At 50.3% G+C, this 131810-nt stretch overlaps 2 protein-coding genes across 5 annotated transcripts; both read right to left on the bottom strand.

The window, feature by feature from the left end:
- Positions 1 to 10627: 10627 nt before the first annotated feature.
- On the bottom strand, positions 10628 to 86293 carry CAMK2A (calcium/calmodulin dependent protein kinase II alpha). Of its 4 annotated transcripts, XR_014712634.1 has the most exons (20): positions 86080 to 86293; positions 71239 to 71333; positions 54775 to 54834; positions 46839 to 46893; positions 45082 to 45147; positions 43316 to 43388; positions 41263 to 41365; positions 39517 to 39600; positions 38439 to 38533; positions 37498 to 37620; positions 35348 to 35431; positions 33459 to 33501; positions 29460 to 29500; positions 23878 to 23910; positions 22744 to 22792; positions 20657 to 20732; positions 19037 to 19131; positions 18317 to 18545; positions 16744 to 17040; positions 10628 to 15725 (listed from the first exon to the last, which is right to left on the bottom strand). XR_014712634.1 is itself a non-coding variant. In XM_084636513.1 (19 exons), the coding sequence occupies exons 1-19, from the start codon at positions 86139 to 86141 to the stop codon at positions 17037 to 17039; spliced, it is 1470 nt and encodes a 489-aa protein (XP_084492639.1). In that variant the 5' UTR covers positions 86142 to 86293; the 3' UTR covers positions 10628 to 17036. The 4 variants fall into 4 exon arrangements, 3 of the variants coding, with proteins under 3 accessions (XP_084492639.1, XP_084492640.1, XP_084492641.1); XM_084636513.1 differs by having other exon boundaries at positions 10628 to 17040; XM_084636514.1 differs by lacking the exon at positions 23878 to 23910 and having other exon boundaries at positions 10628 to 17040.
- A 10726-nt stretch (positions 86294 to 97019) lies between these two features.
- ARSI (arylsulfatase family member I) lies at positions 97020 to 106862 on the bottom strand. Its single transcript, XM_084637659.1, has 2 exons — positions 105679 to 106862; positions 97020 to 103363 (listed from the first exon to the last, which is right to left on the bottom strand). Exons 1-2 carry the CDS (start codon positions 105996 to 105998, stop codon positions 101962 to 101964), a joined length of 1722 nt encoding a protein of 573 aa, XP_084493785.1. The 5' UTR covers positions 105999 to 106862; the 3' UTR covers positions 97020 to 101961.
- Between the last annotated feature and the right edge of the window lie 24948 nt (positions 106863 to 131810).

Raw genomic sequence — 131810 nt, 5'->3', positions numbered from 1 at the left:
TACCACCAGTAAGGTTGTGCTTGGGGGTTCTTCTACCTGGGAAGCTCACAAAGCTGGACTTCTTCCTCGACAGCCTGATTTCCATGGCTGTATTCGAGACGGAGCAGGGCCAAATCCTGGCCCCAAACACCTCTGAACCCAGGGCTGAATTTTGCAAATGGCCCTTTATCGTTACAGTGGGCTCAGCCGAGCCCCAGGTCCCAATGACCCCCACATGGGCTTAAAGTCTCCGTCTGGACCTGGATTTTATGGTTTGAGCCTGTCTCCAGCTCCAATAGCTCAGCTCCCTGTGTGTATCCAAACTGAACCTCCCCACTTCCTGAGGGCTACTGCATCCCCTGGAGGCCAGGGCAATCTGGACTGGGGTTTGAAGGGCTGTGTGTTCCCGGGGTTTCATAGAATCATAGAATCATAGAATATCAGGGTTGGAAGGGACCCCAGAAGGTCATCTAGTCCAACCCCCTGCTCAAAGCAGGACCAATTCCCAGTTAAATCATCCCAGCCAGGGCTTTGTCAAGCCTGACCTTAAAAACCTCTAAGGAAGGAGATTCTACCACCTCCCTAGGTAATGCATTCCAGTGTTTCACCACCCTCTTAGTGAAAAAGTTTTTCCTAATATCCAATCTAAACCTCCCCCACTGCAACTTGAGACCATTACTCCTCGTTCTGTCATCTGCTACCATTGAGAACAGTCTAGAGCCATCCTCTTTGGAACCCCCTTTCAGGTAGTTGAAAGCAGCTATCAAATCCCCCCTCATTCTTCTCTTCTGCAGGCTAAATAATCCCAGCTCCCTCAGCCTCTCCTCATAAGTCATGTGTTCTAGACCCCTAATCATTCTTGTTGCCCTTCGCTGGACTCTCTCCAATTTATCCACATCCTTCTTGTAGTGTGGGGCCCAAAACTGGACACAGTACTCCAGATGAGGCCTCACCAATGTCGAATAGTTTATCCTGGACTGGATTGGGTTTGATTGTAGATGGCTTTCATGGGTAAACAAAGTTTTGTGGTACCATGTGCTTAGTGTTAAATGCAATCTCTAGCACTGGTGGCCTTACAAGTCACCATGTTGTGGGCAGCTACTCTGCCCCACTGGACGTGCAGTGGCCATGCTGACTAAAGCCCTGCAGACCTCCCGCCTGGGACCTTTGCCCTGAAGAAGATAAATACACAAGAAGCAACCCCTGCAATCCAGGCTCCTGGCTGGGGAGCCGGCCCAGAAAGGGAAAGTGCTCTCTGAATGGCTGTGCCATCTTTTGCCCACGCACAACAGCCCGCTCCCAGGATGCCAGCAGAGAGTCCTGTGAACCAAGGAGCAGGATGGTGGCTCTTCCTCAGCGAGGCCGGGCCTGCCCTGCAGTCCTCTCTCATCTCAGTTCCTTTCTGCGCTGAAGACTGGGAAGAGACACACAACCCTCTCCCGGCCACCCACCCGTGCGCTGCCCAGGGACAGCATATAACTGACCCCGGCATCTCCTGGGGTCCCTTCTGGATCTCCCACATGCCGCTCCCTTCCTCAGTGCCACAGTGAACGTGTACTGGCGTGGCCATGGCCATGGGTGCGCACACAGGGGGACGGGGACAATGAGTGTAAATACTGTTACGATGAAATAAAGCTCTTTCCTCCCTCTGGAGTCCCAGGTATCCCAGCACCTGCGGCTGGCAGTGATCGAGCCCCGAGCGGTTGGGAGCGAGACATTCCCGCGCTGGCCGGCTGCTCGTCCTGCGTGTGCGCACGAGGCTGGGTTAATAGTGGGCACTCGAGAGAGACGCAGCTATTCCCCACTCGGAGCACTGCTTTTCCCCTTTATGACTGGTGCCTAATGGAGGTGACGCTGCTAATTGTTTCCCCTGCCAATATGCCATCTCCCTCAGCTCAGAGCCCAGGGAAGGGCTCGAATGGCTCTTGCTGTCCTGTCTAACAGCTCCCTCTGCCTGCCCCAGTGAATGCAGAACGCCATACTGAGGACAGCTGGGAACTGTTCCACCCCAGAGCACCCCGATGTCCCGCGCTGCCTTTTCCGCCCCTCCAGCAACAGTCAGCACCTGGTGCCCAGAGCGAGCGACTCAGGGGAGGGTGGCTCAGTGTCAGGGCCACCCTGCCCCACTTTCCACTGGGTCACCATTTGCTTTCCTCGTGCGTCTAGCCTTCCACACTTATTCCATCTGACTCACTTTCACAATCCTCCTCTCTGTGCCCAGAGACTGAGGGGCCCCAGCAGTGAGGGTCTTCCCTTCCCCTCCCTGCCTAATCCCGGCACGGCTGCTGCAGCTCAGACACCGAGTCGGAGAGGGGCAGCGTTGGGTGCCAGAACAGAGCCCCAAGCTAGCTAGGTCGGCTTTGGTCAGACACAAGTTGTGGGGCTCAACACTGGGGAAACTGGGTGAAATTCTATCCTGTGGATATACAGGAGGCCAGGCTACATGAGCTAATTCTCATTATTTAGGTTACTAAAAGACCTAAGAGCTCCAGTCAAGGATCAGGACCCCGTTGCGCTAGGCGCTGTAAAACACAGAGCAAAAAGACGGGCCCTGCCCAGAGGTGCTGGCAATCTAGGCACAAGCTTGGTCCTTTCTGGCCTTAAACTCTAGAAATCTATGAATTGCCACTGAGTTGCCTGGGATTTGAGGGGGTTCAGCCCCTCCCAGGATCAGGTCCCCAGCATGCAGCTCCCAGCCCTGGAGACTAAAATAGCTTTAGCTCCGGTGTGGCTCTGGTTGGTATTTCTCCCATTTCCTCTCCATTCAGACAGCCGGTATCCTCGCTGTCTATGCTCTGCTCCAACAATACCGCGATCACTCCTGCTCCCCGGCCTTCCTTTGCCTGTGGCAGCTAGGGAACCAGGCTGCGTTCACACGGATTGCTTCATGGCACATGGCAAATCTGCAGCATCTCGGGCAAAGGAAATGGATGCGTCCTAGCCAGCTGCATGTGTGACACAGTTGCTGGCAACCTGGCCTAGCAATGCGTGGATTCTGGGCTCAGGCCCAAGGCAATGCAGTAACAGAGGGCGCTGTGAGACTAGCGATGCTGTTCTTCCAAAGAGAGCTGGACATTTGCTTAGACCAGGGGTCGGCAACCTGCCAATTTTTACTGGCACGCTGCTGCCAGGTGGGCTCCCGGCTGCCGGCCCCACTCAGCCCGCTGCTGGCCTGAGTGAATGGAACGCCTGGCCGGCAGTGGCTGAGTGGGGCCGGCGGCCGGGACCCCAGACCGGAGGCGGGTGAGCCACTGCCGGTCTGGGGTTCTGTCTGCCACCCAGCTCAGCCCGCTGACGGTCTGGGGTTCCGGCCGCCAGCCCCTTGCCAGCCGGGGTCCCGGCCATCAACCCTGCTCAGCCTGCTAACGGCCTGGGATACCAGCCGCCGGCCACGCTCACCTCGCTGCCGGTCTGGGGTTCTGTCCGCCAGCCCCTTGCCAGCCAGGGTCCCGGCCATTGGCCTCGCTCAGCCTGCTAACGGCCTGGGATACCAGCCGCCAGCCCTGCTCACCTCTCTGCCGGTCTGGGGTTCCAGCCATCCGGCCCCCTGCCAGCCGGGGTCCTGGCCGCAGGCCCGCTCAGGCTGCTGCCAGTCTAGGGTTCTGTTGGGGGCCCCTGTAAATGTAAAATTTATTACTGGCACATGAAACCTTACATTAATGAAGACTTGGCACGCCACTTCTCAAAGGTTGCCGACCCCTGGCTTAGACTGTTGGCTCTTTGGGGCAGGGACCGTCGTTTTGTTCTGGGTTTGTACAGCACCCTGCGCACCGGGGTCCTGCTCTGTGTCTGGGGCTGCGGGATGCTGGGGCAACGGACACAAGCGGGGATAAGATAGCATTACATTGAAATACAAATTCAATCATCTCCTTTCTGCATTGATGGGCCTCCCAGGGGGAACTACAGACATTAGCACTGTCCTGTCTGCGCTGAGGCAGACCCCGGTGTTCTTGTCAGGAGCCCCCCGGCTCTAGGTGAGCTGTCGCTGTGCACACCATGGCTGCTTCCTGCATAGTCGCTGCCCAGCCAGCGCCTGCCTCCTCCCTGGGACGTGGACTGGGCTCCCTGCAGGGTGACCCCTGCCTCATGGCCGGCTGGAGGACAGCATCCGCTTGAAATCACAGGCTCCAGGCACCGGTGGGAGGTGCACCAGGGCCAAGCCCGCCGGCTGGTGTGCTGGAAGAGGGCTGTGAACGCGGAGGGGAAGGGGCCCGAGGAATAACTCCCTCAGATGACCACGGCCTACTTAGCGTTTTAGGTTGCAGGGGGAGCGGCGCAGAGATTTCACCTACTCCGCTCTAAGGGGCACTGAATGGTGGGGCGTGGTCTCCCCAAAGACAGAGCATCCCCCCTCCTGCCTGATGCAGCTTGTGCCCTGGAAGAGAGACGGATGCCTATATTTTGTGCATGAGCCACCCCCTCCTTTACCGTATCTCCCTTCCCCCTGCCCGGGGCGCTCCAGCACCAGCGGAGTTAATCATTAGCGGCCCACCATAAAGGGATGGGTTATGGAAAGTTCCGTTTCTGGCAGGGCCTAGGAAGGGGGATGCAATAAAGATTTACGGCTGCAGCCAACGACGTGCTCTGACCTTGACACTGTTTACCCAAAACGAGGCGTCAGCGTGCAGCTTTATTGCCCCGGCCCCCCCGCCATTGGGCGAGGGCGAGGGCACCCAGGAGTGGATTGGGTAGAGGAGAAAGAGACCGAGAGCTGATTGGCTAACAGCAAGGGAACTAAGTAACGGGGCGAGGGCTGATTGGCCGGGGGAGTTGGCGGTTAGGGCACCAAGCAGGGAGTTGAACCGATTCGCTGGCCAGCTGGGGTGTGTTTGCTGGTAGAACCAGTGCAGCGAGCTCGGGGGGGGTGGGGGGTGCAGGGCAGGCTGTGGGTCACGCAATGAGTCACACACTGGGGAGGTGGCCTCTTGCCAGCGGAGACAGGCTCACACTGCTCATTCCCACCCAAGACGGGCTGCACCCATTGTCCTACCCCCACTCTGCTAGGGACAGGTGGGGTTCCTCAGGGGTGGAAAAGGCTTGCTGCTGGCTGACTTCCACAGTTGGTGAGGTTTGATTCCCATGGGAATAGGGTGGCGATGTCCCGGATTGGGCAAACACTTCCTCCTTGCAAAGGAAGAGGCTACAAAACATTTACCCAGAGCCAGCCTCACATGTCAATTAAATATACATCACTGTTCCTCTTGGGGGTGGAGGGGAGAAAGCAAATACAACATGCCGACAGCCTGCCCCGCAGCTCACACCCTCCTGTCATGTATAGCTCAAACCCAGGCATTGGTGTGACTCTGAGATCATTTCACACCCACACACGGCTACCCACACGCCATTAACATGGGGAGCTGGACACCCAATTCGAGACCTGGGGGTCCAAATTGCATAGACAGCTTTGAACATCTCAGCCCCCAAACCCACCTGACTGCAGCACCTCTGAAAATCAGGCCCCAGATGTCGCCAGTCGGGCACCCAGAACCAGAGGCACCCAAAATTACTCGCACTTTCGAACATTCTGCCCCTCGTTCACTCAGGAATAGAGCCCAGGTCTCTGTGTCCTGATGCCCAGGCCTCTGCTTTAGGCACAAGATCACCCTTCCCGCCTAACATGCACCTTCCCCCACAAACAGGCCTCTCACAGCACACCTTTCAGCAGGGAGGTCCCATTCCCTGTGGGGCAACTCGCCAAGGACCATCTAGCTCCAAGTCTCACACACAGGCACTCCCTTGTCTCTATTTGGCTTCTGGTTACAGAAGGAGGCAGCCATCAGGAACCGGATATGAGTGAGACAGAGCAGGGGAAGAAGCTCTGGCAGGTACAGACAGCTGGGTAGAGTGGAGGATAGGAGCCCAAAACGAGTAACATGTGGATGTCAAACGTGGTACACTTTAAAGGGATCTGAGTTTCGGGAAGTGCTGAGCACACAGAAAGTGTCTCAAGTCGGGCACCCAAAATCATGAGTCCATTTTGAAAAGCTTGCCCACGATGTCTTTGGGGAAGCTCCTCTAGCTGAATTTGCGCTGGGGACCATTTCACCTGGGGAAACTGGTTGGTGGTGAGAACAAGCTGCTGAAGTTCAGTTCTGCATTTCGCACAGCTGTGAATTTGGAACATTTGGGTCTGAGCTTGGGCTCCAGCAGGTGCAATTTTTAAACTTGTGACTTTTTTTAGTTGCAGTGGTGCACAGGTGAAAACAGCAGCGTGATGCTAACGAACTCTCTGCTTGCCTCTGGAGATCAGTGAGTTACTTAGCCATCTGACTACTTCTGTTTGCAACCACGTTTCGTGGCATGAGCACAGATGCAGCCAGAATTACTGGAGGGAGCAAAACTGACCCTGGAATAGCAGAGGTTGGGAACAATCCAGGGTAATAAGACACTTCAATGACCCTGCAAGTTTGCCAATAATGAAAGAAGCTGAGTTGGTTATTGTTGCAGGGCAGAAAGCAAATCAGCACCCAGCAGGCCAGAATTACAGACCAGGTGGAGAGCATTGCACTGGGCTTTGCTCTTTATTTCTAGCAGCCAGCATAAATCCTGAGTCCCCAGGGAACTGGCTTATTCACATTTAGTTTTCAGAGTGCAGAACAAGCCCTGTCAAGTTCTGTGACACTTGGCAAGTTCTGATCCAGTGTGTTGTCCTGATTGAAGTGCAAGAAAAAGAAAACACTTGACTTGATGGCATTTGAAAAGCTAAGTGGACGGTGATTGCAGCTCCCCTGAGTCGGAGGCTCTTATTTACAACAGGGGGCTTGGACTCTGTGGGAGCGCAGGCTTAAATCCTGGCAGGGCTGACACAGCCTCTGTCCCTGTGAGGCATGCACAGTGGGATTGGACAGTTAACCGGGTGTGGGTCTCTCAGGTGAGGCCTGTCTTCTGCTCTTTCCGGGTACTAAAAATCCCTTGGCAATTTCCTGAAGAACAGGGGGTTTGCCCCTGTGTCCTGAGCTGGACCAAATTTTCATCCCCACTCTCCATTTGCAACCCATTCTTGTGCTGGTCAGCTGTCACGCTATACTCCAGAGGTGGCTGCATTTCAATGATGCCACGTGCAGTTGATAAAATGCTTTTGGATATTATTAATTATTATAATAATTATTTCTGATCCTGGCCAGTAACCTCTGCACGGCAGGATTCTGGGGTAAAACTTCTCCCCAGACTGCCTCTGTACAGGGCCAGCACTGTAAGCACCACAGAGTGGGAGCTTTTTTTCTCCGCAGGGGCCCTTAACACCCCGTTGCAAACAGGCTGGTCCGGAGTGTCTTGGCAAAGCCAGCCCTGCTGACGCTGTCATTCCCCCATGAGACAGGAAACGAGAACCTCTTGGCTAAGCATCCTCACGCTCTGGATAAAGAGGCCAAGCAAACTTAAATCCAAACCATGCATCTGTGGGAGACCAGAGCTTCTGACGGCTCCAGCTGCCCGCTGTGGAGCACCACACGGATGAAGGTCTATGTCCAATGGAAGATAAGTTCACTTTCGACAGAGGAGCTGATGGAGGGAAGTCTCAGTGAGCTACTGAGCGAGTCAGCCCAATTCATGGGGTTTCCAAAGGTATCAGCCCTGTCCTGATTAGCTCCTATCCCAAAAGCCCTATTGAGAAACATTCCCTCCGTTCTCCATCTTCACACACTTTACCTGTGTGAACTAGGCAGCTGTGCAGATAGTGGTCTTTCACCGCCCCCTGGCAGACAGACTGTGGTATTGCAAGCGTGGGCTGTGAGTAGCCATAATATAAGGAAGATGACACTGGGTCACTGCCAGCCTGACTGCACATGGCCTCCTGGTCCCAGGGGTGCTGGACCTAGGGGTGCTGGGGCTTCAGCAGCTCCCCTGGCTTGAAGTGGTTTCCATCATATGCAGGGTTTACAGTTTGGTTCAATGGCTCTCAGCACCCCCCACTATTGTTCCAATGCCACTGTCTGGTCCTGTCTTGTATCCCTCTCACCAGTTCAGATCTCCTGATCAGGGGACCTGCAGTCATTCCTGCACAGGGATTTTAAATGCTCTTCCTGCAGCTTTTCCTGGCTGTGATGTTATATTCTAGCACACTGCAGCACTACCCTACTCCCTGCTCTGCCAGATGGATGCAGATCTAGACCTCTCTGAGTTACGCACCTATGCCCTGGCTCTCACCCTGGCCTAAGGGCAGCATGTGGTGCATACAGAGGAGCCCCCCAGGGCAAACTCCACATTCCCCATGTTGGATTGCAGACATGATAGGCTGAACCCTGCCAGTCAGCCTTTGTTCAGCTGCCTTTGGCAGGGCAGTCAAAGGCCAAGGAACTTATACAAATCTCCCAGCAGCTAAAACACCCTGTGCATCACTGGGGTCCAGCTGGCCAGCAGAGCTCAAATTCTTGTTAAAATCTTGAGTAGAAGACAGAAATCCCCTGGCCTCGTCTGTGCTGAGGCTGCCAGCTCTCATGTGGGCTAAGCTGCTAAGGACTGAAGTTCTGCCAGCTCATAATGACTTTCTGTCACTACCGATCCAGGGCAGATTGGCTCTAATGATCTAGATGTGGGAGGCTCCCTAGCTCATTCTGGGAATCCTGAGCCACCTACTCCTCCTAGGGAAAGTGTCAATAAAAACTACCACGCCCTCCCACCACGTTTTCTGCAAGGGCAGGTGCAGCTCCACCAGAGGGGTGGAGGCAGCAGGAAAGATGCAGCCCCAGCTATAGGCATTCACAGAGGAAGCAGTAGTGGGCACTGGGGCTGTACTAAGGACAGGGCAGCTCCAGCAGGCATAGAGTTGGGAAGTCCCTTGCTGCTCACTCTAAGGGAAATCAATCAGATGGAGTCCAACATCGGCTGGAGGCTTGTGCGCATCTGCCCTGCAGCCCAGAGATAGTCCTTGTACCTCTTGGAAGGCTGAAGATGTTTGACGGGGTCTCTTTGAGGGACACAACTTGCCACCAGTTTTTATCTTTAAAGCCCTACTTTGTGATGCCTGCTTATCAGATCAGGAGCTCGCTGGAAAATACAGTGAAACCTGCCTTAGCCATCCCACCTCCTCTAGGCAACTCCTGGTCTAAAGGGATGATTTTAAAGTAGCCCCCAGATTTATCAATGCACCCTACCCATGAAGACCAGCTGTGCTAGGTGACTGGTTTTTCTTGGCTTAATGGATGGTAGCTTAAGACAGAGTTGACTTAAAGGGACACCATCAGCATGAGCGTTGCATTTCACTCTGAAAACGTTGTCCCTGTTAGTTATGACTAGCACCTAAGGAGACTATTGCTGAAAGAAATTAGTGTGTGTGGGGGGGGGGGGAGAACAGGAAGGATTCTCTATTCTGGTTTACTTTGCAGATAGTCAGGTTCAGTATTTCTCTCTGCATTACAGGGAAGGGCAAAGTACAAACCCTGAGATGGAGGCACTTAACAGGGGGAAAACGGACCAGAGCCCGGAGTCAGCAAAGCACTTAAGCACATACATAACTTTACCTTAAAAGTGAGCATTTGCTTAAATGCTTGGCTGAATCGGGGCCCCACTGAAAAAGACTCAATAGCTTTGTCAGTATCACCAGGGAAAAGAAAAACTCTTTGGAACAATTTTATTTTAGGAGGAAATCGTCACAGCCAGTGGTGTTTAAAGGGAGGGGAATAAAGTCAATCTCCCATAAATAAATCTCCCTCTCTTTCAGTTACCATCCCAAAGAAGAAATAAACAAAAGGAGAGCGAGTCACACTTAGGCTGTGGGCCATCAACTTCCTTTTTGTTCTCTGCTTGTACAGCACCTAGCGCAGCATTTCTCAAACACGGCCACTGTGGCTGCATGCAGCCACCAGGGAAAGTAGCGCACCCTCCTTCTCCCTGTTTCTGCTGGATGCACCACCTTGGTGGGGGTTGCTGTGGCCACGAGCAGGGGTTAGGCCCTGCCCCCAGCTGGAGTCCGCTGGGGCACAAGACCATAGGAGCAGGCAGTGGGTAAGTTCCCCACCTTCCCAGAGGTGCTGGGGCTCAGGCTTTGGACTTCAGCGCTGGGGTGGTGGGGCAGGAGGCTCTGGCCGTGGGGCTCTGGGCTCCGGCTCCGTGGCGGCAGGCCCCAGGCTCCAGCCACACGGCTTTGGGCCCTGTCCTCCGGCCATGGGGCTTCAGGCTCCAGCCCCCTGCTGCCTCCCCCAGCCGCCCACCGCCTTCTCCCCTGACCTCCACTGCCTCCCCCGACCCTCCATTCAGCCCTTAATTTGTTCCCAGGCTTGCCAGGGCTGAGTAAGTCTGTTGTGAAAAGTGATATTAACAAACATACAAGTATCACTTTTCACAACAGACTTGCTAGCTAGCAATAAATAAATGACCATGATTTGGACATGTCTATGTGCATATTTATTTGGTTTTCCTAAAGCTAATTAAATATTTTAGGGAAAAGCGTAATGGGGACTTTGTCCATGAGTGAGACGCCTAGCGGGTCTGGTAATACAAATAAAAAATAATAAAGATCCCTTCTCTCTCCCCTCTAACCTCAATCCCAGTCTCAACGCTTTGGACTCCATGAAACAGACAGATGAAGTGGCAGATCGTCTGAGTCACTGCAGGAGAAATCATCACTTTCCATGCTCAGAAGTTTGTAGCTATTTATTGCACTTGAAACACCAAGAATAAAACTGACAATTCCCCCTCCCCCCCGCACCCCAAGTCCCCCAAAAATATAGCATAAAATTTGAGCAGTGATCATTCTGTTCACAGCCACAGGTTCAAAAAAACTGTAACAAAGAATCCAACACGGAAACGCCGCTTTACAGATCGGATTCACTTACAAAAGATACCACAAGTCTTAGAGTCCAACCACACTGAGTTACAATCAGGAGAGGACACACCGCAGCCTCTCACTGGGGTTTTCATTTGTTACACTAAAAAGCTCCCCCCTTTTTTTTTATTATTTTGTTTTTTGCAGTCGTGTGAAATAAATACTTCCATAGAGATTTCCTGTATGTATATATCTATATATATCTATATCTCATTATAGTTTTTAAACCACTGTTAACATTTTCCCTGCTTGTTCCAAAAATGTTTCAAAAGCCCTAAAATTGTGCAACAGTTAGAAAAAAGTAACAACAATCCAAAAGAAACAAGTCAATAAACAACACCCCGCTTCCCCGGAACCCCACCCTCCCTCACCGGTGTCACGGTTACAAAAAGGGTGGATGGTTCACAGCCGTGCGAGAATTGAGGAGAAGGAAGGAAGCTCAGCCGAGGGAGGGGAGCCAGGTGGGTCTACAGGGAAGGGCTGTGACCACCTGGGTCCCCTACGGCACTGAATGGGAATGGGGACAGACAGCAGGCCCTTCTTTCCAGGCTCCATCCATGGCCAGGAAGGTGTTGTTACACTTTATATTAAGGTTCCCTGTATCAATAGACTATAAAGCGTTAAAAGATGTTTTAATACATGGTCCATCAATTGTAGAATCCAACAGGTAGCTTTTAAGCATCTATAACGTCTTCTGAGGAAGTGCCTACAACCTTCTATGGCATCTGTTGCTCGTGTCTGTGATGCTTGTGCTGTCTGCGGTCATTTGTTAACCCTCTAGGAACAGTTTGTAAAGATGCAACCACTTATTCTTTGCATTTCACCACTGCTGTTGTGTCTGTGAAGGGTTAATTGGGGCTCACACCAAGAGTGCTTACCTTCTGGGGATCCTGGCAAATCTCCTCCCACTGATCCCCAGCCAGGCAATCTGGGGGTGGGCCCAAAGCTACTGGAATGTAGGCATATACCTCCAAACAAAGAAGTTCCTGAAAACCCAGCTGAGCGTGCCCAAGGAAATATGCCCCCAACACGGCCATGAACACCAACAGGTGTATTTCCCTGGGCTAGAAACAAGGGTTAAATATGCTCCTGGAATGTCTGCAGGAGCTAATTGCGTGATCTTCTGCATCTCTGCTGTTCTCAGGGGAAAGCTACTCCTGGGGCACATGACTACATCAGGATTGTCTTAAAGACACGTCACCATCCTCCACAGGCACTGTGGTCATGGTGCCCCACTGCAAACATTAGAGATAGCGTTACCTCTATCTTCAACACCTGATCAAAGAGAATTTGCACCAGCTGGACTTCCACAGCACCACTGCAGAGCCATCCTGGAAACACCAGGATGGGCCGCCACCCTATGCCTGCTGCTTGCTGACCTGTCCAGCGCCCTAGTGAAACTACACTAGGTGGTGCCATGGTGGGTTTGGGGTCAGGAACTGGTTCTTTGCGCATCATACTGGGCAGAGTGATTGTCTTCTGCTGTAGAAAAGAGAGCCTGAAATGTCCTCCCAACAACCTACAGGGTAAATTACCAGGGAGGCGACTTTTTAACCATGTAGGTCCCCATAGACCACAGAACCTTCATGCATGAGGCTCACAGGGGTTTAATGCAGGCCATTTTCTTTCAGTGATGTGGCAAGATGCAAGCTCCAAAGACATCAGAAGACGTGCTAACATTAGCGCTGCTTATGGACAGGCCGGTTTATGGTGGACTGTGACGTGATACCATCACTGCATTGCTCTTGTAACCAAAATCGATGGGATGGTGTCGTGTTACAGCCTGCAGGACAGGTCTCAGGGGAACAGGTGTTTTCCACCCCTCAGAGCATAGCTATCCACAGACAGTGCGGCAATGGGGCTAGGAGGGGGCTAAAGTTGCCTGTCTCTTTCCAGGCTGAGGGAAACAGCAACAGTAAGGACATAAGAGATGCTACCACAGACAGGCTGGCAGCTTCCCGAGACTCAGAAGGGAATTGCTGCCACCACCTGCTCCAGCCTAAAAAGGAGAAACCAGAGCAGCAAATGCTGTCACCACAGCTGTTGCTTGTGGTCTCCTGTGACAGACAGGGGAAGTAGGAGGATAATGGAGTGTGGCTTGGCCCCAAGGCCTGGGCTACCGGGGAAGAGACGGTGCCCTTTGTTCTGGAAGCCAAAGAAGAGCCAGTCTGCTGTGACGGAGGGTGCTTTGTCTCGGAGGAATTGGAGAGTTTGGGGAAGACCCAGGAATCCACGACCTGACCAGGGATAAAGCAATTTTGATATGGCTGCTAAAGGAAGGCAGCAGCTTAGTACTGTGCCAATGCTTACTCAGACAAAGACCAGTGCGGAGACCGATTCTAGGTGTCCGGGCCGAGCTGGGGATGGAGACCGGGGCACAAAACCAATCCATTTGTGCTAGCAGGGCCCTAAAGTGCGTGTGCTAAAAGCAGACGTGGTGGACAGGAAGTGAAAGGCTGGAGCGCCCCTTCCTTGTCAGGATTCTCCTTTCCAAGGAGACGAAAAAGAGCCAAAGCCCCAGCCTCTGCAGGGAAACAGCTTCACTTGGAAATGCTCAGGTGGCTCATTATTATTACTAAAGTCCCGTGGGTGTTGTATGGCATCCATCCAGCCCAGGACTGAGGATGAGCCTTCCCCTGAGAAAGAGGTCCATGGGGAAACAGTCTGAGTAGGGACCATGCACTTCTAAGAAGTCAGGCCATAACCATGCTGGAAGCAAAGCCAAACTGGGTGCAGAAATGGGTGGGGCCTAGGTGGGTGTGGCTGTTCAGCCCTAGCAGCAGAGGGGAGTGTGACCATGGCACCCAATCAGCTTCCTCCCTTCAAAGGAGGCTCTCATCTAGTGAAAGGAGAACATTTCTGCACAAAGGTCAACGTTCTTCTGAGCTCCTCTCCACGTTCTCAAAGGTATTTGTGTTCTAAGCCCAGCCTCCGGCACCCCCTCCCCCAAGGATGACCAGAGAGCAAATATGAAAAATCGGGACACTTTTTGTAGGAGAGGGGAAGGGTATAGTTGCGTATATAAGACAAAGCCCCTAATATCAGGAAGTCTGGTCACCCTACCTCCCCGTCTGTCCAGTCCAGCCGCCCTTTACAGTCAGAACTCACCATGGGTGCAGGTCCACCATCAGTCGCAAAGGTAGAAGCTATATGTGCAGGCTGGACTCAAACTACAGCCCCCGCTGGTGGATTCCCACTGGGGGCAGATTACGACGATGGAACTTGATAGGACAGCCGCAGCCTTCACGGCTGCTCCTGCAATTAAATCACAATTTGGGTCGCGCCCCGGGAATGTTCACAACATCCAAAATACTGCCGATGCCCAGATGGCATGGTGATTAATAGGTGGATGAGACACCTCATCAGAGTTGGCTTCACAGTAGGTTCTAGAGGAGCATAGTAAGCTGTGAAAGAGCCAACGCCCTCATTTAGACACAAATAGCTTTGGCACTAAGCAAACACAGGAAGAAAAAAACGTTGTGAAAAAGCAACCCTAAAAGGCTGATCCTCTCCACAGCATGAGAGTGCCTGTTTAAGAGAAGATTCTGGGCCAGATTCTCAGCCGGCGTAAGTCAGTGTCACTCCCTTGTAAATCAGTATAGGTCCATTGAGTTTCATGGAGAGACACTGATTTCCATCAGCAGAGAATCTGGCTGATATGTCCCTAAAAAGGCACATTCAACGCCCATTCCGCACAATAAGCTCACAATGGGGTCAGTGGAATCTCATAGAACATGCCTCCTGAAGCTTGTTAAATGCCCCGGCTGCTTGGATTTCTTCCCCTCAGGTCCAACGAGAAAATATTTTCACACTTTGCAAACATGGCTGTGTTTCAGCAGGCAGTCGTCCTGCTTTGATGGTGAGCTAAGCACTTGAAACCACGGAAAAGGCAAAATACACCATTTAGAATTTACATTGAGAATACACTGGTTTTTTTGTCCAAAACAAGCATTTTTGTTTGTTTGTTTCTAAATACACGCACCGTCTATAAAGTTAAACGTCATGCAAATGAAGAAAGTGCAGTTAGAAAGTCCCCGGCAACGCAAGTGCACTGCAGTAACCTCACATCAAAGAGTAAAGAAGTTGCAGTTTGAAAAAAGAGAACAGGAAATGGAAGGATTACCAAAAAATAACCAGATCACACCTCTCATACCTCTACCAAAAATAGACGTCTTGCCAGCCCCTCCTGATGTCATGAGACTGACATAACGGTGGCGCCGGAAGAACCACTGGATGGTTGTTTATCGTTCAAGAAAATGCACAGGCTCAGAAATGACCCATGCCTGCTGTATTCCTGCCAGCTGGCTCCGATGTCCCTTGGAGATGACCACTCTCCCTGCAGAACCTGCAACTTCAGTCCAGGGATGCCTCACTGTCCAGTTGTCTCCATTCAAATGGGCACTTCTGACATTCAAACATTTCCATTGCAAATAGAAACGACCATGTGTCCCATGTATCTTAAGGGGCCTAGCGTGGTTCACAGGAAAACCAGCTACGGAACTTTCCCCACCCTGCCTTCTTGGGGCCACCTTCACTAAGACCATCGCTTTGTTGCCAAGCCACTCCCACACGTAAACAAAACAAAAACAACCTCCCCAAAATCCAACAACTCCCAAAAAATTCCCCACCCCCCCAAAAACGTTCAATATTTCTAGTTATTACATAAAGATCCATTTCAGCAAATACTCAAAATCAATTTACGAAATACACGGAAGGTTTCTTTTTCCTATAAAAAGGCATGCACTCAAAGTAGAAGAGATAGCTAAAGGCTTGTTTGTTTCTTCGAAGCATAATCAGATTCCTCAAAGTTTTATTACTAAAGTTTACATTCGCCATCTTTGCTGGAAGGTATCCTGTGGTCGGTTTATTTTTCTCTCTCAAATGAACAGCCGGCTCTATTTCCTTAAGCACCAGTGTCGTCAATTCTGTGAATTTCCTGAAGCTGATTAATGGGGAAGGGTTTTGGTTCCTGGTTTTGGGTGGCCTTTAAAAATGAAGAGAAAATTGAGTCTTGGAGGGCAGATTGGAAGAGGAATGTGGGGGGCAAAGGGGTAGATTTAACACTAGATGTTTGGAGCTGATCTCTTAAATTGGCCGAGGGTAAAGAAGACCACCTGCAAGGTGTTGGATGATGGCAGATTGCCTAAGAGTGAAACAGTTCCTATCACTGAGTCAGGAATGGATAAATAATGCTTGCGGAAGAAGAGCCAGCTACCACACCCAACCTCTAACCCTGGCTATGACTGCCCTCTGCACAGAGGGCTGCTCTCTCAACTTTAGTTGCACTTGGATACCTTATTGTGCCGATAAAGCACTTGAAATTGTTTTCTTAATCTCTCACTCTCTTTTCCCAGCATCTCTAAGCCCCGCTCCAAAGGGAGAAGGGAGAAAGAAAGGAAAATGTTCACATTTGACCAGCATGGTCAAAATTAGCGTGAGAACTCACTGGGCCATGCATACGATCCTGCCCAGTCCAGTGAGTTCGCACGCTAATTGCCTGCCCAGCCGTTTCTAGAAAGAGAAACAAAGGATATATTTTACTCACCCATCACAATAAAACCCTACTCGCCCTAGAGTAGCAAGTGAGTAGGATATTGAAAGAGTTTAAGCAGATGTCCTTCAGCTGTTGCTGCAAAGAACTGGGAGGGCAGGAGCCCTGAGGGGGAGTGGTGTGGGGAACATGCCAAGGTCAAGGGCATCAGATCGGGTACCTAGACACCAATAAGGCAAAACCCATTGGTGCTGAGAGGACGTGGCCACAGACCTTGGTCAGCCCAAAGTAGCTTGACACTCCTCTCATGCTCCACCCTTTTGCCTTGGTCCCCAGAGACTCCCAGGCAGAGGTGAGGATGGAGGTGGAGTAGGAGTCCTACCCCGTCCTATGAGAAATGTACTGAGCCGTGAGGGAGGATGCGTGGGGATCTGAGAGTTCTGGTGAGGCAGCGGGTGGAGGTCTTCGCCTCAGACACGTTCTGTGTGTTGGTCACTTGTTTTTGTCTTACCGCAGATGGTTTCATGCAGAAGCAGTGGGAGCTGCGCACGGGCCCCTGACAGCGCTTGCTGTGCCCAAAGGTGACAGTATGGGGGGAGAGAGAGAGAGAGAGAGAAGTCAATTCGAAGCTCGTTCGGGCCTTGTTGTCCTTTGTTTGTTTTTGGTGAGGAGCCAGGTGGGCAGGAGGAATTCCAGCAAGAGCCAAGCAGTAGACCCAGCAGCCAAGTTCTATAGGTGAAGGATGGGGGTGGGTATTCCCTTCGCAGTGAGGCAGTGACAAACCTGGCCCGAGCGGCCAACGTTTCAGCTGGAAAACACAAGTCGGGGTTGGGGGGGAGACTTTTCATTCACTTTGTCCTTCTGAAGGGCCTCTTGGGCACGTCTCTTGTGTCTGCCTGTGCCCTCCCCTTCCGCAGGAGCTAACCAGCAACCCCCCGCAGATCAGTCACCTAACCTGTGTTTGATTTTTCCTGCAGCCGTACACTGGGCCACATTGACTTCGGTTTTGCTAACTGAGAATCTAGCCCATGCACATGATCAGGAGGGGACAGCAGAGAGAGGACATGAGACACTTGACTGCAGTGGGAGTTTGCAGGGGCCAGGCACCATCAGGATCAGGCCCTAAGGCTCGTGACTGGGTCTTGCACAGAATCCAGACAGAATTTCATCCCACTTCCAAGCTGGATTTTCCTGCCCCTTCCCTCCCTCCCCCCAGATGCCCCCGCTCCAATGCAGAATGGATCTAGCAGGCAGAAGCCACAAGCTGGATGTGGAAAAAGAGCTTAGCAGGCTGGAGGGGGAAAAAAGCATGAGGCATTTAACAAATATGCAGGGCCGGATCAGATAACACTTCCAAACCTGTAGTCACAGGGAGACCCTGGGTCACGCTGCAGTGCGGCGGGGGATGGAGTGTGAGCTATGTGGTGTTGCCAGAGCTCTGTGCTCAGAACCAGAGTCCCCTGGGTAGTCAGGAAGTCTCCTCCCCACCCCCATCACAGCTCCGCCCAGGGCAGGGCAGGTTCTCCACACCTCTCTTGATCAACGAGGAGGACTGCTAGGTTTTCCCCTAACTCCCTCCATGGGCACACACGGCGTTCTGGACCTATTCCTCTTCCCACCCCTCTCCATCTGGCCTCGCACAAGAGTTTGGGGCAGATCACACACTGTGCCTTGGACCTGGCTGGGGAACCCAACTGAATGGCTCCGCGCGGAGGTGGGGGGCAAATTTGCTTGAATTAGCCCTGACGCTATCTAGGATAAAATTACACTGGTGTCAGTCCTAGAGCTTCAAGGCATGAGCTAGCCCCAGCTGGGGCCAGGACAAAAGTGAACTTCCCTCCCCAAGGTGGAGCTCTGCACAGATAGTTGCATTCTGTGAAGCCTATTAAGCTTCTCTAAAGCATCAGGCGTCAGCCACTGTTAAGAGACAAGGACCCGGAATGACTCTTGGTCCATTCAGCTCCCTTAGTGGGCCCTTTATCCCTTCACCCCTACTCTCCTCTCCCATTCTAGTCTCCATGCCTGGCGAACAGGAGTCAATGGGGCCGGTGGAAAGGGCTAGCCATAGTTTCTCATTGGCTTACTGTGGTAGAACGGAAGGTGCTCCAGATCTGTGGAAGTGAACAATTTGCCATTTGCCATCCCGGCGGTGCCAGATGCGGGTCTCCTCAGACTGGGCAGTGCGTGGGATGCCGCCTGCATCAATGTACTGTGTGATGCGGATATAGGCAATGCAGGCCGACTCGTCTCCCATCAGGTGGATGTGCGGGTTCAGGATGGTAGTGTGCACCGGCTTGCTGTTCCTGGACCACACTGGACATGGGGGAAGGCAGGTGGAATTACACAGAGGCAGGGGTCCCGTGTGAGTGGGGAATCTCCTCTCTGCTTGACTAACCACCACAGGCTGTAGCCATATAGAAAGGGGAGATACTTAGCAAGCAAACTTCCTGCCAGTGCCATGGAGCATTGGATCATTTCTGCATCAACACAGCTCAGACTGGGAAGGGGCCAGTAAAGGCCCCTATAAAAGGCGCTCTATAAAAGGCGCTTTATAAAAAATTTACGAACCAACAACTAACCAAAACACCACTCCATGAGCCAGCCGCTCCCCATTTTGAATTATTTAACAGATTTGATTTGCTTCCCGCCTAGATCTTTTGGGATGGCCAGGAGACAGCAGTGAGAACATCCCATCCGAGGAGATCCAGAGATGCCCCAGCCCCGCCGCCCTGCTCTTCCAAGCGACATAAAAGCATATCAACACGAGAGGTCAACAGCCTATTGGGGGGAAAGGAGCTGCTTACAGTTTTCAAAGTAGAATCGATGGAACTCCAGTCCTTCCACCAGGTTCCCCAAGGCCTCGGGCTCAAAAGCAGTCATTCCAGGATCACACATCTTCCTGAGGAAGCCAAAGCACAGAGAGAGGGGGGAGATTATCTCATTGTTTCAAACTGGAAGGTTTCCGGGAATGTTGCTACATAACAATAAATTCATCCCAGCTCTGTGGGTCTCTTCTGGAATATAGAGCACAGCACCCCCTCTCTCTGTCCCAGCTCTCTCTCACTTCACCTAAGATCTGCTCCTGCTGAGAATGACAGTTCTCTGATAGCAGGAACAATGTACCCCACTGTTTCATCTGCATGGCACCAGAGCTACCCAGATGCATGCACCACCTAGCAACCTTTTAAAAGACATAGTTAAAGATCCCCAAATACTCCTCTGGATTATCCTCACATTTCCAGGATGAGAGTTAATAGCAGGAGCTGCTGGAATAAAGCATCAAGAACTTTAGGGAGACATGAGCCTGTTTCTCATAGTGTTAGCTTCAGAGTCCCTGGCACAACTGTACAGAAAAGCAGCAGGGCAATATGCCAGTCACAATTCATCCCTGTGAAATGGACATAAAATGTTACCTGGGAGATAGCTTGTGGCTGGCACCAAAACCAAGCAGTGGGAAGTTTCATCATGCAGATGGGCCCAAGTCAGATCCATTTACCCAAATCCCCCCTGAGCTGCAAAGGGTTCAGATAAAGGGCGCCAGATCTGCATTATGAATATGCAGAACAACAAGGTTTTGCAACACCCAAAGCACTTGTACTGAAGCTGCTAGCTGGCCCCTCCGTCTGGACCCAAGCTGGCTTTTGCACATCCCCCTTAATGAGGGATAGAAGGACTTAGCTGAAAGATCGTGTGCTCTGAGCTAATCCCAAGAATTCAGGGAGAGAATTACGGTACCTCCCTCACCATGTGGAATTGGATCTTTGTGATACACTACCTAAGCTTTTGCAGAGCTAGAATAGGCTTGTGACCTCTTTTCTGAGACAAAATAAAACCCAAATAAAAACCTAACCCTGCTCCATACCAGTAAACCCCTGCTCTTGGTCTCTGAGGCAGGAACTGAAATCTGTGTGAGCTCGGCAGTGCCTCTTAAATAGGCTTTGGACGCAGGAGCTTGTAGGAGGGAATGTCTTTGAGTAGTACTTACTCAGCGAGTAGAAACTTGCTATGTTTCAAAGTACCACAAGGCAATTCTGAGTAATAATGTATGGAAATAACATTCCTCCCTCCATTATAAATCACAATTACAATTATTCATCCTTTAGCAATCCATAAGATGCACCCATCCATTATAGTGAGGGGAGAGCGGCATGGTACAGTGGTTTGGTTTGAGTATGGGACTGGGAAATCAGATCTCCTCTGGAGATCAGACCTCTGGAGTCTTGAAATAGTTACTTACCTTTTCTGGGTCTCACCATCTTAGCATTCTGACATTTCCCACCGAATGGCCACACAAACCAACCAACTCCTTTCTCACAGCTGAGAGCACTTGGCAGTGTTGCGGCTAACTGAACCGCACTTAGCTCGCTGAGCCAAACTCCCCCTCTCCCCATTGTACAGTCAGAACCCACCCCAGATACACTCACGTGTAGGACTCAAAGTCTCCGTTGCTTATTGCTTCGATCAGTTGCTCTGTTACTTTAATAATTTCTTGTTTTCGTACTGTTGGTTTTAAAAAAAACAAAAGCACAAATTTCAGAGGGGTCGCTGTGTGAGTCTGTATCAGCCAAAAAACCGAGGAGTCCTTGTGGCCCCTTAGAAACTAACACATTTATTTGGGCATAAGCTTTTGTGGGCTAAAACCCACTTCATCCAACGAAGTGCCAAAATTGTGCCAAAAGCACAAATGTTGAGGTCCCCATGAGAAAAAGGGCATCCCCATTCACCCATTCGTTTGAGAAAACTTGTCGGGGGAGAGGGGCCCAGAGGATGGAAAGCAGGGATTCCTGCCTGGATGGATGGGAGCAGGAAAGGGCCTGGGAACGATGAGATAGAAAAGTTCTAACAACAGCAGGTGAGGAAACTCCTTCAGAATCAGGGACACTTACAGGAATTCTTAATGTTCATCTCTTGTTACAAAAGTAGAGGGTTAGTGACCGATCTGTGGTATAAAATGGTGGTATGGAGTCTTGAGTGACCTCAGCATCACCATCTGGCCAGTAAATCTCCACCAGTTTAACCATCTCTAAGCAAGTGAACTTTGCTCGACTCTCCCAAGACTTTTTATCCTGCTCACTAGCCAGAATGTTGTGCTGCAGACCCCTAGCCAAACACTAGGGTGGATGGAACCAGCTAACAGGTCCCTCATCTGGTGGCTGGGTGTCCATCTTGCTTGTGATCACAGCTGAGACTTAAATTGGGATCATCCTAGTGGCACTTCTCCCACGCGAGCCAAAAAAACACCCCTTGCCTCTGCCCCACGGTAGGAGGAGGTGGGGTTCTTGCATGTCTCAGAGGGAGGTCTGACCTCGGAATCTCACCTGCCTCCATTCCATCGCTCACAGAAAACTCCAGGAGAGAACCAGCAAATGTAACTCTCAGCGGGGGTCAGGCTGATGTTTTGCGTCTCCACGCCTGTTCCCAGCTGGATCTGGGATAAGCCTAAACCTACTTGGGACGAGTCCAGTGATACTCGCTGGCACTTCCGAAGGAGCCTGTCTGAGCTACCCCAGGTGCTTATTAATGAAGTCCAGTTCAGATGCAGACCAAGGGTCTGTGTGACTCACAAAGTAGAGTTAATTTTTTATTATGCCAAAGGGGGAAGAGAGAGAGAAGGTCATTAATAAAAATGAGTATCTAGCTCTGGGCCTTGCTTGCATGCTCGGCCTGAAGTATTTCCACCCTTTGAAATGTTAATTTCCATTCCCTGTCTCCTGGGATTTGTTCCCTGTGAGGACGAATTTTCAATTAATTTTAATGTCAGGCCAGAGTCCACATCACTTGCTGCTGGGTTCACTTCATTGGGGAGACTTTACAAATTAGCGCTGAACAATTATTCCCCAGGCTATTCTTGGCAAGCCAGCCCTGACAGGGTGGGAGGGAGGTATTTCCTCCCTAGGCTCTTCCCAAAGGCTGATTAACTTTTCAGACTGTCTCCAGCGGCAGGGACAGGATCAGAAGGGACAGGAACGAAAAGGAGCTAAGCAGGGAGGGCGGCACTTGCAGAATGGGGCAAGGGATTGCTGAGCTCAAGCACTTGCAAAGACTAGGAAGATCCCTGGTGAAGTGCTGGGATGGATTCTGGCAGGGTCAGACTAACGCAAGGGCTAATTGTATATCGCCGCATAAAGAATGGCATGCTGCAGTGACGTTCTGGAGTAAAACACTGTGCATTAGAGAGGGACCAAAACTGAGGCCAGTCATCTGCCTCTCCTACAGTGATCCCTCGGGTGTGCAGATAAAACGGGCCAAATTTCTCCCTAGTGTAAGCCTAATATGTTCACAGAGACTTGGGTACCCTAGTAATAATAACACCTAACTCTGATCTAGTGCTTTTCATCTCCAAGCACTTTCAGTATCATCATCCCCATTTTACAGATGGGGAAACTGAGGCACAAGGCACAAATGAGTTTATACTGCATAGACAGTAACTATGTCTGACTTGGGAGGGGCCAGTGACAAGGGTAGGATCCCTGCACCTCTCTCCCTGACGCCTGAAGGCCATCCACTGTACCTTTAGTGTCTTCATCTTCAATGGTGGTGTTGGTGCTCTCCGAAGATTCCTGAGCAAAGAACAGAAAGGAGAGAGGAAAAGTAAGACCCACTCTACGCTGTTTGTTTGAAGGCTCCCGTGCACTCAGAAATCCGTCACACAGGTTCTACCCAACTCTGCAAATGGACCAAAACCAGGTAAAACACCAGCTGACCGAGCCAGCCATCAATCACCACTCTAGCTTAGCAACTGCAGTGTCCTCCCTGACTTTCAACCTGGTAGCCAAAGAGAAGGGGGCTGGTGTCTGTAGGAGTGGACACGCCTTTCCTGCAACCATCTACAGTGACATACAAGGGGCGGATCTGGGGGATGGGGGGGAGTGTCACAGGATCCTAGGACTGCAGCCAGAAAGGGCGGGGAAAGGCTGTGCAGGGGTGAAAGACATCATGTTGACTATACAATAGGAAAAGAAATGTACAAATTAACAAAGAGAGGTAACTGCGATGAGAGAGCAAGGGGACTGTGCAGGAGTGAGAGAGACCACATTGACTGCATAATAGGGAGAGAAATGGACAGTAAAACAGAGAGGGCTTCCGAGACCCACATGGACTACCAAAGGCTGAGACAAACCGCCGACCGAGACACAGATTTGCACGGGGAGGCGCCGGGGCCGCTGAACCCATCCGCTCTCCAAATTTCCCAGGAAAGATGAGACTGCCAGGTGAGCTAGAGCAACTGCTCCACTAACCCGTCCCAGCCAAGGCGTATTTATGTAGTACCCGTAATCCACTAGATCCACTGGGCTGGCAAGGGCTGCCACTGCTGTTGTGACTCCCGCGACCACACAGGTCCAGGAAAGCCAAGTGAGGTGTTTTTTCAAGGCTCTTTGGACTGATGCAGGCTGCAGACAGGAGGACTGGGAGAAATGTGTGATAACCTGCCAGCAGGAAGCAAAGCTGGCTTCCCCTTGGCCTTGGGCATCACCAACCCTGTTCAAGGGATCTGGGGGTGATACTGCTTTGAAAATGTTCCCTCCAACCCAGTGTCCCCTCTTCCCTAACCCCCGTGTCAAAGGTAAGCTCCAAGAATGGGGTAGGCTGGCACACGTGGAGAGGCCCAGCATTAGCGGCATTGAGGAAGACGAAGGACACTCACCATTAACTGAACGCTGGAACTGGACTTTCTTTTCTGGAAAAACAAGGAGAAGAGATGGGACAGGGAGAGACACAGAGTGAGAAAGGCAGAGAGCAGCACATGGGAGACAGCAGCTCCTGAGCCACCCTTCACAGTCCTTTTGCAGGGGGGAATTTGGGGGTAAATTTGGCACTTCAGGTGAGAAACCGATGCCACTAGCTAAGGTGAAACAGTGCAGCCAATGCTATGTGAGGTCCCCAACACAGCTCCACCAATGCCTCTCAGCCCTGATCTGCCGCAACATCTGCTCCTCCAGTTCTGGATCCATGCACACCTCTGCCTATGCAACTCAGTCCTCACCTTGCTATTCCAAAACGGAGCCTCTCTGAGCAATGACAGCCAATCATGTCAAATTGTGCAGTGGTTTTACAGGGTGGACAAACATCCACTCGGAACTAGCATGAGACCACTAAACTCATTCTACTTGTGACTATACAAGGATCTGAAACCAGGTGAGATGCTACTATTCTAATCCTCTTCACCAACTAAATTTCCCTCTGCCCTGATCCTGCATGTGAGCAAATTGTGGTTCTAAACACTGGAATTGCTCAGTTGCAGGTCCTCTATGGAGTAATTTTTACATCCAGGAGTCTGCTTCAAAGTGCTTCTTGAACAAACCACGTCAAGGTGTCCTGGATATAAATCTAGCACCTAGGCTATCTCCTTAGAACACAGCTGAGCTCCTCAAAAAAGACCTTATGCATATACTTTGATTCCTACCCAAGAATGCTCTGGACTCCTTGGATAAAAAGACCCCTTGAACAGATTCCTGCCTATCACCCCAAAATACTCCTGCAGATTCTTGGCTTATGCACTCAGCTTCTTTTCACCTTCTGTTTGGTTTGGAGACTTCTTCAAAGGGATGGGCAAGATGACCTACCGCCTTTTTCTATCTCTAACTTCTAGGATGTGCACCAGGGTTATCAATTCCCTAAGAACACATTCCACTTTGACTTCCATGATGCGAGGTGGTGGTGGTGAAGATGGCAGGAACTGGGAATTCCCACAACAGTAAAGGCCAATGCAAAACGCATCAGATTTGGGAGGTGCCATGCCAAGGTAACAGGCTTGGTGCCAGCACATTGAATTAGGCATAGACATACCTCCCACGGCCAACGGGGCAATGGGCAAAAGCTATGCATGCCCCTTGTGAGATGAAACTCAGTGTCCCATCACAGCTCACGATAGGCTGTGTTATAAAGAGCCATCCAAATCCACTAATGCTCATTACCACTTGTTCCTCCCTTTGCATCCTAAATGATTGCAGCCATTTCATGAGGCTCCATCCTACATTAGCATAGCTACCACCACCCTATTGGCATCACCTAAATTAGTCTCCCGGCACAAATATACATCCTCAAATACGATGTAAGGCCAGATGGTGGCGACTGCTGTATTTAGGGTGAAACCTGATGAGAAAGTGTAGTGACAGCTACCTTGAATCAGGACATAGGAAGATGCAAGGAGGGTCAAGAGCTTTCATTAATTCAGTTTGGGAGACAAGGCAGTCAGGGTAGAAATTTCAGACGGAACATGATGCAACACAAAGCAGTGACCGCATTAATTTAGGACATACAGTAACAGGATGCAACATGGGGCAGTGACTTCATTAATTTAGGACGTAACAGGATGGGACATGGGGCAGTGATTGCATTCATTTACAATGTAACAGGATGTGACACCACAAAGGGCAGTGATTGTATCGTATCCTCCAGGAAAAGGAGGACCAAAAATGGCCTCCATGCATTGTGGGTAGGGAAATTCTGGCCCTGTGAAAACTGTTTCATGGGTAAAGAACCTCTGGGGATCACAGGTTTCCAAGCCCACAGGGCCACACTGCTGGATGTCTCCACTAGTGGGATGGGGGGGGTAGCAGAAGTGGGCGGAACCCTGCTTTCAACCATTTGCAAGATAATGTGATGGCTGCATTAACTCAGGGATGGGACAGTAACTCAGGAATGGTGGGTCTGCTGCCTGGGACCAGTGTGTTGTCATGGGATGGTGAACCCCATGGGTTCCCTCAAATGAGGACACAACCCATCCAGCACCATACCAGACCACATGGCCTGAGTTACAGTGATGTTCACTGATAAACAGCACTCCCCCTCCCCACTTAGAGGGGGAAAGGGTACTCACACTCCTGTCCCCAAAGACCCCCTGGAGTTTTCAAGACACTGTCCCACTTTTGCAGCTAAGTTAAAACCACAAACCAAAGAAATGAACACATCCAGCATGTGCCCTGATTTCTGCAGATTGCTCGCAGTCTGTCACGCCAGCTTCGCCCCAGGGCATGTCCAGCTGCCAGCCTGAACATTTCACTCCTCTGTGCCCCGGAGGCTGCTGGGATGGAAGCCACACCCCCGAGAGAGAACCGTGCCTCCAGGCTGGCCAGGGCAGCGAGGTGTGAGGAATGGTGCAACTGAACGGTCCATTGGGAAAGAACTAACACCTGTGTTGTTTCGGCAGGAGCCCTTCCTCTGCCCTGCCTCCCACCTCTACCCCTCCCACGAAGTTAGTACTTCTCCCATCTTCCTGTCAAGTTGTATCATGGCACGGGGCCAGGGAGGAGAGGCTTCCAGCCACCTACCCAGGCTGTCCCTCCTTGGTGCCCAGAAAATGCAGTCATGGCAATCCAAAATCATTAAGAACTCTTCCCCAGAGTTCTCTCTCTCAAGAGCTGGGTGATAAGGTGGGGCAGACGAGCCCATTCACAGGGCCCTCGAGACAAGGTTCAGAATTGAAGGATACAAACCTAAGTGACTGATGCGGTACTGGAAATCTAAACCCTTCCCTCTTGATGGTTCCAAAGATTTAATTGGTGTTGGTCCTGCTCTGAGCAGGAGATTGGACTAGATGACCTCCTGAGGTCTCTTCCAACCCTGATATTCTATGATTGTTTTCCTAACAATCTACCCACAATTACCCTCGAGCTCTGCTGCATACCTAGGACCGCGTTCACCCTTATAGCCACCACAAAACCAACGTGAATAACCTTTATCAAAGAGGTTTCCCACCAGCACAGCCACCTTTGTGAAGTGACAGGTCTAATTCAACACTACCCCTTAGGGATGGCTAAGGCCCTTTGTTTTCAGTTTTTAATGAATTTTAACAAAACACATTCCCAGCTTTTACAAAAGCCATTATTTTGTAATTATTTTACCACTTTTCACCCAAATTTCGGACGACTCAAGTACATGGAAATATTGATAACATTAAGCAAATCCAGTGCATTACATTATGCAGATGTGTTTAGGTTAATCAAAAGTTAGTCTAAGGGTAAATGTGAGGCTGTCTGTTAGAGTAAGGCAATGTAGTAGAAGATACACACACGTGTGTTAATATGTGTACACACTGTTAAGATATAGTTCATGAAATAAACCACAGCATAAATAAAACTGCATTTACTTTCAATACTCTTACTTTTCTCTATTTGTTGCTTTACATCTGTTCCCCCATCTCCCAATATTAACCCAAATATTTACCCAGAAAACGTTAACGTTATTTTTTGAACCGATTTTCATCTGTTTTCAAATGTTTGTAATAAACATCAATAAATTCCCAGCAAATTTTAAACAAACTAAAACCCAAACATGAAGGCCTTGCCCGTGGGCAATCTAACCGAGGAACGCCACTACACAGGCTTCCTGGTCCATCGCCCTCTCTTTCCACAGCTTTAGAAAGCTTCTTTCAGTTTGTCCTACTCTCCCCCAGCCCCTTGCACTGCATCAGCAATGCCTGGGGGGGGATTATTTCCCCTGGGGACCATCATAAGCTGCTGGCAGCTCTGGCAGCACCAGAGTAGCAGAGGAGAGGCACAGGCTGACAGTGAGGTGCCCATGGTACAATCATGACTCTCCTGGTCCGGGGCCTTACTGTGTCACATCCCACAAGACTAGTGTGCAGGAGGTTAACAGAGAGAGTTCTGACCCAGGGCACCCCTACGTGTGTCATGACCTCATGACACAGTGCGGCGTCTTCACGTCATGAAGCAACATTACCTCCTGATGGCAGCTGACCAAGATACAATATTCTCTGGCCTGCAGGTGAATCTCAAGAGTTAAGGAGAGAGGCTGGCAGCAGAGGTAGAATAAGCTGAGCTCATATACAGCATTTCTGTGGTTATAAATGCTCTTAACACTGTGGGCTTGGCCTCCTCCAACAGTACCAGGGAGAGAGGAAGCAATCCATTGCCAGAGCTTCTTAGCCCATCCAGCAACTGGGTCACAGCGAGAGGAAGGCCGGCCTGATTCTCTGGCCCTCCCAGAATCCTGGGGCCCTGCACAGCTCGTAAGTTTGCCCCCGGAGAAAGCCCCAGAGAGAAGAGGTCCCCATGGCGTCTGGTCCCAAGCCCTGGTGAAATCAGTGGAAAGACTCCCAATGCATCAGACAGAGAGACCTTCCCACAGATCACACGCCCTCCTCTGGGGAGGAAGGAGGACGAAGGCCCCTCTCCCCCGCCCCCATGCACACACACCAGAGGCCATTAGAACAGGTGATTAATGGAGAGAGCTGATTTCCACTGGGCTCTAACCCCAGGAGACTGCCTGGCTCTGGACGCGGGATTGAGCTCGGTAGGTACCGCAAGCACATGGGGCCCTGTCGCTCACCCTGACATGTCCATACTCTTTTTAAGTAAAATGGGATTTTTTTCTTATTATTTCTAACTCTTGAATTTGGGGTAGGAGGGGGAGGGGTGTGCCCCCCCCCCCAATCTCCTGGGACCAGTGCCACCTGCTGGGGAAGTGAGAGGAGTGGAATTGGCAGGCTGTGAAACTCTCTGCAGAGAGCCGGCTCGTGCTGCTCATTTATTCATTTGAATACAGGCAGCCCCTTCCAGGTTCTTGCGCTCAGCCTCCCTTGGGTGACCCTGAATTTGCATGGGCTCTCCTGCTAATGAGCGGGGGAGATTCTGGAATGCCTCTGCTTTGAATTCCTGCTGCTCGCCTGAACCCTCGGCTCTCCCCACCAGGCATAAATTGCAAGACTGTCTTTCCCCTTCCCCTCTTCCTTTCCTGATCCCTTCTCTCCCCTTCCCATCCATTCGACTCCTCTCCTTTCCCCATCCCTCCTGCCCTCATGGGGAGAGAGTGGTGGGGGCATGTGGAGAGGGCTGCAGGCAGCTGAGCAGCAGTAAAATCCTCGGGAGGAGGCGAATTTCGGAGTTCTCCTCATGCCACCTTCCTGCAGGGGTGTTGGAGGGGTGCATTATTCAAGCATGAGCCTGTGCATCCATTCTCTTCGCTCACGGATCTGCAAGCTGCAAGCTTTTCCCTAGAGAGCTTTGCACATTTTACAGTTTTTCCCTTTTGCTCTTGTTGCAGCTCTGCTGACTGACAGCGGGGATTGCGGGGGACAGGGGAGGAAGGGCCGTCTGACCTAAGGACAAGGGGATGGTGGCCAAGGAGCCGGGCCAGCAATGCATGGCTACCAACCGCACTTTCAAACAGAGGAAGGCCACGGCGGGGCCCTCAGCAGAGCTGAATCCACTGCAGCCCCAAGGAGTGGCTCCCGGGGTGCTGTCCCGGCCGGGAGGGAGCGCTTACCTTCACGCCGTCATTCTTCTTGTTGCCTCCGCTTTTCCCTCCTGCGGAGACAAGGTAGGAGGTTAGCAGGGCCAGGCAAGGCGCCAAGGCCAGCAGAGTGAGGATCAGTAGCATGAGGGACGATGGAGTCAGACAAAAGAGGGGTGGGGTTCAGGAGTCCTTGCGGGTTGGCGCGCTCCAGACCCAGAGCAGAACAGCCCCAGGTGCCGCCTCTCTCCACAGCCCCTTGAGCTGCAAGGTGAATGCCTCAACTCCAGCCCTTCCTTCTCCTGCACAGAGACAAAGGCCCTGGCCGCCAGCTCCGTGGAGGAACCTTAGCAAGGGGCAGTGTTGGAAACAGCAGAGGCCTGGGCAGTTTTCTTCCTGCCGGGACTCAAGGGTCATGCAGTAGTATGGCCAGTGAGGATCCAGCGTCCTCCACGGCAGAGCATGAGCCTCAGTCCAGCCCCAGGGCTTCCCCTCCTGCCTTTGTCTTGGGGAGCTGAGTATGAAGCTCTAAGCAGTGTGCCGTGGCACTGCCTGCCTGCCTCTCTCTCTCTCTCTCTCTCTAATTTTAGCCCCATGCTGCCGGGGTCATGTGCTATGATTCCCTGGACCTGACAGCTGCAGCCCACATTTTGACTATGATGAAAAGCAGACGGCCTCCCTTGAGCCCACCTATCACCACAGGCCTGGCCCCATCCCCCAGGGCCACTCCGGCGCTCTCCCAGCTCGCTGCCCTTGGCAAACAGATAATGAACTTCCAGCAGCCGCCCTCCCACACGGTAGCGTCAGATGAGTGCGCTGAGGGGAGGAGACCCCTGGGAATTCCCGGGCAGAATGCGGGAAGGGAAGTGGCTATGGGGTGTAGCTTTGAACATCCTGGCCTTAGATGCTCAAGGACAGCCTCTTCACCCTTAGTAGGGCCTGACAGAATATCCCCCCTGGGTGTTTAACTCTTCCAACTCCAGCACGTATTCCCACAACTACCACATGTCCGCAAAAGCCTAACTACCCCCATGACAAATGCCCGGGGCTGACCCTGACCCCCAGCCGCTGGACAATCCCAATGCCCCTTGCAGGCCCCAGCGGTCCTCGACCTGACCTTCCTCCCAGTTCACCTCCTGCTCCCTCTTACCCACCCGACAAGCACCCTGCTCTGACTGTCTGCAGCTACTTCACAAACTCCCTGTGCCAACCATCCTCTGTCCAGCTCCTGAGACTTCCCTTAAGGCCCCGCCCCAGGCAAGCTTAATTGCTCCTCCATCCTCTTTCAATCCCACCCTAACAGTGCCCTGTCCCCGCCCCCATCACTCCACCTGTTCAGAGAATCACAGGTTCCCAGGCCAGAAGGGACCATTGTGATCATGTACTCTGACCTCCGGTACAACCCAGGCCAGAGAACTGCCCCAGAATAGACACTGGCTCCCCCCATCCCTCAGGTGAACACCTCACAGTTCCTCTGCCCTAGACCAGCGTCCGGATTCCTCCTCCCCTCCCTCACAACTTCCCCGGTTCTCCAGCTCTCCTCTGATATGCACAATCCCTTTGGCACCTGCACACCCTCCGTCCTCCCTGCCTCTCCCCGCCCAGAGGAACTGGCATCCAGCTAACCCCCTCCATCCTGGCCTTGATTCACCCTTTGCCCTGCACCTTGTGTCAGCATTTACACCAGTGCAGAGTGTAAATCGGCCGGGCAGCATTTTGCACTGGTGCAAACTACTGTGCAAGGAGGAGGTGTTGCAAACAGCTGGGGCAGGGGCACACTTTGTTAGGACTTTAAAAAAGAAAGTTAAAATGCCCCCTGGCCACTCCCAGCAGCTGCAGAGGTTGGGACTCAGCATTACGCCCCAGGGGCTTTCACAGCCCACATCATGTTCATGCAATTGCCCCTTCACAGGCCTTCAAAAACACAGATTAGCTCCAGGTATGTTTTTAGGGTTTTCCCAGAACACAAGTGATTAGCGAGAGCTAATCTGCAATGCTTTTTAGATTGTCAAGACTTTAGGGTAGGAGCTGTGTCTTCTAATTGCCTTTAAAGCCCCAAGCATGCTTTGGGTGCTATGTAGCTAAAAAAGATCAAACAAGAACACTAATAGATCAGAAAACTCTTTGTGATCCCTACCCACCCGTTATCAATTTTCCAAAATTAAGTGTCTTTTCAAACGACAATCCTGCTAATAGTCAGCTACAATGACCTCTGCACTGTCTGAGATGGAGAATGAAGAGGTCCCTTGCCTGGAAGAGTTTACAGTCTAGCACGGAGAAGTGGTCACCTGCTTTACCGTCACCAATACGTTGTTTTCCTAACAGAGATTTTTTTTTTTCTTCATATTGAATGAATGTGGAACAAACCTGAGACTGGTCCAGGTCAAAACACACCTGTGGCCACAACAAATCTCACCAACCCCTTTTCTAGGCTGGCTGGGCCCCTGGGGTCAGAGACTCGCCCCACTCGGGGGACACAGCCAGGCCAGGCCTGCAGCCCTGCACATTAAGTACCAGTGCCCTCCTCCGCCTTTTCTGCTCGGGCTCTGAGCAGGTTGCAACAGGGAGCTGCAGGGGCCTGTGTTGGAGAGGGGATGCTCTCAATCCCAGTTTGAGGGTCGAGGTTCAGACTTGTTGTGAGAGATCTCGTTGGGTACCCCACACTCAGGAATCATCTGGGAATTCATGATTCCTTCATGTGAATTCCCACCTGTAGGGTTTGCTTTAAGTCTGCTGAATACCCCACGAGACAGGCGCTTTGAGAGAAGATGCTAGCTAGTAATGTCTGTGCATCCCATAGGAGTAGACAGTGGGCTACAAAAACCCCTCCCCAACTCCCTTCTTGTCTGCTTGTGTGTGCTAGCTGTGTTGTAACACCTGGGAGTAAGGGAAGGAGGTGGAGCCTTTGGGCACAGACCAGACTTCCCAGTAGCTTGAACCCTTCTTGAAACTCTGACCACAGGACTCTCCCCTAGAGAGGGAGAGAAGAAAAGGCAGAAAAAGAAAGGAGGGAAACAGACAGAGACTCCAGCCTCCGGGGGCTGCTGCGGTCTAATTCTGACCGTACCTGGACGGCTTCCAAAGGGCTTCAAGGCAATTTTTCCATGAGTCTCTAACATGCTCCCCCACACAGAGAGAGATCTTTTCAAGTAGGGCTGCACTCCAAGATCAGCCTTCAGGGAAAACAACCTAATAGCTCGCATGCCATGATGGGTAGAGTGGTGTTCTCCCCCTCACAGCAGGGCCCTCTCTTTCAGGGCCAGCCATTCGCACCTGAGGCTCTTGGGATTGCAGTTCCCATCCCAGAGGACCCTCAATGGAAGGGGAACTTACTGGGGGAACTTTACATAATTAGGTTCCACGTCTTTGTATTGATGTCTGCAGAGAGGCCCACATGACTTGGGCCATATCTGCCTCTCATTATTCACAACCTAGATAGAGGCTGAACCTAGGACCCTTCCCAAAAGGCTGTTTCTCTTTCCTTCTGCTCTCCTTGGGGCCCGTCCTGGCATGGCTGCCGGAGGGGTTATTACAGTGACAGGAGCTTTCCCCTCTGGGCTGAATCTGAGCACCAGCCACTCGCCACAGAACTGTGAAACGAGAGGCTGCACCTTCTCCGCCCCAGCACCTCTCCAGGATGTGAACATGGCTGCCCGTTAACTGTGAGTAAGCAAATGCATAGAAAGCCCTTCAGGACCAAATCTCCAGGAACTGTGATTTCCCACGCCCTCAATTCCACTCCCCTTGGACATACATCTCTCCCGCTTCCCTTCTCCAGGTCACCTTCCCCACTGCCAGCCTTGTGGTGCTTCCCAGAATGACATCCATTACGAACACGCAGCATGCGTGTTCAGCTCCCATAAGGACATGGATGGTGTAAATGCAGAGGGGCCAGTCTTTACCAGTAAGGCTTCTGGGTTTGGCTGGCTTTTGTGAGTACAAATCAGCTCCCACCTAGCACCCGAAACCCAGTGTATACAATAAATGCAAAGCAACCGAGTAAAGAGCGTGAGGTGCCAAGACAACACCTACCAGAGAAATTCCGGGTTGCCAGCATCGTAGTGAGAATAGCTCCCTGAAATACACAAAAGGCAGAAAGGAAAGAGAGATCACTGTGCTCAGAGTCAGGTCCATCTGTTTGTCCTTCTTTTCAAAGGTATCCGGTGGAAAACAGAACCAGGTGGAGCTGGTGGGAGATTGCATGAATGGAGTCCAGAGATGATATTAACAGAAACAGAAACCAGTTTGTAGAAACAGGTCCTGGGTAGGGGTCCTACAATCCGAGTCTCTGGATGGTAATGGGAGGGACAGGATGATTTACAACCTTCTTGTGAAGACAATCTAGATCTCTCCCCTGGGGCTTTTTATGTGCCATGCAATGGCATCATTTCTCTGGCCCTGTGTTCCAAAGGCATCGAGACCAGACCAGCAGAGAGATTTCTATTGGGAGTTTCTGGGAAGTTTCCTTATCTTGAGATTTCTCTCAGAAATTCCCCCCACATCATCTGCCTTTCTGAGATTCTGCCAGAGTGAAAATGGCCAAAACGCCAGAACTCTGCTCACTCCAGTAACACACACTTTTACTTCTCAATAACAGCTTATTCTCCTGTACCTGCCTCCCTAACCACAGTCCCAGGGTTTCCACTGCAGGCCACTAAACTGCCTATACCCGTGAGATTAAAAGGAGTATCAGACATGCAGGGCCGTACTCTGATTTCAGATTAGTCTGTGTAAATTGTAACAAGTGGAATTACTCCAGATTGAAATGGGTGTAACAGAGGTCAGAATCAGGTTCAATGCTATTAAAGTAACTTCTTATACTAATTACAGCTGAGGGAGGGAATTGCCATCAAAACTAAACTTTGACCAAAAACAGGAAAAAAAAGTACTGCAAAAATGTTCGCCAGAAATGTTTTCCGTTTTCCAGTCGACTCTACTAGCTAGTCAAGTAGCATATAATGAGATTTGAGTAATTAGTTACAGTAACGGATTACTACTTAGAAGTGTAGACCTGAACTAATCTGATTACTTGCTGAGATGAACAGTAAATATAGATTATTGCCAGTTTCTTTTCTTGCCAATCTTGTTACCAGTCTGGAGCCACCTACTTTATGCTGCAAAGCCATCAGCCCTCCCAGGATAATGAAGGGCAGGGTAGATCCCTGCTTAGATTGGAGACCCCCATGAAACAGACGCCCATCTTGACAAATCCCTGGCTGGGATGATTTAGTTGGGGTTGGTCCTGCTTTGAACAGGGAGTTGGACTAGATGACCTCCTGAGGTCTCTTCCAACCCTAATCTTCTCTGATTCTATGAATAGTAATACGCTGCTGGAAGTTGGTGTTAATGACTCAGTATTCTTCCCAGTATGGAAAACCAAAGTTCTGACTCCTTCCGATCCCTCGAGATCCAATAGCACTTTTTGTAAGTATATTGAAGCGTTAGCCCCAACCGCTGGGTGACATCTCTACTTCAAGTATTTTGCCTACCTATAATTCCCCCGCTGTGGTGGGTAGCACTGCCATACACCATTAAAAGGGCTGCCCCCTAGTGGCAGATGTAGACACCCTGGAGCACTGTTCAGCTTTGGCATCCCTGTGGCTGAAAGGTGCTCTATATATGCCTATCACCGTTCCTACCCCAGGTGGGAATACGGATTTCCCAACTTGCTTGCAACACACCCAACAGATGACTTCCTCAAAATAACTAGCAACCCTGGTCAGACATCCTTTTGTGCCTGGTTTTTAATGTTCAGCCCCTCAGCTCAGCCTCTCCTTTCCCTGGCCAGTCTGGCTCCCCTGAAATCCAAACTCACAGAATAACACGGATTCCCACCCGGTGACACATCTCCTGTTCAGGAAAACAAACTCATCGTGGTTCCCAAAGGTACCTGGGCGGCGGGGATGGGCCCTGCGAATTACCTTTAACTTTCTTCTGGCGTTGAACTTCTTCAGGCAGTCCACTGTCTCTTGTCTGTGCATGCATGACGCCACGGTGGAGCGGTGCTAGAAGAGAGAAGGAGAGCCCGCTCAGTAGTGGAGGGAAGGGAGAAACCTGGAGACCCAAGGACCTGGGGAAGGGCACACATGTACACACACACTCTGTTGCTCTCACATGCACACATGCATGCAGTCTGGCTCTCCTGGCTGAGGCAGACGGCCTTTGCTGCATGCAGCTGCGTGGGCCTCTCTGGAAGCAGCAGATAAAACTTTAATGGGTAGCGTGAGTTAGCCACCCTCTTTGTTCATTTGTTTCTCGTTCTGCTGTGCAGTGGGCTGTAAATTAGCTTGCAGAGAGTTTAGCTACGCCCTGGGCTGACTGATTTGTCTGGATGATTAACACTGCAACCCCTTGCTGTGAAGGGATGTGATGAGAGGTCTCAGGCGTGGACTATATACCTGGCAGTGAGGCTAAGTTCATGGACGATTTATCACTTTGGTCGTTGATTAGACTTTTATGGGATGAAAGGTGTGTCAGTGAGTCTCAGGCTTTGGTACAATCTCTGCCATGGAAAGGAGCTCTGTTACTGGCCCCTGCCTGGGGGACTTTCCTGTTTCTAAGGCCTGGTCTACACTACACAGTTAGGTCAACATAAGGCAGCTTACGCTGACGTAATTAGGTCAGCGTACGCACTATAGTCTTGTCCCGCTGATGTAAGTGCCCTGCTACACTGACATAATAACTCCACTTCCATGAGAGGTGTAGGACTTATGTCGGTGTAGTTAGGGCGAGGCAGTGTCTGTGTAGACACTGCGTTACTTACATCTACTTACAGGCTGTTGGCTGTCTTATCAGTTTCAGGGTTCCATGCTGGAGCTGTGAAATTGACAAGAAAGCTGGGCAGCTAGAGCCTGGCTGCCCTCACTCTTGGCGGGGACAGGGGAGGCGAGAAGCCTGGGCAGCTGCCCCCAGCTCCCGGCTGGGAGGTGAGAAGCCCAGGTGGCTGCCCCCCACTCTCACCTGGGTGTGGGGAGCTGAGAGACCGGGGGAGCAGCTGGGCTCCCAGCGAGGAGCTGCACAGAGCTCAGCCCCCCACACTACCCCTCTTCAGTTGGTGGAAGCACTCCTGGTAAGGACACGCACCACTGACAAGAGGGTAGTGTGGACGTCAGCCACCACTGGCTGTAAGTTGACCTAACATAGGTCAACTTACGTTCGTCTGTAGACATTCCCTAACTGTTGTTACAGCCCACACAATAGGGCCCTGTAGCCGGGAAGTAAGGGAGCATGTTGCAGATCTGAGATGAAGCATTAAAGATCCAGAAGACACTAGAGGAAGAGTATTTTTGCCATGTGAAGACAATATTATGACTATCAGAAACCTAGCTGTAAACAGAAGACAGCAGAAGAGAGTGCAGGGCAAGCTGGGGTTTGCATTTACACCAGAAGGTGCAGTGCAGGGAAGAAGAGGAGCAGCAGCGGGAGGAGGAGGAAGAAGGCATGGCACAGCCAGCAGCAATGGCAGAGCAGAGCTTAGAGATGATCTCTATGGTCAACGCTCTCAGGGAGCTGGGCAGGTGAGTCTGACATAGCTCCCCTCAAAGAGAGAAGGAATTCCCACCACCCTCCTGCAAAGGAGCCAAGAGCAGCAGGGTTCCAGCTGCCTGAGGCTCCTACAGGGGGGCGGGGGGTGAGACATTAATGAATTCACAGCATTTTTCTTGGTTTGGCTAAGATGGCACATTTCCTCCCATCACCAGGCTGTCTGGGCTCAAGCATTTAATGTGAGTTCGTATTAATGCTTCACTTGCGCTAAGGCTTAACGACACCTAAATGTCTCGTGCTGATTTAGATAAATGCCTGTCGCTGTATCAGAGGAGCGAGACCTGGGAGGAGGATTTCATTACACATCAGATAAACAGGCCACACCCAAGGCGATGCCTATTCACCAATATGCAAAGTGAGGTGCCTCATCATTTGCATAAAACTTCCCGATTTCTGGACCTTCATCCTTAACAGAAATGTTCCTGCATCACAGAACAGGCCACATCTCCCAGCTGCATGCTAAGCTGCCTGTCCTTCTACTGTCTGGCTAGCGCCCTGAGTAGCCCATCCTGTACGCCATGCTTACCGATATCCAGGGATGCTTCAGAGCCTCTGCTGCCGTGATACGCTTGGATGGGTTAATCGTTAACATCTTGTTGATGAGGTCTTTTGCTTCAGGAGTGACAGTATCCCACTCGGGTGAAGGGAACTGCAAAGGCAAAGGGGCCGGATGTGAGCGTGCTATCAGCAATGGCATCAGGGGCATTTCTGCTGCTGCCCAGCCCCCCAGATAAAGTTTGGCTCATTTCCACACACTACTCTTACAAAAGGATGAGCCTCTTCTCATGCTGGGAGGCTCTGGTGCGTTTTGGCCAAAGGGAGAGTGAACGGTTAGTTCTGCCAGCTCAGGGAGCGCGATGCCTGGAACAGTGGACACTAGGAGAAAGTCTATCCTCTACTGGAGAGGATCAGACCCTCTGTCGTTTTCCCCACTGTAGCCTGGAGTAGCAGCTTACAAAGAGAATATCAACTCTAACGCTGCTCTGTCGCATGGGAATTCTCCTTTGGCTCAGGTGGGGAGGGCTGAGGCAGAAAAGACTATGATCTTTGAGCTGATGACCCCAGCGTCAGTTAGATTGTCCGTAACTGTCCCCAACAGACACTTCAGAAGCAGCAACGGCTCCAAGAAGGACTCCGGAGGAAGATCTGTCCAAGCTTCCCCACAGCTGCCCTAGCCTTTTGGTGTTGTGCTGTTTCCTCAGGGGAAACCAAACCGCACACCTTCCTCTGCACGGCCTTGAAATAGGTGTGTTGGTGATTGGTGGATATGGTCTTCCCCATGGCCACTCACAAGCACAGAAGGAACGGTGCTGTTGGTTTCCTTCAAGCCAGCAACTGGTCTCAGCTACTGGTCCTATTTGTATAAAGAGTCAAAGTGATGACTTGGAGGCCAGATGGGTGCCGGAGAGAGGAGGAGAAGAGTGTGAGAGAGACGAGTGGAGAGGAGAGAAAAACAAAGCTACTCACATCATAGGCCCCGGCTTTGATCTGCTGGTAGAGTCGGTGTTGATCCTCATCCCAAAAGGGAGGATACCCAACCAACAGAATATAGAGAATGACTCCTGCACAAGAGAGGGATAGGAGCATATTATTATCAACCTCCATCAGGCGGAAGTGGGAGAGAGTTTAGATCACTGACTTAGGAGATCTGTATGGGCCCAAGTTCTGTGTTGGTCTAAATCACACACACACACACACACACACACACACACACACACACACACAGAGTCATGATGCCTGTGCATGCAAATGACTGGTTAGACGCCATGCATGCGTGCAGCTCTCCGATCTGTGCACGCAGCCACAGCAACTGTGCACAAAAATGTAGGCCCACACTGTGCACAGGCCTCCTTGAAAAGAAGAGAAATCTGTTTCAATCTACGCCATGTGACATTCTGGCAGCCCAGACGGAGAGGAGTGCCTCTCCACCTGCCTGCGCCGTGAAATCAATTTGAAGGTGAAACTTTTAATTAACTGGGTCACTGGTGCATTGTGCTCCAGATACATGAGGCCCACTGGGTTTGGCCTCACAGGCCACTGGCACGTCCCAGGGAGAGCGCTGGCTTTTCACGAAGTGCTGGCATTATGGAGAAAACTGCCACCCAGCAGCATTTTCAGAGTTGGTCTGCAAGGAAAGGAGTCACTGCTGGAGAGCAGCCTATTCCTGAGCCGTGGTCTCTCTCGTGACATGGGTGGCCTGGAAAGCCAGCATCACACGTTGCTAACACAGGGCCGCTCTAGCTTCACTGGTGGCTTAATGTTCAGAAGAATGTAGCTGTTCAAGACTTAAATTAACCGTACCGCGGTGCCGTCGGGTGCTAGGAGCGATGGCACATGGGCAGGGAAGATGTGTCTTACAGCATGGCAGGGGTACATTCTGATAGAGGCCGCCCTGGCCCCCACAGCTTCAGAATGAGCATGCTGAAATATACACGTCTCTGATACGCTGGTGGGTGTGGCATAGAATGTGGGAAATGAGATACTTGGCTGCTTCTTCCTTCTCCCAGATGTATCTGTCCTGTTTGCTCACCTCAGTCTGACTTACCACACGCCCACAGGTCCACAGCTTTGCCATAGGGATCCTTCCGGAGCACTTCTGGAGAAAGGTACCCTGGTGTGCCTGCAAAACCTAACAAACCAAACAAAGGCGCCGACTTCCTCAGTCCCCAGGGGGTGCTCGACCCCCTGCTCCCCCCGTCCCACCCTCACTCCATCCCAGCCCCATCCCTACTCCATCCCTTCCCCCAAGTCTCCACCCTGCCTCTTCCCGCCCCCGCCCTGCCCCACCACTTCCCACCCTGTTCCACACACTGTCCCCCACTCCTCCTGCTTCCCCCCAGCGCCTCCTGCACGCCGCTGAACAGCTGATCGGCAGCCGGCGGGCAGTGCTGGGGGGTGGGAGGGGCAGGCACGGATCTGCAGGGCTGCTGGTGGGTGCTGAGCATCCTTTTTTTTCCCCCGTGGGTGCTCCAGCCCCGGAGCACCCCTGGAGTCGGCGCCCCAGCCCCGGAGCACCCATGGAGTCAGCGCCTATGGAACCAAACCCAGACCACACTCAGTGATGTCAGCACTCGCCAGGAAGTACGGAGCACCCAAGAGCCGACTGCGAGACAAACGCGTGACTTGGGTCTTCTGCCGCAGTTAGTCCATTGAGAACGGCCGTAACAAAGATAATTGGCCATCCAGAGGGCCCACGCTCCCATGATCTGATTACAGGTCCTCAGAGTTCAGTGCCTGTTCATGAGGGGCTGTGAGTGCACTGGGTCAGATTCTGCTTTAAGTTATATGGGTGTCAATCCAATGAGTCAACTGCATTGACGTGGGCGCAGTTACTCCAGATTGACACTGGTGTAACTGAAAAACCAATCTGTCCTGTGGTTAGGAAGTCCTGGCCTATTAGCAGCTAATCAGATGGGTTAAGGAAGGATAGGAAAATGAGTCATGCAAGGCACGGAGCCAGCCTGCTGAGCCGGATGCTGGCACAGCATTAGGAAAGAAGTCTTGGGTTGGCATCCTACACCTGCCTTCTCCCTTTGTATTCATCTCTACGTTGGCAGGTTTGCTTATGAAGATGTATGTGACACCCTCTTCTGCTGAGCATGTAGCCCACCCCATTACTGAGGCCTCATTGGGTTTCAAGCGTTGTCCAGAAGACCAGTTTTACACATCCTTTCCCAATTGTCCTGGAAGACGGAAGTATATGGGGATTGCAGCAGTGCAGCGAAGAGGCGCTCAGCGACTTCAACATGGTGTAAGCCACCGGTGGACTGGGAGCACAGCGGAGGGGACACTGGCTGTGTACCCATCATGGAGTCATCATACCCTTAAAGTAGCTCCATGACTCAAGTTCCAGCTCTTCACATCCATTCATTGAATCCCCATTCAGTTACTTGGCTTATATCTTGCCTGTGCACCTCTGGGACCCAAGGGTGTATTTTCCCAATGGAATAAAATGGGTTATCCCAAGTACACAGTAGGGTGGTTTCACCTTGGAGCCATGAAGGCTGCCAAAACAGCTGCTTTGCAAGAGACTAGTTGCCATGTAGCTGTTGTCAAGGTTCCACACCCTCCCCCATCCCTGCTGGCCCGGCTTTGCCTTGGGAGCTCAGTGGAAATTTTTTAACCCTTTGGTTAGATTCAGGGATAAATATTCAAGGTACCCACGTTGCTCATGACATTAATAAAACATTCCTGGACAGTGGGGGGGAGGGGAGCTGTTTAGCCACACACATAGAAACAGGAAATGCAGAATGATCCCTCCTCAATCCCCCACCTGACCATTTCCACTCACCAAACCAAGCCTGCTGATCCGCTTCCACCTCAATGGCTAGGCCGAAGTCTGCCAGCTTGACCGCAGCTCCCTTCAGTTTGGATGCCAGCAGCAGGTTCTCTGGCTACAGGAGGAAGCAAGGGATAGAGAGCAAAAGAAAAAACAACCTCCTGACACTGTATTCAAACAACGGGGGCACAAGCAGGACCCCTTTCCTAGGGCTCTCTCTGACTGGCCATGGGAATGGCTATGGCCAGCAGAACTCCCAGTCCGGATTCAGGGTATGGGACTGTCCCCCATCAGACGCCAGCTGGGAGACACTTAACTGAGAAGCCCAGGGGGTTGCTGTGTTATACTTAGACAGTCCTAGACACAATGAGATTCCCTTAAAACTATTCTGCCCCACTGTGTGACATAGAAGGGAGCAGACCTGGAGGAGGTGGAAGAAGATGTAAGTTAGAATAAGTGGGTAGCCTGCCACCATTACCTTCTGACAGCCTCCTGTTAGTTGCTTTTCCTGCTGCATTCCTCTCTTCCAGGCCCTGGGCCTGTGAGTTACAGGTACACTAGCTTACATTGCCTTACACAGACTCATTGGGCCAAATTCAGGGGTCATGTGTAGATGGGGAGGTTACGTTACCAGTGGTAAGTGGATGTGAGTCTAAGAGAGTCTGAGGGAGTGGAACATTCAAGTCTGCATGGCTGAAAGGAGGAGTAACCTAGACCAGCTTAGGCTCCTTCGGACTACTTGCTGAATTTGGCCCCTTGCTTCTTCAGGGAAGGGGAAACAATCGTATGTGTTACAGATCAGAGGTTCCCTCACGGACAGCTCGCCCTGATCTCTTTTTCTCTCATAGAAACAAGAGGTGTCTTGGCCAGTAAAGCCCTCAGTGCTTATGTCCTTATTAATAGGGTTGGTGGCTGATGTTTGGGCTCCATCACTCCCTATGTTAGGGCTGATGAAGACATATGAATCCGGTTTCCACCTCCGCTGAGGCGCCCGACTCCGGGCTCCCTTTCAGTGGCAATGTTATTACATCTATTAGGGAGAGTGATAGTCTAGTTCTGCTCCTTCGACTGCATTAGCCAGCCTGGAATCAGGGCAGCTGGCTCAATAATCCCCAGACAAAGTGCGGGTGAACAAACTGATGACAGCACTGATTGATTCCCAGGTACTACCAGAGTTATTGCTGTCTTTGTAGGGAGAGACGACACTGGTTCAGACTTGGGAGTCACACTCCTCCAGCATTTGGGCCTGAATTAGGGAGGCATTTTGAGAGGAAGAGGTGGGATGAGCTTCCCCTTACAGGAGAGGCTGCTGGGCCGATCTGAGAAGAGCTCTCTCCAGTGAGAGAACATTATAGACCAGCATGTATTAAGCCAGAGCCTTAAAATCCCTCCTGGCCTGCAGGAAGGGAGGGTCTCTGCTGCAGGAGCTCAGTGTTACTGAATTGAATTCCCTGTATGGGACAGCTGGGGTTTTTGGGCTCCAAGACTATACCGGGATAATCAAGCCCTAAAGAACTTCCTGTTTCAGATGACATGAGACCATGGGTCATTTTTCTCCCCTGAACTGGAGGACGGGTTTGAGGAGGCCCAGGTGGGGACCTGAAGCTTCACAGTCACTTACCCATCTTCCAGCCACAGGGGACTGAATAGGTCTCCACGGAGCCCCCACCAATGGCCATCATGATGCACTCCCTCCAAACCTACCCATGTCTTCCTCTGGGGCTGATCTTGCTCCCTCCAGAGCAGGAGAAAGGCTTTTTTAAGCAGACCAGCTGCATCCTTCTGGAAGGAAAAGTTGACCTGACAAGGGACCTCCTCATTGTTCCCTTCACCCTTGAAAGTCATGAAGTCAGTGATGCCTCCTGAAGGCCTGACTTTGCTTTGTATCCTTGGCTTTTGGTAGCTCCCACAAGTCATTCTTCTCACAATGTTACAGGGGCACCAGACCTCCGCAGAGAAGGTTACAGCACAAGGGTTCTAGGGCCATCTCTCTCTTTATGATGTATATCCTGGAAGCACTGGCCATTACATGTATACGTGTAGGGAGTCTCACCACAGCTCTTACCTTTAGGTCCCGGTGCACCACGCCCATCTGGTGGCAATGCAGAACAGCTTCCAGGATCTGCTGAATGCAGTGGCTGGAGAGAGAAATCATACAAGTCACATCTGTGCTCTGGGAGAGCGGCAGAGATAGGGCTTCCTTAGGAGTTTCCCTTCACTTTTATCTCTTTTCATCACTTCCTACACTCCCCATCCCTTTTCCCACTAGCAGCCATACAGCATGGCTCAGAATCTCGCTCTACAGAGTCCCACGTAAGTGCTGCATGGAGAAAGGTAGAACAATCAAAACCTGATTGCCAATAAAACTCTCAGTTGGGGGTCATTGAATCATTCAGCCAGACTTAGTGAACAATACAAAAGGAGCACACAGGTTACCTTAGGAACTCTCATGGTTGTCAGAGGTAATGAGCTAAAACAATCCAAACAATTCCCATAGAAACAATGTGAGCGGCTGCATGGAGAACTTGATAATGGCAGTTGGTGAAATCAGGATGCCAGCCTGAGTTTGTGCGATAATATCAAGCAGAGCAGAAGAACTCATAAGACATAAAGCTTATGGTAACTCCAGCCCCATTTCCCTAGTCCTGACTTATGCTTGTAGGTCTCATCAGATCCATTTGTTATATACAGCTCATTAAATCACGCACACTCTGTTGAATGCATGAGAAAGAAAGAAAAAGAAATTCCAGGTGCCAAGAGGGGATTATAACTTTGATCACAAAGCATTTGTCTGCAAAACGAAAGGTCTTGATTTACATTTTTTGCAGGGTATTAATAGGTGGATTGGTTATAAGCGTATTCAGTGCACGCAGAACACTCAATAAAAAGCTCGCTCCAAACAAGGAAATAAAGAGAATGTTTTCATGCAGAAGCCTTGAATCGAAAGTTTACTGCATGGCTATGTTTACCTGAAGCTCGGTATTATTCCCAGTGTTTGGGATGGGTTAGACACCAGTAAAGAGAGGAAGGATTGTTTGGTGGTTAAGGGCACGGGAGACATGGGTTCTATTCAAAGATCTACCACAGAGTTCCTGTGGGGCCTTGAGCAAGTCACCTCATCTTTCCATGCCTGAATAAAATGAAGCTAATGTTTCCCTTCCTTTCAGGGCTGCTCTGAGGTTTAATTCATTAATATTTGCAAGGTGCTCCGATACACCAGTGATGAATGCCATCAATACACCTTTAAAATACATAAAAATAACTATTGCAACTGGTAAATGTCAAGAATTTAATTATCTCTACCATATTTTCCTAGGACTCCACAAGGTACTGGCACCCAGACCTCCTTGACTGGGATGCCAGTATGCTACTGGCCTCTCTTATCCCACACATTGGTGACTGAGGAGCGGGGCAGTCCAGCGGCTACCAGTCAGGCAGGTAGGTCGGACACTAACTACATTATAATCTGGGGCAAGGGGAATGCCTGTCTGTATTCACTTACAGCGGCCTGGGTTTGACTTTGGAGAATCGGCAGTGTGGTTACGCACAGAACCCTTGGCATGGAAAATGAGTTGGCTAGAATAAGCCACTTGCAGTGTCACATCGCGTCGAAAAGCAAGAGCAGCAGATCTCGGAGCACTGCTATAAAATCAGTATACAGTGTGGAGGAAACTGATGTTCTGATACTGTAAATAAAATAAATACAGGAGTCCCTGGCTGAGGCAGACTTCAAGCTCTTGGTGAGGGCTGGGCATCTCTGCCCTTCCATTGCCTGTCTGGGTACAGCAGCCAAGCCTTGCAGGATCATATTTGGTATGTTTCCATCCTCACCTGGCATCTGCTTCACTGTAGTATTCTCTGGCCACAATGTCCTCGAACAGCTCCCCACCCGTGACACTGTGAATGAAACAGACAAAGGAGAATGTCAGCTCGGGAAGCTCTACATGCCATCGAGCTGTGCGGATGTATACCAGCTGGCAATCTGGCCCATGGAAAGAATCGAAACACAACTGGACAAGCAGCTCAGCAGAGAGTGAGCCGGGGCAAGTGTGGCTGGGGGTGAACGGGTGCGTGGAACTGGTAGGTGACAGGCCTTAGGCACCTGGTAATTTTTTTTCCAGGCAAGAAGAGAACTGATTTCCCATTTTAACCCCTGTCCCAAGGGTGGATCCTGGGTTCAGGAACCGGTGTGCTAGTCTCTAAGGTGCCACAAGTCCTCCTTTTCTTTTTGCAAATACAGACTAACGCAGCTGCTGCTCTGAAACCTGTGCTGATATGTTTGAGCTTGGAGGGACTGGGGAGAGAAAGATGGAGGAATGGCTGCCGCTAATTCATTTCTCCCAGCTGATCAGTGCTTCTTTCCCACCTATGGGGGGAGCAGCATCCGAGAAATGGATCCTGTGACTGGAGGAGAGCGTGCTGGGAAATTGAACCAGTTCCATGCCACCAAAAGTACTAGACTCATCTAACCCACATGCATCTGCTGTGCTCCTGTACCTAGCAGGATGTCCTGAAGTTCCAGCGATTTCAGCATAACACCACTTAAACCTGGCAGCACATTCCATCCTTGAAGGGCTAACGGGTTCCCAAAGACCAGGGCTCTCTTTGCCTGATGTTACGTCCTTTCAAGCCGTCTGCAAGGGTGGGAGGGTGGTTCGTTTCCCATTGCAACGCAGCTCTCAGCCAGGCACTTGGAACGGCCAGCGAGAGCCCAGCAGTCTGGCAGAGCTGGACAGAGCTCACCAGTTCCTTTCTCAGAGGAGGCCACCAAGCAGCCATCAGACGGGCTGTCTTGGATCTGCTGATTTGGAGCGGGAAGGGGCTGGCATCTGAGCCATCCTGTCCCCCACCCCAGAAGGATCAGAGAGTGAAGGGGGTCTTTGGGAAGAGATCAGATCAGATGATCACAATGGTCCCACCTGGCCCTAAAATCTGTGCATTCACACACACTTCTGGACAGGCCCAGATCTTTATACCCTTCCAGCTCTCATTAAATTACGCTCTGCACTTTCCGCATGCTCTGGAAAGGACTGCACTTTCCGCATGCTCTGGAAAGGACTCGCCCCCTGCTTCCAGCAAACCCGTCAGAGTTCCAGTCCTTCCCTGGACTGCAAGGGAGGGGAACAGCCAAGAGCAACCAGGCAGGGGAGAGGAGGGCAAGGGGTGGAGGGGATGCACCATGCAAAGTAGAGCTTCTTAGCAATTACTTGGATGCAAAGCTCCTCTGTCTCCAAGGGGAAGGAACCAAAGCTGCTGCACAAGGTAGGGTCACTGACACAAGCAGGGAGCAGCGGTAGCATCTGGACCCCTAGGGAGGCTGCATTAAATATGCTAATTGTTGCTCTGAGAAGCCTGGAGGGCTGATCTGCATAGGACAGAGCTAATTCGACTACGGCTGGAAGCAGGCACAAAAGGGCCTCTCCAGCCTGCCCCGTTACTCTGTGCCTTCCCCTCTCCGTGGCAGTGGCTTCAGGCCCCGCAGAGAGGTCCCTCCTGGGCAGGAGTCAGGGGTGCGATGGCTTTGCATGGTGGCGGAATAACCTGGCCCTTGGGGCGGAGGATGAAACGCAAAGATCACCATTACTTACAGGTCAAATATCAGGTAGTGGTGGCCCTCCTCGGAGATGCTGTCATGCAGCCTCACTGCCGTGGAGACAAAAGGACAGTTAACCACAACGTCCTTCATACTCACAGACTTCTCTCGTTCCCGTATGCTCCCGTTTCCCTTTAGCAGCAAGAGTTCCACAGGGGATGGCAGAGGAACAGCAGGGGAGTCCCATAACCCGGAGCGTTTTCCTCCGACAGCCTTCCACTGCCTCGTGCTGCTCACTATTGCAACAGCTAAGCGGTGCTCTCACGGCCTTACCAGTGTCCCTCACACAACAGTGATTCCCCCAGCCCCAGGAGGTGCACGGGTTCAAGGTCATTTGCAAAACAAGGAGCTGTCTGTGGTTTGCACATAGTGCTCGTCCTTGGCTAAGGCCCTGGGCAGCTGCTTGGTTATCTCGGGCATCGAGCAGTATTTCAGCCACACACGCACTCACACACGCTTCTCTAATTCCCAGGATTAGGGTGGTTTAATCAAGAGGAATGCTGGACTGCAAAGGGAGCCCTGCCAAGGCAGCATTCTTGCAGACAGGGTTTCTCTGCTGCTGGGAATATGTTTTTCCTCTGTGACTTCCCTTTCTCCTGGGGGGCCCAGGTGGACCATATGGTGGGGTTGTCTAGGAGCAGCCATGGGACCCCTTTCTTATTAAACATCCCCCCTCTCCTCACCAGTACTGTTCTTTGACCAGAGACCTGAAATGGAAAGAGCAGCACCCTGTTGTAATGTCCAAAGAATAGCCTCTCCTGTCTGCTTCCAGGAGCTTGGGCTCTGGGCTAGTGGCTGTTCCTGAGGAATCCATTCCAAGTGCTACACACGATTCAGGATGTGTAGGGACACAATGCTTTTGTAGCAGTGCTTAATTTGTGCCAGGGCTTGTCAGGGCTGAGCCCCGGCACCTCTTGCATTATAAATTAAGCTCTGTTTTGTAATATTGTTCTGTGCAGAACTCTAGTCAGACTGAATGCAGTCAAGAAACGGCTCACCTCTTCCTTAATTCAGAGTCTTGAGGGTCAATTCTGCTCTCAGTTACAAAGTTTGGCATTCCAATACTAGGTTGATAGAGATTGCACAGAAATAAGACGATTAGATAGATAGATAGATAGAATTAGAAGCAACCCCAATACAGTTGCACCAGTGAAAATACGAGCGTAATTTGGCCCTGGTTGTTTTGATTCACAGTCCCCTATGTCCCAGGATCCTACACCTTATTCTAGTGACATTTAGACTGTACATACAATACATTTAACCCTTTCTGCCTGTGTGTCTGTCACCTGGTCTCAGTACAATCAGGTAAGTCTCAATACTTTTGAAAATGATCTTTAGAAACTAGGGGTAAAAAGAAAAAAATTATACAAAAATGTGGGTTTTTTTAAATCCTATTTCTTGTTAAAATTGAGTGGAGTTTTAGCTACTCGCACTTTGATCACAGCTAATTTGGCCTCGGCTCATATGGAAATTTTCTTCATACTTTATGTTTACTGTCCTCGGGCTAATGGGATAGTGGGAGATAATACGCCCTAAGGCTATATCCAGCTCTGATTTTGAATGCAGATTCTTTGCATTCCTAGTGTTATTTTCCAGATTCAGTAAAACGTTCAGTTGTTAATATCACCCCCAACACACCAACGTGAAGAAAAGCTCAGCAGGCAGATCCAACGACTGATGGTGATTGCAGCTTGTGAACCAGGGTCCTGCTGGGAATGGGGAGCATGCATTGGAGGGTGTAGAATTTGGAGCAAAAGGGGATTTAAGCACCATTTTGTAATGGAAACAATATAAAGAAAGGCTAGGAAGGAATTGCTAGAGTTAAGAAAGCATATGCTCCCATGACCAGTGCTCAGACAACTCAGCTCCTCCAATGACCTTGTGCCCCAGTGCAGATGTATACAGTCATAGTCATCAAACCCACCAAGACCATGCTCCCCAATGGACACCCTCCAATTTGGGCAGTCAGGTGACATCCCCAATGAACAGTCACATCACTAGTGCTCACACCATCCTGTGCCCCAGGGCATGTAGAGAGCCACTTCCAAGACCTCCGATGGAGAACAGTCAGGGGGTTCTTGGAACAGCGATTGGGTTCGCTTTGCCTGCAGTCATGTATTTATTAGTCCAGCTCTTTAGATGCTCATTGCACAGAGCTGCAATTCAGAAGCCACTACCTACTTGCTCTCTTTGTTGTTTTTTGCCTGTGTTCTCTCCAGAAGAAGGCTGTCACCTGCTTCGACATCCTTTCACCTTCAGTCTCCTCTCAAAGGGACGACTTGAGTCACCACTATCATCACTGCCCAGGAAGACAATGACCCACCAATGCTGATGTCTTGCTGCGAGGCAGAGTCCTCCAGGAGGTTTATTGTTGTATTTTCATTAATAATTATGAAGAGAAAGGAAAAGGCTTGTCATGCCTGAGTGGGTCTTTGCTCACAGTCCCTTTTGTGGAGCTGATCTGAGCCATGGCTGTTAGTCTAATTTATTAGTATTTCCCCCTTTCACATTGCTGGTTTATGTATTCATCCTCCGATGCTCAGAGACCTGCAGTCATCCAGTTATTCTCATGCTTAGTTACGACTTTTCTGTCTTCCTGTGATGGCCACGTGGGTCAAGAGAGAAACATCAAGTACATAAAAGGTTGTTACAAGGAGGAGAGTGAAAAAATGTTCCCCTTAGCCTCTGAGGATAGGACAAGAAGCAATGGGCTTAAATTGCAGCAAGGTCACTTTAGGTTTGACATTAGGAAAGACTTCCTAACTGTCAGGTTGGTTAAGCACTGGAATAAATTGCTTAGGGAGGTTGTGGAATCTCCATCATTGGAGATTTTTAAGAGCAGGTTAGACAAACACCTGTCAGGGATGGTTTAGATAATACTTAGTTCTGCCATGAGTGCAGGGGACTGGACTAGATGACCTCTCAAGATCCCTGCCAGTCCTATGATTCTATGATCCCCTCCTGTTCCATGAAGAAGGTATCCGATTCCTGTGAGGATCCTCGACGCATGTCTTGGGGAAACAATCAGTGACAGGAGCCATGCCAAGGATCTGTACAGCCGGAGGGCTGGACGGCAACAGAGGCCTGGAGTTTCACACAGGGCCTCAGAACTGAATGAATTCAAAACCTGAAAGTGAAATTCAATTGACACTGCCCTGGTTTGCTCAGCGTGGGGGTCACTGCCACTTGAAACCCCCAGGTTCCTCCAGGATTCCATCCCAAACCAGAAATTCACCCAGTGTCACTCAAACCTAGGCCCAGGCTACTCCGAACTGCTCCTAATCTGTGGGTTTGGTTACGGAAGTACTGCACAAAGCTTTGCCCTCAGGGATGTTCAGCAGCCATGCTGGGGGTCATGAAGGCTTAAAGCCTCCCATGCCCACCTACATACCACAGCCTCCTTCAAGCCTCCATCCTAGTCTCGGCCACCCCTAGCCACAATGTGTGCAATGGTTCGAACTTGTATAGCTTGCCACCTGGGAATGCTTTATGTGCCTGGATATTGACCACCACCAGTAACTGCAGAGTCTGCCGTGTCCATGGGGGATGATGTCAGTGAGAAGTTGCCACAGGGAATGAATGAGAACCCTGCTAAGGGGCCCACATCTCATCAAAAAGGATTTTCCACCTCTCTCTTTTCCTGTGGGATCCAAAAGAATTGCACGTTATGGGTGTGGCCCCTGAGGACTAAGGACTGTTAGAATTATTCAGGGGTAGGGGAGGATCTGACCTGTTATTTACGAAGGAGCTCCAACATCTACCAGAATTAGAGATGGGTCAGATAAAACCCTCAAATCTGGACTCCCCTGAGCAGTAGGGAAGCTGAGATCTGGATCCATGTCATGCAGCTGGTTCCCATCTCTAGAATGGGCCAAAGCAACATGCTAGACCTAAACAGCTTCAAACGTTGGACCTTTGGATCCATCTCTAATTAAAACAGGAGGGGATGGTCCAACCCAGTGGAAACGCCCCAGTCCCTCCTGCGGTGCATCCCCCCTGGAGAGGTAGTAGTGTCCCGCAGCCCATGGCTCTGGCTTCTGCCAGGAAACTGGGCTCCACTGCAGACTGGCTTTCCTTGCATTCCTGATGGCATTGATTCTTCTTTCTCCTCTTTAATTCCAGTCTGCAGCATTCTAGTTCATGCCAGATCATCAGTGGGTAATTAGGCCTGTTTGTGCTGCAGTCAGGGGAAGCTGTGCTCCCAAGTTTCCAGGCAGCAGTGAACAGTGGGGGTGCGAGGGGCGGGGAGAGAAGTGCCTTGTGGGTATAAATAGCAACCAGATTGGTTTCATTAGCATCTTGCTCTGTTAACCCTTTCCAGCCCAGCGCTCCCTGCACCAAGGCCAGCGGTGCGCGTCAGGAGTGCACGCCAAGGATGAGTGGTGAATAAAAAGGAGACAAGACTTGTGAAGACCAATCTGCAGCCTACACTGCCCTCAAAATGCAGGGGGCCTGGAAGACCTGTGAAGCCAATGCTAAAACTCCCATTCACTTCAGTGGGAGTGGGGCCTGGCCCAGAGAGCATATGGCACAGCAGCTCTACGCCACTCGAGCTTATGCTGTTGAGAGGCTGATTCAACGGATTGGCCCATCCAGTTACTGATTATCTGTGCTATGGGGTGCTGGCGAGAGGGGGAGGAGAGGGCTGCATCAGACCAGCTCCCTCTTGCACCCTTCCCCCGTTCACTTGCTTGCCATCCTTGCCACTTTGCAGCAGTCACCTGCTGCCGTGATGGACACTCGTGTTTCCCATCGGAGGAAGCTTCCCGGAGTTCCGTTGCTGTCCATCGGGGAGTGCACCATGTGCTCTGACTTGGACTGTTTCTTACTCCCATGACTGGGCTGATCCCTGTACATGGAGCCTGTTACTGGAAGGTTCCCGTGCCCTGACATCAGCAAACGACATGCCTGCTGGTGCTCCCCCTCCCCCGCTGAGCAGTGGGCACCCTGCAGGTGTCAGGGTGGACTGCTAGGGATGCCTGGTCTCAGGGCAGCTTTTGACAGACCTTTCCCCCCCTGCTAACGGGGCGTGGATCTGAACTAGAGAAGAGGAGGAGGAGGAGGAGAAGATGAAGATGATGACTGGCCAGAGATGAGGACTCACGGGCCTGCCCCCTGCCGGGCAGTGGCTTGTGGAGATAAGGGAATCTGCATCTATTAGCAGGAGAAATGCTGTGTTTCCTGTATGAACTTGTACCTGCCTGGCAGTGACAGGCTCATTCCCTGGCCATCTTCTTATAAATGCCCATGGGGTCATTTTAGTTTCCAGAAGGTAGGTGCTCAGCGCAGAATGCTGGCTAGCTGTGCCCAGGACAGAGTAGCAAACCTTTGGCAAGGGGAGACTTCCCTTTCTCTGTGGTCTGTCCTGTGCAAAGGGGCCAGGAAAACGCTCTCTTTGTCCTAGGGTTGCCAGCCCTCCAGGATTGTCCTGGGGTCTCCAGGAATTAAAGACTAATTTTTAATTAAAGATTATGTCGTGTGATGAAATCTTCAGGGATTCATCCAACCAAAGTTGGCAACCCTACTTTGTCCCTGCCCCCAGATTAATTGCGTGAATGACACTTTGCACGCCTCGGGCGCTTGCCACTGGAGGACCTCAAAGTACTCTAATGAATCCAGCCTCCCAGCATCCCTGGGAGGGAGGCAGATATTGTCATCCCCATTGTACAGGTCAGGAGTGAGGAGGCATGAAGAAGCACAGGTCACTTGCTCTGTGACTAAAGCTGGGAAGTGAATCTAGTGGCAATCACCTGTTCTAACTACTTACACACAGGAGCCCTGATCTGTTCCATTATGTGCTGAGTCCAGCTATGTAATAACTGTGATGGCTTTGTCTTCTCTGTCCTGCACCTTTCATCTTTCCTGGAAGTGGAGAGAGCAGCCTGTGTGTCCTGCAAGCTCTATGCAGGGATCAGACAGTTCACCGCGCTCTTGCCGGCAGACTTTACAAGAAAGAACAAAAGTGTGGTTTCCCATACGATACTCCTTTCTTTGAGCAGGGAAAAGCACAGCACCCTCCACCTCTGGGGGCTGCGCTCTCTCTCATTTCCAGCCCCAGAGAGCCTGGGAGAGATTTGGAGGCTGTGTCACTTAGGAGATGCCAGGGTGGCAAAGATTAGTTGTTAAGGAGCGAAATGCCAGGGAAATTGGCAGCATTGCTGCGATGGCCATCACCTTTCCCTCCCTCCCTCTCTCTGCTCTGCCCCCCAGATTCTCGCACTGCTTGGCTGACGCCCCTTCTCATCCCTCTCCCGTTTGCCTTCCCTTTGCCCGGGAGCGTTGTTCCAGCTGGAACGAGGGGGAGCAAATGCCTCTGTTGTCACGGCAACAGCTTGGTCCAGCGTGGTCTGTGACTCGAGCTGATGCAGAGACGACCTGACGCTGCTGCACTGGCTATTTGCCTGAGACAGATTGAAGCTGACAGGCTCTTTATGAGCTGAAATATTTATGAAGCAGGCACCGTGTGTGTATGCATGTGTGGGGGGGGGGCGGGGGGCAGTTCCAGGCAGAGCAGACAGCGCAGGGCAGATGGAGTCTGGTCAGCGTGGGCTTACCCACGGGACTGACTTTCTGCTGCCACTTACTGTCTCCCCCTCACCGTGGTGTGCCACAGAACTGCGGTGAGCACGGCATGACGATGTGATTTGCCAGACAGGTGCCTTGGGAGGCACTGGGGAGGGGGCGGACAGGTGAGCGCGCGAACCCAGACCGGCCACGGCTTGCAGCGCTCCGCATTCTGTGGCCGACGCTTCAGTGCGTGGCTTGTTCCAGCGGCCCTCCCCACCCGGACAGCGGCCGACTTCACCTCGGCCCGGACAGGGAAAGCCAGGCAGCAGCTAGACACGCCGGGGGAAGCCCCAGTTTGGAAGGAAGCTGGCTCCATCTCAGCACGGTGGGCCGCTCTGGGGGGGATACCATTGCGGAGCACCTGCTCCCGGCGTCGCAAGCCATTTCCTTTTCAACATGGTGCAAAAACCCACCGACGCTCCTGCCTGGGGGCAGAGTCCCCGTGGGAGAGAAGGCTTTCCCTAGCTCCCGCCCTGAGAGCCACGGGCCTTGCTCACCACGTTCCCCGCTGAGTGGGGATCTTCCTCTGGCACAGCCAGCATCAGCTTGGGCTCTGGGAGAATGGTGAAAGCGACAGATTGAATCAGCATCACTGACAGGGCTTGGGGCTGGGTTTTTCCCCCCTCTCTCTCTCTCTCTTCTCCTGGCCTATTTCTGTCTTTCCCAGAGGCTCAGGAGTTTTCCTGGAACAGCTTTTCTGAAGGAGGCTACCATCAGATGGACGTTTGATGGGAAAGCCCCCACCCCCCGTTTCATGTCACCCGCCTCCGCAGCCCCCACCCCTTCGCTGGTCCCTGATGGGATCTGCTCTCCCTTTGGAGAGCCCTGAGGAAAGGAGCACCTGGGCAGTGGGAGGTGGGGAGGGGGTAAAAATGGAAGCACTGCCCACTTAATGGCATGCTCCTGCTTCTCCTTATGTGGCCAAGTGCTATGCACAGGGCCCAATCCAAAGTCAATGGGAAGCTGTCCGTTGATTTCAGTGGACTTTGGATCACACCCTTAGACCTCATTGGAGGAAGTCACCCCACCGAGCCAGCCACTGAACGTTCATGTCCCATAGGGAGCAACTGCTGGCCTCTGGGAATTAAGGCCCTTGGCACCTTGTTCTCTCGTCACTTACAAAGGTCTCCTACTCCAGTTGCACTGACCTCAGGGGAGCCATTCCTGACTGGCACAGCATGAGTGAGAGGAGAACAGGCTTTTGCCCCTCAGGTACGCCTTTCAATACCGACAGAGGCCTCAGCTTGTCCAGCCTCTCTCAGTGGGAAGTGGAGGTGGGTGCAGGGTATGACTGGAAGGAAAGGAATGCAGAGGGGTTCCCGCTCCCCACACACACACGTCCCCAGCATGGAGAAAGACCCTACCTATGTTTGGATGCTTCAGAAGACGGCAGATCCGAGCTTCTCGCTCCAGCTTCTGGTGATCTGGAAAGAAACAAGTCACAAGTCAAGGTTGAGGGAAAGGTCATGCAGGTTCCCTTCATCAGGAGACATGGCTATGGCCAAACCCGCCTCCACTTCCTCTCAGGCTCTAGAAAATACAAAGGCTCCTGGTGGGACTTGATGCTGCCCATGCAGGGGACCCCAGCGGCATTCTAGGAGGCTGTTGGGGGGAACCAGTCACTTTTACCCTTTAGGAACAGGGTTGAGGATATTCTTCAACACCAAGAGGATCTGACATATGTATATTTCAGCCAGGATATCCTTGAGGAGCACACCCCCAGGCTAACCTCACAAGACCCTGTATCACTTTTAAATGAGATACAGGGCCTACCATGCCTCCTCATGGATAGCCTTCTGCCTCTGTCCCCACCAGCCTGTCTCTGCCCCAGGCTCCTTGCCCCAGTCTCTCCCCATGGCTTCTCATCCCAGTTTCCTTTCCTAGCTAATCCCAGTCTCACACACTGAGCTCCTTGTCCACCCATCACGGTTACCCATCTCCGCCCAGGTCCTCAGGTTCCTCGTCCCTCTCTCCTTCCCCAGCCAGCCCCAGTCTTCCCCATTCCAGGCTCCCCATCAGATCTCAGTTTTGCATTCACTCCATTCCCAGTTCTGGTATCCTCACCAGTCTCAGTCCCAGCTTCTCATCTGATCTAAGTCCCACCCCACCCCCAAGACTGGCTCCGAGTCCCGTCCCCCCCCGGCCATTTCCCACCCTGGCTTCCAGTCCCAGTCTCCTTGCTGAGACCATCCCAGCCCCTACCCAACTCCCAGACCCCGCCTCCCTCCCCATCCAGCTCTTGTCCCCCCTGCATTTGAATCAGGCTCCCTCCTCCTTCCCCTCCTCACTGCCTGGGTGCCAGCATAGGTGAGACTCTCTGCTCTCAGTTCTGGAGCCCAGCACCACAGCAGCCTGCAGCAGCCCAGAGGAGCAATTGCAGGGAAAGTCCTGCTTTGGTCCTGCAGCCCCAGGCTGGTGCATCCTTGGTAGCTCTGTGGGGCTGGCAGTCCGGTCAGCAGGTAGGAGCTGGGTGGGGATGGAGCGTGCTCAGGGCAGATAGAATCTTCAGAGAATTTAGCTTCCAAGCTCTAACAAGTCTCTACTGAACATGTGCAAACTGAGATTTTGCAACAGTTTATAACTTGTTCCGATTTGGCCAGTTTTCCCCTTGATAACAGCAAAAGGCACATTCTTGACATCAGGGTGACCTCTCTGTCCAATCTCAAGCCCTCTCTCCACAGCATGGAGACGCTAGTGCTTTTCACCTAAACGGCTGTAAGAACTTTTTAAGCTGGGCAACGCGATGTATTTTCCCCTAAACTAGTTCTTGAAAATGGCTGAACCATTTCCATGAAGCCCCCCCACCCCCAAAAATCAGCCTAAGGCAGACACACACCATCAAAAATGTCAGCGCTAATGGTTAGAATTTGGCAAAGTTACAAAGCAACAGAAAATGGGCTCTTATAATGGGAAATGACAGACAATCTGCCTCTCTCTTTTTTCAGCCTCTCTTTTTTGTTTTGTTTTTTTGTCCTGCCCATTCTCTGCTCCTCTTTTCACTGGATTTGTTTCTTCTTTTCTCCTATAACCCCTGGTGCGTGCGTGTGTGTGTGTCTCTCTCTCTCACTCAGGAAAAACACAAACCTCATATGGTGGAATTTTGGAATGCAAGATGTACAGAATTAGGCAGCCTGCATTCTCCCATCCCTAGCGGACAGAGTGTGTTTTGATGTGACGAGAAGATCAGGGACAACAATCTCACACTGCACCAGAGGTGCCATTAACATCAGACTCTTAAGCTCCAGCAGACCATTTACTGCTGTGTGCTTGTGAGCACAGGACCAGCCTCTCCCTATCTCTCCAACATCTCTTTCAGTCTCTCTCCAACACGTGCATGTTGACACAAACTGCAATCTAATTCTCCTCTAGCGTCCTTCGGCCCTGATAGTGCTCTGCAGTAACACTGTTGAGGAGCATGACTCAGGCGCTAACATAGACACACATGAACCACCGCGAGAACATCTCACCCCGTTAAGGTACCCTGTGTTCAGTGAGCATCTCATTCCACCCAGGCTGCTGCATACGGCTTCCCTTTCCCAACTTCTCTTCCCTTCTCAACACCACTTCAAATATACCTGGTTCAGGAATTCCTGGCCTCACAGTTATCCCTGAACTTTGCAGTTCTTTGAAATCCAGTACAGGGAACCAGATCCAAATGGCTCCTGTGTTCCGTTCTGGGATGTTCTGAAGTGATTTTGTGTTTTTTCCTCTGCATTTTACTGCTTTCTCAGTCCATGAAATGGACTTCCTGGGAAGAGACACGTTCCCACAGCAACCATTTGTGAATGTATTTCATGGTATCAGGCACTAAGCAGCAGCAAGAAGAAACAGGGTTATTATTAGAGCTGGGCAAACCTCAGCCATGACTATTGCCATCCTGGTTCACCCCCTGGAGTTTAACTTTTGAGTTTCAGTGAATCCTGCCTGTCAGACTCCCATGCAAGATCCTCACCAATTCCTCTCTGCTCCTGGTGTTTATACCCTTCCAATATTTGTAGACTATTATATGTCTCCCCTTTAGCCATTGCTTTACTAAACTATACAAGTTTAGTTCTCGGAGTCTTCGCTCAGAATTCCTCCCCCATAGGCCCCTTGTACTTCTTGCTTATCTCTCAACTCATAGACTCAAAGACTTCAAGGCCAGAAGGGTCCATCACGATCATTTAGTTTGACCTCCTGCATGTTGCAGGCCACAGAACCTTGCCCACCCACTCCTGTAATAGACCCGTAACCTCTGGCTGAGTTACCGAACTCCTAAAATCTCTCCATTTCATCAACTTCTTTCCAATTATGTGGTGGCCAGACAGTAATGCATAGTCACATCACTTAATGCACTGCAGGAATGGGCTCATATACTCTGGTGATATGCACAATATAAAAATCTACACAGAATAGAGCAGAACAGAGCATTCCAGGTGCAGTCACAGAAGGCCTGTACAGAGACAATCCACACTACTCCCTGGGATACTTTTGTATGTACAGTCCAGAGCCACAGTAAACTTTTTCATGGTCTTTTTCAGCACAGCCAGTGAATTGCCCTGAGAAGCACATTCCCACTGGCTTTTCATAGATTCATAGATTTTTACGGCCAAAGGGAAACGTTACAGTCATCCTTGTCTGATCTCCTGTACAACACAGGCGAGAGAAGTTCACACTGTTATTGTTTGGGTCAGTCTGAGCTAGTTCCTCTTCCCTCTGTCCACCTGGGCTCTCCGTTATCAGGCATCACTCATTGAGGGTGTCTTCCACGCCATGTCACGGAGGAAGTAGCCAGCACTTCCCCGGCACATGTGGCAAGAGAGGGCCTGCGATGGGCTACATGGAGAACGTTGCAAAAGCCAAGGACTGGGCAGGGATGCCACTTTGCTCAGATAACATGATCACAGGCATGGTATAAGAAGCAGACAGGACACAATTTGCTCTGACACGTGGCCTACAGTGGGCCCCAGTAATATTCCCACCTCCCTTTATTTGTTTAAGGAAGAAAGGAGTGGCAAAGCCCTGCAGAACACAACAAGCCCTAGCATACCGGAGGGCTCCTCCCAGCCAAAGGCAATTCACCAAGCACAGCTGCTTTCCCTGCTGTGAGCTGCTCAGCTCCAGACCTGCTGCACGTGCCCGAGTACTGAGAAAGCTGCATGCATGGGCGGAGAAGCCCTGGGGGCATTCTCCTAGCAGGATGGAGGCCCCGGGCTAACTCACAGGAGGGTACAGTTCCACCCGTCACAGTGTAAGTCAAAGGCTGCGAAGAGCAAGAGTCACCTCCAATCACAGGGCTGCACAGAGGGGGGGCTGGGTTCCTCTCCTCCAGCTGGCAGGTGACATGAGCTTCACTTCTCAAAGTCTGTGCTCTCACTGCCTTGTAATGCCCGAACAGCAGATCAACAGCACTGATGCAAGTAGCGTACGGGTCACACTCAATTCCGTCTCTTCCCCAGCACATCCTCCAGCTACAACACAAATGCTTCCTCGGGTCCAGGCGGCATCTCATCGTGCACACTGTACTAGCGAGACAGATTTCACCTCTTGGATTCCCGCACACTCCCAGCAGAAGATGAATGTGCTGGGACAGCTCAGGCGCTTTCTCACTCAGTTTTTTGATCCTGTGTTTGTACTTTGGGATGGGGAGGTAGCGGGGAGTGAGGCAGGAATAAAGGAAAAGGGATTGGATAGAGCACGGGACTGGGCACAGGAGAGCTGGGTTCTGTTCCTGTTTCTGCTGGGTGGCCTTGGCCACGTCATGTCACTGCTCTGTGCCTCAGTTTCCCCATCTGTAAAATGGGGATAATATGATACTGACCTCCTTTGTAAAGTGCTTTCAGATTTACTGATGAAAAACACCATAGAAGAGCTAGGTACCATTATTATTTTGGTAAAGGCCCTTGCTTATTGAGAAGAATTCTTTTGGGAGGCATGGAGTGCCCTTGAAAGGAGAAATGATTAACGCAAACAGCAGTGGACTTGACTGGTCATTTTCTATGTTTCCCTTAGCTAGGGTCCTAAGGGAGGATAGCACAGGAGTGGGAGGCAGGACACCTGGGCTACCTTTCTGGCTCTGCCTCCAGTCTTCCTGTGTCTTTTGACCTGTCGTGCCTCAGTTTCCCCATCTGTGAAATGAAGATGCTAATACTTCCCTATCCCCCATAGGGCTAACTTCATTAATGCTTGCAGAGTGCTTTGAGATCCTGAGAGAGACAGCTGTGCAAAGCATTATTAGAAGTGAGACAAAATGGGAACCATTTATCTGAGCTCTGAGGCCATTAATAAATGGGATGTAGACCCAAACCAGGTTTGGATCACTTGACTAATGAGATTTTGCAAAGCAAAACCCCCAGCCCTGCTCCTGCCCATCCCAGTCATTCTGAGATTCAGAATAAAGGTCTCTCCCCTCACCCCCAGCTTTTCCTTCTGCCTGGTCCTGCATTTGTACCATCACAGTCTGCCACCATTGAAGTGACTGCAAGGTCACAACTCAGGCGTTTGACAGCAGAGGCGGCCAGGAGGGAGTTGGCGCTAACTAAAGCACAAAAGGTACCGAGAATAAATAGTGAGAAACAAGTGCAATGGATCCGAGATGGCGAGAGGAGATAAAGCAGCAGCCCTGGAGCCTGGCTGGCACTGGACAGAAGAGTTACATCAGCAGTCTGATTTCCCCCGGGCCACCCCAATTTTGGCACAGAAAGACCAACTGTGGGGGAGGGAAGGGGAGTTAAATCTTCATGTCCCATTCAGTCCGTGGCCTCCCTCTAACATTGTAACCAAAGGCATCAAGCACTCCTGTTGTTTTGCCACCAGGAACGGGACTAAAACAACAATTGAGTCCACATATAGTAGCCACCGAAGGGTCCAGCTATTACTAACCTGGGTACATTTGATCCAGTAGCCTAAAGGTTAAAGGTTTGTTAGTCCAGTAGGAACCCTTCAATCCAACTATTCACCACTAATGGAATTGTGTGGAAACCTTGAGATGCTTGAACTGTTTCCCCCAGTCTGTTTGACTGACCCTGCACGGGGGGAAAGTAAGTACAGCCTTTCCTACCAATCCTGCAGTCGTGCATGTGTTGGGATGGGCACTCGCAGAAAAGCGCTCCAAAGTTATAACAGAAAATCTTTTTATACACACCACAAAATATGCAGCATCAAAACGAGAGGTGCATAACTGAGAAATGGCTGTGTCTGTTGAAATGAGACACCACCAGCCATCAGGTGCCTGGGGGAGTGAATTTATCATTTGCCTTCTGAGCTTCTGATGTTGTCAAGCTATATCCTGCTGTCCTTACTCAGGCAAAGCTTCCAGTGAAGTCACTGAGTAAGGAGAACTGATTAAAAGTGGAGCAAAGACTTCAGAATTTGGCTACTGGCTCCTCTGATATTTACCAAAGAGATACAGACTAAAATGTGGTGGTTTTAGAATAACCTTACTTGGGCCTGTAGCAGGATTTTAACTGATGATCTTCAGCATTAAAAGTAGAATCTCAATTACCTGAATAATAGGGTAGCTAAAAGAGTAGCTCCATTAGCTGTCGGCTGTAATGGACTCTTATCCTCCCTCACTAGAGGGAGACAAAGATGCAACTTCTAATATGCGTTGCCCATTCTTTGCTATTCAAATCGACATGTGCTGGACAGTGCGGTCAGGAGACAGAGGGTGGATTCTACGGAGATCAGCCCCCAAATCACAAGGCAGCCTAGCACTGGGACAGTACATCCAGGTTGATGGCAAGCACTGAATCCCAGACCAGCCGACACTGGAGAATATTTCAGGAAGTGCATATTAGGGAGATTAACTCTCAGTCCTTGAGTCCGGCACTGGGATGTTGATTGCAGGGAAACAGAACAGATCTGGATTTGCGATTAACATAGTTGTAATCCCTGGCTGGAGAATAAGAAGGGAATGGTTTCCGCAAATTCTTGCCAGCTACATTCCAGTGGCTCCTGGGATTCATGGGGTAGACAGACTGTGGGAAGATTAGTGATATACGGAGTTTTAGCAAGGAGCCTGGCCCCTGCATGAAAGGGAGCAGTGGTGATTCACTCCATCCAGCCCCTCAGGGAGAAGAAGTGGTCCTCACAGCCAGCCGCAATGACAGTTCAGTTTGTATAAACCCCGCAAGTGCTGGATGCTTATCTGCTCCTTACGGGGCTTTTGGAGCCACAAACGCAGGTTGGAAATCTCAGGAGGATAGATATTTTCTGCCTGCTGTTGAGAATAACCTGAATAAGGGTGGGAGATTTTGACAGACATGGTCCCTGTCCCAGCTGAAACCTAGGGCTGGGATTTTCAAATGGACCTAAGTGAGGTAGGAGCACAAATCCTATTGACTTTCATTGCGACTTGAGCTGCTAAGTCAGACAGGTCTTGTTAAAATCCCACCCTTGGAGGGTGAGGTGCATGAAAAGGAAATCTAGCGGGCTGTGAAAGGTAGTCAAACTTCTCCAGGGCCCCCCAGCGGCGTCATCTGAATTTGGAGTTCTGTTCCACCATCTCTCCAGGTTTCACTCTTCGCTGCTCCTCTCACGCTACATCTCAAAGCTTCTCCTCCCAGCGCTGGCAGCTTTCCGACTCTGGATACTCCCTGAGCCAAACCTAGCCCCATTCTCCGCACCTGCTGGAGCGTCAGGATGGAAACACGTGTGGCCTTTGGATGAATGAAAAGGCAAGAAGAACAAGCCACTTCCCCTCCTTGGGCCTCGCATTCTGCAGCTATCCACCACTGACCTGCCTCCCAAGGGTGCCCAGAGGCTTGTTTTGTTAGTGGTTTAAAAGGGCTTTGAGATGCTCAGGGCAGAGGTGCTGCAGAAGGACAGAGAGTTCAGATCAAGTGGGGAAGACTGTGTTTAGCTCAGGAAGGCTAAGCAAGCAGTCTGGAACACACACGCAATATACGGCACCCACTCACCTTTCCAGATACCTGCACAGAAACACCGCCACATACACCTAACCAGCAGCAGAGAGACACACCCAGCCACTTGCCTGTCTCACACAACTACCTGCATGCACTCACAGCCCTGCAGGTGCCCTTTCACACCCAGGCACACACCTGCTTGCAGGTGTGCACTCTCACAAAATCACTTGTCATGCACACCCCTGCAAGCCTGCATAAAGTCTCCTCCTCACAGCTGTGTGGAGACACCTGTACACTGAGGAATGCATGTCTCCACACTCACCTACATGCATCCCCGCAGACCCAGCCTACGTGTGCATAGATACCCACTCCTGGCCAGGCTGCTGCTTGCACCCACTGGCACCCACACCTATGCAACAGACACACAGCTCAGTCTTTGCTTCCTTCCTCCCTCACAGGCCACAACCCTCCAGGAATGTAGCAGAGAATTGGCAGATTTCCTGTTCTGGTTTGTTCAGGTTCTTATAGTGCATCCAGCACGGTGGCATTCGACACCTGACAGTGATGCATTAACCAACACAGCTAGCTTGGCCCTGGGTAGGAACTCTGGGTTCAGAGACACACAGGGAGCTGAGAGGGCTCTGGAATTGAGCCCGGGCGTGAGAAGGAAGCACGGGAGAGATGAAAAGCAAAGGGAGTTTCAATGCAGTTAAGCACAGCATGGGTGCCGTGCTTTCACGTGAGCTGCAGAGGCCAGGAAGGGGGAATTCCTCCTCCTACTCCCAACAAAAGCCGGTGGCACTGAAACATGGCAAGGAGCAGGGAACCTTTGCAAGTGATTTCTGTGTATGGCTGGAGGGGATCTGGATTTAAATCAAAGTCATTGCTTTCAAAGGCCATTGGCTCTTGGGGGTTTCACCTGAATTGTGTGCCCAGAAACCGCCGATCAGGACACCCCTTGGACGTGGAGAGAGAGAGAGAGAGAGGCCAGATTTGGGGCTAAAACGTCTCCTGACTCAAGAAGCAATGGCTGAAGACACACAGCCACACAACTCACTCTTAGTGTCTAGGGATACTGGGCCTCTGGTATTGCCCCCGCCCTTCTGTACCTCAGCAGCAACGTGGGGGGGCTTTGAAGAGGAGCATTCGTCAATTCTCATCCCCTTTTCCTTCCCCTCCCCCTGTATTCCAGGGTGATTCGCATCCATCATATGATTCATCCTCATGGAAGGCAGACAGCCCATTGCATTTGATCTTGACCCCGGGGCTCTAACAGTTAGCAGCTATGCGGCTCCTCCACCTATCCCAGGTATGCTTTGCTCCTGGTAGAGGTCTTGGTGGAAGGATCAAAACTAGCTTCCAGACACTGGTGAAATAGTAGCAGTATCAAGACTCTGCTGGGTGGATGGCTGACAAAAGATGCTGGTGACTTGATCCAGGTCAGCCGGCAGAGTAAGGCTGCAGGCTCCTCTGCGTATTTAAGGATGAAGATGCTGGGCTACTGCTGGAGGGGTAGACCAACAGAAGCCTGAGAAGAGGACAAAGAGGGAACCAATGAAGACACAAAAGTGGGCGGGGAGGAGGGAAGAGAAAGAAAGTAATTCAATCTGGTCTTTCAGGAAGCCCTGAAATCTACAATGCTTCCTGGCTGGTGGCTTCTCTGCTGCCAACTTCGATCTGCATGGAAAAGCCAAGCATTCAGCCCTCCAGAAGAATCCTACCATCTGCTCTTGATGGACAGTGGCTTGCTTATTTATTGTCCAAAGGATAAAAATTCTGTTGGGGGGTGGGGTAATTAATGCACTAGCCTTCCACCTCCTTTAAATGAGGCTTGTATGAGACAACAAGACGGGTGAGTTTCCCCTAGACCCTACTGGGTGGTTGTCCATTTCATAAACCCAACCAGCAGCTCCACCTGGTTGGTGGCCTCAGTTCAGGGAAAGCCACCTAGGACTGGAGCAGCAGTGGAAGTTGACAAGTCAGGAACAAGGGGCATGGGCAGAGCTGTGCAACGCTCCAGTCCTGGTCTATAATGGTGCGCTGCAAATTAAGGTACGCCACTAGATTTGTATGAGAGTCCAGGTCCGGAGTCGCAGGGCTGCTGTAGGTCGAGACTGAGGAGACTTGGTAGAGCTGAGGCTGGGGGGTCTGGGAGGGAAATATTAGGAGGTGCTGCAGATTAGGAAAGAGGTGCATTGGCAGAACTTTGTGGGAGATCAAGCCTGGAATAGCTGTGATGCTTCAGGTCGCGATCGTGGTATATTGGCAGAGCTATGTGTGGGAAGCCTGTGAAATGCTGGTCTATTTTAAGATTTGAAAGGAGATGATTGGGGTTGGGTTCTTTTTACCTTGAGAGAGATGAATAATGGTGCCAGGTAGAAACAACGTGAGAGTTTTGCCCATTTTCAGGGCTCTCATTCAGACTAATTCAAAATCACACAGATTGAGGGCTCTGCTACAGGTGACAATGCCCTCCGAAATGCCAGTCAAGAAGAATTCAAAGGCAACTTGATCAGTACTGTGCATTCCCATCCCATCATCTCCCGTTGTTCAACACAGTGCATGCTGCGCCCAGAGCTGATGCGAGGAATGGCTGCCTGAGTGCACACAGCAGCCAAAATGAAAACACAAATTCCCTTTTTCGGCAGCTCAGAGAGAGGGAAACATCTGAGGAGAGGGAGAACACTGCTGCCAGCTGCAGAACTCGATTGCCTTGCCCAGGCTGAGGTGGCACCTGGCCAAACCAAGGCAACTCCCCCAGCCCCTGGTTTCAGATTTGGTGAGGTTGTCTCAGTCAGAGAGAGGGAGCTTTGCTAACCAGCCCAGGACCTGAGCGCTGCATCCCCCGGGCTGGCATCTCAGTGTAGTACCAGATCAGTGCCCTCCTTTGGAAGGGATACTGAACCAAGGTTTCCCACCTCTGGCTGTCCAGGGGGGGAGTTAATGATCCCTTGGCACTTGCTGGAAAGAGTAGGGGGTAACCTAGGTGTCCTGGCAAACACTCCCTCTCACAGCCAAACAAGTCCTCGTGTCCAAGGCTGAGCGCGAGCTATAGCTGAGTGCACAATGGCTGCTGTGTTTGCCTACACATGCACTGCACCTACACACTGCTTTATAAAGTGGTTTAGCACTTTGAGTACAAATTACATTACATAAAACCAATTCTATTTTCTTTACAGTATGTGAATGCCATCCAGTTATAAAATATAATACAGCGTTCCCACTTGGATCAAGTGCTTGGCAATAAATCTTCCCTTGCTATACGCCTTTTGTCCTCTGCCTCCCAGCTCCATCAACAACGCATTATAGACTTTTCCTTTATAACACACAGCTCAGTACATACACAACCGAACATCAGACTAGGCCCCTGGTAGAGAGGTCTGTGAAAGGAACATCACCGGTGTAGCTCTCAGAGGCTATGGTAGCAGATTAAACCTTCAGCTTTTAAGAACCCACAGATGGGAATCATGCATCGACCCTAGTGGGAATGAAAATATAGCCAGCTCATGCTCTGTTGTTCTGCATTATGTATAGAGAACCATAGGGATGCATGCCACTCTGCAGATATAATATAAACCAAATTCATGCCCCAAGGAGCTTACAGTTTTATTTATGCAGCTAACTCGACTAAAGAAATCATCAGCTCTTGAGAGGGGGTGTCGGGGAGAGGGGACTGGTAGGTGGCAACACAAGGGAAAGGGGGGAATAAAAGCTCTCGAGAAAACTTTCTTGTCGTTTAAAAGCTTCAGGGGGGCGGGTTGCAGTCATTTGAGTCATCGTGTCACTTCTAGTAACCCTACTACAGGAGGCTTGTGAGAGGGGAACTCCAGAGAGGAGGGTACTGGAGAAAGGTCAGGCCAAGAAGCACAGCAGAGGAGTGCCTGAAGGGGAGTGAAGTCACTAGGCTGTTCCAGGGTGGGTGGGGTGGCAGTGTTGAAGAAGGCGATGAAGTCTGCGTGGGAGGAGATGATGGGAACATGGAAGAGTTAGCGGGGGAAGGCCCATGGGGGGGAGCAGTAAGAAATGGGAGAGGAGATGCAGGAGAGCTTTGAAGGTGAGCACAAAGGAGTATGAATCTGATACAGGAATTACAGCAAGACTGGAGGAGGGGGAAAAGCCATGGCACTGCATTGGGAGAAGAAGGGGACTTTTGCAACGGAGTCTTCGTAGGTCGGCAGGGAACAAAGTGAGGTTTGGAGGGCAACCAGAGGTCATTAGCTTAAAGCCAGACCGGCCTGGTGGCCCCTCGGAAATAGTTTGGAAATCTCAGTCTAGTCCCCCTCACAGAAACCATCACCCCCTTTGGGACTTGGTTGGCATCAGGGCTGTCCTTACCCCATAGGCAAAGTAGGCAGCTGCGTAAGGCACCAGGAAATTTGGGGCACCACATTTCCTGGTGCCCTGAGCAGTTGCGTGCTGCTCCGGCCCTTGCTCTGGCTCTTACCCATGCCCCTGCCCGTGCTCCGCCCTGCCTGTTCCTGCCCTGCCCCTTCCCCACCCCTGCTCCGCCCCAGCCCTGTCCCCACTCCCCTGAAGACTGCAGCCAGCCCCAACCCTGCACTCACCACGTGATAAATGGAGTAACCCAGTCCCAGCCTGCTCCGCTCCTTTGGCTCCCAGCCGCGCCGCCGGCGAATGATGGGGGGCAGTTTCCCCCTCCCCCCAAGCCTGGGAGCCAGGAGAGCAGAGCAGGCTGGGGCCAGGTCACTCCACTTCCCGCAGGAAGTGACCAGCCCCCATCCACCGTGGCGGCCTGGGACCAGCCTGCTCCCGCCCGTGGAGGCCTGGTGCCCCACACAGCCCCCCCACAGCGGGGGGGCTGCCTAGAGCACCAAAATAGCTAGGGACGGCCCTGGTTGGCATAGCGACAACAGGGAGCAGGGTCGGAAGGGGCATGGAGAGCTAACCTCTCTCCCTTCTAGGGGTGTTTGGTCCCAGAGGCTGTTTTGCCATCAGGGCAGCTGGACCATCAGAAAAATGGAAACCAATGAATCAAAGCTGAGCAGATTTCCCTTCTTCCCATCTCCATGGATCATTCACAGCTGCTAAGGTGACAGGAACACGGCTTCCATTACCAGGTGTGAGAAGGGGAGAGATCCAGGCCACAGCACCCCTTCCAATGCCTGCACCCCCAGACTGTACAGTGCACCTTCCACTATGCAGTGTGACCAGCTCTCCCGTCCATCACTGCTTAGTCCAGGCTAGGACTTTGGGTGATCAGGGCCAAGATTTTCACAAGAGGCCAGTGATTTGAGCTGTCCTAGTGTTTGGCTACTCAACCTGAAAGGGGCCTGATTTTCATAATTGCTGCGTGCCTGGCCCCTGGTGAACAAGTCCTGTTAAGGCATCTCAATTTGAGCACCTAAAAATAGAGGCACCCAAAATTATTAGCCCCTTTAGAAAATCTCAGCCCCTCTGTGTAGTGACACTAGGCAGTGCAGATTGGCTTTAGGCAGCCTGGAAGCCAGAGAGAACCACGGGGGCTGTCTGCGTCCAGCAGCTTCACTAATGAATCCCTTCCATTCATTACTGCCGAACCTGGCCTCATGACTCCCAGGAAGGACGCTCAACCCTGCAAAGCAGCGGGGCTTCGGAGAAGGCGCTCGCTCTTCTGTGAACAGCTTGCCAGCCACGGAAGAGGACTGAGGGGTACTTTCAAAAGAGCGAGTGTCTCCACGGAGAGTCATAGCACCCTGCCTAAAACATTTGGGGATGTCTGCAGTGCAGCTCCAATAGCCATATCCCAGCTAGCTTTCACCTGGCTAGCTCGGGCACCAGTAGCCGCGGCCCAGGCTGCAGGAGCACCATCAGAACGCTGGGTACCTGCTCGGGGGCTAGCATGCATGGAAGCTCGTGCTGCCCTGGCTTCACCATTCCAGCACCAGATTAAAGCCAGCTCAGGGTGTGTCTGTGTGAGCTTCACCCACCCGCTGTGATTGCAGAGCAGACACATCCTTGGCCTGTAGTGAGCCCGGCCCCTCCAGGTCAAAGCTGAGTCACAGGTTATGTTGACCCTGGAGCTGACGTTGTCACTTCCAGCTCTTGTAGACATACATGCGCTAGATCTCATCGAGCTAGTGGGCTGAACGTAGAAGCACGGCTGTGACACAAGCCGCAGCAGGGGCTAGCTGCCCGGAGGACGTACCTACAGGATCGTCCTCGGGATGGCTAGCTGCTGCAGCTACAGTTCTCTTTGGACCGTGCTCGCTCAGTCGGAGCTAGCGTGGGTATGTCTGCTCCAGCTGCAAGTTACACTTCCCAGCCCCAGTGCCGCCATGCCCACGGTCACAGTCGCCATACGGATACATACACGATGTCAGTCGCGAATGCTTTCCGTCCCACACCTTTAAAAGTGACAGCGGGCCACTACATGCCATGGAAGAGCTGGCTCCATGGCATGGCCCCATTCAGCTTGGGGCAGGCAAAAGCAAAAGATGAAGACGGATGAAAACCTTTTAATACAGCTGGTCAGTAGCAGGGCAAAACATTCCAGGGCAGCGAAGCTGCCAGGCTCACCCAGGTGGAAGGTCTGCTCTCAGTCTGCTTTCAGGGCCAGAGAGCCATGCAGAGCAGCAGGAGATTGTCAGGGACTCACAAGTTGTTATGGCTGTGAAGAAAAATGGTTCCTACATTGTTCTTGACAGTTTTGGGTCTCGGAGACCCTGACGATCCCTTGCGCAGCCAGTTCCACCAAGAACAGCAACAATCAATTATGCAACTTTTTGCAGGCAATTTGCACCCGTGTGTGTGGCTGGGGACAAGGGGGGGGGTGGGGGGAGGAGGAAAGGCGGAGGGGACTGCATGGAACAGCAGCTGGGACCAAATGCAATGAGCCACGCTCTTCTGTGGAAGAGGTTTTCCACTCTGCAAAGCACAGCCGTTGCCCATGGCAGGCTACAGGGGCTAAGCAGCAAGGCGGCTGTGACAGGCACCTCTGAAGAGAACTGGGAAAGAGGACATGGGTGGAAAATAAAATAAGTTCTTTTCCCATTGCTGGCGGGCCATGTTTCTCAGGGCTTTTTGGATAGAGAGAACAGAGGGGCTCGGGGGTGGGGGAATTATTGAAGGGTTTGATCTCTCCTGCTAATATTTTCACTCTATTTATCATCAGCAACAACCTGTGGCACCTGTCTGAGGTCAGTGCATGGTCACTGATCCCCTGGGTCTGATTCACTTGGGGCAGCCAGACACAGGCTGGTTGGGGGTTGTAGCAGAGTCCCCAAGTGGAAGAGCAAAGCATGATTGGAGCCCTTTGAAAAGAGAGGGTACCCTTAGGGTGCTGGCTAGAAAATAAGAATGGCCATACTGGGTCAGACCAATGGTCCAGCTAGCCCAGGAGCCTGTCTTCCACCAAAAAAGAACAGGAGTACTTGTGGCACCTTAGAGACTAAAAATTTTTTTTATTTATTTGTTAGTCTCTAAGGTGCCACAAGTACTCCTGTTCATTTTTGCGGATATAGACTAACACAGCTGCTACTCTGAAACCCATCTTCCAACAGTGGCTGGTGCCAGATGCTTCAGACAGAATGAAGAGAACAGAGCAATTATCAAGTGATCCATCCCCAGTTGTCCAGTCCCAGCTTCCGGCAGTCAGAGGTTCAGGGATACCCAGAGCATGGAGTTGCATCTCTGGCCATCTTGGCTAAAAGCCATTGATGGACCTAGCCTCCATGAACTTATCTAGTTCTTTTTTGAACCCAGTTATATTTTGGCCTTCACAACACCCCCTGGCAATGAGTTCCACAGGCTGATTGTGTGCTGTGTGAAAGAAGTACTTCCTTATGTTTGTTTTAAACCTGCTGGCTAGTAATTTCATGGGGGAGCCCTGCTTCCTGCGTTATGGCAAGGGGTAAATAATACCCTAGTCCCTAGTCACTTTCTCCACCCCCTTCATAGTTGTGATTACTCCTTAATATGGAGGTTCGCTAATGAGCACCTCCCTGTCTACGGCCACCACGGCCCCCAGTGACATGGAAAAGGCATCTTGGGACAGCACTGAGGAATGAAGGTTAAAGTCTACATCTGTTTGGTTATAGCTCTCCTGTTTGTATCTGTGCTCTGTGTCTCCTTCTCTCATTACTACTGAATCTCCCTCGGCCACACTCCCTGCTCTCACCTGTCCAGGCCCTTTTGCTCTTTGGTACTCTTCTGTGTTTGCTACTCCCCCAGCGCTGGCTGTGTGTGTGAACGAAGTTACCTGGCAAAGACTGACACGGAGCAGCCACGCTGGGTGCAGAGAGGGGCTTAGTTTCTGAGTTCAGCTGGCTAAAAAAACCATCTAGAAATGCCAACAGACTCCTGGCCCAAGCTGCAGCGAACAGGAAGCATCACTGCTCAAGACCTGATGGCTGCTTCGCCACCGGGAAGGAAACAGCTCCACAGGCTCAGAACCACACTTCAGAGAAACTGAAGTGAGAAGACGATTGCAGAGGTGGGGAGAATTCCCACGCGGGACAAAAGCCATCACCACCACTCAACATGAGGCTCCAGAATTAGCTCCACGTAGAAGGCCCAATCCTGGCTGGCGCTGAATGCTCCCCATTCCCACTGAAGTCAATGGGAGCTGTGGGCGCTCAGCCCCTGGCAGGCCTAAACCCACAGAGCTGGAGTGTTAGTAGGCCGGGGGGCTACCTCAGGGTATGTTTTTCATGCAGGTAAAAGCTTAGCTTGGCTAACTGGCTTTTCTGTGCTCTGCCTCTCTTCTCTGCAACTCCCCATTATCCAAATACAGGCTGGATCCCCCCTCGCATCATGGCCCCAGTTCCATGCTGATAAAGGGGATTCAACTGTTCAGGAAAACATGCCCATATCTCTTCCTTCCTTCCTGCAGTTCCCACCCACAGAGCAGAATCAGCAGGAGGTATTAAAGGTTAAGGCTCACCTTGGTCCAAGCAGAGGAGGCGTGAGGTGGGCAAGGGCAGTGGAATCAGTGGAAAGGCACCTGCTCCCAGGAGGTATGCCACAAGACTTCAGCGCACTTACCTCTGGCAGTGAGCTTCTTGGTGTTTATGATCTTGGCTGCGTACTCCTGTCCCGCCAGCACCTTCACGCATCTCCGGACGATTGAGAAGGCACCTCTGGGGGAGACAAGAGCCCAGAAAGAAAGTGAAAGGGGTTGGACTCAAAAGGAAAAGCAGGAGCGCCACACGGCACCTGCCAGCATTGGAGACTTGAAAACAGAAACACATGTATGAACTCTGGACAAGGAGGAGAGTTCTGGAGGGACAGACTCAATAGTGGTAATTAGCATGATTGGAAAGATAGGGATTATCCTGTCCAAACTGAGCTAGATGGCATGGGCAAGACTGTTAGGAAAACGCTCCCATCCTGAGAGCTGATTCTGGGAGGGCAGGGACCAGGGCTCTGTCAAGGCTGAATCCCCACTCTGTCACTCCGAGTGCAGAAGGTGGGGGCCCACAGGGATTCTAAAAATTAGTACTTGCCACTCCAGGCTTCTATTACACTTCCGAGGTTACAGCTTTTCTCTGACCTTGGCTTGGTAAATGCTGCCACCACCCAAATGAAAAAAAGACAACCTTGGACCCAGGCAGGAACACTTGGGAATTCCTCCCTGTGAGGTACCCTCAAGCCCTTTCACCCACCTCCGGGGAAGAGCTGAGAAGGAAAACAAAGGAAATTAGCTGTGCTACCAGCTGATCAAACAGCATATGCACAAACCACTTAGGACACCAAAAATCCAATCCTGTTCTTAAAAAAGGTAAATTTTATTAAAAACAAAAAGAAAGAAAATACATCTGGAACTTAGGCTTTTGCTAGATTTTAAAAGAGCAATTCCAAAAATCAAGCACTCAAAATAGCTTTCTTGGGGGTTCAGCTTAAAAGGTTATCAGAAAACAAAAGCATTTGGGGTTAGCACAGAGGTGATCCACAAGCCAAAATAAAAAAATCAACCTGATTGTGCCTTACTAAACATTTCCTATCCAAATAATTCCTTCTAGGTATGGAAGATGAATTTTCATACCTGGTTCAAGCCTTACATAGCATTGCTGCTCCATCCCTGCAGCCCAGAGAACAACAGACAAACGGAAAGTTTCTTTCCCAATTTTAAAAGTTCTAGCCTTCCCATTGGCTCTTTTGGTCGGGTGCCCACCCCTTTTCTTTTACCTGTGGGTTTGTTAACCATTTACAGGTATAGCAAGCAGAGAACAGACACCAAGAGGGATTTTACAGCTAACTGGCTGGGTGGGTATCCATCAAAGGGAGCTACTCCCCCCATCCCCTTCATGTATCACAGGCCCTGAGACAAGCAATTCAGTATTAGAAAAAAGACCAGTTTATCTCCCCTCTTTTACCTGGTTTGCTGGAAAGCTCAAAATCAAGTACATTTACTGGACTTTTTTCACATTTTCTTCTCTCCCAAAAAGGCCAGTCTTTGATTGGTGGAAACCACTTTCTGTCTTATCAAACATCTTGCACTACAGGTTGCAACCTTTGACAAAAATATTGACTTAGGAAGGGGTAACAGAAATGAAAGTGGCTTTTATTCACAAACTAATTGTGGCTGCTTTTTAGTCTTTTGATTGTGCTTTCTACCGTAAAATTACTGTAATAATACACATAGGCAGATGCAAACATGGTATCAAAAACCCAGATCAGCAACAGGGAATTTATGGCACAAGAAGCCCCTTCCACTAGCAAACACTCAGAATCCACTCACGGAGAAGTATCTATTACAAGCAGCAGCTCACAGGGTATTTTAAGATGATGGATGAATGAGTAAATGTGTCTTGGGATCACTTCATGAGTGAGTGTGTCTTGGAATCACATGTGCATTTCAGGGCCAGGTAGAGGAATCTACGTATGGCATCTTGGGAACACATGGGCGTCTCACTTGGGCACACGTGGGTACTTCAGCTTGGTGAATGCATGTCTGGGGTGAATTGTGGGTCATAGATCTTCAGATCACAATTGAGTGAATGAACATGTGTGTTTCCTGGGCGCATGCAGGTGACTAGTGAGTACATGCATCTCACGATCGTGCACGTGTATTGTGGGGGATGATACGAGTGGGTGACTGAGCATATATCAGGTATTTCAACCTTAGGTGCCGTCCATCACACTTGGTCTGCCCTGCAGCATCCTCTACCGTTCCCGCCCTTGGTCTCTCCAGAGCGGAAGCCGTGTAGCATGTTGAGCAGTGCCAGACTGCGTGGTACTTTTATGATGTGTATCTATGTCCACTTGGCAACAGAATGAAACCTGCCAATTTCATTGCACTTGTGGTCCAAACGGATTCTGAACCCAGATCTTAGCTGGGAGCTGCAACAACTCGTACGCTCTGTGAATCGGCACAGAGGGGACCTGCCACACACACTCACCAGTGGGTTACAAAAGGTTAATCCACTCGTTCCCAGCATCACTGAGCCCCGCCTCCTCCAGTGAAAAGCCCATCTGTAAACAGGGGGACCCACGTATATTTGGAACATAGTGAATGGAAGCCACCAGCGTGGAGAAGTGCTGAAGAGTTTGACAAATGACTCTCTTACCCTGGCTGCCACAGTTCACTAACAGCTTGGACAGTGCTCTATGCCCAAGGAGGTGATAGGTGAGCAGAGTTCCCTCTCCTTTGCTGAGAAGGGGACAGATCCACATGGCATTCTCCTCTTCCTGCCTCCACCCAAAGGGACCACAGAGCTCAGCACTCAAAGAGCTTTTCCAAGACACTGACCTCACTGTCCCTTGAAGCAATGAGCAAAGCAATATTGGAAACCAAAGTCCATCAGAAAACTGAAACAGCATCTCCCTGAACCATCACCTGAGCAGCCTCCCCTCCGTGTGGGATGCAACGACCAGCAACCTCCCTAACAGCTCAATCTTGAGTCTCTGCACCAGATTCTGCAGTGTGATTTTGGAACACTGACCCAGCTAGACCAACAAACTCATTGCACTTTAGGAACACAGTTTGGATTTGAGCACCGTCTTTCCAAGCTGCAAGGCAAGGCACAACCCCACCCACACCAGGCCTGCTAAATAGGAGCTAGGACTCTGCATTTAGTGATCTTTCTGCCAGATCCATTCAAATCAGTGAACAATCAAAAGCAATCCCCCCTCCTGCCCCCCTTCCTTCCTTCCATCTCCCCGCATAAACGGGAAAGGAATAAAATCAGGAAACAGGCTCTCTGCTGAACAATGATGACCAATTGATTTTCCCGGTGGGAGAAGGAGGAGGTAGGCAATTTGGGTTTGAATATGAATCTTTAGTGAAATGGGGAAGCAACGGGGTGCGAGAAGCTGCAGTAAAGAACTTATTGAAATCCCAATGGAGAAGCCAACCTATGCACCCGGAGCCACAGCTGGAAAGTACTGCTCAGGGTCACGTGGCTGCGGCCAGCAGGGCTAGCCACAGGAGACTCTTCTGGAGGGGTTTGAAAGATGAGAAAGCCAAACGGGAACTTTTCCTGCCTCTCTGTCTTGTGGGAGCCTGAGATTTATTCTTGGCCTCTGTAAGATCTGATTTCAGAGTAACAGCCGTGTTAGTCTGTATTTGCAAAAAGAAAAGGAGTACTTGTGGCACCTTAGAGACTAACCAATTTATTTGCGCATAAGCTTTCGTGAGCTACAGCTCACTTCATCGGATGTGTAACTGTGGAAAATACAGAAGATGTTCTTATACATACAAACCATGAAAAAATGGGTGTTTACCACTACAAAAGGTTTTCTCTCCCCCCACCCCACTCTCCTGCTGGTAATAGCCCATCCAAAGTGATCACTCTCCTTACAATGTGTATGATAATCAAGTTGGGCCATTTCCAGCATAAATCCGGGGGGGGAAGGGAGGGAGAAAACCTGGATTTGTGCTGGAAATGGCCCACCTTGATCATCATACACATTGTAAGGAGAGTGATCACTTTAGATAAGCTATTACCAACAGGAGAGTGGGTTTGTGGGTGGTGGGGGGAGAAAACCTGGATTTGTGCTGGAAACAGCCCAACTTGATTATCATACACATTGTAAGGAGAGTGATCACTTTGGATGGGCTATTACCAGCAGGAGAGTGGGGTGGGGGGAGAGAAAACCTTCTGTAGTGGTAAACACCCATTTTTTCATGGTTTGTATGTATAAGAACATCTTCTGTATTTTCCACAGTATGCATCCGATGAAGTGAGCTGTAGCTCACGAAAGCTTATGCTCAAATAAATTGGTTAGTCTCTAAGGTGCCACAAGTACTCCTTTTCTTTTTGTAAGATCTGAACTATTCTTATCCCCAGAGCCTGGAGGGCAAGGGGTTTAACTGGAATGTGGGGGGCAGAGGAGAGAGAGAGAGGAGTAAATGCTGCATTTCATGCTGCATTTCTCCACTGAGGGGCCGCCCATCCATTCTGGGTCCTTGAGGCTCCCTGTGTGCATTTGTCTTCATCACGCCTGCCTTCCTGGAAGTGGGGGATTTGGGCACCGTTTGCTGCGCCTATTTCCACATCAGAACCCCACGCTCTGGTACCTGGATGGGAAGAAATCAGTGCTCCCATGCCTGGGAAAACCTCCCTAGCTTGCACACAGAGCTAGTCTACAAAACTGTCCATCTGTCACTGTCACCCACATCCTCCCTCCTCCTCTGCTGCTCTTTGGTAGTTACACCTGCGGAACATGTCTTACCTTAATTTAGATGGTGAACACTTTGGGGCGGGGGTTGTCTCTTCCTAGGTGTTTGCCCAACACCCAACCCCACGGACTAGTGCCATGCAAATAGGGCTAAGGGTGCCATCCACTGCTGCTGACGCTCGTGATTTTATTGGGAATCTTATATTTGGGGGGTTTCTGAAAGCCCCGATTCTGGATTTGGGCTCATTCCTGGAAATCTCAGCTTTCCTTTGAAAACAATAAGGAAGTGTCTAGCCCTTGTGGGTGTGGAGAATAGCCTGAAAAGGTGGCCTGAGTGCAACGTAAAGGCTCATACACCCAGAAGGCAAATGCCCAAGATTGCTTGGGGTTTTTTCAATCTCCTGCTTGTTCAGGTCCAATGATTTTTGGCCCAACTAATTGGGGTTGGCGCTAGTGAGAGTGCCCCCAACTCCCACTGCTTTCAGTTCTTGCTAAGGGGATTGAGATCATGCCCTGATATCTAAGTATGGACAGAAAGCCCATGCTCTGAAATCTATGGGAGACAGAGTTCTCACACTGATACCTGGCCCTCTTCTATACCCTGGGAGCAGCCAGAGATCCCCCATGGTTCTGCCAATACATCGTGGACTGGATTGCTATAAATCCTGTAACTTTCCACTGTCTAAATAAATAAAGGAATTAATTCATTTCAATTCAAATAAACAATCCAGAAAGAGGAAGTGTCAGGAAACCTCAGAAGACCACAATCAGGAAGCTGGAAACGTATCCGTCTGGTTCACTGGGGCAGGAACATTCCGCCAACACACTTGATTGTTCAGCTCTTCTTTGTCTTTGTAACAGATCACAGAAATACCATGTGATGAATTAAGAAGAGTCCAGAGAGTGCAGCAGGAGGAACAAGGCACTGGCCTTTCATCACAAGAACAGCGAGTTTCAATTTGGCTTAAGTAATAAGTGAAATGAGTCTGCAGGGCTCAGCTGAGTCCTTAGTGAATCTTTATCAATGTCACAGAACTGCCACATTACAGACTGTCTCTCTGGTTAGGAGAATCTGGAACTGAGGGTAGGAAGGGAGGAATTGCTATAGTGGATCAGACTTGAGGTAGAGATGCCTCAGGAGACAACTTAAGAACCCTGGCAATGAGTTCCACAGTCTACTTATACATTTTGTGAAAATATTACCTTTGATTAGTTTTTAATTTCTCATCTTTTAATTTCATTGAATGGCCCCTTATTCTTGTCAGGGAGAACAGAAGTTTCTGCTCTACCATCGCCGGACCATTCATCATTAGATATACTTTTATCACATCCCCTTTTCTTCATCTCCTTTGTAAGGTAAACAATCCCAATCTTTTCAATCTCTCTTTCTCAGAGAGTTTTCTCTGCCTTGATCATTCTTGTCTCCCTTCTCTGAAATCCCTTAGATATGCAATATCCTTTTTGAGATGGTGTGACTAGGACTGCATCCCGAAAGAGGCCATACCATTGTTTTCTATAAGGGCATTAGAATATGCTTCATATTACTCTCCATCCCATCCCTTATGCAGCCTAATGTCTTGTTTGCTTTTTGACCATAGCTGCATACCGAGAAATTGTCCCCACTGAGCTGTCTGCAGTGATGCCCAGGTCCCTTCCTTGTGTTGATATGGTCAATTCAGAACCTTGGAATAGACTGGACGAGCAGGGCGTGGTGCAGGTCACACTTTAGGTGCACGAGGAGAGCTGGGTGAGGAGCCTGTATCAGCTGGGGCTGTTGCGGGTCAGCACCGAGGTGCATTAACAGAGCTTTGCGGAGACTGTTCGAAAAGCAGCAAGTGCCACAGCTGTGGATGGAGCCGTGTGGGACAGCCTTGCATAAAGGTGTGGCTATGTGTAGGTCAACACTTGTCTAGACTAACAGTGCCTGTGTGTCTGGCGCAGGTGTGCGTGTGTGTTTCAGTTGGACGGGTGCTTTACAGGGTGCGTGCGTGTGTTTGCACACGTGTGAGTCAAAATGACGTATTATGGGCAATATCCAGGTTGGCTCTGCATGCACGCTGCACAAGGCACTCATGCGGTCAGCATGCAGTTGCTCAGAGGGAATCAGAGGGCATGTTGCATGGTGTTTTCACAGGTCTTGGCTGCAGCAGGAAGGTGACCCATTGCTGGCACTGGAGATTTACATTGAACTGTAAGCGTAGACAGCACCCAGCTGCTGAACCCAAGAACCATGGGCAGCAGCAGCTCAGCTGCACAGGGTGCTGATGCCCATTAACGATGGGGAGATTCGCTAGGTTTCAGGACTGCGCATTGTGAGGCGTTCAGAGGGCCTGTGTGCGCCCATGCGGCATGGAGCATTCTTAAGGACAGCATGCCTTGTCCGGTATTCAGAGGGTCCTTTGTGCAAAGGCTGCAGGGGAGGTTTGCAATGTGCAAGTGCTGGAGGCAATAGACAGAGGACCTCTGTGTGCATGCTGCAGGGAGCATTCGCCGTCTGCGTGCTGCAGGGGGATTGAGAGTGGCAATATTTCAGTCTGTGTGTGGGTGGGTGAGTGGGTGCATGGATCCGTACATGCATTGAAACATGTGCACAGCTAGAGAGGAAGCATGTATTTACTTTTCAGTGCTTCCCTTCCTTGTATTTACGAGCCCAGCACTGCTCACAGCCCACTGCCTTCTGGGCTCCTGCTGATCACACACAACCTTTAAACACAGGACAGTGAACCAAGCCAGGGCCAATGCTGGCTGCTCGCTGGGCAGCAAACTCGGCAGAGTTTAGGCATCAGGCGGAGCCCTGAAGCAGAACAACCACCTGTTGCCGCAGGACAGGGGCACAACTCCAGCCGTGGCAGAACGTGGTGCTGAGCTGGGAGAGCCTCTCTCCTGCCACTTGTTGGCTGCTTGAGAGACAGGCTGGTTGCAGCAAATAGCTCCCAGGGAAGCAATGCTCAGGTCCCTTGGCCTGACCCCTCAGGGCACCCACTCTCACAATGCGATTCCATCTGAACTGCCTTCCCCAGCTCCCACGGACCTGGGGTGTCCCCCTGCCAACTTATAGTGTGCTGTACTGCCTGGACACACTCCAGTTCCCACAGCCAGAGGCCAGCACTCCCTGCTCCCCACAAATACAGAATGCCCCTCCCTGCCCAGCTCCCACAACTGGGGGACATTCACTCTCAGTCCCCCCTAGTCCACCACAAACAGGGGTCACACCCATCCGTTCCCCACTCACAGCACACATCACTCTCAGCTGCTCCCCTCGCCACAGCTGCCCACACACAGGGGATGCCTCGCCCCTGCTGTTTCCCTCACACAGACTCAAGCAGCTGGGGGGGAGGATTTGGGGGGTGGAGATGCGTGAGCAGCTCAACAGTACCAAGAACACAGCCCTGCACACATGCTCCTAGCAAAAAACCCCTTCCTAGAGCCACGGCTAGCCAGGAAGGGGGACAGATTGCAGCATAAGGAGGGAAATCTCCACCTGTGAGCAGCCAGTTCTCCCACCTTGCTCCAAAGCACAGTCCACGCCTGCTGACAAAGGTCAGTGCTCCCTCCCTTCCTGACATTAGGTTTTATTAACAAAGTAACTCAAAACGAGTCCCAGCCTAAGCTTCCTCGCACAGCTGGGCAGCTACTGCTGCTAGGGCTCCTCCCTAAAGACTGTTCAGCCCAGCCCCTCCATTCCCAACAAACCGCTTCCACCTCCCTTATATCAAGGGTGGAGTTAACAAGTCACCTGCAGCAGTGAGTCAGCCGGATTCACTTAGCATCTCCCAGCAGACAGCTCAACACCTCAGACCACTGCGAGCACGGCCCACCACCCTCGCCCCCAGGTCACCATGCGCCCCCCCTTGATCTGTGATGCCCCCATCTTGATACGTTTGGTGATGCTGGCCTTGAATAGACATGGGAGTAAGCAAGGTGACGGTAGAAGGGGAGGACGGTGCAGTTATCTTTGCCAAATCTGTTAGGGCAGGTTTTGGTTCTGATAAATAAACACAGGGTGAGGTTTGGATCTGGCCCTGTTTGAGGGAGGGTGGAGAAACTGTTCCAAGTTAGAGTCAGGAGGCAAGAACTGCTCCAGTTTCATGAATTCATCTTCACGGAGGTATGAGATTCAGGCTGAAATTGGTACAAAGGATCCTGCTTCAACAAAAATGGTTCTTAATCCAGAATCTCTCTCCAGGTAGCTGGTAACCTACCATCTTCTCTCCTCTCAGTCCAAGCAGCAGCTGGCCAGCGCTCCCTTGTGTAGCAACTCATGCACGTTCATGGGTTCAGTCCCTCTGGTGGAGGAGGGGAAAGTGTCACCATCTCCCCCTTGCCGCCTGTCTATATTTGATGGGTGGCATGTCCTTGGCCCCGGGATTTGAGGCGGCAGCTGGAACCCATCACCTGAGGGGGTCACGGACACAAATGTACTCCCATTTCCCCTCGCTTCAGCCAGAGTTGGGTCTTTCTGTAGGAGCCCCTCCACTGAGAGGTCACCAACACACAGCCCCTCTGTTCTGCCCTGTATCTGCTATCCCAGCCTCGCAGACAATGTGTAGGGTCAGCTTTAAGTGTAAGCAAAGCAGGAGGCCACACACGGCCCTGCACCCCACACAAGCTCGGCAACACTCAGGCCCGCCCTGGGCGCCAGTTGCCATTAGACCATCCCTATGGCAGCAGACGGCAGGCAACTCGTGGCCTCCTCCGCCCTGGCAGCTTGCAGGACCTGGCTTCATGAGCAGTCACTCTGACACAAGGACACTCTGCGTCTCCGTGTTTCACACCTTCCCTGCCAGCACCAGCCTGCTATGCTGCCTCCCTTCTGCACCTCCTCCTCCTCCCAGTCCGTTAAAGGATTTCTCTCCTTTCTAGAAAGAAGAGGGTGGGTGGTGGGGGGGGGTGCTTTTTTTTTTTTTTTTTTTTTAATAAAGTCATCTTCTCCTGCTGCTCTGGGAGTGAAGGGGCTGATTATACAGTGCTGCATGATCATTTCCTCCAGCCCCTCCTGTCACCTGCCGTGGGGGCGGACTCAAAGAGTTGAGAGGAGCCTGGAGCCAGAAGGAGACATTCTTTCTATTTGTCTCACTTCAGTTCCCTCCCTTGCCGACTGCCTCCCCCCCACCCTGCAACTGCGTGCTCCCCTTGTTCTTCAGCCGCTTGTTTTGTTCCCCAGCCTCCTCGGGGAAGATAGAGTTAGCGATCCCTATGGTGACCCGCAGATGGAGAATGCAAGGTTCTTGTTTCTCCAGTCAAGGTGGCAAGGCCGCCCTGGAGTATAGTTCTTCCAGAAGGAGCCGGGGTTTGTCTTATACTCCTGGGAGGGAGGCTGGGAGCTCAGCCATGCTGGGAGGAAGGCAGACTCTGGAAATGCTTCCTCCTCCCTCTGGGAGATCTTGGGATGGTGCAAATGGACTGATCCAGCAGCACCAGAAAATGCCCCAGAGACAAGGATGTCTTTGTCAAGCCAATTTCCACTACTCGTGGCCATCCCCATCCCTCAGACCCCAAAGTCTCTCTGAGCCTCACATGAACCGTGCTTCAGCTTTCCCTTGGGTGGCGCTCTCCTGTACAGACAATGGCTCACCTGGCTGGCAGGAGACATGCTCAGGACATGAACTCTACAGCTAAGGCTGAGTGGAGAGATGAAAGTGCAAAGACACACTAGTGCACTGTTTAAGATGAGACATCCAAATAAGAGCCAGGGTCCTTCACCTCTTTATCTCAATGATCAATGCCTGATACTTCTCAGGGAGATGGGGAAACCCCCATAATGCACTTAGGCAACTGTGTAATATTTTCCATGGAGAAGGGGAATTCCTTCTCAACTCCAACGGTGATCCTCTTACACCCTAGATTTGATTACCACTCCCTTAGCAGGAGTAATGACAACTGTTGTTCTTGGCCACCAAATTAACCACCTACCATGATCTGGCCCCCTGCATAGAGGGCTCCCTTCAACACCATTACCCTTGGGCTGCTAGGGAAGGGCATCAGTGTTCTGTTATCGGTCCTCTTCACTGGTCAGTCCAAAGGAACGCCACCCCCATCCTCTGACTCATCTCCCCACAGCCTGGTTCAGGCCTGGCTCAGGCCCGGCTCAGGCCCAGCTCCCTGCACTTGGGGAGTGGGAGACCAAGCCCCAGACAGCAGCATAACCTGTCGCTCTCACAGTGCACTGTCGTCTCTGCATCATCATTCAGCGGCTTCAGGGCAATGACATGAAACTGAAGATGTGACCCAGGAAATCCAAGCTTTTTAGCACCTTGAGGGCCTTTGAGTCCTTCCTGGATTCTGCCCCCCATCCCCACAAGAAGGGAGCTGCACATTAAGGACCGTTGCTCCGGATGTAGCTCCCGCCAGAGTCTGTCATGACCGTGGGATGGAAGACCATGTGAAGAGATTCCTTCTCCTTCCTCTAGGAGGCAGCGCTCACATCTCCAGAGCACCCAGCCAGGATAAGAGATGAATGCAGCTCTCCCAGGGTCAGCACTGAAGCTGAGCAAAATTCAGAATTTCCATCCCGCATGAAAGTCCCATATTTGAACATTTGTTTTCGTCTCAAATCGGGACAAAAATTAATTGTGATTCAGAAACGTTGAAACGTTTCTCTTTGATGTTCCTGAAATTGAAATATTCATTTTGGTTTGTTGAACTGACTCAAAATGAAGCATTATGGGTCAGTTCAACATTAAACTGGTTTGCTCCATTGTAGAAGTGGTAGTTCTGGACCTGGATGCTCCAATGCTCCCCTGTCTGCCAGGCTCCCTGGCAAGACTCCATTTCCCATGATGCACCACGCAGCAGGAACCAAGAGGAGTTCATGCTGCATTATGGGAGATGTAATATCCAGGGAGCCCAGCCATAGGAGAGAATGGGGGCATGAATTACAAGTCCCAGACGACAATGCACTGATAGGGAAATGCAGTTTAATGTTCTGTTGAACTGAATCAAAATGAAACATATCAGGTCAGTTCAACAAAACTAAACATTCTGATTTGGGCTGAACTGACCTGACTTCATTTCGATTTTCCCAACAGACAAATGTAACTGGCAAAATTGCAATTTTCCCAACAGAAAAATTTGATTTTTGCAGGAACTCCAATTTCCACTGGAAAACCATTCCAATGGAAAAGTCCCCATAGCTCTAGTCTGCATGTTGTGACTTACTGGGTTGACAAGACAGCAAGGCCTACAATGCACTTAGGAGCATACCCCAGAGATGCAGCTCTGCTCCAACCTCCACCCCCTTCGAGCTCACACACAAGTTAAAATCCTTCTGGAGTAAACTAGATCTCTTCAACACAGGCAAACAAAGAACACTGTGGGCGAGTGAAGAAGAGGGTCCAGCCTGCCTCTGAACTACCTCCCTTCAGTCGGCTCAATTCTCAACATGAGCAATACCAAGGGGTAACCTTCCCATCTACTCAGTGAAAGGACAGTCTGGGCCGCAGGCAGGAACATGGCCTTCTTAGAACCATGGGTTCAGATCCTAGCAGGGCTGGCTCAGCCTGTCATCTATCCAACGCAAAGAGACTTGGAGGTGCCGTGAAAAGCCAAGGTCCTATCTGCCGCATGTGAATGTTATTGGTTTATTTTTGGATTTGGGAAAACGCATCCATTGAAAATGCCTCTGGTCTAGCATTACAGCAGAGCACAAAACCAGCTAACTCAGGCTTGGATCCCAACAGATGTTCACATCTGAAGATCAAGCCTAAAAGATATTAATGATCCACTAGTCCTTTCCATCAAGGGAGGGGCTTGCCATAGTGTCCTAGGCTACAGCCTCTCCTGTACACACGGCTATGCTGGGTTTCTGCCTGTGCAATGTTTGGCTGCTGCCTACCCTTCCCCAGAGGCAGCTGCTTTGCAGCAGTGTTGTGTGAATCTGTGAAGAGCTTCGGGATCCATCAGGACGGAGGGTGATACACAAACAAAAAATGTTAATACCATTAAATAATAAAACAAAACATTCTCCGGGTAACACTAGAAAATGTGCCTTGGTTACTCAATAAATTGGTTAGTCTCTAAGGTGCCACAAGTACTCCTTTTCTTTTTACTCTCGGGCTTGTGCACAAGGCATGTGCCCATGCAGAGTTGTATCCCATCCTGCCTGTGCCTCACCCTATTATCCTCACATTTCCTATGTCGCACCCCATCCCTACCTTTTCTGTGCACCCCCCCTGCCATTTAGAACCATCCTGGCTGTGCCATGTACCCAGTTTTATTCCTTGTCCCCTCCAGCCATGCCCGCGGCACCTGAGAACACTTCACATGGTTGCAGTCCCTCCCGCCCCACTCCGTGCAGCAACCACGCAGCAGCGTGAGCGAAGAGATGAGAAGCCTCTGGAAGAAACAGGTTCAAAGCAGGTGTCTGGGGGGAAAGAATAGCTTGCCCCTCTCGGGCCAACCCACCAGCTTTATCTCCATTTATCGCACAGACCTGGTCACCGACTCAGTACTTCACTTCAGTCTGAATCACAGTGTCCCAGGAGTGACGCAGTCACCAAACATTGGTGAAAAATAAATACAGTGTGCTGTGCGCTTCACAAGCCATCTAGGTACACACGCATATCCCAGAGCCAGCTGGACACGGACTTCCTTGGAGTTGCACCTGCTTCAGCGAGCAGCAAATCTGGCCCATTCTGTCCTCCCCTCTCTTTTGCACAGGAAATACTAGTCACTTTCAGTCCAGAAGAAAGCACCCTCCGCTTTCGCTCGATTTCTCCATCCTCGCCCCCAGTTTTGTATCCCCACCTGCCTGCACATAGTCATAGACAAACCCAACACCTGTGCACACACACATTTAATGTTATACAAAATACATATGTGCATGCAGGCCATGACGTATGTACTGGAACAAATAGGCACTCCTACAAATAGGCACAACTTCACATTCAAAACAGATGCACACAATCGTACGCAAGATGCGCATGCAGACTCAAACAGCCAAACAAAACCATATGCCCACGTATACATCCAAAGATGCCTGTAACTGTGTGCACAAAATTCAAATGGATGTACACAAATGTGAAAAATTCACTCAGAAAGATGCACCCCGTTATACACACACACACACAGATGGATGCATGCACGAGGGCATTCACACACAAAATACACACCAACAGGCAGTCATACCCCAGCATAGACACATAAGGCTCCATCCTGCCAGGTGCTAAGCACTCTGAATTCCCAGAGATTTCAATGGGAGCAGAAGACATTCTGTACCTCACTGGAATGCTCAGCACCCTGGAGGATCAATCCTACAATGCACACACATTTAGACAGATGCACACTAATACAGACCTACGTGTGCATGCATGACAAGTCAAGACAGACATCTACACATATGCACGCAAAGAAATACCCAGACATGCAAAACCAGACACAGCCCACCCTATACATGACAGTCTCATGAAACCCAACTGTCAGCCTCGCTCTCTTGGGCTCCTGGGCACACAGGTTCCTGTCCAAGGAATCAGGAGCAGCGCTACCCATAAGAGGTGTCTAACTACTCCGAGCTAATCAGGGCAGCACAGAAGATGGATGAGGGGGTGGCTGCTGTCCTGGATTCTTCCATGAATTTCTAAACCCCAGTTCTCCTGGGAGACAGTCATCACCAGGCAAGTTGTTTCCTGCTGGCAAGCAAAGCCCTGTGAAATCCAGCACAGAGCATCTCCCAGTAAAAAAAACTTAGTGCAACATACAATGGAACAAGAACTCAGACAGCTGCCCAGATCAGATCCTTCATCTCCCTTGACGCAGCCGGACAAGTTCCCAGGCAGAATTAGCAGCATCGCTTTGGGGGTTTGCTTTCTTAAGCGAGGGTCATTTCGCAGTTGCCCCTTTTTGCAGAGGCAGCAGCCCCCGAAGTGCGCACAATGCAAGCCATTCACACACCCAGCCCTGGATGCTTGAGCCGCTCTTAGCCTTTCCCAGGCTGATCCCCTTTCCTTACAAAAGCGGAGGGCAAGGGAACCTGGTTTTATGTGCCACTGCGTTCATTCTAGGGGAACAAAGCAGGGAAGGTCAGGGGCTGTTTCCCTGGTCTCTGGCTCTGCGATCCTACCCTAGTGCGACCCCTTTCACTCGACAGTTTGCGTGACCCCGCTCCCTTGCGAGTTTGATTTTTATGGTTCACTCCGTTGCCTTTTCTTTCCTCCAGAATCCCAGCTGTTCCCATGTCAGTTAATTTCCCCCCACCCCCGCTGCCAAAGCCTCTCTCGCTGCCGATGCGGCACCACTACATTCCGAGCCCTGCTGTCTCCAACTTACTTGCCCAGTTCTTCAAAGAGCTGATATTCCTCGCTGAACCGGGTGCAGGTGATGGTTGCCATCCTGGATGGTGATGCTCCCTCACCAGCGTGGAGTTTTGGACAAGCGCCTCTCCTCTCGTTCCCTCAGTCTCTTTTTGCTCCTAGTGCTCTCTCCTCTCCGAGGTAAATAAGGGAACGTGTTTGATTGACAAGCCCGAAGATAATGATGAGGGCAATTTGTCTTCTCAGCCTCACAAGCCTTCGTCAGCATCCAAATCCCCATAGCAACCACCTCTGGAACGCCCTGTTTCTGTTGCCCAGGCAACTGCTTCCCAAACACCTTCCTCTGCTGCTACTTGCAACTCTCTAACGCCCTGACTCTGCGGCTCTAGAAATTGCAGCCCAGTGGAAAACAGCACGCCACTTGCTAAGAGGGTCCCCAAAGTCTAAAATATAAATATTAAAAGCAAATTAAGCCAGACAACATGGTTAGAATTAACTGGGGCAAAAAAGGGTTACCCTGGAAACTGCAGTTTCCATGTTGCAGGACAGTCCCTGGAAAGACAGGATGATGTTGCCATGGCAACTGCATCTCATTCTCCAGAAAGACAGGTATTGCAGAGTTGCCCTGGCAACAGCATAGTTCCAAGGTTTAGAGAGAGGATGCCTCATTCAGCCAAACCTAATTTTTTTAGGTGCCTGCTTTATTAGGCTGCTGAGCATCATTTGTGGATAGAAGACAAGCAAAGCGGGTGCACTTGGAGGACCAAACCTCCTTTCAAAGTGAATAAATAGGTCAAATAATGCAAACTAAATGGGTTCAGTTCCTCGATGATTCCTCCTGGGAGAGCTTCCCAAAACCACCCTGGTAGAAAGAAGCCACTGAGCTTTATTCCCAGAAGACCATCTGGCCCAGATTCCACTGCAGTGGGGAGCGGTGTGTTTGCCCTTGGAATTTGTGTTTGTTTAAATCTCACGAGAGATAGGGACTGCATCTCGACAGCCATGCGATGGAGCCAGTATGCGTATGTACCGTTGAGGAGAAAGGACAGGACATAGGGGCAGCAGTCGCTTTATAGCACTGAATGGCAGTGCTAGAAGAGGCAGTTTATCCATAGCATCAGCGCAAGCCTTGGATCATGCTGCTGACTCTGAATCCTGCCTCTCGGGTGGCTGGGAGTTTGAGGCTGTCATTTCTCTGGTGGGGGACTGTCTTTCCCTTAAAGGTCAGCAACCAAGGGAAAAGTTTGTGCCTCCCCACTATGATTTATAAAGAAGGCTTAAAAGGGGGGAGGTTTCAAGGGATGTGTGGTTTATCTTACGAATATCAGAAGTAAAGTGTTATCTTCACTGATGTGCTGGAGGACTCTTTGGAGGAGCTGAGAACTGGAGTGGGAGCTTTCTCAGCCCTTAGCTGAAAAGGCAGAGTGCTGATCCTTTCACCAAGAGCATATTTCTCCCAAGAGTTTCTAAAATGTTTGAGTTAAACAGGTATTTTTTAAAATACAGATTTTTAATCTGGCTGGCAAGAAACCTTTTGCCTGCTCAGATCTGTAAATCTTTCTACAGCTTGCCCTTAGAAGTGGTTGAAGTGGTAATAAAATCTGGGGGGAGGGATAGCTCAGTGGTTTAAGCATTGGCCTGCTAAACCCAGGGTTGTGAGTTCAATCCTTGAAAGGGCCATTTAGAGATCTGGGCCAAAAATTGGGGATTGGGTCCTGCTTTGAGCAGGGGGTTGGACTAGATGACCTCCTGAGGTCCTGTCCAACCCTGATATTCTATGATGTTACAAATCCATCTGTTCTAAAGTCCTCCAATGTTTCTTCCACAAAAAGCAAGTCATGACCGCTCTAACAAAACAAGCAGGAAGAAAAATAAAAACACTTATTTTTGTCGGGGGTGGGGGGCTGGAACGGGAACCTTTGAGGTCTTGGCTTGATGGTTCCACTTTTGATCCAGTTCTGCTCTTCACCCCATGAATTAAATAGTGTGGCCCTGCTCTCACATGATGCTGAGCACTCTCAACCCCCACTGCCTGCAGCACTTTGCAGGAGGTTCTCTGTCCCTATATCCTCACCGTACAAATGGTAAGAGGTTCTGCAACTTGCTCCAGGTCACAGGAAGAGAACCCGGGTCTCCCCTCTGCCAGGGCTGTGCTTTGGCCTCCTTCCCCCTGTGCCAGTCTTTGAATTTCAGCAGCTTTATCATCTAGATAAAGGGGGGGTGGTGGGGGGGGTTGTCACAGCCTGAAATATTTTCAAAGGAGGGCCTAGCACAAAAAAGTTTGAGAGCCCCCAATCTAGAGCACTCAATGAGTTGCATGGACGCCAAGAAAGGAGGAAATTAGGGACTGAACTGGGGCTCAGAGAGTCTTGCAAAGCCTGCTGAGGAAGGGTCAGTTTAGGCAAATGGGAATAATTTCCCCTTGTGGTTGACACGGAAGGGTTAATAGGGAAAGGAAGATGATTTAACCATGCAAAAATACCAAGCAATCTTAAGACACAGCTGCTTCTTCAGAAGCAAATGAGGGAGAAGGAGGAGCAGAGAGAGGGAGAAGGAAAAGAGGTGGAAGTGGAGGAGGACAGCGAGCGAGTGAGCGAGGAAGGGGAGGGGGAGGAGAAGGAGAGCTCTAATGGCTTTTCAATTAATTGTGCTATTACCACCTTCATAAAAGCCACTCCACTTGATTCCCTCGAACGCTGTACTTCAGCTCCCCACTCCCGCGTCCCCAATTGGATTCAAATCAGAGCGGCATAAATTACAGCCCTGCCAAGCTGCGAGCTCCTGCTCTCCTCCCAGGGAGGGGAGCGTTTCTCATGCAGGGAGTCTAGAACGCAAGTGCCTGGGGAGGCAGAAGAGGCACCCAGAGGTGGGAGAAAGGGTGGGCAAGGGCAGCTCAGCACCCAGCACATCCCACCATGTGTGTCCTTGGCAGGCTTTTAGCTCCGAGCTGACTAACAAGGGAGGTTTGTTTAAATGGCAGTGCAGATAATGCAGAGAGCGGTTTGTCTGCCCACACTGCTGCCTGGCTCCTGCTCTCTGGCCCTAGGATGTCTCAAGGAGGGAGGAATCTATGCAGGGCGGGAAGGGAGTGCCAGACGTCCAACACAACAAAAGCCATGTTGCTGGCCCGCCAGAGGGGACCCCAGGGCTTTATTTGCCTTGTATCCTGGGTCACTGTGGTGCAAAGCTGCTCCCTCTCCCAAATTCCTGATCACCTGTACGAGCTCCACCCTAGGCAGATGCAGAGCTCTGTTCAATAGACTGGAAAGCCAGAAGGGACCATGACAACAGCTAGCCTGACCTCCTGCACACAAGGCCAGAGAATGCCACGCAATGGTTTCTGCCCAAGCTCATTCCCCTCCTCCGCTTTATCTCTGCTCCTGAATAATCCAGGCTGAGAGCCCTTCCAGAGCTACGCTGGGCGCCCACTCAGCCTCCACTCCCGAACTCTAACGGAGAGTGCTGGTGTAGAACAAAATGTGCTGATGAGGGCGTGACAGCAGCCCCTTCTTTGCGTATGCCCCTGGGGGACCAAGGGTTTGAGAGAAGCAATTTTCTTCACCTTGGAGCAGTTTGTTGTAGCGTGTACTTTACTACTTATAGACTTCTCCATGGAACTGGAGCCCCCCACAGAGACATTGTCTGCTTGCCATCAGCAGTCACTCTAAACTAAAGGGCTTTATCAGTGCCTGCCGCAAGACACTGACGTTTGAGCACCTGCCATGGTGATACGATAGCAGGATCCTGCAATGCAGGAGCCAGGCTCTTGTGGAATTCGATCCTCATGCATGAGGACACCCGTGGACATGCTTGAACAAACATGCCAGCATCAACGTGTACAGTCTCCCACACCGAGCTGTAAGTGGGAAGAGTTGCCATATACATCCCCTGCAGCAGTTGTATTTCCAGAGTACAGCTGGGTTGACACCCAAGTAATGTTAAAGGACACAACCCCACTCTGGGGGCAGCCCCTTTGAAAAGGGAGATGGCTGGAGCGTTGAAGCCTGGAGGTTCCAGAGCAGCTGGCTTGGCACCGAAACAGCAAAGCAGGTTACAGGCAGCCTAGCTGGCCTCTGGAGTGACTCGATGAGTACTCAGGCGCTGGAGTACTGCCCTGCTATGTTAAGACTGAGGAGAAGCATTCCCCCAGCCTGCACTGAAAGTGTGGCTAACGGAGAAAGAATGGTGCCCTAGAGAGCGGGATTTGATGAACCACACAAAAGGCTCGGTGGTGGACAGAGGGAAACGGAAGCAAGATCAGAAACAGTTTCTAGCAAGTGGATGTCCGAGAGCAGTGTTTCTCCTGTTATTGCACTGGCCCCTAGCAATCAAGGGAGTAACCCACACGGCCTCCCCCGCCCCCCCCCCCCCAGCTGCTTGCTGTCTTTGCAGCTGGCCCAGAAGCCCCACACAGAGATTTGGGCTCACTCCTGGAAGCTGGGCTGACCCTCAGAACTGGAGTTGGCCTGCCAGAAAGGCCAGCTTCTAGCTGTCAAACTGAAGCCCCTTCATGCCCGTCTCGGAGAGCTGCCAGGCTGGACATTAGAACCCCGGTGACCGTTTTCAGACAGAGTCAGAGATGAGCCCGGTGTCCCAGCCAGCCAGCGTTCCCTCTTTCCATAAGATGGGGTTTAATGGCCAAGGCTGCATGTGAGTTACTGCTGAGCACATAATGGCTTCTGTGTTTGCCTACATAGTCCCTGCACCATCTGGATCTCCCTTGCTGCTGTGTGATGTGTCAGAGCACTGTGCTAGCAGGACGCTGCTGTCAGGGAGGAAGAGCACAACTCATCCCACAGCAAGCAGGTAACGGCAAGGGGAGAGCGAAGCATCTACCACAGCTGAGCTTTAGCGGTCACTGACCTCAGGAAGGCCGTGAGTCACTGGACAACACCTGGCTCCAAGCAGGGGCTGGATAAAGCTAGGAGCCATAGCGACACGTTTGTACATGGCTCTACAAGCTAAAATAGGGGTAATCGATCAGCCAGCTGTCTCAGGCAGGGCAGAGTCCTACCTGACACCCCCACCCCCTCCATACAGGATTACACAGCTGAGCCTATGCCAATTACTCACAGGTTTCTTCTGCTTTCCTACGAGGGGTCGGCAATGAAGCTGGTGGGAAAAGGAGGTGCTGCCCTCCCCCATGAAAAATATTGACCACCCCACCCTCTCCCCAAAAAAGAATGCTCATTGTTAACATTTCCCCCCGGAATGGCATTGGTTTTCAGCAACTGAAAAAATTTTGGATTTTCAATGAAAGTAAAAAAAAAAAAACCCACCCGAATGTTTCCTGCAGGAATTTCTTCAACAAAACTCAGCCATTTTCTGTCAAAGAGACTTTAATGGAAAGTTTCCAGCTCGCTCTGTTCTGCAGTAATCTATGGCTGCAGTCAGGACAGACTTGCTGGCATGATAAACCCAGCACTTCCACTCAGATTCCTCACAGCAGTGTCCCTTAATCCTCACTAGCCCTTCTCTGCACAAGACAGCTGACCCGCTGGGAACTGACCCAATGGGGGTAATCCTGGTGTAAGAGCCAGAACTAGCTGTACAGCGGGCCAAAACAAAGTGAGGGGCAGTTTTCCCCCAGGTCCGCACCATACCACACTGCTGCAGCTCCACTGCCCAGCAGGTCCCCGGTTCTCAAAGGGCCTTCTCAGAGCCTAGTAGAATGGCAGGAGAAGTCAAGCTCCCAGCATGTCCCGGGACACTGGGACGAGTCCCCAGGCACTGGCATGCTTTCCAAGAGCTTTTCTCAAAATGGAGGCCGGATGAGAGTTCAGCTCACGCGCCTCGCTCACCGTGAAATGTTTCTGCTGGAGCTTTAGAAGAGCAGTGGCAAGGCAAACCCAGTCTCTTCTCCTGTTTTGCTGCTGTGCCGTCATCTGGCCCCCTGACGGAGACTTTCAGCCTGTAGCGCTCTTTAGCGCCACGGTTGTATCTCCCAAAATCCGTTTTGCCTTTTCCCCGGCTGCTCTCTTGCAGGCCTCCCTAGTTTTCTGCATCCAGGCTACAGTGTCTCGTGCACAGATGGCCCAGCTCCTTTGTTCAGTTGAGTCCACACAACACAGCTCTGTAAATACCACCAGTGCTAGAGTATCACGGCTCCCCATCCTGCATCCGTGCCCCCTTTGCTGGTATCTCTGCCCCTTGGAATTTGGGAGAGAGGCAGACACCAGCTCCCCCTGAGGTTTATCTCGTCTCAGTTTGTCTCAAGGCATGATCCCAAAGTGGGTGTCGCTGGGGAGCAGAGCCGGATATGGAGCGGGGACATGGGCGCATGTGACAATCATGGCCTGGATAATATAGTTTGTATATGGCCCATCTTCCCTAAACTCAACCAATGCTGTCTGGTCTCACTCCTTGAATCCAGAGCTTCCTATTCTGGCGGCAGAAGCATTAGAGATATGTGTGAAAGCAGCAGCAGCAGGAGGATTCATGGAAGGGTCTCAGCACTGAGGACAAGCCTCATCTCCCCTCTGCCTGGAAGGCACCAGCAGGGTCAGAGGGGGATTTCTGTCCAGCCCAGTGTCCTCCCAGCCTGATGGTCACAGTTACTGATGCAGATGATAGGGACACGCTGCCATCTAGTGGCTAGCATTAGAGGGAGGTGAGACTGCAGAGCGCATTGGTGTTTCTTACCTAGTTAAACCCAGAGAGCTTTGCAGTGTATATAATTAGCACATAGTAACTACAAGGCCAGGGCAGATGGCCTGAGTGATAAGAACCTGGAGATACGTGGCCCAAGGCCTTAGGAGCAGTAGGGTCAAGGCAGATGGTGAGAGACCAAGGCAAGGGAAGTTGACCGTAGTAATGCCAGGTCTGGATCACAAAAACACCACACCGCCAGGGTGGGACAGCAAGCAGGGGTAGCAGCATCATGATCCTCAAGAACAGGTTCCAAACCTAACAGCTTCAGCTTCACCTTTAGCTAGGTTCAGAGGGACACAGTGAGCCTAGGAATAGCATCATTGACTTGGCCAGAAGAAAACACGATTCCTCCAGGGCAGGTCCATCACACTCCCACAGATGTCAGCAACAGATACAGACCCCATAGAATAAGAGCTATCTATAAGACGCATAGCTTAAATGCAAGTTATAGATTCCATGCGTTGCCAACCCATAGAAAATAATTATAGGGGAAGTTTCCACAATAAGCTGGGGCCTATGAGATGCTCAGTCCCTGTCCCACAGAGGCCTGCATGTCCGTTAGGATTTGTAGATTATTTTCATCGGATGATCAGAATGATCATGATCATAAAACTGACCTCACGATGTTCTTAAAGTTCTCTCCCTCCAGACGCCAACTCCACTCACACACCACCTTCTCTACATCACCTAGCACACAGTGACTCTGCAGTCAGTCATGAGGACCCTTTGTCACAATACAACCCTGAAGAGATGTACAAGGAGTTCCTCAAACTCCACTGTCCACATTGCATGGGGGCATATAAAAACCCAGGGTCACAATCCAGGCCTGGTTCAGGGACGTCTCTCAAAGGCAGGATGCTTATCGTAACATGTGGAAGCCCCTGCCAGGGCCTGTGGCCCTCCACCACACAAGCACCTCTCTGCCCAATAGGCTCTGGATCTCCTCTACTTTGGAGCGATCTTCCTGAGAGAAACCAGCTAGCCTACAAGCTCCTTGGTGTGTATTAGGGGCACCACCCTCAAGCACACCCCCTTGTGAGTGCATTGCCCTTAGCTCCCTCTGAATTCTGTCAATCGCTTACTCAGACCCAGAGCCATCCCTTGGGTATGGCGAATCAGGGCAACCACTCCGGGCCCTGCACTTTGGGGGGCCCCACGCTTCAGTGTGCATTTGTTGTGCGGGGGGCGCTAGGCCAGCTCAGGGGGGTGTCGGGTTAGGGGTGCCTGGGGGGCCAGGCCAGCCCAGGGAGTTAGAGGGGGGCCTGGCACTGGGGGTTGGGCCTGCACTCACCGGCAGGAAGCATACGTTGTATTTCTTTTTCTTGTTTGCCCGCCGCCACCATCCTAGAGCCACCAGAACACGCCAGCGCCAGGCTGACCCCATCCGTTGCCCTTCTGCCCCGGACCACTCCCTTTTCCGGGACCCGCCAGCCCATGCGGCCCCCTTGCCCTTAGCACAGGGCTGCCACCCTTTGACTCTCCATCATCCCTCAGCCCACAGCACTGGTAGTCCCACCCCACACCAGATTTCACCTGTATAAAAAATGGTTACGGGGGGGCCCCTACAGGCTGATTCCTCCCAGGCCCCACACCCCCCTAGGGACAGCCCTGCTCAGACCCAAATACTTCAAACCGACACCCCCTTTTGTGTGTGTGTGTGTGTGTGTGTGGAGGGGCAGGGAAGGGTCTGATTTGTTAGCTCTTTTACAGAGGGCACTCGCCTCTGCTTTAGTCCCACGAGTCCAAGCCCATCCAAGGTCTGTGTGAGGGTTCAGATGGGCTTCCTCTCCCTCACCCAGGAGCCCCCAGCCCTCCTTTTCCCACTCAACCATTTCATCCCTGGGGAGAGTCACAGGCAAACAGCCACCTCCTAGTGGCTTCTCTAGGTACCCTCTCTCTCTAGAAGCACTGTCCTCCAACTGTGCTCTGGTAGCCTTTATCAGGCCCAGGGCTCGTTAGTCAATTAGCTGCTAACCAGCCACCTAGGGAGTTAATTACTTACTGGTGAGCCAAGATGGGCCCTGATGCCTTTAAATGGGCCAGCCACCTGGGACAAGGTGCTCTTCTCTCATGTGAGGCATGTCCTCTTCACACCTCCTTCCACTGCCTCCTGCTGATGGCCCTGTTCTTCTCCCCCTGGGGCGCCCCCACTTCAGGTAGCTACGCCCTGCTCGTCCCAGCCAGGCCGGAGCCACGCACACAGTGGTGCACGGAAGTGAGTGAGTGTCAGCATCCATGGCAACTGCCCCACTGCCCCTGGATGCAGGTGCTGCTGAAGCCCCACCTGTCAGAGCCGGGGGGTGCCTACCGCTTAGCGGGCTCTCCTGGCTGGACTAGCCTGAGCACATTCAGTACAGGCTGCAGTGCAGAGTGAGATCGCAGGAGCCTCACCTGAAACCCCACAGCCCCCAGATGCCTCTGGGGCAAACACACCCTGAGCCACCCCCCTCCCCCAGCAAGAGGCCAGGCTCCAGGAGCTCCCCTCAGGACCAGAGCACCACCACCTCCGGCTTCCCTGCATGCCTCCCGCCTCTAGCGCTACCCCCGGCAGTGATCTGACCAGCTGAGGAGGGAGGCCTCATCTCTCCATCAAATCATCAGTCTCTGGCCAGTCCTAAAGCTGCAGGAGCTGCGGCCCTGCTGGCCTTCGCTCACTACGTGCCTGACCCTCCTCCCAGGGTGTCTGCTGGTTCCTTGCTTCCCTCCCGCCCTGGTGAGGCACCTTGGCAGAGATGTCTTTCTTTGCTTGCCTCTCCTCTGGGGGAAGATCTCTCCCTCCTCCCATCCCTCCCTGGTACCCCTCTGGGGGTGCGGGACGGGGAGAGAATGTGCTCCCATTGCTGAGGTCTGGTAGGGGTTAGGGGATACAGTTGCCTCTTCCCCTTCCCTGCACACCCTGCCTTTACCCAGTGCCTCTGACTGCTCAGCAGCAGTGAGACCAGCAGCCTCTAGCCTTCACAGCTGAAAACTGCACCCAAAGCTATTTGTCACTTAGACCTAGCCGCTTGGGGCAGCAAGGCAGGAAAACTCATGACTTTCCTGTCCCACGTGGGGCAGTTGGCAAGTATGAGAGGGAGGCCAGCTCTCCTGCTACTGAAATGCAGCTGCCTCTGGGGTGGGATACAGCAGCCGTTTGTAGTGCACCCAGCAACAATTTAGGGAAGAAGGTGAAAGAAAACCTTATAACCAAGTCAAATGGCAAAACAGAGAGAATGTGTCTGCATGAAGAGTTGTGGCCATTCCAGTATATGTCACATCTCTCTATCTATCCATGCCAATTCCTCACAGAGCAGAAAATCCTCATGTATCCATTCATTCTAGGTGGATTGGGCCAGGATCCCTTTGGCTAGACAATACCAGAGTACTGCCTTCTGCCTCAGTTAAGCAGAGGTCACATAGCAGGGAATTCCTCCCCACCTAGACCTATTCCAACCTTCTCCAGCGAACTGTCCTCACACACCCCTGCCCTACACAGTCATTCAGTACAATCTGGTGCAAGTTAAACTGGTTTGTCTGGTGTTTTGTTGACAGGACAAGGCCACCAGCTGCTATTTGCCTGTAAGCCCAGGCCAAGGATGCATCCCTCTATAAATGCCTCCTAGGCCTCTGGACAAAAAGTCAAATGTGAAACCACCGCATGTCGGTGACATGCTGAAAGGTTTCAGAGTAACAGCCGTGTTAGTCTGTATTCGCAAAAAGAAAAGGTCTCTAAGGTGCCACAAGTACTCCTTTTCTTTATGCTGAAAGGTATATTTTATACCAGGAGCCACTAGGGGGCACTTCAACCCTCACTAAACAAAACAGGCGGAAAAGAGCATTGATAAATATGTGTGTGGCTGTTATGTGTGTATGATGAAATGCAAAGCCCGTGCTCTGACAGTGCCTGGGATGCTGCCCTGTAGATGCTTATAACTCTCATGATATTTCATCTGTATGGGAAGGCACAATGGGCCCCATTCCCGCTTGCCCTGGCCCCTGTGTCGGTAGTCTCTGCACAGGCTGAGCGCCGATCTGAAATGGAGGTTGGCTTGTCCTCTCCCCACTGCAGGTCAGCCCCTCCAAGGTAGGGCTGAGCGGAGCAGACACGTGCAGCAAGGTGCTGTCACTCACACTGCTGCTCCCCGGGCCCCGTGGATGAAGAGAGGCCACCCCAGAGCCATTCGTCTGTCCCCTTGCACCGCTCCCATTGGAGAGGAAACCGAGAGAGGGGAATTAATGAAAGAGTGACGAGTGTGTCTGAGTGTGCAAGGTTTCTCACACAGTCCGCCTCATCCTCGCCATCCCAGAACATAACCACAAAGTGCATAAAATTAATAGTTTATTAATCAACTGATGGCATCATAGAACAAAATGGAGAACGAGTAAGAGACAGGCCGAGTAGGGGGCTGGGCCCAGCTGGAGACAAAGGGTGCTAGCAACACTGGCAATTCCAGACGTGGCAAACAACGGCGACAGCATCACCAACACTAATGCTAAGGACAAATAGGTGACTTGGCTGCTGCAGTGCATCCTGGGCAATGCTGGGGGTAATTGTCATGTGGAACAAACAGGCCCATTTTGCTTTGAAACCCTGTATTTTGCAAACTCCTCTCTAACCTCCTAGCAATTTCCCAACCAAGCAGCCTTTATGGAGTAACAGCACGGTGGCAGAAGAGGGGGAGAAAGGAGCAGCACTTAGAGACAGCTGTCTCCCGAGTCTCATCTTTGCAGGCTTCCAGATCCCCGCTTCAGCGACGGAGAGAACAGGCAGGCCAAAAAGGAGGGCTGCTGGCCTGGGTCTCAGCAGGAACGTCAGCGAGAGAGAGAGGGAGACTTGGCCAAGGAGAGGCAGATGCCGTAATGCTGGGCTCTCCCTTCCCAGCACTCCAGTCCTCCTGTGCCAAAGCTTGTGCCTGCCGAGACGCTGCTCACTGACCGGCTTCCTCCATGGGAACCTGGCTGTCACTCGGCTCCTAGGGCTTGATGTTTTAAATATACTTTGGCTTCTGCAACTTTACAAGAGAGTGATCTTAGCATATCTGTGCAAATAGATCTCCTCAGTGTGTGGGCAGCTCCTCATGGTCACTATTGCCAAGGCAGAAGTAGAACGGCCGTGGGCTTAGCTAAATCTCACCCACGGACTTTCTTAGAGCTAGAGCCAGACAGGGGAGGAGATGGAGTGTGACAAGCACTCCTTGGGGCCTATCTTTGCAGGTTGAGACCCCTCCTTTCTTCCAGTGTTTTTTGCAGGTTGTTTTGTTTCCGCTGAGCTGTCCTCCAGCAGTTTGCACTGGCCTTTCTCATCACACCTGGAAGCAGAGCACGGAGCAAGGAAACTGAGCCAGCGTGTCTCAGTACAGGGATGGGACAACAGTGCATCTCTGGGAGTGACAGAGGATTAGCTGAGAAGGCAGGACAAAGTGGTCACTGGCTCAAAATTGAGAAACACTTAGAAAATAAGATGTAGCTTGCACCAGCTGCTGTCACCAGGAACCAATGTACCCATTCCCAGAATCAGTTGTCCCTTTCTCTCATGCCACTCAGATTTGGTCTCATGGAATTAAGCATGCTCAAAGATGGCACATGCTATCATTGTGAAGTCACCACTAGAGTTAACCAACATTACAAAAAAAGTTACAATGGTTTAAAAATTTTCCAGTAAAGTTTCATTCATTTCATTGGGTTGTGAAACAAACTCATTTTTTGCTTTTCAAATTTTTCCAGAGACTTTTTGGTTCGACCTTTTTTTTTTCCTTTCAAAAATTGAAAATTGTCTAAAATGAGTTTTCTGTTTCAGAATCATTTCCAAAAGCTTTGCATTAGACTGATCGCTCCAAATGGCAACAGAAAAGAAAGGGAAAAAATTTAAAACAAAGAAACAAAACAAAGAAAACCATCAGAACATGGAAAAAATTGAAAAAAATCAAAAATGTTTTAATGGAAATTTCCATTTTTGAAAAAATGGCGAAATTTGGTTAAAAATTTTCAGAGATTTTATGACCAACTCTTGTCACACCACACACCCCCAATCATGAATTCGGTTATAACAATTGCCCACGTCCAACTTCCCATTAAAGCTGTTTTCTCAAATGATCAATAATGATTTGTTTTTGCATAGCATCCCCCTTTGCTTTGATTCCAAGTCTGATCTTTATTTTAGCTCTTTTTCACCTTTTCTCTTGCTCTGTATGGATTCTTCCCAAAGGCCCTGATTCAGCAAAGGGTTTAAAATATATTGAACTTTAAGCATGTACTTAAATCTGTCCTTATTCAGCAACGCATTTACGTGTGTGATTATGTGTTTGGCTGGATACGGACACAATTAAGCGCATGCTTAAAGTTAAGTACCTGCTGAAGTGCTCTGCTAAATGGGGCCCATAAGTGAAATCTCACTTACTTATTCATTAAACGAAGCATAATGCATAAGGGGATGGAATGCTCCACTCTATTGCTGTGATGCTAGTTATAAGTGGCTTGTTAGAACACATAGTCTCTCCCCTGGGTCATCTGAGCTGGTAGGCGATTTTAGGTCTGTTATGGTAAGTGCCTCTCTGTGGCTGCTTTGTAACTGGTCATAACCCTGCCAATGTACCAGGGAGATGGGTCCAAGCTAGAACAATTGATCTGCCCCTGGCCCTCCACTGGGTGGGGTGATGGCAGAGCTGAATAAACTGAACTTCAATCTCAGCCACCACTGCCCCTGCGGCCTTTGGTGTTGGAAAACCAATTCTGATGCCAGTTTTGCCCACCACCATTTGACACAGAGATGACCCAAAACCGGAACCATTCCCAGGGTCAGAATACTTCCCTCCCAAATGGAGCAGAGTGCAGCTCAATAGGACCCAGATTTCAACCAGGGGATGAGGAGAGAGAAACAACCATCCCTATCTGTGAGTTTGATAGGAGACTCTGCACAGTGCTCAGATGTACTCTAATCCTGCAAACTGTTCCAACTGGCCAGGCCCTGGAGCCCACGCTGAGCCCCACTGAACTCCGGGGTCGGTGGGGGGGGAGGGTGTCCACACGGAACAACTTGCAGGATCAGGGCCATAGTGCAGTGATGGGTACTGTATAGACAGGTAGACCGATCCATGTCCTGCTGGTGGGTAATGCGAAAGCTCCTATTTTTGCCCATCTCTAGGGTAACACGGCTTCCCATTTCTCTTCCTCTTGTTGTTGGGGTTTTTTTCCCCTCTTTCTATATAAAATCACAATCCTCCAAATAATCTAAATAATAATAGAAAAACACAGATGTCATTGTATTCCTCTCCCGTCCCCAGCCTTGTCTCTGTCTTTTTCCTCGCACACACATACGGAGCCAACGGGAAAGCACTCCGCAAGGTACCCAGTGAAAATGCTGTCAGTTGTCACGTCCTTCAGGGACAGATGTAAAATGAATGTTATTTTGCAAAAAAAAAGGCCCGCCCTGCTCATCCAAAAGCTGACAAGCCCTAACAGGCCTCATTTTCCAGAGACAAAAATAACTATTTTCAAAATTCACAGCAGGGCTGTCGCCTACACACGCTGCACCAAGAGAAACCTGTGGGGAGAAATGTAAAACGCGTTGTGTAAATGTAAATGCACCACACGTTAAAAATGCTTTTAAAGCCGTTTACTCCCTTTCTTCCTGGCCAGCCCCCTTCCGTGGCACACGCGGGCGCACACTCTCTCTCACGCATGCCACAGAAAGGTCAACAGTAAAAGGACGCAGAAGTGGAGGACCAGCAATTTGCACTCTGTCGCGCTCAGAGAGGACTGGCCTCAGATGATCTCCTCAGTTAAATTCCCAAGGAAGGAGGGCGGTATGGTATCCCCCCTTTGCTGGCAGGACTGAGCAAGCATGGAGATTCACTCGGCAGCCAGGGAAGCAGTGGGTGCCTGTTTGGTGCAAACACATCATCAGAGTGTTTTGAGTAAGGAACAGCTCTGGGAACAAACAAAAGAGATGCCTGCAGTTTGCAGCCCAGCAAGGTGTTACTACACACTGATCCCACACCTGCATTCCTCCCTACATCCCCATCGTCAAGCTCCACTACATTTGCCACCAGCTCCTTGTGGATCCTCTGGGAATCCACGCACACCCTGGAAAATAGACCGAACAGAGCAAGTGTCCGAGAGACCTGGTCCTCTGTTCCAGAGCCGGCATCAACGTGGCAGCAAGACCATGAGGCAAGCTGCTCTGCTGTCACTGCAAAGGTGTGTGGGGGGTGGGGGCTGTCTGGCAGAGGACACCCCTGGGAGTTGAGAATCAGGGAGCTGCCTTCTTTCAAACCCATTGTGGTGGTGATGGTGATGGTGGAGGGGGGGTAAGTGAATCCACACATATCTGTCCACGTGGGTGTACATGCATGAGTCTGTACAATAGATGAATGTAAACTGGGGTTGTTCTATACTGAAACAGCTGACGCCCCATAAGTTCTCAGTGCAAACGTGTCTCCAATACACCACAGGGCCACGCTGATCCAGGCCCATATACAGTCTGTTTGCCTTTGTGTCCATTAGGGATAGTATTCTCTTGCCGCCCCCAGGCTCTGCCTGGTCTCTGAGCCAGGGACCATCAACATAAAACTAAGTGTGCCTCGCCTTCACTGTGCTGCCACCTGCAGTAAAGCCTTCAGGAGGGAAAAGCTGTCGTCGGGGCTGAGTGAGAAAGGACAGGCAGAGTTCCCGGAGCAGGGGCACATGGGGCGACATACTCACTAGGGTTCCATAAGGTGACAGCACATTTTATAGAGCCAGACAATCAGGGAAACCTGCCCTGAGAGCAGCCTTCAGCAGGCCAGCCTCCCTCGTATGAACCACTTGAGAACATCCTCATGCAGCTTCAAGTACCGTGGGTTTGATCTGCGTCTAAAGCTTTGCTCCCAGGATGGTGCGTTTGAACTGGTCCCTGGGTTGATCGCTTACGGCAAGTTTCATTCTTTTGCACTGGAACGGGCTAGACAGCTCGACAACCAGCAACCGATGTAACGTGCACTGAACAGATTGCAGGACCCCCGTCGCTCTCCCTCGCCCACCCTAACCTGGACACCTGCTCCTTGCAGACCGGATGGCTATCCCTACAGGTTGCTCAATTTGGGGGAGTCCGGAGGGAAAGACATCGGGGGGCTTTTGTGACTGGCTGGCCTTGTGCGCGGGTCCACTGGTGCAAGGGAAAGTGAGAGTGCGCTGCTGTCTCTGTGGCCATCTGCCTCTCTCCTTCCCATTGTCCTGGCCATTTGGAACACCCACCTTGAGCGGCTGCGTCTGGAGCTCTGCGGAAGCCCCATCAGATGCGGTTTGACATCAGCCTGGTGTTCAGCTTCCGGAAAAAGGAGCGCAGTTTGCAGATCTTGCACGTCTTCTTCTTGTTTTTATTTCTCAGCGGCCCACCACCTCCCTCCCAATCCTCCGCTTCCTCCTCGCTGGCCCACGGCCCCCAGGCACCGCCGTTGAAGTCCGGGTGGGCCCGGGGGTTCTCAGCCGGGTACCTAACCGGGATCGCAGTCCGGTTGTAGTGGACGAGCCTCTTCAAGAGAGCCCTGACCACGTCTGGGCGCTGGTCCGACAGGTCGTCGCGCTCGTAGGGGTCAGCCGAGATGTTGAAGAGCCAAATGGATTTGCGCACGCTATCCGTCAGCCGCTCCAGGTTCCACCAACTCCCTGGGAAGTTGGTCAGCATCTGCGGAGGGATCCAGTCGCTGTAGCCAGGGTCACCAGTCAGAAGCTTCCATTCCCTCACCCGTATGGAGGCCTGCACAGCTGTGTTCCATATGCCAAAGCCGCCCTCCAGTGAGCCGTGCTTGGCGTGGTTGTAGAGGGGGTCGATGTTGTGTAGGATTTCAGTGCGCGGGGACTCCTTGCCCTCGCTGATGGCCGGCCACACATTGTACCCATCCAGGCCCTTGGCTTCAGACACGTTGCCCCCAGCCAGGGTCACCAGCGTAGGGTACCAGTCTGTGATGTGGACCAGCGCCCAGCTGGTCCTACGCTTGCGTTTGATCAGGGGGCTGTGGACAAAGCCGATGCCGCGGACCCCGCCTTCCCAGTAGGTCCCTTTGCGGCCTCGCAGAGGCCAGTTGCTTCCCCCGGAAAACGTCTGCCCGCCGTTGTCCGTGGAGAACACAATCACACTGTTGTCATAGTAACCGTACTTCTTGAGTGCCCAGGTGATGTTCCTCACGGCCTCATCCATGCACGTCACCATCGCGGCGTATTTGCGCCGAGCCACGTTGCCCATGGAGCGGTAGCGGTAGATGTACTCTTTGGGGGACTGCAGGGGCGTGTGCACGGCTTGGAACGCCACATAGATAAAGATGGGCTCCTTGGGGTTATGGGTGGCCAGGATCTTGTTCACTCGCTGGGCATAGAGGAAGGTTGAGTACTTCCCACTCTGGTCCCACGCTACGTTCTCCCCTTCGTGCAGGTCATAGCCACAGACGCCGGGTCCGTCGCAGTTGTCGTAAGTGTAGTAATCCACGTTGCCTGTCAGGGAGCCCAGAAAGGTGTCGAAGCCTCGCCGGGTGGGCAGGCATTCCTTTTTGTAGAAGCCAAGGTGCCACTTGCCCACCATGTGTGTCGAGTAGCCGGCTTCCTGCAGCTTTTGGGGCAGTGTGACCTGATCCAGGGGCAGACAGTTGGGCTGCCGGGGCCGGATGATGGAGTGCTGAAGGCCCGTGTGGATCTGGTACCTGCAAGGGGAATGAAGAAAAACAAAAAGAGAAATTAGTTCTGATCCAGAAAAGCTCTGAGCCTCCATTCCTTAGTGGAGCCTGCCTGTGTGCCTGGGAGAGGAAACACATTGCACTAGTTTTGACATGGCAGACCCCTATTTAACAGCTGTCCCAACCCACACTCCTGTCCAAGTTGCTCTATCTAAATCCATTGCATCCACTATCATTTGGAAAGCCGGTTATGTATCCTACAGGAACAAACTGTGCAAAATCAGTTCAGTAAATGCCCCTCCAGCCAGCAGTGCAGGATAGTCATTGGGCTGCTCTCCTGTAAAAAGCTAGATTACTTGTGTTGCATGAGTCATCCCGTTGAGGTCAGTGGGGCTACTTGTGTGAGCAAGGGCTCAACAAGATGAGTAAGGCTTGCACAATCTAGCAGTTTGCTGTGTGTCCATAGGGCGACTAAGTCGGTCCTGGGAATATTAGCTTCCTTCCTCCCATTCCCAAATTCAGGTAGTTTCTCTCTTCTAGTAGCACTCAGGTGGCATCTGTTCTATCCAGACCCTTAGCACCAAGAGACTGAGATGAGACAGGCTTCATACAATGAACACTGATCTCCAAGTGCTGTCATAGTTTTCCTGTAGACATGCAGCATACCCTAGAGACATGCAGCCATGGGCTGCCACCACAAGATGCATCTACAGTGAAAGCACTATATGGCTCAATAGAGAGTCAGCCTGCACCCTCTACAGGAGAAGACTATGGACTTAGAGGTGGTTGCACATACCTCCCTCACAGTGCCATTGTGAATAACGGCCAAGCAAGTAGGAAAAGCACTAAAAACATGTCAAGTATTGTTATTACTACTATGAGAGGAAAGCCTCCTATGGCCTCATGGTCCAAGCAAACACCACATGGACGATGCCACTCTATGACCCCATGAGTCAGTGTAAAGGGAAGAAAGGATCATATAATGCACAGCCACAGAGACTATCACATTAACACCATGGCCATGCAGATACCAGCTCTTTCTTTCCCAGTTGTTCGCAAAGGTTGCAGCCGTCTCCCTCCATTTTGGGGGTCGATGGAGGAGCCGGAGGTTCTCCCTTTTCAGGTGGTTATTAATTTGTGTTATAGCCATCAGTTTCCAAAGGCTCTGCAGACATGGGCACGCACCATTTGAGCCGCTTTACAGATGGGAAGCCTGAGGTACAGGTACAGGCTACGACTGTCAAATACAGCCAGTGATTTTGGTGGCCTACCTGAAGGCACCTTTAAAACTTTTGGCCTAAGTGACTTGCCCAGCACTCACACAGCAAGTCAGGAATAGATCCTCATATTTCCGGACTCCCAACCTGATGCCTGGTCGCCTAGATCAGTGGTTTTCAACTAGGGGTCCAGGGCCCCCTTGGGGGCCACAAGCAGGTTTCAGGGGGGCTGCCAAGCAGGGCCAGTGGTAGACTCGTTGAGGCTCAGGGCAGAAAGCTGAAGCCCGACCTCATGGGACTGAAGCCTGGATCCCTGAGCCCTGCCACCCGGGGCTGAAGCCGAAGCCTGAGCAACTTAGCTTTGCGGGGGCCCCTGTGGCATGGGGCCCCGGGCAATTGCCCTGCTTGCTACCCCCTAACGCCAACCCAGGCTTTTATATGCAGAAAACCAGTTGTTGTCGCACAGGTGGGCCGTGGAGTTTTTATAGCATGTTGGGGGGAAACAGGACTCAGAAACAAAAAAGTCGAGAACCCCTGACCTAGATCATGCTATATCTCTTTAAGTACTTATCTGGACCCGCATTCCCACAGTGTCTGAACACTCACAATCTTTATTATTTATCCTCACGCATCCACGTGGGGCAGGGCAGGGCTTTTATCCCCATTGTACAGGTGGGAAATGGAGACACAGAGAGATTAAATGACTTGCCTGAGGTCACACAAGTCCATGGTGGAGCAAGGGCATGGATCCCTCTCTCCCAAGTTCTAGGCTAGCACCCTAACCACTGAACCACCAGGGCTAACGGACCACATTTAGCCCTGGCATAATATAATTTGACTTCAATGGGAGTTGTGCCTGCTTACACAGAGCTCAGTTTGGTTCAAGATCCCTGCCCCATGGAGTCTACAGTGTAAAGTTTCAAGCAATTTATTACACAGTACACAAAACAATTCTTTTCCAAGGGATTCTTCCTAAGAGAGCCTCAAGGTTTTACTACTTGGGTATTTTCCATAGGGCTATCTCATAAACACCTGCCCACAGTAAGCTGGGATTAACTGGTCAGAAGAGAAGGGAAGAAACTGTTAAGTTTCCCAGGACCGTGACAGGTGAAGTTGTTGTCTTACCTCCCTGTTATAAGTTGGCTCCTGGATGGGGTACAGATGGGCTGGATGTAATAATTCTCCAGTTTAACTCCTTCGGCTGCTAGCCGGTCTAGCATTGGTGTCTGTATGTCGGAGTCATGGTATCCGATATCATGGTACCCCTGGTCATCAGTCAGAATGAAGATGATGTGAGGCGGTCTGGAGAAGGCAGGAGGGAGCGATTTCTCCATTGGGTCCATGGAAAAGTCCCTTACCAAACTGGGTTTCATCCAGTCCCAGGACAAGTAGCCAAAACTAAGCAGGCTGACTAGTGAGAAACCTGTGAGAGCATAAACAGCCATGCTGGAGCAAGCATTCAGACTTCTAAGGGTGGTTATTGTCCAAGCATCTTCCACTGAGAAAGAGGAATAGGAGACCTCTTCCTCCTTCAAAAAAAATCACAATCTACCCTCCCACCCTAGGGTCTGTTCTTTCAAATTCCTTTGGCAAGTTTTATAGAAACAACTCTCTCTCTCTTTAAAAAAAAGAAGAAGAAGAAGTAATTAAATCCACCAGTGCTGTAGAGCTGTTTCCAGTAAAAAGAAAATAATCTTCAAGCTGATACAGTCAAAGACACATGCACCATAAAGTTAATTTCCTCTGGGATGTTATTTAGTTTCCAAAAGTGCTGCAATGTCTCGTTTTTAATACAACTACCCAAAACCCAGCTAGAGACCACGCTGGATTCTTGTCCCGTTCAGCTGTTGGAACGCTGGGCTAGCCAAATGGCTCGTTGAGCCCTGTCTCAGCAGAATATATTCTTTTTATGTAAACCCCAGTGCAAGATGGAGCCAAAGTTCAAGCCCACAGCTGCTGAGTCCTCTTCCTCACGCCACGGTGATGAACCAGGCTCTCCCTTCTTCACAGTTTGCACCGAAAAGATTTCTTGGCAAGACCAGATCACCATTATTCTCCTTTCTTCCTTCCCTTGTTTTGTTTTGTTTTTCCTTTCCCCTTTCCCCTTCTTCCAAATGAGCTCCCTCAAGAATCCCTGAAGTTTTTCAAAATTGGACAAAGAGCTCTGGAAGCTCCCTGCTTAGCTTTGCTCAGACTGCAACCCGAGTGATGAGAGCAGAGCCAGAGGGTGTTCCCTCCTGAAAGTTCCCTCCTGAAAAGACTAGCGAGGAAGGCAGAAAGTTGTAACATCTGCCCAGGAGACAGGCGAAGCAGCCAGGTTTAAGGGGAGTCTGAGCTTCAGCCCCTCCCAGTTCTTTCACTGACTTCAAGGAAAAAAGCTGGGAAGCCCAGAGCCCTGCAGGGTCCTAACACTGGTTCTGTTCCCCCGCTTTATAGCTGCAGCGTGGATGTCTCCTTCTCTGATGTGTGCAGGGAACTAATTCCAGGAGCAGCACACAGAGGTTTCTTGCCCACATTCCTGGAGGCATTTTCATTTTTCTGAACCTGAAGGTTTTAAACAGGATGCTTCACCCTCCAGATGCATCAAGGCTCCTGGTAGGCCTGTCTGGCATTCCTCACCATGAGCCCCAGCCAGACAAATATGTTCTTCTGGAGTCACTGCAGGGCAAATTCCTGAGACTGCAGAAAAACCTTCCCCCACCGCTATCCCTTTCTCGCCCTTGCAGAGATGTGTCCAGATGATATAAAGAGCTGGTGGCAGAGGTAGGCCTGGAATGGTGGTGGATAAACAGTGGAGCCCACCCTCGGTGCTACAGTAATATAAATAAATAAATAACAGTTGAAAGATTCCCTGTTCAGGGGAAATGGCAATGATTAGTTATAGATCTTGGAAAATTAGTAACACAGGACTATCTAATGGTACTCAGGACTCTTCAACTGTAGATCTCAAAGCACTTTCCAAAGTTGAGTTAGCATTATTATTCTCATTTTACAGATGGGGAAACTGAGGCAGGGAGCGGTTAAATGTCTTGTCCAAGGTTGCATGGCAAGTGAGGAGCAATAGAATCAATGTCTCTTCCAGCATAGGTACTTAAATGGTCTGCATTATAGCAGTCCCCAAGAATTAGTTTAGTGTCCTATACAACCCTTCAGGTAGATGTCAATGTAGATATATAGGTGTTACTCCCATGTAGGTGTAGGTATATAGATGTGGCTCCCCTATAGATCTGAATATAGAATAGTTCAAAGCAGTTTTAGGAATACCTGTCATTGTTTCAATAGCTACTTAAGTGGCAGTGGTGCTGGTGTATGTCAATGAAAAGGGCCATTTTCTTGCTACATCCTATCACCAAGTCCAGGCGGATGCCCAGTCGTGCTCACCTTACTCACAAGAGTCTTCTCCTCTTGACTTTAATGAGCAGGATTTGGCTTGTAATGGGAAAACCTCAAATTCAGAATACGTTGTTCTAATAAAAAACGGTTGCACGTTTGCTACAGCCTAGTGAGAGCCCAGGGGCCCTGGGAAAGTCAAACGTTTGTTCAAGGCACCTGGGTTGTTATTCACTCAGCAGAGAGGAGGTTGCACTGCAGATTTCTCAGGCTCTAAGGAGGTGGTAATTGTCTCAAATTCTCAGACACGACAGCATCAATTATCTATATGTATGTACATGCATAATGATGAGGTATTCTGATTTCACTTTCTCCGGTTTACACCAGCGACTTGAGTGGAACGACTCCTGATTTCACCAGGGGCAAGGTAGATCAGAATCAGGCCCCAGACATTTCCCTCTCTGCTGTCCCGATCTTTAAAGGGGGATTCGGGAGGGTACTCTAACCCTCTTCTCCCCTCACTAGAACTAAAAAATACATGTGACAACATGGGCTGGGCAATGGGGCTCATCTCCTGCCTCCGAGATCCCATTCACCAGTTTCATCCCCTAGGCCTGTGGTTCTCAACTACGCATACCCTGGAGGTGTGCAGAGGTCTTCTGGGGGCTACATCAACTCCTCTAGATATTTGCCTGGTTTTACAACAGGCTACACTAAAAGCACTAGTGAAAGCAGTACAAACTAAAATTTCATACAGACAAACACTTACTTGTTTATACTGCTCTTTATACTATACACTGAAATGTAAGTACAATCTTTATGTTCCAACGGATTTATTTTATAATGATATGGTAATGATGAGAAAGGCAGCCATTTTCCAGTAATCGTGTGCTGCGATACTTTTGTATTTTTATGGCGGATTTTCATAAGCAAGTAGTTTTTAAGCGAGGTGAACCTTGGGGCTATGCAAGACAAATCAAACTCCTGAAAGGGGGACTGTCACCTGGAAAGGCTAAGTGCCACTGGGCTAGGTTTACAAGCAAAATGGGGCAGCTGCACTTTCGAGGGAGCCGTCGGTCTTTAGGACCGCAGAGGCAGGTGCTTCAGTTCAGCTTCTTGGACAAGTCCCCCTGTGAGGCTCTTGTAGTTCTGTTGACTCAGTCAAGCAGCTGGGTGAGTTTATTCAGCACTACTCTTCTCTCTTGCTGTCTCACTCACTCCTCCAGTTGTGGGAAGCCATGACTGGAACTGTGGCTCCCAAGACAAGTTAAAGCTTTGTCTATTTCCCCTACAGTCCCCAAGCCACAGCTTGTAACTCTTCCCCGTGAAGACCCCAGGCGCAGCCCCAGAAGAAAGATTCAGCAGGCTACGGAATGCTTCTCACTTAAAGGAGGTTGGAGTCTTGGAAGAAAATGCAACGGTTCTGTCTGGTCTGGGTGCTTTTCACACAGCAGTTTCTGGATGGGAGACGGCACCGACAGACTGAGAGTGGAAGAGGAAGAGGTTGTGTCCCTGGAAACTCACTGGGATTGTGATGGCAGAAAGAATTAGAGAGTCACCGGTACCCCAGGGAGTTTTCCACCTGTCTTCCCAAGTACAAAACGTTTAAAGGAAGGGGTGGAAATTAACTCAGTCCCTGCCCCAGCAGCGCTGCACATTACCCAAGACACTATATGGTTATATCTACATATGTTGGTGCACATTAGCTGTTATCATCTGTTTAGTAATTTAGTAGAGACTAAGGTGATGGGGTGCTATAGAAAAACCAAAAATAGATACACAGATTAGAGAGCTAGATCTATCTTCTGGACAGCAGCCTTGTGTCTTTTCACATTGGCAAACATTCATGCACGCGTAGGGAAGTACAGTGGTGTGATGTAGTGGGTGGAAAAGGGGGTTGAAGCCAGGACTCTCGGGCTCTGTTTCTTATTCTGTCACAACTTGTTGCTTAATAACAGGCATGTCACTTAACCTATCTGTGCCTCATTTGATCCGTCCATAAAAACAGGGATTCCTGCCGGACCTTCCAGGAAGCATGTTAATGTTAGTAAAACATTCTTGAGATCCTCAGGCCAGAGGCAGTGAGTTATTTCCAAGTCTAATCCTGGCACTTTCTAAATAATAAATAGCAGTTGGTTTTAGTAAATGTCTCCTAGAAACACGAACATAATGGCCTTTCCCTTTCTGATTTTGTTTTTTACATGTAAAAACAATGCTATTTTATTCCCTTTGTTTATAACAGAACTTGACGTTAACAGGAGATTTTTCTTAATGTTCTTCTTTGTCTGTGCCCTGGTACGACTGATCACATCAAAATTGCTCTGGGAATAGTATTTTTTAAGTTACCTGCTGCTGCACAGACACCACATAATTTTATAGGTCCTATACACATTGTATATATTTTTTCTTCTTGCTTATTTTCTTTGTTGCAGAGGGGCAGTTTGGGTTTTAGAAGGCCGTCATATTCAGAATCCGTTAGACATGGGTTGTAAACAATGATTGGAACAATTTTAAGATGCAGCACATTTTGGGACTAAACTACTTACCAGCAACCCCCTAAACCAGATTATCATCCTCAACAGGAGAGCAAAAATATCAGCAGGCAGCAGACTTGGCAAAGTTTGATTTCTCTGTGCTGTCTGAGCAGCAGTGCCAGACCAAGTTGGAAGGGAAAGAGGAGAGGGCCCGGGAGGAGGAGCAGAGAGATTAGGCTGGAGCAGTCTGGAGGATGTCAGGACTGAGGCACATTGACAAGGCTTTGGGGGTGGGGAAGGGAAGTACTGGAATAGCAAGCTCAGGACTGAGGTGGGTTGGCAGAGCTGCGGGGGGGCCAGGAATGGACTAGAAGGGAGTGATGCAAGTCTGTGCATAACATCCTGCTGGATACCGAGCGTGTAAACAAGAAGAGTTGCACAACTGTAAGCAGCATGGAACATGCTTTTAACCCCAGCACAGGCAAAATAATGAGCTACCTCTGCCCCTGGGTGCTGAATGAGCTCAGTACACATGGTACCAGAGAGGGAAGGCAGTGAACGGCTGCGGGGGCTGAAGAGCGGAACATGCTGGGAAGGAAACGCAGTGGTATAAGATAGCGAGTGTGATTGGGAATACAGGGTGGGGAGGCAACAACTGGAGCGAGAGGGCCAGAGACTTCAGAGCTAGAGGCAGAGAGATGAGAGAGGGCGTCATGGTCTTGGGGAAAGAAAGCCACCGCTGGACAGAGCATCCATGTCTGCTGCAGGCCCTAAAGAGAAAGGAGGAAGAAATCATAGCCGGAGGCAGGAAGAACGGAAACATCTTTGGGATGGGTTGTGTTCCAGGAGCTCAGGCACAGGGACCAAATGTAGGAGGTTGATGCGCCACCGTCAGCAAACGGTGACTCACTGCAGAGCAGCGAGGAACTCCTAACTGTGCCATGTCAAAGTACAGAACACTGAGGCCCAGATCTTGCTCTCAGTTACCCTGGTGTAAACTGAAGCCAATGGAGTTATTCTGGATTTACACCTATGTCAGTGAATGCAGAATCTGTTCCAAAGTGTTCAATCTAAACGGCTGGCCTAACATGGCAGAGACGCTGGCACAGATTGTAAACATAAGGCAAAGTTCTGCTCTTAGTTATACCTGTGTCAGTGGCAGGTTTGGACGGGCCTCAGATGGGACTTAGAGAGATCCAGGGACATGTAGGTTTTCCAAGAGCCAAGACTCCTCCATGCAGTGACAGGTTTAGCACAGAAAGCATGGAGCTGTACATCCAAGTCCTGGCTGCCCGGAGATCAAGGAGCCAAGAGAACTTCAATCTACTGATCTATTTGGGAGGAGGCCCCCACCACTAGAAAAGATTGGATCCAGAAAAACCAGGAGGGTATGTGGGCAGGGGTATGGGCTGGCTCTGACTGCCCTCTGTTGCCCCTTGTGCTTTAATTTAGCATGCTACCATATTATGCATAATAGGGCATGCTCGGAGAAACCCCACAATGCCGTGTGCACAGTTCGAGCACCAGAGACAGCAAACAGCAGCAGAGCAGCACACATAGTAAGCCAAGCCGTGAGGCAGCTGGGCCCCCAGACAGTCACCACTCGAAGTTGTAGCTGCAGAGCTTTCAAGCCCCTTCTCTGAGGGGAGCAAAGACTATTGCCATGGCCTTGGGCCATAACAGCTGTGCTAGGCCCATGAGTCATCATTGCCTGAGCTGACCTCTGGGACAGATTCCCAGGGCCCCTACTCGTCCAGAGCTGCCGTGTGTACAATTAGAGGCGCTTCCTCAGTAATGCACGTGGACTCCTCCAGACACTCACCAGTTTTAGGCTGAGACCTAATCCCTGTCAAGGTCAAGGTTTGAGGTTTGAGGTCCAGACACACTGGACCGCGATCACTTCAACGGGAAGCAATGGAGCAATGTGGGGAACACCGAGGGTCCTGTCCGTGCAGGTCACAATTCATTATCGTTCTGCCAGTCAGTAAAATGGCCTGACCTCCTTGAGCTGGGTTGTGGGTCGGTTCGGCTCCGACCTCATGTTGCGTCTCTGGCAGTTGTTGCTAGGTAACAAGCGACCTGCCTTCCCTCTACGCTCAGCCAGCGAGGCTGTGTTGTGATGATGTGACACTTGTTATGACTGATGTAATGGGATCCAGCCCTCTGCCCGGGTGGAACAGCACAGGCCGGATCTAATTTCTAGTGTGTGTTTCATCACAGATAAATATTAATACACCAGGAGTGAGTCGGTTTTGAAGGTTCTAGACGGCAGCTGGCGCGCAGGGGAGGCGTCCACCTGGAGAGGGAAGGGCGTGAAATGGGTTCTCCCCTGAGCAAGAGTAAGAAGGCGGGGAAATGGGAGGTAAGAGGAAGAATCGATAAGCTGAACTTAGTAACCAGTGGAGAAACCAGTGTAAAAAGCGGGCCCCTAAACGGCCTATTTGAAAGAGTGCAGGAGGGAGGCACGTGCAGGTTGAAGAGGAAGTAGGAGCTGGTGGGGGAAGCAGGTTGAAGCAGCAAAATGTGGGGGGAAAGGAGACATAATTAATGACAGTTATTATAAGAAGGGGCTTGACGCTGAGCCGTGCCAGCTCATGCTTGGCGTCCCCGGGGGAAGGGGATAAAATGGCTCCAGGCCCTACTTTTATCTCCCTCAATCCTGCTGCACAGCTCCAGGGGGAGGCTGTGGGAGGTGAGTGGGGGAGCTGGGTTCCAGGTTGCCATGAGAACAGAGTGGCTCACTGGGGGATCCCTCTGCTCTCCCCACAATCTCTTTGGGTGGGGCATTTTAGCTCAGTTATCTCATTTCTTCTGTCTGCTTATCTCTCAGAAACAGCCAGGGTCACTGTCTTGGACTCTGTGGCCCATTCACTCTCCCTGATTCTCATTCAGCTGGAGAGGAAGCTGGCCCTATCTCCAGGGCACTGGGCAGGCATTGCCATCCCTCGCATTACACTAGTGTACAGCTGTCCCAAGCGGCAGTAGAGCAGGACAGAGTCACAGACCCAGTCCTTGGTGTGAGGGAGGGATTGGAGCTACGCAGCAGGCCTGGAAGCAGTTGTTATATGCAGCTGTTGCGAGTTCTGCGCATAGCTGCTGCTAAAGCCAGGATCTGGCTCACTGGGGCAGTGTCAGGTGGCGATGCAGCCACACAGGAGATGCAGGCCTTGGGTAATTGCAACACTCGTCCCTGGAGCTGGTGAAGTCACAAATGATACGTTGGCGTTTCGGGATCAGGAGAGTTTCTGCCAACTGTGAGTGCCACTCAGTGGATGATCTATGCCTCATAGAGTTTAGAGGTTAAAAAGAAAACAAAAAAACACTGTTTTTGGCTTTCTAATGCATCCTGCCTGCTAATGCGAGAACGTTGCGTGTCAGTATGTTTTGTAGTGCTTTGTCCAATTTGATTTTAAATGTCTCAAGAGAGGGGAGTTTCACAGCTTCCCTGGAGAGACCAGGCACTGCATTCTTAGGAAGTTCCCCCCGATAATCATCTTTAGTGATCCTTTCTTTAATTTCTTCCCATCCCTTCTAGTTGTGCCCTCCAATACCACCCCAAAACCACCTTCTCATCTCCCCAGTGCCTCACTTGTGGGCACTTTTTCTTATGGCCTCCCTTAGGGCCTGATCTGAATAGACTAGAAAGAGTCTATTCAGATCAGGGGATTATGGGACTTCAGTGAGCTTTGGATTAAGGCTTTAGAGACTGCTTAGCCAATTCAGCTGTCCATATTTAGGATGAGCTCCTGCAATCCTTACTCATTCCAAGCTCCCACTGAAGTTACTCACAGGGCAGAGCGATGATAGACCCTGACTCTGGGGCACTAGTGAGACTGTGGGTGGAATAATGTGTCCAGTATTGGAGACTTCAATACCAGAAAGACTGAGGCAAACTGGAGGGAATTCAGAGGTCATGAAAGGTCCTTAGAGGCTGGCAGGAATGAGGAGAGGCTAAAAGAACTGCTGGTCAAATCCTGCAGTCCTTAGGCAAAACTGTGTTGGCTTTTTCCTTGACTTTCTCCAACATGTGTTCCTATTGCTTCTGGTTATACCTCCCATCACTATCCACAGCAGTCCTCTGTCTCCTTGACATTTATAACTGCCATCACTTGTGCCCAGTGCAGCTGATTGGCCCCTGCATTATGCCAGTTGTACAGGTGTAATGTTATTAAAATCCCCAGCTAAGACTGGGAACCTTAAGAGCTCAGCTGGACTCTCCTTCAAGTCAGGGTCAAGTACTTTAATTGCGGGGGCAGGCAAATCTTACACTGGGAGAAGCCGGCTGGCGGGTGAGGAGCAACATTTCAGACAAAGCCAAGTGACATTTTTTAGCTTAGTGAGCTAGACAGAAGCCACGTGCTTGGTGCCCTCCTGCTGCTGTACTAATTGTGCAGAGATGAACCTTGGCCTAGCTCTAGGTGAGTTCTCTCCGCAGGGCCACACTTGGCACACTGCCTCCCATTCGCTCAGCTGTTTCTCTAATTTGAAAATTAGCTTTCTTTTTTTTTAAAAAAAGAATTGTTACGTGGCCTAGAGCAAGAATGAAAATAATCAAGGTTCTTCCTGCACTGGCTGCCACTACCCCCTAGTCCCAATCTCTGCACACTAGTGTTTTGATGGGTTACACACACAGGCTTTGCATATTTTTTGCAGCCATGCTTTACCGTAAGGGCCACAGAGTGAAATTTAAAACCAAGCATCAACCCGCCCCCCCCTTTTTTTTTTCAAACCCTTCTTGGGGACCTAGCCCCTCAGCCTTTCAATGCTGCCTTTCTCTCAGCACTCAATGGGGCATTATTAACAGCAGGATTATTGAAAGCAGAACTCCCTGGCTTTTCAATGGGAGCTCTGTGAAGGGCAAAATATTGCACAATCTGTTTACATGGGCTTCTGGTTCCCTTTCCTCCTCCACCCCTGTGCCCTCCCCACACACACATCTAATCTTCCATCCCCCAAATGAAAATATGAAAGGAGTTTAATAAGTCCCATTTCTCCTTCTTCATAGCAAGACTTTTGACCTAAAAGGGCATCGGGGTCTAGACCAGGCCTGAAATGTAGAACGTGTTGCTCTCCTTGCCTTAGATGTTTAAGGGCTTCCGTTCTCCCTAGCCACTGTTTGATTTTTATTTTTCTTTATTGGGCTTTTGATGAAAGAGCCTAGTCTGGAAAAGAAAAAAACAGTACAGAGGTTGGTGGGAGCTTGTCGACGGGAGCAAAACCCAAGCAGAGAATCTCAGAGCTACATGGCAATGACGTTGGCTTCAGTTTGTCACTGTGATGATCGTGTGGAACTTTCCCTGTGATGGCATGCGCTTGCTGCTGTAGATAAAGGCATCTCAGCATTTCCATGATATCAGCCCTGATTTACAGGATTTAGAACTTGGCTGTAAAAACTCCCTCCAGGTGGAAACTTGGCAACAAGCTCTTACTCAATGAGAGAAATTTCTTGTTAGCAATTTTGCGATAAAAAAAAAAAAGCTTTGACTTTTAAAAATTATGTAAATAATGGGCCAAATCTCAAGTTGTCCTAGAAATGAACAAGGTGTTCGTTTTAAGTAATCATCATTCCAAATGTAGCCCCTTTCCTGCTTAGTCCATCCTTTGTGAACCAACTCCAGTTTTTCCAAATGGAGTCCTCATTTAACAGAGTTGGGTCAGGATCCATTACCCACTGAACCCAGCAGGAGTTCAAGTTCCTTTGACTTCAGTGAGCTTTGGAGCAGACCTTTAATGAATCAGGGCTTGTCCACACAAGTTACTGTGCTTATTGTGCTCTGTAGATTCACACCCTGGTTTAACACGCAGTAGCTCACCTTGTAGATGAGCCCTTGGTCTTAGCTTATGGGTTGTTTGTGACCTGTTCACGTTGATTATTCCTTATTTATCTTGCAGTTGGTCACCTAAGTCACATGGTATTTTCTCTGTTCCCTCACTGGACAACTGCTAGATGACATAAAAAAAATCACCATTGACCTCACGTTAATAACCAGCAGTGCCCTAGACCATGTGGTTTTATACTCCAAGTAAAAGCATGGGAAGGAAGTGTGGTTGTTTCTCAGGTGCCTGGGGATGGTAGCCGTGGGTAAACGCTTACTTTTTGATGGCAACCACCATAAAACGGTTGATCTAAAGCCTGACAAAATTATACGGCTCAGGACCAATTTGTATGTCTGTGGAAGAGTCAGAGGTTTCCAGGCCACAGTGACTCATTCTCACTGAGCTGTGGCCAGGGGAAGAATAATGAGCAAGTTCGCATGATCTTCCTCTTTCGCAATCATGATCATTGCCACACCCTATGATGTCAGACCCTGAAGCAATAAGAGGTGATGCATTTTCTACGCAGAGTGGAGTCACAGCACAGGCTGTGTCCCCACTGCATGGTTTCTATCTGCCCTATATGAGAGATCAACTCTGTTGAGCATTCCAGCCATTGGATGACTTTCTGGAACTCACTGGACCTTTCTGAAGCCCTGTGCCACATGCATCTCATTTGTGCAGTTGAAAATAATCATCATCATAATCAATATGCACTTACAAGTTGTAGAGCAATATTATAGCACTTTTCTAACGTAAACCACAGCGCCTGCTAACACATGTTGGACTTGGCTTGGACACGCTCGGAATCAAAGCACCGCAGTTCTCCTTTCCCCACCATTAGAAAAATAAAAAATAAAATACCTAAATCAAAGATATTTCCTTTCCTACGCTGAGGAATTTTTCTTCCGTGTTTGGTCACTGATGATACATCTCAATTACTCTGCAAATTGCTTTCATTATATGACTTATAAATATTCCTTCACTGGTTTGTTTTCTTTCTTCCTCCTTTCACTTTGACTGATTTCATTCCATCATCTACAGTTCCTCTATTTAATATTTCGGTCCACCCGATCCCCTGGTAAACTACAGCTCAGCTTCTCTCCTTAATGACCAGTGTATTTTCTTTGAAGAGCTGACAAGCTGGAGAAGAGCCTGTGGGTTTGGCTCTGCTCCTTTCTTCACGTCTGATGCTTTCCACATGGCTTCGGCACACTCCATTCTCACTCTAACTTGGACCCAAGTTTCCAGCATTGGACCTGAAATGCATCCATGCTTGAGGCAGCATGCTGGGGACTGCTGCTCCCATGGAGAGACTGTAGGGCAGCAGGACGGCTTGTATTCTTCCTAAGGTTTCTAGCCATATGCAATTTGGTGGAAGTGGTTAGACAACAGTGCCCAGAAGAATCCTGTGGAGAGGATTAGGTGAGGAAGACCTGAATTCTGGCCAGGCTGAAATGCTATGGACTGTTAGGCGGTTCAGGGAGGAATCTTAACCTTTCCTACGCAGGGTAACTTTTGAATATATGAGACTGACGCTTAAATTCGTTCACCTGAGAGAAGTTTTTCACGTTGTCTCACGGGGTTTTCTAACCGTCAAAGCTGTTTTTGTGCATGTGTCCCTCACTGGTCAGGCTCTATAGACAAAGGGGCTGACCCTTTCAGTAAAGAGTAAGTGGCTACTGTTGCCTGCAGGCCCCTCTTTGAACTGGAGGAGTAGGTCCAAAGGTGGCAGAAGGAAGGAATTTAAGCCTTTAGCCTGGTTGGTTCCTGGCAGTGCTTTCCATAGCCCATGATGACCCTGACACTTGGCTGCAAGGGCTTATTGATTTTGGACTATTCTAACTCCATTCCTGACATGATTATTCATGGGACAAACAGTAACATCTCACTGCTCAGAGTATGTAAGATGTTGGTGTGACCTCCAGCCTCGTCTTGGCTGAGCACAAAAGAACAATTCTTCCCAGCACCAGCCTGGCAAATTTCCCTCTGCTACAGGTAGAGGGGCTAAGAGCCGCCTGTCATTGACTTCAGATGGGCTTTGGATAAGCCCCAATATGTGCTAACGTTCTTCTCTCAGTTGCCTGCTCACACCCTCTTTGTGGACTTCTGGCCCATATTACCAGACAAGACATGCTCTGCCGATTCACCCGTTGCACCATCCGGACCCTCTATTGCTCAGGCACCCTCAATAGCTGTGCTCTGGGATAAAGACTTGATGCTAAGTCGTTTTTCCCTTCTCCTGCAATTTTATTCTTAAGTAACACTGATGCTAGCAGGCAGCCCAGCCACAGAGCCAGGGCTTAAATGGTATGTACACATTATTGATGCATAAGGGACGCATGCCACCTTGAGTACTTTGGCACTTAACTTGCCCAGTGTATTAGATTTTTCTCTCTCCAGGCTGGAAAAAGAAAGGGCTCACTTTATGTTTAGTGCTGTTTCAGGACTGAGCACAAACACTCTATAGTTCACCCTGGCTACCATCAATCTTATGCTATTTACATCCAGGCTGGGCACCAAATTCTGTTCCTACGCCTGGTGAAGCAAGGGGGCCAGCCCACCCATTTCTTCTGGCTCAGCAGCCTGCAGGCTCCTTAGAGCTCTCTCCTTTGCCAGTTTCCGTCTCCCCTTTCAGATGGGACTACTCCAAAAGCAGTCTTTGGGTTTTGCCTGACAGGAGACCTGAAGAGCCCAGCGCACGTGTGGATCCCAGGAGCTCTGCCTTGCAGTGAGGTCTGCAGCTACCTGTAGGCGCAGTCAAGGCACAAAGCGTTAAAAAAACAACCCCCCTCAGCTTGGCTCGCACCCCTGCCTGAAACAAGGAGGGCTTTCTCGCTTGGGGACCACTCGACGGAGTATGGCAGAGGCAACAGAATCAACTGATCTCTCTGTTTATTTATAAGCCAAGTCCAGTTCCCAGAAAGGAAAACACACCTGTCTGCATTTGGCCCATGCTAGCACCTGTAATGTATTAACAGGAGCCTGTTTCTCCACAACATGTTTCCCTTGTGTCCCTGGTAGCTTTTGCTGGGGGTGGGAGGTCATTTCCAGAGATAGGAGTGGGCATTGTTTCCCTTTGGTGGAGCAGGATGGGAAGGCCCCAGCATGCCCTTTTTAACTTGATCTTGGAAAGTCGGTATCTAGGACAGAGAGATTGGAGGATGGGGTACAGACTCCCTGCTGGCATGGAGACCCCCCCATTCTGAACCCCCTGACTAGTGGTGGAAACACTGGACCATCTGCACCACTTCTTTATCCAGCTGCAATGAGAGGACATAGTAAATTATGCAAAATCCTCCTCTTGGAGAAAGCCTTTCCACCATTAGTAATGTTCACAATACAAACACCCCTTTCTAGTCCCCCCAAAAAAGTCAAACAAAACCCTACCCCCAAGCAGAGTTCTGGCCCGGAAAAGGGAAAAGTGCCACAGACTCCATGAAGACTGCTAGAGACTTTGTGGTGGGTGCTAAGATACTCTGGTGATAGACAGACAGACAGACAGACAGATAGACAGATAGATAGACAGATAGATAGATAGACAGACAGATAGACTGACAGATAGATAGATAGATAGATAGATAGATAGATAGATAGATAGATAGAGTGGGGGAGGTTATGGAGGAGGGTCAGACTTGGAGGAATGAGACCCATTCATGCATCTTCTAACTTCCAAGTCTGACTGTGATTAGACATGAAAAACAACCTGAAGATGGGCCAAAACCAGCTGGTCCAACTGAAAGGCCCCAGGCTCTATTTCCCCATGGCAGTTACAAGGAAATCCCAATAACACCAGTATTCTGAGGCAGGAGAGCAGAGGGCTTGGACTTGAGGAAGAAAAAGGCTTGTGTGTGATGACTCCCAGCAGGTTAACATCCCCGCCCCACCCTTCCCTCGGCGTTCTGCCCGTCAAAAGCTACTTCATGCTGATCAGAATGAGTTGAAGGTTTGACTAGTAACTAGTCCATGTGACACCCCCCTCCCCCCGGCTACCATCAGGTCCTGCACTTTAATTAGCGGGACTGTATCTACAACGTGTAGGCTAGCTGTGCTGTAGGGTTTTCATTCTTTTCAATAAGAGTTTCAATCTCAGGGTCCTCGACTTGGATGGAGTGGAGTGCATGTGAGGAAACGAGAAAGGGGCTAAGCCACTGACATCTTCTTGAAGGGTCACTGGTCCATGGATCACTGGTAGGGAAGTATTTTAGAATACACAAATAGCCAATTCAAAAGTTGTATTGCTTAATGTGAAAGGTATTAATAACCCAACTACAGCAATGAGCTCTTTCCCCACTGAGAATACCAGGAGCACAAATTGCCTTCTTGTAAGAGAACAGCTTAATTTCCGTGGAGCATGACAGATTAAAGGGCGAGTGGGCGGGTCTGGTGTATTATTCATCCTTCTACATTTCTAAAAGGAGAGGAGTGGTGACAGCAGCACACAGGATTCTTTGAAGTCTCTTCTGAGCCCCAGAATGCCCAGGGCCATTGTACTGGAGGGAGAGAAGGAGAGAGAGAGATGGAGTTTTCACTGGTTATGCTTGTACTCCCTGCTGTCCTGATTTTATAAGGAACTGGCCTTGCTGCTTCTGTTACATCCTCACTGTGGGTCAAATCCTGAGGTCCTCACGTACGGCCCAACTCTCCGTCCCACAGCAGAAACCACACGTGGGGCCTAAAGAGGTGGAAGCCTCTATGAGGTTCCCAATTGGGGGAATTCTCCCCAGTTGGGAGGGGTGGGAGGAGGATCCAGCCCCATTATGGAACAAATCGAAGGGCCAGCCCCTGCCTCTCTCACACCAGATCCTTAGTGGAGGCCAGAGCCATGGGTGTGGAGTCATGGAGTATAATTCCACTACTACTGCCAATTCATAAGGACACCTCCCCGCCCCATACTGTTGGAGCATCACTTGGTGTCTGTGCAGTGAACCCTTCCAGCAACTAAATCTGGATTAATGTATGGAGATTGGATTCTTCACTCCTGAGTGGGAAATGGACCAACACCTCCCTCCCGAAAAATCAGTTTCCATCAGATGAATTTAGCAGAACACGTTAGAATACTTTGCTTAAATGGAAAACTCTAATAATAATTCTTCAGGGGCAATATATTTCATTTGCAGCTAAACCCTCCAGTATGAGAGATATCCAGGGAAATGTTTTATGCAGAGCAACTAAGAGTCTGGAACAGCATCATAACTGGACAGGCAAATCAGGGTAAACTTTATTTAGTAAACTGCAGGCAGCCAGAGGCTGTCTGGCAAAGATAGAAACTGCTGATCTAGAAAAGAAATATGGCTCTCCACAAGAAAAGTGTGGAGTTAGAGGAGCCAAAGTGAGAAAAGTACCCACCAGAGCAAAACCAAATAAGAGAGAAATTTTGGAAATTAAAAATCAAAATGGTCCCTTAGAAAAAATCTTTTTAGATACCTTTCTAAAGTCCTTGCTGCCATTTACCTGGGTACCAAACTCTAAAGGTAATGAGAGTTCACTCTCTTGGAGTGTTTGTCCAAGCCCTGAAACCAGGACTCCTTGTGCTTTAAATTGGAATCATACTCATAGACCATGTGACCACTGTACTTAAGCCAAGTATTAGCTGTTGGGGTTTTTTTTCAACTTGCAGGTAATGGGTATAGGGAATAAAATGGATGCATTCTTAAAGGACTTACGAACTGAACTTGAAGTCAGTTGCAAAGCTCCCATCAACTTCGGAGGCTAGCTCTACATCCTCCTTCACTAAGTGGTGCAGGCAGCACGAAGCCTGTAGGTGGGGAAAAGCCTCTGGCCCCCTTGGGTGTTCTACAGAATGCTTTCACAGAGCATAAATGTCTCCACTTGAGGCATGCTTATAGTGATGTTCAGAATACTAGTCCTCCTTCCACCAGAACTGAAACGTCCATTGCTGTTAAAAGATCCTTCACCCGTCGGTATAAATGGCAGAACAATTATGACTGATCAGACTGGATTACTCTGGGGAGATTGTGGCAAATCAGACACCTGGGCCAAAATTTTCAAAAATGGCCTCTGGTTTTGAACTTGAAACTTAAAACACCTAGAGAAGTCTCTGTCTGCATTGAGTGGGCGTATTGGCTTATGGTGCTTTAGAAGTTGGCTTTGGAGAAATATATCTGCCTTGGATTAGGGCTTTACATGCAAACCGGAAAGCTAAGGCTAGTGGCAAATTGTGTCTCCTCTGTTTTCCTGGGGTGAAATCCTGGCTCCATTGAGGTAAATGGCAAAACTCCCTCTACATTTCACTGCAGGTGTGTTCAATATCCGCTGCATAGATGAACTCCTTGGCTAAGCTACAAGCCAGTCTAATTTGATTCAAAGCCATGCAGTGGTTGCCTGTCAACAAGAGAGCTCTCTCTACCAAGAAGACAATGTGCTATATTTAGTGTCCCTGGAAATTTCAGTTCCCTTTCTTTCACATGTCTTGAAGCTCATGTGGAAATATCAGGACGTATATGAGAGAGCTGTGGGGGGCACTTAGTTTTGTTCTCCATCCAGGTTTGCCTTTTTAAGTCACTACAAAAGAGCTTTTATTTAGGATTAAAGGTTACTCCTACTGTTTGATTTATAGAAGAATAATTACCTTGAGGTTTTGGAAGGTGTTGGGAATGATGTCACTTCATGGTCTCAAGCTGCCAGTTTCTTGGATGGAGGGAGAAGAACTGACTTCTTATAGATGGAAATAACACAAGACTTCTTACCTTTTTCAACACCTGCCTGCAACAATGCTGGAGAGAGCTTTTAGAATGGTCAATAAGTACTCCTCCAGATGCACTGGGGTGAGTTACAGGACTCAGATTTGTCTCGCTCATTAAGACATGGATTCAAGCACTATCAAGTGTATTGCTGAGAAGATCTGAAGTTGAGTCAGTGTGTATGCACTGGGGACTCCTGTTTGGGATTTCCCATTTATCTGCTGTCAATATGTGTCTCTGGAACAGGCTTGAGCTAAGCACAGCAGTGAAACATACTTTCCAGATGTGGGATCTGTTTTCCAGGTATATAATAATAACAATTCCTAGCACTTATATAGCACCAACCAGGGAGTTGGACTAGATGACCTCCTGAGGTCCCTTCCAACCCTGATATTCAATGATTCTATGATTCTTTCATCCAGATATCTCAAAGTGCTTTGCAAAGGTCAGTTTAATTTTTCCCATTTTACAAAAGGGCAAACTGTAGGCGCACTATAAACCCATTTTAATTCCATCTGAGGTTTTCTCCACCGAAGTCCAAAGCACAGTTTAAAGTTTGGTTGTTAGCAGGTTTAAAGTCCCTGTATCAATAGTGCAGAAGGTGATTCATTATCATCTGCAGCTTTACAGAGGTGATATAAATTTGCTAATAATAGGTCCTCAAATCCAACATTTTATTCGAGATAAAAAATTAGCGGAACAAAATCCAATCACGCTTCTGACAATTATAAATGGAAGGATATAACCCATGTTCATATCTCATAAATACTGTTATATAAATGAAGGCATGAGTTCTGGTTTATCCCACACAGGGACCCGTGGAAAAATGGAAACCATATCGTTAGTTAGAAAATAGTGAAGGGAGTGCAGGGGTGGGGGAGGAACCTTTGGTTAAGTGTTAAATTGATTTCTCTCTTCCAGAAAGCAAAAATGGATGTATAAATTCCCAAATTAGAGAGACAAGGTGGATAAGGTAATATCTTTTATTGGACCAACTTCCGTTGGTGAGAGAGACAAGCTTTGGAGCTTACACAGAATAGAGCTCTGTCTCTCTCACCAACAGAGGCTGGTCCAATAAAAGATATTTCCTCACCCACCTTGTCTCTCTAATATCCTGGGACCGACATGGCTGCAAGAACACTAACTTCCCATATAACACACTTATCTCCTGTATTGTGGGGGGATAAAGGGATCCAGGAGCGGGGATGTGCATTTGGACATGGGTTTTGTGGTACTTGTCTCCATACCTGGTAGTTAAGCTATTCCGGTTACCCATGAATGCCCAAAGACTGATAATTGCAGAATAGTCAAATCCTGGATTCACTCTCTGGGGTGTTGGGTTTGTGATTATTTGCCCTATTAGGTACAGTTTGTTTAATCATCTCATGCAATAAGGCGTGGTTGCTAATATTCACCATGGATCCAACCATATTCAGGATATTGGTAAAACTGAGCCCTCTCTAGCAAAGTGTGACACTGATTCATTGCCAAGAACATGGGGTACTTTTCTCAGTAGACTAATGGTCTAACTGAACTATTTTGTTCAGGTGTTGAGTATAAAGATTGTGTGTCTGTGTCTGTGTGTGTGTGTGAGAGAGAGAGAGAGAGAAACAGAGAGACAGAGAAAGATTTAAAGGAGTTAGATACGGTTTGTTTCTATCCCTATATCCGTTCATGGCACACCCATCACCCTGGTATCTGAACAGCCTCTGGTCACTGCATGCCCTCCAGCATTCTGTTCTGTTTAATAAGCCCCAGACTGTATGTACTGTGTAATTTCCACTGGATGAGGGGACAGTCTGCACTCCCCTGCACACATCTCGCCCACCTCCTCTCTCCCCAGCCAATCCAGTCCTCAAGCCCTTCCTATGCACTGGTATCAGACAAGTGGAGAGAATACCTAGGTCTGAAAAAAAGGGGAAAGGTGCCCTGGAGATAGCTGGCCCCATGCCCTTTCTGAGCATATGGGAAGAGATCCAGGTGTGGAGTGTTTCCCCTATGCATGGATCTTGGGGCACAATCCCTCCCTTTGAGAGGAACTGTGCTGGCTGCCACTGTGTTTCCCTGACCACTGCAGACAGGGGGTTTTGTGAGGCCCATGCTAGGTACCAGTGAGACTGCTCCAGGTAAGAGCATGGGAGGCTAGAGTATGGTCTTAGAGCATGGCTCTGACACAGCACTCCGACACAGTGCTCAGGGAAAACATCCATGATCTGTGTGAACAACACTCGGGATTAAACATGGTTGCAGCTAGCAGGGCACTGCTCCTAGCATGAGCAGGGTTTAACAGTAACACAAAGTCCTCAGGCCCAGCCCTGAGCGAGATGAAGGAACCAGGAAGCGAATTCAGAGGCAACTCCTGTAAACATCCCTTGTAAAGTCATCTGCCTCGGGATCTGACCCGGTGCCAAGCCCACACTCGAAGAGAGACAAGATTTCACTTTCCACCCATTTGAAATGGAAGGCTTCCGCCCTTTCTGGTACATTTGCTTCTTCTTTGGCAATCCCAACAATAACACAAGGGAGGCAGAGTGTCTTTCATAAAATCAAGCCCTACTCACTGGCCTCTTTCAAGCTTCAGACACATGAGTCTGGCCCAGGCTGTTCTGCCTGGGCTTTCCAAACTTCCAGCATTATTTCCTCCCATCGCTTCCCCCCACCAGAATCTTCTTACCCAGGCAGAAAATATCCCTCATCTCCGATGTTCAGTGTTTCATCTGCCGACGTACTGCTTACGCCGATAAAATCTGCTGACTACACCAAATGGAATCTGTTCCCGCCACGCTTTCCCTGCCAGATGCTCATCCAAACCAGCCACTCCATGGCGAAGGACTTGAAAATCTCCTGGCCATTAACTCTGTGGGGTGTAGCAGAGTGAAGCATTTCAACTGCCAGAGTCAACAAGAAATTTGCTGAGATTTTTTTGCAGCATTAGGGCAACTTACTGCTGAACCCAGAGCAAGTTTTACTGGCACTGTTTTCACTAACCATTGTAAAATTCAGGGGTTCACTGCTCAATCGCTAAGCTTTCAGACTTGCCAGGGTTTGGCTCAGGAATTTGGCGTGTATTTTCATTCACACATTGATTTTGTAGTGTGTTGTAAATACAAATGAAGCCATTCCCCATTGATCCATAAGCCTTACCCAGCCTCCTCGTCCTGCCCAGAGGAGGATGACCATCTCTGCTTCCTCAAGGCCCTGTGCCTTGACAGGCCATTGGGCTGAGGAGACTGTACCACAGGGTTCATGGCTGAGGGCTGAATCCCTTGAAGTGCTCTCTCCATCCCAAGGGAAATCTCTGCAGCAGCCCCAGCCCAGGGCATGAGCGGGGAGTCTGAATCTTCCCAGGAGTGAGCGGCTTAAAACTGTCCCCACCCTCCCTCCCCATAGGGCACCATGACAGGCTTGGAGTGGAGTGCTTGTAACAGATCTGGAGACATTTCACTTTGGACCATTTTAAAGTTAAATTAAACAGCAGCCGTTGTCTTAGAAAACGCCAAGTGCAGCATCTAATCGCTGCTTATATTTAAAGAGTAAGTGACCTCTTGAGCCTCCCCTGGGGAAAAGGTTCCCCTCGCTGGCAAATGCCTCACATAGTATTCCACAGGCACTCACCCCACACCCGTCTCTCTGCACGCACATACAGATCACACTGAATACCAGCACACCTACCAACACAACGCACACACACACTAGCCAATACACATTCCACATACACCCTCTAAATTCACACAGTACGACACTCGCGGATACCGCTACAACAGCAAACATACCTCACCACGCTCACCGAACAATACGTGCACCGTTCTCCATGTGCACACACACCAGGTGTGCCCTCAGTACACTACACACGCGCCCAGCAATAAACAGAGCCACTGCACACAACCCCTTACGCACATGATAGTGGACGCACGTACCGAGCGATGTTACGACATACTTACCAAGCAGTGTTCTACCTGGGGGCGGATGTGATGGTACAACCCAAATGATGGTACGAACCCTCCCCTACAAGTAATGTTATGCTGCTACATTTTCTCAAGTGTTTGTCCTTTAATCAGCCAACGGTATGGGAAAGGGGCAGGTGGATGGAAATCGGCAAATCTACATTCCTGAATACCCATATCACTCACACTCACACTCACTCGCACACACAGGAGCGATCATTAAAACAGGACACTCCAAGGTTTCACAGTAAAGTCTCAGTATCCACCCCGATTCACACACTGTGCCATTCCCATCCAAACAACAAAGCCAGACCCAACCCTACAGCTTTTGGTCAGATGCTAAGATGATGGCTTTGACATTGGGGGCATTACTTCTGTTTTCATCCAAGTGACACATGAAGTTATAACAGAGCTGGCTGGAGCTGTTGCAGAAGATCCCGTCAGAGCCCACACCCACCGGCCTGGCCCCTGGGAAAGGAGGAGGAGGAGTGAAACTTAGTCCTGGAAACTTCCCAAGCTCTTTAATCTTCGGATGGCGCCTCTGGCTGTTGTTTAGAATCGCTGTGTTGTCCCCTATGAAACAAAATAAAAAACATCAGTTGGCAACAGTCTTTCATTCCCCGCGAGTGTCCGCAGTGTGTGTGGTGATACTCCAGCCTGGGAAGCACAATGGAAAAGCAGCAAGAGACAGACACACCACAGATCTTTGTGTTCCCCAAAGAAAGACCCAGGCTGGATTTGACAGCAGTGAGGAATATGCAGTTCACGAGCTCCTGGACTCCAAACATAAATGGGGCAGGCTCTGGTGTCTTGTCGACTGGGAGGAACCCACCTGGGAGCCTGCGGAAAATGTACACACTTCCACACTTGTGCGGGCATTCCATAAGAATCCCCCCAAAAAGCCTAGTCCTGCATTGCCCTGAGGGGACCTCTTGGGAAGCAGGGATATCAGGGACTTCAGGTCCTGAATGCTGGGCCACAGGACTCTTGGAAGCTAGTACACTCCAACCTGCCATCCAGAAGCTGAACCCTAACAGAGGACTCCAGTTCTGGGACCCGATTGGCAGGCTGCTGGGGGTCCTGATTGGTCCACAGCTACTATATAAACCCAGAACAGGTACAAGAAGTTGTCTGTGCAGCTGGGATTCACCCTGCATTGGACTGTGTGCCTGGTAGCTCCCGTGACTTGACTTCCTGCTGTTCGACTTGAGGTTCTGATCTTCTCTTTGACGCCTGTGTCTGACCCCCTGGTATCCCAGCCTGGCCTGACTCTGGTTACCAATTCGTGGTTGTGCTCTCATGTTTGTCCCCCACTTCTAGTCTCCCGGTATCCTGACCCGGCTGACTCTTGACTCTGTCCCATGACTGTGGACCCTGGCTCTGACCACTAGGTCTGGCTGGTTTCAGAGTAGCAGCCATGTTAGTCTGTATCCGCAAAAAGAACAGGAGGACTTGTGGCACCTTCGAGACTCACAAATTTATTTGAGCATAAGCTTTCATGAGCTAAAACCCACTTCATCGGATGCATGCTGTAGAAAATACAGTAAGAAGATATATATATACACAGAGAACATGAAACAATGGATGTTATCATACACACTATAACAAGAGTGATCAGTTAAGGTGAGCTATTACCAGCAGGAGATGGGGGGAAAAACAACAACAAAAAACAAAAAAATAAAACAAAAAAAAAACCCTTTTGTAGTGATAATCAAGATGGGCCATTTCCAGCAGTTGACAAAAACGTGTGATGAACAGTGGGGGGGGGGGCGGAAATAAACATGGGGAAATAGTTTTACTTTGTGTAATGACACATCCACTCCCAGTCTTTATTCAAGCTAATTTAATGGTGTCCAGTTTGCAAATTAATTCCAATTCAGCAGTCTCTCGTTGGAGTCTATTTTTGAAGTTTTTTTGTTGTAATATTGCGACTTTTAGGTCTGTAATCGAGTGACCAGGGAGATTGAAGTTTTCTCCAACTGGTTTTTGAATGTTATAATTTTTGACGTCTTATTTGTGTCCATTTATTCTTTTATGTAGAGACTGTCCAGTTTGGCCAATGTACATGGCAGAGGGGCATTGCTAGCACATGATGGCATATATCACATTGGTAGATCTGCAGGTGAACGAGCCTCTGATAGTGTGGCTGATGTGATTAGGTCCTATGCTGGTGTCCTCCCAAGGGGGACCATCATAGGACCTAATCACATCAGCCACACTAATCACATCAGCCACACTATCAGAGGCTCGTTCACCTGCACATCTACCAATGTGATATATGCCATCATGTGCCAGTAATGCCTCTCTGCCATGTACATTGGCCAAACCGGACAGTCTCTACGTAAAAGAATAAATGGCCACACCTTCATTCCACCCTTCAGCTGCCTGGCTTCCCTTTGACTTCTCCTCCCTTGCTTTCTGGTTCTTTTCCACCCTTCCTCTCTCTTCTTCTCTCCTGTTAGGCGCATTTACAGGGATCCATAATCCCCAGATACCTCTTTCTTCTAGAGCCCAGCTTGCGACGCAAAACCAGTTGCATCAGGTTTTGAGAAAACTGACAGCTGCAATAAATTAGCTTTTTCTGTTTAAAAAAAAAAACTTCAGCAAAATCATAAAACAAAGCCCAGTCTGGATGGTGACAGGTATCAAAGCTCCCAACCTGAGCCAAACGCTGCAGCAAGGGAGCAAGCCGATCCTGCTTCCATGCCAGCAGGAATTAAGAACAGACCAGGAGAGTGAGAAATCGCAACACACAGGGCAGGACTATCTCCTCCATCAAGGGCTAAGCACAGAAATCCCAAATTCTACCTGCATTGCTTCATGCTAACCCTCCAGATCTCAGGCCAGGGCTACGCTAGAGAGCTTACAGCAATGCCGCTGTGCCTCTGTAAGCTCTCTAGTGAGCCACTTGAAGCCGGTGGGAGAGAGCTCTCCTGCAGATTTAATGAATCCACCCCCAACAAGCGACAGTAGTTACATCAGTGGCAGACGCTCTCCCACTGACATAGCACAGTCCACACCGGCACTTAAGTCGGCCTAAGTTATGTCGCTCAGAAGGCTAATTCACACTCCTGAGTGATAACATGTATGTCAACTTAAGCTGCAGTGTAGCCATTGTCGTTCTCCTAAAAGCCATGGCAGCCTGCGCCCAGCTCCCTGCTGAGCTGATGGGCACTGTGCATCCTGATTGCTCTTTTCCAGTTGGTTTTGCCTGTCAGCTGTCCTTTTCTCTAAAGAAATGCTGCAGAATCTGCCCCTGTGTTGGTATCCACCAGCACCTGACCTTTCATTTGCAAATGACTCAGGACCCAATGTTGTTTGCAGAGGTGGTGTAGAAGTGTCAGTCCCAGGATTTTAGAAAGACAAGGTGGGTGAGGTAACATCTTATACTGGACCAACTTCCAATGAAACATATTGCCTCCCCCCCTTGTCCCTCAAGATCCAATGTCAAACAGCTGGTGGGTAAAGGTCTGATCCATATCAGCAGGCACCTAGACACCTCTGGGAGGCTCTTTCCTTGCCCCTTTCCATCTGCTGAGCCTGGGTGACTTTGCACACAACTCATATCCCAGTTCCACTCATTTCCCCTTTTTTCTTCTCTGTATAGTGGCCTGCCCAGAGCAGAGTCCCAGGGAGTACACAGTACAGTATTCGCCCTACAAGTACAAAGGACGCTTACTGATTAACTATTCTTGTTCTTACTGATTACTATGCAATATGGCTATCACGTTATACCATCCCTGGAGGGTGAGAATGAGTCTCTTTCTCTGACTGCTACAGCAATCTTTGGGAGTTTTCATCCTTCTACTCTTTTGGCAAAAAGACAGATTTTGCTGAGGCCGGTTCTGGGATTAACTAGAGCCAGGAGAGATAAAGACAAGTCCTAAAGATTTAAATAAAAGAATTCTGGTTCCAACTAGTGCTCTCCCAGATCCATGACTCCAGCCAGGATTTTCCAAACTCCTCAGTTATCCAGACAAGCTCAAATACTGCGGAAGCATTCTTGTAGGGGTTTGTGTGAGAGTGATTGCTTCAGCTGGTCTATTCAGTGTGGTGCTGATGAGTATATATTTGGGCATGATATTGCTTATAATAAACATGAGACCCAAGCCAACAGTGTAGGCATTTGTTCCCCTCTTGTGGCCATACCATGTATAGAGGTTTGAGAGTCTACTACTGCCTTGGAGCTAATGATTCTCGCCTTTTATTTCAAGCAATCGGGGCTCATGCTTTGAGACCCAGAGATCCCAGGTTCAATCCCTGAAGACTACCCAGCCATGGGTGTCATTACACTGACACTCTCCCTCCCTGACTCCTCCAGTGAATGTAGTGATAGGTATCCGCCTATCAACATGCCGAGAGAATAAAGTTTGCTCTCTGTTCAAAGACCTTGCACAGGCATTGGCAGCAGTAAATTAATTACCAGGTTCCTGCCAATATGTCTTACTCCTGATCCATTCCAGTCCCTTAAGAGCAGAGGCGGATCACTCTCTACATCCACTCTGGCCTTGGCCTTGCCAACCAGACGGCTCAACATTCCTTTGGATTTGGTTCTTTTGAAATGCCACCTTCTTCTCAGCTCAGGTTGCTGTGTAGCACCCAGCCCCAAACCTCACTCCATCAAAAGCTGACATTCTTCAGCCGGGAAATCTGGCCCCAGAGGTCTGACTACTAACACAGGTCAACAGACAGAGTCAATCACTGTTACCCTAAAATCCTTTTAAAGTATGTCCATGTTTTAATGAAACTTGGAAAAAACCCACAGATTAATAACAGGGGTGGGGAGGGGTTGGACTCTCAAAAGTTTCTTGCTTTTTCCAGATAAATATATATATGATTTTGATGGAATGTTTGTGTGTGTTTGTTGGCAAAAGGCAATAAATCCCATGACTGCTATGTCCCTTGAGCAAAACAAAGCAAGAATCTGAGTGCAATTCCCTTTTATTAATGTCCCACGTAGATAAGCAAGCTTATCCCCCTGTCCTGGGCTG

The sequence above is a fragment of the Lepidochelys olivacea genome, assembly GCF_965140295.1.
Source record: "Lepidochelys olivacea isolate rLepOli2 genome assembly, chromosome: 8".
Lineage (NCBI taxonomy): Eukaryota > Metazoa > Chordata > Testudines > Cheloniidae > Lepidochelys > Lepidochelys olivacea.
This window is presented reverse-complemented; position numbering and strand designations above follow the sequence as displayed.

Excerpts from the sequence above, each read along its gene's own strand:
- CAMK2A (XM_084636513.1), bottom strand. The coding sequence starts at position 86,141 with ATGGCAACCATCACCTGCACCCGGTTCAGCGAGGAATATCAGCTCTTT. Across the intron at positions 54,835-71,238 it reads CAAGAAGCTCACTGCCAGAG|ATCACCAGAAGCTGGAGCGA; the intron begins GTAAGTGCGCTG and ends GTTTCTTTCCAG. Across the intron at positions 41,366-43,315 it reads TGGTGCACCGGGACCTAAAG|CCAGAGAACCTGCTGCTGGC; the intron begins GTAAGAGCTGTG and ends TTCCTCCTGTAG.
- ARSI (XM_084637659.1), bottom strand. The coding sequence starts at position 105,998 with ATGGCTGTTTATGCTCTCACAGGTTTCTCACTAGTCAGCCTGCTTAGT. Across the intron at positions 103,364-105,678 it reads AGCCAACTTATAACAGGGAG|GTACCAGATCCACACGGGCC; the intron begins GTAAGACAACAA and ends TTCCCCTTGCAG.